General features: G+C 36.3%; 8 protein-coding genes across 8 annotated transcripts; 3 read left to right on the top strand and 5 right to left on the bottom strand.

Moving 5' to 3' along the window:
• Positions 1 to 5,446: 5,446 nt before the first annotated feature.
• LOC122916883 (olfactory receptor 13C3) lies at positions 5,447 to 6,479 on the bottom strand. The gene has a single exon (XM_044264272.1). It carries the CDS (start codon positions 6,398 to 6,400, stop codon positions 5,447 to 5,449), a length of 954 nt encoding a protein of 317 aa, XP_044120207.1. The 5' UTR covers positions 6,401 to 6,479.
• Positions 6,480 to 27,811: 21,332 nt separating this feature from the next.
• On the top strand, positions 27,812 to 28,771 carry LOC122916882 (olfactory receptor 13C8). Its single transcript, XM_044264271.1, has one exon. It carries the CDS (start codon positions 27,812 to 27,814, stop codon positions 28,769 to 28,771), a length of 960 nt encoding a protein of 319 aa, XP_044120206.1.
• A 21,157-nt stretch (positions 28,772 to 49,928) lies between these two features.
• On the top strand, positions 49,929 to 50,867 carry LOC122916881 (olfactory receptor 13D1-like). Its single transcript, XM_044264270.1, has one exon. The coding sequence runs from the start codon at positions 49,929 to 49,931 to the stop codon at positions 50,865 to 50,867; it is 939 nt and encodes a 312-aa protein (XP_044120205.1).
• A 4,594-nt stretch (positions 50,868 to 55,461) lies between these two features.
• LOC122916709 (olfactory receptor 13F1-like) lies at positions 55,462 to 56,421 on the bottom strand. The gene has a single exon (XM_044264135.1). The coding sequence runs from the start codon at positions 56,419 to 56,421 to the stop codon at positions 55,462 to 55,464; it is 960 nt and encodes a 319-aa protein (XP_044120070.1).
• An 11,554-nt stretch (positions 56,422 to 67,975) lies between these two features.
• On the bottom strand, positions 67,976 to 68,932 carry LOC122916880 (olfactory receptor 13C2). The gene has a single exon (XM_044264269.1). The coding sequence runs from the start codon at positions 68,930 to 68,932 to the stop codon at positions 67,976 to 67,978; it is 957 nt and encodes a 318-aa protein (XP_044120204.1).
• A 12,629-nt stretch (positions 68,933 to 81,561) lies between these two features.
• On the bottom strand, positions 81,562 to 82,518 carry LOC122916879 (olfactory receptor 13C9). The gene has a single exon (XM_044264268.1). It carries the CDS (start codon positions 82,516 to 82,518, stop codon positions 81,562 to 81,564), a length of 957 nt encoding a protein of 318 aa, XP_044120203.1.
• A 30,895-nt stretch (positions 82,519 to 113,413) lies between these two features.
• LOC122916878 (olfactory receptor 13C7-like) lies at positions 113,414 to 114,385 on the bottom strand. The gene has a single exon (XM_044264267.1). It carries the CDS (start codon positions 114,374 to 114,376, stop codon positions 113,414 to 113,416), a length of 963 nt encoding a protein of 320 aa, XP_044120202.1. The 5' UTR covers positions 114,377 to 114,385.
• A 19,589-nt stretch (positions 114,386 to 133,974) lies between these two features.
• LOC122916877 (olfactory receptor 13D1-like) lies at positions 133,975 to 134,922 on the top strand. The gene has a single exon (XM_044264265.1). The coding sequence runs from the start codon at positions 133,975 to 133,977 to the stop codon at positions 134,920 to 134,922; it is 948 nt and encodes a 315-aa protein (XP_044120200.1).
• Positions 134,923 to 144,179: the final 9,257 nt, after the last annotated feature.

The following is a 144,179-nucleotide window of genomic DNA, read 5'->3' as shown; positions in this document are numbered from 1 at the left end:
AACTAAAAGTCATTACAGGCTACCTACAAAAGGATCCAGGAAGAGGCATATCTGGCAAGTGGATTACATTGGCCCATTACCCTTGTTTCTGGGTAGATAACGAGTCTTGACAGAGAGAGATGCTCATTTATTTGATCTGCATAGCCTGGCAAATAAAACAAAAACTCCTGCCACTCTTTAAGGTCTAGAGCAAGATTATTACTTTAATTTGAATGTTGGTTATCTAAAGTGAAATTCAATGAGTTACAAAGCATTAAACATCATATACACTCTTATCCATAAAATGTGGACCAAAGAGGGACGCCTGGGTGGCTCAGTTGGTTAAGCAGCTGCCTTCGGCTCAGGTCATGATCCCAGCGTCCTGGAATCGAGTCCCACATCGGGCTCCTTGCTCGGCGGGGAGCCTGCTTCTCCCTCTGCCTCTGCCTGCCTCTCTGCCTGCCTCTCTGTCTGCCCGTGCTCGCTCTCTCTCCCTCTCTCTCTGACAAATAAATAAATAAAATCTTTTAAAAAAATGTGGACCAAAGAAAATTATAATAGACAGTTGAAATCCCTGCTTACAATATTGGAAAATAAGAGACTAAAAGGATGGTTTTCAGGACTGAGTGAATGTGGCTTAATATATGTGGCATTATTATGTGGCATTACACTTAATATATGTGGCATTAAAAGAAGACTACCACTGACTATATTTTGAGATATCTGGGGAGGGAGATATGGAGAAAATGGTGGGAATGATATAGGCACTCATAGAAACTTCTTCTATATCTCTAAAAATTTTTCTTTTTCTTTGGTTGACTCTATATTCCTGTGACATGAATTGCATTTATGAGTTCTGGAGAAATGGTCAATTGTTGAACATGACACAGGATAATACATCTAATACTTCCTAAAAGAAAGATAGCCTGGGTGGCTCAGTTGGTTGGGCAGCTGCCTTTGGCTCGGGTCATAATCCCAGCGTCCTGGGATCGAGTCCCACATCGGGCTCCTTGCTCGGCAGGGAGCCTGCTTCTCCCTCTGCCTCTGCCTGCCTCTCTGTCTGCCTGTGCTCTCTCTCTCTCTGACAAATAAATAAATAAAATCTAAAAAAAAAAAAATTAAAAAAAAGAAAGATAATATAGATGATTCCTTCTTTTATCTTTTTTTTAAAAATGGGATTAATGGGTAAATAACTAGTAGTGCAGTAGCTGGATTGTAGGATAGTTCTATTTTTATGAGGAACCTCCATACTGTTTTCCACAGTGGCTGCACAGGTTTGCATTCCCACCAACAGGGCAAGAAGGTTCTCCTTTCTCCACATCCTCTGCAAAACCTGTTGTTTCCGATGTTGTGATTTTAGCCATTTTGACAGATGTGAGATGATAACCCATTGTAGTTTTGATTTGCATTTTCCTGGTGAGCAGTGATGTTGAGCATCCTTTTATGTGTCTATCGGTCACCTGTACATCTTCCTTGGAAAAGTGTCTATTCATGTCGTCTGCCATTCTTTGTTTAGGGGGTATTGAGTTTTATAAGTTCACTTTATATTTTGGATACTGACCCTTTACCAGGGTTTGGTCATTTACAAATATTTGTCAATTATGTATTATTTACAGATATCGTCTCCCATTCCATAGGTGACCATCTAGTTTTGTTGACTGTTTCTTTCACTGTGCAGGAGCTTTTTATTTTGATGTAGTCTCAATAGATCATTTATGCTTTTGTTTCCCATGCCTCAGAAGATATCCACAAAGAAGTTGCTATAGCCGATGTCAAAGAGGCTACTGCATTGTCCTTTAGGATTTTTATGGTTTCATGTCTCACATTTAGCTCTTTCACCCATCTTGAATTTATTTTTGTGTATGGTGCAAGAAAGTGGCTCAGTTTCATTGTTTTGCATGTTGCTGTCCAGTTTTCCCCACACCATTTGTTGAAGAGACTGTCTTTTTTCCCCTTTGGATACACTTCATTAATGATTTTTGTCTCTCTCTTACCTGGTTAGTGGGATAAACCTATATGCTTATACTTACCCACCGTACTAACAGACTAGAAAAGGGGAATCATTGGTCATGATTAATTGCTGCTAGCATCATGGGTTCGCCCTCTAGATGAATCTAACAGTCCTACCCCAAGGAGGATAACCTGGGTAAAAATAAACAAAAAGTGGAAAGAAGGGAACATAATGGTTGATATAAAGGGAGCCCATGGGAAGCTCTTTGGCATACTCTAAAGTATATTTGGTGGTTAGTATTATAGTATCATGGGGAAATCAATCTTTGGAGTACAAAATACATACTCAAACTCAATAAGCAGTTAATGGCAACATGCAGTGTATATAAACCAACACTAACTGAAATGTTCTAAACGACGGTTATGCAGTACTGGCCTGGGAGATTCAACTGGAGAAGGCATTGCTCATCGTTTATGTCTTCCAAAAGGTGCATTCTCTATATTTATAAAGTCTCTATATTTATAAATATATACATAGACAAATTATGTAACTATGTCCAGGATTTGCTTCAAAATAATCTGGAGGAAGAAGATAGATAATGATGAGAGAAGACTGACCACATGTTGGTAATAACTTAAGTCGTATGATTGGTACCTGGGATTTTATTAAATTACTCTCTTTTTTAAAATATTGGAAATTGAAATTTTCAGAAGTATGTTTTAAAGAAAAAGTAAATATAAATATGTGTATAAATAGATAAATAAAGATATAAATATGTATGTGTAAGTATATATATAAACAGAGATGTAAACATATTGGGGGAGACTCTTCTAATGGGATGGGTAATATATTTCTGAGAGTAATTTAGCTAGAAATTAGAATAAGTTCATATCATCTGCTCTTTGAACTACAAATGTTAAATTTTACTCTTTGAAACAATAGGTATTTTACATTAAAAAAACACAAACTTTAACCTTAATGGTTCATAGTACATTAAAGTGATAAACCAAAGTAAAAACATGATAAATTTATAACTACTAATGACTAAGAGAAATATTGAAAGTGATATCTTTGGGAGATGGTAAATAGACAACATTTTTCTTACATATTTTTAAATTTATTTTATTTATTTTAGAGAGAGAGAAAGCTCGTGTGTGCATGCGTGTCCATGCACAATCAAGCACAGGGAGGGGATGGAGGGGGATGGAAAGGAAGAGGTTGAGCAGCAGACTCCCTGCTGAGTACAGAGCCTGACCTGGGGCTCAGTCTCACAACCCTGAGGTCATGACCTGAGCTGAAATCAAGAGTCTGATACTTAACCAACAGAGCCACCCAGGCACCCCTTTAAACATTTTAAAATAAATTTTTATTTAAAAAAATATTTATTAATCAGGAAACCACACACCTAACAATCTCTTCGAAATTTTCTGATTTTCCAGGGAGGACAACTTTATCATTGAATCTATTACCTTTCCAATCATGGATAGACATGATCATTCTTGTTTCTATCAAAGCCCTATTCAATTCACTTTTATATACCTATGGAATATTTTATTAGGTGAAGGGTTCCACTTGATATAAGCCTGAATATAAGATGCTAACATTCTTTTTTTTTTTTTTTTTTTTTTTTGACAGACAGAGATCACAAGTAGGCAGAGAGGCAGGCAGAGAGAGAGGAAGGAAAGCAGGCTCCCTGCTTAGCAGGGAGCCCGATGCGGGGCTCAATCCCAGGACCCTGGGATCATGACCTGAGCTGAAAGCAGAGGCTTTAACCCACTGAGCCACCTAGGCACCCCAGATGCTAACATTCTTGATGTTATGTGGGAAACAATTAAAAATTAAAGTGCTAAGGAGCTGGTTTAAACAATATAAATAACATTTTTACATGCCTAAAATCTTGTTGACACGTATCTAAAATTAAAATTTAAGTCTAAAGACTTAAACAAGTGTCAGATACAAATGCAGGGTTTTAGTGGGGAGGGAGAGGAGGAGAAGTGCCAGAAATTCAAAAGCCCTTACCCACAGGGTCTAGGGCATGCCTTTCTGAATAGAACCCAAAGCAACACTGATGTAATTCAACCCAGAAGAGAGAGCAGCAGCTGGAAGTTTTCTGCAGTGACAACACTTCATTCCTGGTGGGAGAGTGGCAAGAACAGCAGAATTCAGTGACAGATCATTTAGGTAGAAACTTAAGTCACCCAAGGCAGTGGACTGGCAAAGAATGAAGCCTCTGAGCAGGAGATAGGGAGTTACATTGTGGCTCCAAAACAAAATAAGAAAGAGGAATATTAAGTAGGAAATAAAGTCAAAGCCCAGCTATCACAGTGGGCTAAGAGATGGCAGAAAAGATAGATGGTGTGGCCCAAAGATAACCCTTCTCTCAGCAATGGCCTTCTAGACAAGGAATAAATATAAAAAGAAAAAGAAAAAAAACCCATAAAAGATTTACTGAAGAGTTTCAATTCATTGGAAAATGTAAGAACTGATTTTATTTTCCCAGTCATTGTTTTTACCACTCCTTCTGAGCTTTTAAGAACACCCCAGTCAGGTTTGAAACATTTCTGTTTTATCTGGCAGAGAATACTCACCTTCCTCCCACTTCTAGACTAGCTCCTCTGCCAGCTGGCAGCCTCGAGAACCCTGCAGGCCTCCACTCAATCAAGCCAGCAGCCAGGCTCTCTTTGTAGGAATTCAAAACCTTAAAGGACTCTTTTGCAACGCTCTCACTTAATTTGACTTGGAAAAAACAATTTTCCATTCTTTCCCAGGGACTATAGAGAAAGGCCTCCTGCCACCCATTGTGCACTCTCCATAAGGTAGACAACTTCCTTAATTATTTTTTCCCTGGGCCTGAGGTTCTCTTTATATAGGTATGGGGGAAAGGCAAACACAGTATGATTAATATTAGCAGATTGACTTTCAGAAGGAGGCTTTAGCTCTCAAAATTACTAGCTTATGGTAAAAGAGATGCTCAGTAGTAACTTTTAGTCCTCAATCTGGAGTCTTAGCTTCAATTCTGAAATTCTAGGACACTGTGAAGTAACACTATGTTAGATGCTTTCTCCAATTTATTGCAACCTTAAATGACACTGAAACCGGGTTTTATTTCCTTATTACAAGTAAGGTAACTATGGCTTACAAAGAATAGTCTATCCAATCTCATTGACGTGGTATCAAATGGCAGATTTTGTACCCTTGGCTACTTCCAAACCTATGGGTGATTATTTTCTATTATGTGTCCACACAAGTCACCAGAAACACTCATCTCAGATATCATCAAGAATGAGATCCTAATAGAATTCACCATGCTTGTGAGCTCTAGATCAGCACATTTTGGAAGGTGAGTTGAAAGCGAATTACGGTTCTCAGGATTTCTAGTTGAGTAGGACTAGGGAAGGGGAAGAATAAAAATAGCTCTCCTTAACTATAGTTTCTGCAAAGGTTTTTACTCATTGACCTATGAGTACATCTTTATGCCTATTACACAAAGACATGCACTTTCTGTATAGGAAATACTTACTTAATGGGTTTTCGGTTCAGAAGATATTTTATGGCAGCTTTTACATCCTTGTTCCTCAAGCTATAGATTATAGGATTTAGCATAGGTGTCACTACCCCATAAAACAGGGAAATGAGCTTGTCTGAAGTTTGAAACTTGTCTTCTCCAGGCAATTCTTGAGACTTGGGCTTGGCGTACATGAAGAAGATGGTACCATAAAATATGATCACTACAGTCAGATGTGCTGAGCAGGTGGAAAAGGCTTTGCGTCTCCCCGTGGCTGAGTTCATTCTCAAGATGGTATAAAGGATAAACATATAGGAGAAAAAAATGACCAGCAATGGAAGAACCAGGAAGGCCATATTCGATATCACCATGGTGATAATATTGAGGGATATGTCAGCACAAGCTAGCTTAAGGACAGCTAATATTTCACATGTGAAATGATTGATAATATTATTCCCACAGAAAGGCAATCGCATTGCAAGAGATGTCTGTACAATTGAGTTGATACCACCAGAGAGCCATGACACAGAAGCCATTAGTGCATACACAACCTTGTTCATGATGATAGGGTATCTCAGAGGGTTACAGATGGCTACATAGCGATCAAAAGCCATCATGCCAAGGAGCAAACACTCTGTCGACCCCATTGCAAACCCAATGAACATCTGTACTGTGCATCCAGAGAAGGAAATGTTCCTTTTCTTTGAAATTAAGCTCATCAAAGTTGAGGGAACAGAGGAGGATGTATAGCAGATGTCCAGGAAAGAGAGGTTGCCCAGGAAGAAGTACATGGGGGTGTGAAGACGGGAGTCTAAGATGCTTGCTATGATCAGAACACCATTGCCAATCAGAATCACTAGATACATTACTAGAATTAGAACAAAGTAAATGATCTCAAATTTTGGGTAACCAGAGAGTCCCAGAAGAAGAAATTCTGATGTAAATGTCTGATTAATTTTATCCATGTCATCTGCTTTCAGGATGTTAAGCAAAGATCAAAAACAAAATATTCACTGCCAAGAAACAAATGTTACAAATTACCTGAACAATCCATTTTTTAATATGGTGTTGTAAGGAGTGTTTGCTTGAAGCTCTGACATCCAGTCATCTTCAACAACGTGTGTGACGAGGAATCAGTGAAATCAGGAATGACAGGAGTGCTGATGCCCACTGATAATATGCGAAGCTCTACCTATGACCAGACAAACATACAGAAGTAACCTTTTTGCTGTTGACATGTTCCTGTGTGTTAAGGTTCCCAAAACTCCTGACTAATTACCAACTATGAGCCTAACTTCCTCTGCCCCAGAAAGCAAGCAGTGGAGATGGCAAAGTCTACTCAGTAAGGACCAGAAATGGGGTTTAGCAATGACATCATGGTCACCAGTTCATAGCAACTCTCTATATATCTCTTTCTATGTCTGACATTATATACCTTATGTTAGCCAGTTAATTGTGCATTTTATAGACATTTAATAATAATATTGAATATTGAATAGCATAAAATAAAATTTAATGTCTATTTAAATATAGTTAGTTGTTGATCTCATATTTCAGCCCCCTCTTAGTATTTATGTGACTGTTCCTAGGACAAGACAACTGCAGAGATCAACTCTGCATGAATGTCACAATCTTTGGAGGACATTACATAGTCTCTAACTTATTTTATTCTGTAACTTCACAGTGTATCTTGACTTGTTTAAGTCAACCTAAGAAAACAGTAATAAGGTTTAAATATTTACTATGTAATCATATATGTGTGTATATGCATCACTGTATGCTTTATAAAATATAATCATTCTTTACATTAGCCCCATTTTTTTTCCAAATATAAGAGATGGAGCTTGTCCAGAGTTAACCAGACAGTAAATAATAAAATGAAGCTCAAGGCTCAGATCAAGTCTGTTCACAGGGGTGCCTGGCTAATTCAGTAGATAGAGCATGTGACTTTTGATCTCAGGGTCATGAGTTCAAGCCCCACGCTGGACATAGAGATTCTTAAAAAAAAAAAAGTCTATTTCATAGCTTTACTGGTTTTCATATACATACGAGTCATCCGGGTATCCTGAAAAATTTTAGATTCTGTTTTAGAGTTCAGGGCAGCTCCACAGATTCTCCATTTTTCCTAAGTCAACAGGTGGTACTTATGCAAAGGTCTTAAAAGCCCTTGAGTAGCAAGGGTTTAATCTACACTGAATTGACAGGATATCCAGATTTTTCTGATCTAAACTGATTTTCTTTTGCCTTATTATGGATTGGAATGCCAATCCTTTTGTGTTTTACAGAAAGCTTCAAATTCGTATCATGTTGTTATAGTCTCTTAAGAAAAAATTATTAAAAGACATTTTTTGAAAAAAAGCAGTTTAAACTTGTGCCAGACTACTATAATAACTTTAGAATATTACTGACAGCCTACCTTAAACCTAGTAGGTTGGATAGTCAACCTACTATCCAAGCACAGTAAGGATAAACTAAAGAATAATGTAAAGTGTCTGCCATTACAAAGCCCAAAATTCAGTTAGGGATATAGGAAGAGCACACATGAAAACATATCATAAATATAATTACATTATGGAGTTGAGTGAAAATTGCCAATTTTCCCATAAGGAAGAAGTTTACGAGAAATAAATCATGCAAGGGAGAAGTTGGGACGTGTTTCAGACTTGGGCCAGATCTGGAAGCATGGGAATTAGAAAGGTTTGGAAGAAAAGAGGGGAAGTGGGGTACCCCAAAAGTGAGAAGTTGAGTCAAAGTTAGGAGTAAATAGAGCACAACATTTTTGGACAAGGAAGTTTCTGTGGAGGGGTGGTGGCGAGAACACCTGAAAAGAAAAGCATAGTAGGTACACAGAGAGTCTCTAAGGTTGGGCAGAGAACTTGCCATTTCTTTTGGTAAGGAAAGGGTCCATCATTACAAAGCACAGAGCATGGGTTGAGGGCTTAGATCCTCTGGTATTAGTACTCTCCAAAAATTGCCATCATACTATGATTTTATGAGAGTTTTTATCAGAAATGTAACACAGAATTAAGGTATGTAGATTAATGGGATTGTCACTAATTACCAACTTGATGTGAAAACTGATCTTCCCAGAATCACCACCAGATTTGACATGGGGCAAAATCACAACTTTAGGCTTCCCATGGGCTAAGAGTGTTGAGAATTCCAGCAGAGCCACTCTTGCCCCAGTCTACCACTTCGTTTGTCATGGGACAGTAGTTGGGAAAATTACTGTAGAACAGGTATTACTTAGAGCCAGCAGTCCCAATTCAACAAAAGTCCAGCTCAAACAAATTCTCAGTACCTAAAAATTTTAGTTAAGAATACACAATAGAAACACTTCAACTCTGAAGAGAAAGACAAGGGGATATAAAAATCTCAATTTTAGGGTGCCTTCAGCTCAGGTCACAATCTCTGGGTCTTAGGATGGAGCCCCACAATCCCTCTCCCTCTGCCCACCACTCCCCTGCTTGGATGCGTGCTCTCTCTCTGTCAGACAAATAAATAAATCTTTAAAAAATAAAAAATAATAAAATCTCAATTTTAGAGTTGAAAAAATAGCCATAAAGAGATTGTTAATTTTCTTTTTTTTTTTTTTCAGCTTCAGTCCAGAACATAAAGGGGGAAAGAAAGAGGAAGGGGAGAGGAAGAAAGATCTTCATTTCATTTATGTAGCCAACTTTTATTTCAGGATCCTATGTGCCTTGAAATTGGTTCAGTTGGAATAATGAGCAGAGGAATGATCCAAAGCCCATTATCTTTACATTATTAATATGACTAACCGGAATCATTAAAATTGCATAGAAATTATAAACAAGGGAATGCTTAGCAAAAACTAGAAATATTGAGGTCACAAAAACAAATTGACTATATTTATTCAACAGTGCCCAGAGAGATGGGTCAATTATTCTACACTACTTCTTATAATAAATCAAAATTCTCCCAAGATCAGAAATTGGTCAGAGGATGCACTGGATAAGGGACATGAACACTCTAATCAACCTAGTCACTAATGCAAAAAAGAAGAAAACAGCAAGACACTGCATTACTAGGCTACATGGAGATGTTCCAATTAGGACCCAAAGGTCCAGGCCTGGAAAGCCTGTTGGCCTCCTGTTCCAGACAACTTCCAGACAACGCATCTGAGGCCACCTAACCTGCCTCTCCCAGTCTTTCCCTCCTGGGCAGGAAACCCCTCACTAATGCAAAACCTTCTTGAGCCAGGCTTGTCTTGCTGAAGACAAGCTCAAGTAGCTTGTCTTGCTACATCTGCTCCCAGCTCTCTTTAAACTGGTTATCTTGTTATATTGTGAGATAAGAAGAGACACAGGAGAAGGACCTTGTCTATCTAGATCATCCCTCTAACACCTAAACCTAACACAGTGGCTGCACATAATAGATGGGGGGGGGGATTGACTTAATACATAAAGGCTGACTTCCTAAACTCTTAAGCAATTACCCTATGTAGTATTTGTGGCTTAAGGATCAGGAAAACTTCAATATGTCATATTTAATTTGCAGCAGGTCTTAATTTTTTTTAAGTATCTTTCAAGAAGTACCAGCAAGCTGCCATCTTACACAGATAATTAACAGTTCATGCACTATAAGTATAGAGGATCACCTAATATTCATTGAAATATATATATACGACATGGGTTTAGCATGGGGGGAAAAGTGCCTCAAACTAAAATAAAAGTCTTTGATTTGAGGTTCTCTGCTCCTAATTTATAGCCTCAGTCATCTCATTTGTAAAATAGTGATAAAAATACTTGCTCTACTTTTCTTGCTAGGATATTATCAGGAAAAGAGATAGCATAAGGAAATTGCTTTAAAGATTAATATACATTATACAAATAATAGTGAAATACTATAAAAAATAATGATTTATAGCTGTATTTTATTGACAATAAATTGGTATCTGTATTGTACCAGATTATTAACATTACAAATTCATATTAATAATAGCTTTAAATATAGATTGAAAGGGTAGAGTGTCTTGGTATTAAAGACTCACCTATATACTGATAAATTATTTCTATATCCTAGAAGACCCAGTTACTTTCTTCTTAGTATTCATGTCAGCATTCTGATTCAACAAACAATGCCTGATTCCACAGATATGGAAGAGTAAATATTTATTATGCAACAGTTGTTGTAATTGTTCCCCAATTCCCAGAGCAATTTAAAGTTGGAATGATAGATCTGTGGAATGGAGAAAATTCTTGGAGTGTTAGGGACAGTGTCTCAAAGACCCAATTAAGAGTGGTTCTGGGAATAAACTGTGATTGAACCACAGCTCAAAACTGAAATAACATTCTCCTACTCATGTAACTTTTGGAAACATGGGGAAAATATTCATAAAATTAACCTTATGAAATGTGAGTTTTTTAGTTCAAAATATGCTCACCAAAGGAGAGTTAATTCAATGTAAGAAATTAGTTATTAAAATGATAATTACCAAAATGAAATACTGAAGTTGAAAAGTCACCTAGATATCATAAATTAAATAAAACATATATTTTCTGTAAATTAAGAATATTGTCATTTAATTTGTTTGCTTACTTTATATACATTATTTTGGACTAGTTAATTTCATGCAGGATGCCTTTGCCAAACATTTTTGGAATTAAAAGAAGTACAGATAAAAATACAAATAAATCAATCCATAGGCCAAAAGTTAATTCATATTTAAGGCCACACCAAAAAAGTCTAGAACAGATAGTTTGGGGCATGAATTATGATAGGTAGATAACATATTAATGAAGTAAAATGTTTTAAGAACATCTATTGATGTATACTGTATATATTAACATTGAGTTTTGGTAAAGTTATCCTTTAGAAATGTAGAAGAAATAAAGACTTTCCTAGAAAAACAAAAGCTGAGGAAACAGTTCATTACCACTAGACTGACCTTACAAGAAATATTGAAAGTTCTTCAAGCCAAAATGAAAGAACACTAATTAGTAATATGAAAACATATAAAAATATACAATATACTAGTAAAGATAAGTACATAGTCACACCAGTCAGAATGGCTGAATTAACAGGTCAGGAAAGAACAGATGTTGGTGAGGATGCAGAGAAAGCGGAAACCTCTTACACTGGTGGTGAGAATACAGCTGGTATAACCACTCAGGAAAACAGTATGAAATTTCCTCAAAAAGTTCAGAATAGAGCTACCCTATGACCCAGCAACTGCACTAGGTATTTACCCCAAAGATACAATTGTGTGATCCAAAGGGGCACTTGGACCCCAATGCATCAATGTCCACAATAGTCAAAGTATGGAAAGAGCCCAGATGTCCATTGATAGATGAATAGATAAAGAAGATTTGGGGGTGCGTGTGTGTGTGATGGAATGCTACTCGGCTATCAAAAAGATGAAATCTTACTATTTGCAATGACATGGGAGAACTAGAGGGTATTATGCTAAGTAAAATAAGTCAATCAGAAGGACAATTATCATACGATTTTGCTCATATGTGGAATTTAAGAAACAAAACAGAGGATCATAGGGGAAGGGAGGGCAAAATAAAATAAGACAAAATCAGAGAGCAAGACAAACCATAAGAGCTCTTAACTATAAGAAACAAACTGAGGGTTGCTGGAGAGGGAGGAGGTGGGGTAACTAGGTGATGGGCATTAAGGAAGGCACATGATGTAATGAGCCCTGGGTATTCTTTTTTTTTTTTTTAATAAACATATATTTTTATTGCCAGGGGTACAGGTCTGTGAATCGCCAGGTTTACACACTTCACAGCACTCACCAAAGCGCATACCCTCCCCAATGTCCATAACCCCACCACCCTTCTCCCAAGCCCCTTCCCCCCAGCAACCCACAGTTTATTTTGTGAGATTAAGAGTCACTTATGGGGACGCCTGGGTGGCTCAGTTGGTTAAGCAGCTGCCTTCGGCTCAGGTCATGATCCCAGCGTCCTGGAATCGAGTCCCACATCGGGCTCCTTGCTCGGCAGGGAGCCTGCTTCTCCCTCTGCCTCTGCCTGCCTCTCTGTCTGCCTGTGCTCGCTCTCTCTCCCTCTCTCTCTGACAAATAAATAAATAAAATCTTTAAAAAAAAAAAAAAGAGTCACTTATAGTTTGTCTCCCTCCCAATCTCATCTTGTTTCATTTATTCTTCTCCTACCCACTTAAGCCCCCATGTAGCATCACCACTTCCTCATATCAGGGAGATCATATGGTAGTTGTCTTTCTCCACTTGACTTATTTTGCTAAGCATGATACGCTCTAGTTCCATCCATGTTGTCGCAAATGGCAAGATTTCATTTCTTTTGATGGCTGCATAGTATTCCATTGTGTATATATACCACATCTTCTTTATCCATTCATCTGTTGATGGACATCTAGGTTCTTTCCATAGTTTGGCTATTGTGGATATTGCTGCTATAAACATTCGGGTGCACGTGCCCCTTTGGATCACTACGTTTGTATCTTTAGGGTAAATTCCCAGTAGTGCAATTGCTGGGTCATAGGGCAGTTCTATTTTCAACATTTTGAGGAACCTCCATGCTGTTTTCCAGAGTGGTTGCACCAGCTTGCATTCCCACCAACAGTGTAGGAGGGTTCCCCTTTCTCTGCATCCTCGCCAGCATCTGTCATTTCCTGACTTGTTGATTTTAGCCATTCTGACTGGTGTGAGGTGATATCTCATTGTGGTTTTGATTTGTATTTCCCTGATGCCGAGTGATATGGAGCACTTTTTCATGTGTCTGTTGGCCATCTGGATGTCTTCTTTGCAGAAATGTCTGCTTATGTCTTCTGCCCATTTCTTGATTGGATTATTTGTTCTTTGGGTGTTGAGTTTGCTAAGTTCTTTATAGATTTTGGACACTAATCCTTTATCTGATATGTCGTTTGCAAATATCTTCTCCCATTCTGTCAGTTGTCTTTTGATTTTGTTAACTGTTTCCTTTGCTGTGCAAAAGCTTTTGATCTTGATGAAATCCCAATAGTTCATTTTTGCCCTTGTTTCCCTTGCCTTTGGCGATGTTCCTAGGAAGATGTTGCTGCGGCTGAGGTCAAAGAGGTTGCTGCCTGTGTTCTCCTCAAGGATTTTGATGGATTCCTTTCTCACATTGAAGTTCTTCATCCATTTTGAGTCTATTTTCGTGTGTGGTGTAAGGAAATGGTCCAATTTCATTTTTCTGCATGTGGCTGTCCAATTTTCCCAACACCATTTATTGAAGAGGCTGTCTTTTTTCCATTGGACATTCTTTCCTGCTTTGTCGAAGATTAGTTGACCATAGAGTTGAGGGTCTATATCTGGGCTCTCTATTCTGTTCCATTGGTCTATGTGTCTGTTTTTGTGCCAGTACCATGCTGTCTTGATGATGACAGCTTTGTAATAGAGCTTGAAGTCCGGAATTGTGATGCCACCAACTGTGGCTTTCTTTTTCAATATCCCTTGGCTATTCGAGGTCTTTTCTGGTTCCATATAAATTTTAGAATTATTTGTTCCATTTCTTTGAAAAAGATGGATGGTACTTTGATAGGAATTGCATTAAATGTGTAGATTGCTTTAGGTAGCATAGACATTTTCACGATATTTATTCTTCCAATCCAGGAGCATGGAACATTTTTCCATTTCTTTGTGTCTTCCTCAATTTCTTTCATGCGTACTTTATAGTTTTCTGAGTATAGATTCTTAGTCTCTTTGGTTAGGTTTATTCTTAGGTATCTTACAGTTTTGGGTGCAATTGTAAATGGGATTGACTCCTTAATTTCTCTTTCTTCTGTCTTGTTGTTGGTGTAGAGAAATGCAACTGATTTCTATGCATTGATTTTATATCCTGACACTTTACTGAATTCCTGTACAAGTTCTAGCAGTTTTGGAGTGGAATCTTTTGGGTTTTCCACATATAGTATCATATCATCTGTGAAGAGTGATAATTTGACTTCTTCTTTGCCGATCTGGATGCCTTTAATTTCCTTTTGTTGTCTGATTGCTGAGGCTAGGACTTCTAGTACTATGTTGAATAGCAGTGGTGATAATGGACATCCCTGCTGTGTTTCTGACCTTAGCGGAAAAGCTTTCAGTTTTTCTCCATTGAGAATGATATTTGCGGTGGGTTCTTCATAGATGGCTTTGATGATATTGAGGTATGCGCCCTCTATCCCTACACTTTGAAGAGTTTTGATCAGGAAGGGATGCTGTACTTTGTCAAATGCTTTTTCAGCATCTATTGAGAGTATCATATGGTTCTTGTTCTTTCTTTTATTAGGTGACGGGGTGTAGCCCTGGGTATTCTATACAACTGATGAATCGCTGTAACTCTAACTCTGAATCTCATAATACACTATATGTTGATTAACTGAATTTAAATAAAATAAAAGATCAACTCATCAAGCAAATGTAACAATTGTAAATATACATGCACTCAACATCACAGTACCAATATATATTATTTAAATACTAACAAATCTAAAGAGAGAAATAAACAATAACACAATAATAAGAGACTTCAATACCCCACTTTCAGCAATGGAGAGATTATCCAGACAAGAAATCAATACATTTGATTTGAGCCATAGTTTCAACCAAATGGACTTAACAAACATATATAGAACAGTCCATCTAAGAGCATTCTTCTCAAATGCACACAGAATATTCTCCAGGATAGATCATATGAGAGGTCACAAAACAAGTTTTAGAATATTTAAGAGGATTGAAGTCATACCAAGTATCTTTTCTGAGCACAATGGTATGAAACTAGAAATCAACAACAGGAAAGCTAGAGAATTTATACACCTGGAAACTGAATAGCACACTCATAAGCAACAAAGGGGTCAAGAAAAAGCTTTTAAAAAATATATCTTTAGGTAAATGAAAATGGAAAATACCCCATGCCAAAATCTATGGGATGCTAAAAAAAAAAAAAAAAACCAGTTATTAGAAGGACGGTTACAGTGATAAATGTATATATTAAGAAAAAAGAAAGGATTGTCAGGGTGGCTCAGTTGGTTAAGTGTTCAACTCTTAATTTTGGCTCAGATCATGATCTCAGGGTCATGAGATCAAGACCCATTTCAGGCTCCATGCTGAGCAAAGGAGTTTTCTTAAGATTCTCTCTCTCCCTCTTCCTTTGTCCCTCCCCCATCCCAACTTGTGTGTGCTCTCAAATACATATATACATACATACATTAAAATTTTAAAAAAGAAAACAGAAAGATTTCAAATAACCTAACTTTAAATCTCAAGAAACTAGAAAAAGAAGAACAAACTAAGCCCAGAGTTAGATATAGGAAATAACAAAGATAAGAGAAGAAATAAATTAGAGACCAGAAAAAAACAAAACAAAACAATAAAAAGACCAATGAAATCATAAAACTCCTAGAAGAAAACACAGGGGAAAAGTTCCTTGACATTAGTCTATTGACACTAAAAGCACAAGCAACAAAAGTAAAAATCACAAGTGGGACTACATCAAACTAAAAAGCTTCTGCACAACAAAAGAAATAATCAGCAAAATGAAAAGGTAACCTATGGAATGTGAGAAAATATATTTGAACTGTATATCAGATAAGAAGTTAATGTCCAAAATATATAAAGAAGTCATACAACTCAACAACTAAAAAAATCTGGTTTTAAATGGGCAGCAGAACTGAATAGACTTGTGGGGGGGTATGACATTTATTAGAGATGGTTGGATATAATTCTTTTTAAAAATTAACATATAATGTATTATTTGTTTCAGGGGTACAGATCCGTGAATCATCAGTCTTACACAATTTACAGCACTCACAATAGCACATTAAATAGACATTTTTCCAAGGAAAACATAGAGGTGGCCCATAGGAATGTGAAAAGATGCTCAATAGCACTGATCATCAAGGAAATGCACATCAAAATCACAGTAGGATATCACCTCATACCTATTAGAATGGATACCTTCAAAAAAATGAGAAAACAAGCATTGATGAGGATGTGGAACAAAAAGAAACTTTGTGCACCATTGGAAGGACTGTAAATTCCCTAAGCCACAAGGAAAACAATATGGAGATTCCTCAAATATACAACTACCATATAACCCAGCTATTCCACTTCTGGATATATACCCAAAGGAAATAAAAACAAGGTTTCAAAAAGATATCTGCACTCCAATGCTCATTATAGCATTATTCACAGCAGCCAAGATATGGAAACAATGTTTAGTGTCTATCAAACCAATAAATGGATAAGGAAGATATGGTAGAAATATAGAATGGAATATTACTCAACCACAAAAAAAGTAGGAAATCCTACCATTTGGGGCACCATGGATAGACCACAGGGGCATTATGGTAAGTGAGATATGTCAGATACAGAAAGATAAATACTGTATGAAATCACTTAGACCAAACTCCTAGAAACAGAAATGAAATGATGGTAACCAGCAGCTGTAGGGTAGGGAAATTGGTGAAATGTTGATCAGGGGGTACACACTTGCAGTTGGAAAATGAGTAAGTTATGAGGATCTAATGCACAGCATGTGATTGTAGTCAATAATACTGTATTACATATTTAAAAGTTGCCAAGAGACTTGGTCTTTTTTTTAAAAAAAAGATTTTATTTATGTATTTGACAGAGGGATGGCGGGGGGAGAGGGAGAGAACCTGAAGCAGACCCCACACTGAATGCAGAGTCTGAAATGGGGCTTCATTCCTCAACCACGAGATCATGACCTGAGCTGAAACCAAGAGTTGGATGCTTAGCCAAGTGAGCCACCCGCATGCCCTAAGAGACAAAATTTTAAATGTTCTCACCACACACAAAAAGACAGTCGTATGCTGTGATGGAGGGGTTAGCTAACACTATAGTAGTTTTCATGGTATAGCATAAAAGTGTATCAAGTCAACTCCGTGTACATCTTTAGCTCACAGAACATTATATGTCAATTAGAAATGTAGATAGCACATAAAACATACATATTTCAAGTTTTTAAGGCTGAAGGGATAGAGAAAGAGACTAGGGAAAGAGGATTCAAGTTTTGTGTTCTTTCAGGATCCTTTCTTCTTCAGTGGTTCTTCAATGAAAAGTACTATTCCAATATTAAAGTGAAATAATTTCCTAGTATACGAAATATAGAGTGGCATTTGAGGAACTAGATGTATATGGCAAAATTGCCTATCTACCTACAAATATATATTCTGAGCATCCACCATGCTGAAAGTACATCTTGAGATGGTGCTGTGATATAGAAAAATAAAATAAAAAGTCTTCTGCCATTAAGTAGTTTTCAGTCCTATACACATATCATGGGCAATAAATAACATCTTCTTGTTCCTCACTCAATCTCTAAAATGAAAATAATAGAATGTATCTCATATGATTATAATAAGGATTAGTTAAATTAAATACATGTTAAGTGCAGGGGAAATGCCTCTCCCCCACTCAGTTGTTTATATCATTATCTGGCAGTAAATATTAGATGCCTGAAGAGCATAATTTGCAGCATTTAGAGTGAACCAAAGAAGAAATACGTAGAAGGCTATGGAGAAATTACCAACTTGACAAAATAGGCTTGTCTAAAAAAGCTTTCACAGAAAAATACTGAGAAAGGAAGATTCATATCTGGGGCAAAAATTGAGTTAAAATGCAAACTTTAGTTATTAAAGTCAAAGAGGAATTGTTTTTGATAAAAGGTTACATTCTGCTACATATGTTTCAAGTTCAACTTGACACTAGAGAGGAAATAAAGTTCATTTTTAACATTTTATTGATATTTAGCTATCAGTTTAAATTGTTTACATTCTTCTAATCTAAACTTCCTGCACTCATTGCAGAGTGGGGATGCAACATTCTAATTCATGGTAGTATGCTGGGAATCACATTAGGTATTTGAAAATACTATACAAATGAAGGCACTTTATAATATTAATCATGGGAAGTGTTCAGATAATATATAAGTACTATTTTTCTCTTTGAGTCTTTTTTAAAAGATTTTATTTATTTATTTATTTGACAGAGACAGACACAGCAAGAGATGGAACACAAGCAGGGGGAGGGGCAGCAGGAGAGGGAGAAGTAGGCTCCCCATCAAGCAAGTGGCCCGATGTGGGGCTCCATCCCAGGACCCCGGGATCATGACTTCAGCCAAAGGAAAACGCTTAAGGACTGAGCCACCCAGGTGCCCTCTGTTTGAGTCTTAAAATTATCAAATACTGTGGTAATGTAGCTGGTGATATACATTTCTTATTTGAGTTGCATGACAACAAAAATATACCAATTATATGTTATAATTGGATCCAACTACATTTTCCCTGGAGTTTTGAAAAGTTTTTAGTCCTTCATGTTTACATTCTTAACATTACTTTTTTGCAAATATTGGATCCTTCTGTGACTTGTCCCAAAAAGAATTTAAATTGCCTTACTGGGTTAATGGCTGGTCTTTTGGAGGATGTTTCCAGGGCTCAAAATGTAGACACACACTTAGATAACCATAAAGGCCTTCAGAATCTACAGATCATCTTACATATTTTTTCTGATATTGAACTAGAAACTGGGCCTGAGAGTGAGAATATTTTAAATAGACTCACCTACCAGCTTTATCAAAGGAATAAATTACTAGTAAATTGAAATTTGAAGAAAATAATTACAAGCATTCTGCTTGCTACCTAAATCTCAATACTATTCCCTCACTTGATCCTGAAAGTTATTACATAAACAGGAAAAGTAGAGAGCACTACTTGAGGTTATGAAGCAAAGCAACTGTTAAGTAAGAAGACTGAACTCAAATCAAGGAAAGGAAACCATTCCTCAAGCTCAAAGGTACATAAATGACATTATATTTCATCTTCTTTTCTTGTAATTTTTTTTCAAATTATGGGTAAGATATCAATTTTATATGCTTTAACTGGATATATCTAATTTTTCCATCTGTCAAACTTTCATTTAGTGTCATAGGCTTTACATTAAATTTTAGACAATTCCTGAGTAATTTTCACAACAAAGCTCTTATGTAGGAACTGGCATTATTTAAAGAAGGGAAAAAAAGAGGTTCCAAATCTTTGGGTTTCAAATCTAAGCACTTTAAAATAAAATTCAAAATAAAATTTTTGCCACACCTGCCTCTTCAAAAACATTTATTCTGCCTTCTCTTCGCTCCTCACAGCAGATAGTATGAGAACAATAGATGCCTCCATTTGGTGTTCTTTAATTCTTGAAGACAGCATGCAGAACAGGTGCGCTGCAGCCAAGCAATTTGAATATTGTTGGACCTACAATATGCTGAAAAAAAAAAATTCTCTGTCCCAAACGTGTGGAATTGCAATGCAATTATTGACCAACCTCCACAGTTACTATGACCACATTTTAAAAAAAAAAATTTTTAGGGTCACCTGGGTGGCTCAGTTGGTTGGACGACAGCCTTTGGCTCAGGTCATGATCCCGGAGTCCCGGGACAGACTCCCTCAACGGCTCCCAGCTCCATGGGGAGTCTGCTTCGCTCTCTGACCTTCTCCTCACTCATGCTCTCTCTCACTGTCTCTCTCTCAAATAAATAAATAAAATCTTTTAAAAAATATATTTAAAAAATTTTTTAAATAGTTGAGATATCATATCACCTGTATTTGAATAATTGTCATTTATCATATGGTTTCACTTATTTGTGGAGCATAACAAATAGCATGGAGACAAGGGGAGATGGAGAGGAGAAGGGAGTTGAGGGAAATTGGAAGGGGAAGTGAACCATGAGAGACTATGGACTCTGAAAAACAATCTGAGGGTTTTGAAGGGGGGGGTGGGAGGTTGGGGGAACCAGGTGGTGGGTATTAGAGAGGGCATGGATTGCATGGAGCACTGGGTGTGGTACAAAAACAATGAATACCGTTACGCTCAAAAGAAATAAAAATTAAAAAAAAATAATTGTTGAATTCAAAGTAATTGAGACAAAAATATGATTCCTATATCTAACTCTTTAAACACAAATAAATTTACACTACCTCTTCCATGAACCCTTTCTGAAAGTTCCTTGGATCAGGATCATTGTAATCAGTAACTCCTTTATCCTAATGCCCCTGAGTTTCAGAGTGAGTTTTGACTTGAAAATAGATTGTGTGTGAGCAAAACTCCACACAGGTCCCTTAAACCTGTCTTGTTTTGATTACTACTGACTTGGATTAATCTTGGCTAACAGTAATGTCCCAGAAAAAAAAAAATCTGAGTATCTACTCCCTCTGTTCCTACATTGTACTAAATGCTTTAATTTGTAGCAGAGATTCAGCTTGTAGATCAAATCTGCAGTTGTCAGATTCTCAATTGGTCAGTCATACTGCTTGGATTCCAAGTTTACTTAAGTTAACCTCTCTCCAATTATCACTAAAACCAATAAGATTAACATAGAACACATTTCTCTAAGATGATACAGTGTTTCAGAATGTGAACTTTATAGCCAGACAATGCTTGCTTCCTACCATTGTTAATTAAGTATAGGACACTAATTGAGTCATTTACCTTCTCTCAGCATTGCTTTCCTTGTTTCTAAAATAAAAAGGCAGTAGTATAGGACAATTCCTTTGAAGCTTCAAAATTATAAAATCATAAAGGAAAAAATTAAGTTATTTAAGAAATACTGAAATATTTTTATAAAGGACTATCCTTTGGTCTTGAGAAAAATAGATGTTATACTTACTTCATTTGCTCACCACCAACTCTGGTTATACTGCCTTCCACACACAAGGCTACTGCTAAGTATGTGTTGAATGAATTAGTGATTGAGCATTTGGATGTTACATTCATCTTGCAAAGATCTTTCACTGTATCATATCATTGGATTCTTTCATTCAATGTATGATGAAACTATTGGTAACTTTATAAAGACACCTACAATCTGAAAAGTAGTGTAGTCCTCACCTACCTAGCATATGAATCAGGTGCCCTCAGAATGCAATTTTGAGTCTCACTGTCTTTTAGTTGCTACTAATTATGATCCAAGGAAGAATCAAATGTGTTTTAAGGTCCTACTCTATACTATAAGCTTAGCATATGTGATCACAATTAAACTCAGAACATGCTCCCCAATATATGTGAGCACACAGTTGCTGAGGGAAGCTAGAAAATTAGCATAATGTTTCAGAGCTCATAAGAGATGCAGTCACGATTTCTTTCAGCTCGGGTACATTTAACTACCATTGCTTACAATGCCCAGCATATCCTGGGACAACTAAGGGTAAAGTGAAAACAAAATGGATGTGTATTTTTCACCTAGTGAGTAATACCTTAATAAACAATTCTTCTGGAAGAGAAATTTTCTAGGGATGGAAAATTTTCTAGGGGAGCATAAGCTCTTAAAAAAAAAAAAAAAGCATGAATAGCAGAAGGGTTGGGTTCCTATGACCCACAGGGAATCAATCTTTTAATTTATTAACTGGGATGTTTTACTTTTCCTCTGGGTATCTGTTGAAGTGCCCTTCACACTCAGAAATGAAAAAGAAAATGGAAAAACCCAGGCAGAATGAGCCCGTTGTTATTACTTTGGTTAGTTTAATAACTAAAGCAATCAGTTAAGACCTAGCTGTGAAAGACCCAACAGAGTATTCGTCTCACCTCAAAGGGAAGCTAGATGCACTTTAATTTTCACAGACTATTACAGGACTAAGCCAAGAACCCAGAGGAAATGGGAGGATTGTGCCTTTGCCAAGGGAAATAAAACTTTATGATACCAATTTGACCTAAAATGAACTATTATGTTTCTAATTCCAAAAGACTAATCTTGAGTCAGGGTCACTACAAGCTGGAGGAGGAGCCAATCAATGATTGCCCTGAAAAACAATGATTACAGACCTACCAAGCACACAGGTCACAGCACCATAGTAGTGAGAAAAGTACATGATCTTGAAGAATGCCTCTATGTTAAAAATTTTTTTCTGTGTTTTCATCCTTAATATCCCCTGGAAAAAAATCCCAAAGGTTCTCAAGTGCCTGAAGAATAAATCTTAATTCCTTAATGCTACATTTAATATGTATCAAAAATGGCAAATCTTCCTTCTTTTTTTCTATCTTTTTCTGAATACTGTACCCTTATACACTGTTTTCTTGCCTAGAAGCCCAGCTGACACATTTTGCCTCATGCTGTTACCTAAGACTTTTTCCTGCCAGCTCATCAAGGCCAAATTCAATTGACAAGATACAATATCTTATCCTGGCTCTTTCTCAGATAATCTCTCTCTCTCTTTTTTTTTAAAGATTTTATTTATTTTTATTTATTTATCAGAGAGAGGTGGGGGGAGAGAGCGAGCACAGGCAGACAGAATGGCAGGCAGATGCAGAGGGAGAAGCAGGCTCCCCGCCGAGCAAGGAGCCCGATGTGGGACCCGATCCCAGGACGCCGGGATCATGACCTGAGCCGAAGGCAGCCGCCCAACCAACTGAGCCACCCAGGCGTCAGATAATCTCTTTTTTGAAGTCTGTTTCTACTTTCGTTTGTAGTTTGAATAAAATGTGTATAATGACTGAGGCTTCCCCCAGGGAAGCCTGGTTTCCTACCAACAGAACTCCCTACTGTGGTGTGGTGTGGTATGTTGTGGTATGTTGTGGTTTTATCAAGATCCACATTCTATTCTTTTGCCCCATAGACTCAAAATTGATTGGTTAAAACAAGAAGAAGTTGTATCTCACTCACAGGGGTTGATTACACTCACTCACAGATCCTCCTATGAAGCGGAGTACTATGCTTTACAATGAGAAACAGAATGGCTGATAGAGAGCAAACCACTCAACTCCTCCGCTCAGTCCATTCTTTGTTTCTACACAAGTGACCTGCATGGCCAGCTTCTCATTCTCATCAGAAGGGAAACCTGAACCAGATCAAGGGAGTCATTTATGTGAATAGTATACTTAGTGGAATCAGGCTAATAGGAATTCCAGATTCATCTGTCTCTACATTAAGGACACTTACCAAGGGCACCACAAGACTTGGAATCTCTTGGATGAGTACTGCCTCTCACTGACCCTGGGACTTCATTTCATTCCCCATTACTGACCAACCATTTTATGCTTGACTTTTCCTTAGCTAGAATTAAAACTTTATTGTGTTAAATGTCTGATCTAACTAAACTTTAGTCTATTTTTTTTTTCCTTTTAAGTGCCTTAATTTTTTCCCTCCAATCCATAGGAGGATTGGTAGGAGGGGAAAAAAAAAAAAAAACTATCCCTCCAATAGTTTTTATGAAGTCAGAAGTCAATTTTCCTTTATTTTTACATTTATAATAGTTCCCTCTATTAAAACTATACTTTTTTAAAAATCAGAGCTCCTTCATTGTCATATGCTCTATATTGTTCTCTATGATTTTTATGTGTTTGTACTTGTTCCCTTTACACTTGGGCTTTAGTTAATCATACTCCTCTGTATTTTACATTATTTCCCTCTATACGTTATTTTCCTCAGCCTTTAAAAAGCTTCCTATATTCTCCCATAATCACTGATTCCACAAAAATTTGTTTGATTTGTCCCTAAAATGCAGGTACCTTGTAAAATACGTATCTTAATTTATATGTAAATTTCATTGTGCCATATATCACAATACAGCTTACTTTTCTTAAAGATTTATTTATTTATGGGGGGGGAGAGAAACCTAAGCAGACTCTGTGCTGAGTGCAGAGCCCAACTCCAGGCTCAATCTCAAGACCCTGAGATCATAACCTGAGCCAAAACCAAGAGTCAAACAGACTGTGCCACCCAGGCGCCCACTTTTTAAACACTTCTTCAGAGATGTATTTATATTGCTCTGTGGAGCCCAGTTCATTTGCTGCCATTTCTACAGAGTGTTCCATAATGCATTTTTACATGCGATAGAACCATTACTCTGATGATGGGTATCCAGGCATCTCCAACCTCCTTTTGTCACAATCTAATGACAAGCATCCTCATGCTTATCTCCTTATAGTCCTGAGCAAGAACTTATCTGGAACATATTTCCAAGACTAGAATCATTGGGTCCAACCAGAGAGTTTTCTAGTATACTAGTGTACACTCCCAAAAGAATCTAATTTCCCATATCCTTGCCAACTTTAACTATTATCTACTTTTCTAGTGAACATGAATTATATGTTATGGCTGTTTTAATGAGCATTTTTCTGATTTTCAAAGTGTGAGAATCCCTCCATATATTCATTAGCCGCTTAGGAAATACCTCCCATGAATCACTAATTCATATCATTTGACCAGTTATCTGTTGGTTAAAGCTTTACCTTTTGGGTTAGCAAAAGAGCTTTTGGTTTTTGTGATTTTTCTTTGTTTCATTTGTATATTCTATCAAGAGGGTTACTTGTCAGTTTTAGATATTACAACTCCCTTCTATAGCAACTAACTTTATCTTTGATGCCCTTTAATGAATTAAGTCCCCCAAGTTTTGCTTCATAGTTTATGCCATTCGTATTTTGTTTTAAAAGTTTTTTTCCTCCACTATAAGTTCACAAGGATTTCCTAAATTATCTTTTATTAATTTTGTAATTTCTTTTTTTCACCTTTAAGTTTTTAGTTCACCTGGTTTCCACTTTTATGTATGGTAATCCAAGGATCTAATTTTACCTTTTTTCCATACATAAAGACATTTTCCTAACACGACCTACTAAGCTGTCACTTCCTCATTGCTTTGGGGTGACAATATTATAATTTATCAAATTCCTGTATACATGTCTCTATATCGGAGATCTCTTTTCCAATGGACTATTTAAATGTCCTTGAGCCATTATCATAATATTTTTATCACTGTAGCTTTGCAGTGTGTTTCAAATATGGATGCTTCCTTTATTTTTCCTTTATAAAATTAAGTTGTATACTTTCATTCTTCCACATAAATTTTAGGATGAATACTCACATTCCTCAAAAAATTTTAACTAAACTTTTGAATATATTTAATTAAATGTATAGACTAATTTGGGAGAAAATGGCAGTCTTATTTTTTTTGTCAGTCTTATATTTTTATCCCATATATTATATAGGATTTTGATCAGAACTACCAAGTCTATGTAAGAGTGGGCATCTGTATCTCATCACAGATCATAAGAATGTATAAACTGTTTCAATTATTAGTCAATAATAATTTATATAGGTTTTTGGTACATAGTTTTCTCTCAAGATTAAGAAGTTATCTCATGTTTGTGAAATTTCAAATAGTTGATATGAAAATTATGAATTGACCTCCACCAAATTTATTTCCTGAACCTCTTGAAATAGTTACTTTTAATTGTCTCTAGTCCATTTATATCATGATTTATTTATGATGTTTACCAAATATTTACCAAAATGTTTTAAATATTTTATTTATTTATTTGACAGACAGGGGTTACAAGTAGGCAGAGAGGCAGACAGAGAGAGAGGGGGAAGCAGGCTCCCTGCTTAGCAGAGAGCCTGATACAGGGCTCAATCCCAGGACCCTGAGATCATGACCTGAGCCAAAGGCAGAGGCTTTTAACCCACTCATCCACCCAGGTGCCACCAGATGTTTACGGAATAATAATTCCTGCTTCTTTGGATTGTTATGAATAAAAGAATTTATATATATATATATATATATATATATATATATATATATATCTGGCATTGAGTAATCAATACATAAACTACTATTTTAGTATTGTTGTTTCTAATAAAACTATTAAAATGCAGATTATTAATATTACTTCTAACTCACTATATTGGTGGTTTTCAAACTATGTCCCTTAGAATCCTCTTAAACCAAACTGAGTTCAGAGAAAAAGTAAATAGGGTACGAAAGGAATAGTACTTTGTCTTCTTTAGCAAATCAGTGTAACTCCAATCAGAGAAAATTCCTTCTTTCCTTTATATGCTATGCTTCTGTATAAATTTGGTTTGCTAAAACATAATGGCTACATATCACTGGTTTAGTTACATGTGTACACTTTGAATGAAAGCACTATTATTACAGCAGATCTCTCAGTGATAGTCCTTGTATGAGGTGAAAATAGACAAATTAAGTGGAGCCTACAATATATAACATTATGTCTCTCTATTCATGATAAAATTGGCTTTGTAAGTATTTTCAATTTATTTCTGTTAAAAACATTTATTTGAGCACATTAAAAAAAACAGTTATTTGAACACAGAGGACATGGGGAGATGGAGAGAAGAAGGGAGTTGAAGGAAACTGGAGGGGGAGATAAACCATGAGAGACCAAGGACTCTGAAAAACAATCTGAGGGTTTTTAAGGGGCAGGGGGTGGGAGGTTGGGGGTACCAGGTGGTGGGTATTAGAGAGGGCACGTATTGCATGGAGCACTGGGTGCGGTGCATAAACAATAAATTCTGTTACACTGAAAAGAAATTAAATTTTAAAAATGTAAAAAAAAGTTATTTGGACACATATTTCAGCACTGTATTGAGGTAGTTACTGTAGTAATATAAAGATATGTCCCTCTCTTCAATGAAGCCACTGTCCTCAATGAGGCTTTGTGCAGATATGTCACCAGAAGACCCAAATAAGCTCTGAAAAGTGATTTGATTATACAGGACAGCATTGTAACTTTGATGGTCCCTGCGTACTTTTGCCAACATGGGCCCTTTCTCCCATGAAATAATATGAAAAGTTATATTTTACAACTATTTTAATATAAAGATAAATATACTAATATATTAAAGGTCAAAAGTTTATTGTGTTATTCAGATTTTAAAAGAAATAAAAACTTTTGTATAGGTTTCTAACAGTATGGTAGGCCTATAGTGCCTAGTGGATAAGGTGGCCCTGCAGCTATGGGTTGAAAATTCAGATACATATACAATCCCATCAGGTATTATTAATGAATGAAATCAACTGAGAATAACATGTTAATTGGCAACTAATATTCACCTTCAGTGACAAGCAGATAAGAGAGAAAGGAGGGCAATCTGGTGGCATGAAGAACATGCTTCAAATCCAATGCGTAATTCGTAACTGAGCTCCAAGATGGAAATAGGTATAATGATTTAAAATATTATAATTTATTTGAAGACAAGCTGAAAATATACTTTTAAACCATATCTCCTGCTTGTAAAATGTTGATCTCTGGTTCAAATTTAAAACACAGTGCTGAAAAGACTGTCAAACAAAACACATCTCTCTGCTGCATCCAGGCTATAGACCACTGACTTGCAGTCAATATGTTAAGAGGAAGAATTAGTAGGAATAGCAATAAACTGGTTTGGGATCCAAATGTCCTATAATCAAATGTACTCTCTCTTAACCCTGAGAAAACCAGGTTAAGATTCCTGCTCTGGTGGCCTGGGTTTTCAGTGAGAAATCTGCCATAGACTTATACTGTTACATCCAAATATAGAACAGCAGTAACACAGAATATAATTCTTAAAAGATGTAGCTCTTGCAGATACTGCATTAACAAATTCCTATTCTACCACCCAGAGTGCTTTCGGAGAAAGACTATATGCAAAATGGAAAGGACCAATGATTCCATGATGACAGAATTTGTCCTTGTTGGGCTTTCTGCCCACCCAAAGCTCCAGACAGTTTTCTTTGTGCTAGTTTTGTGGATGTACCTGATGATCCTTCTGGGAAATGGAATCCTTATCTCAGTAATCATCTATGATTCTCACTTGCACACCCCCATGTATTTCTTCCTCTGTAATCTTTCCTTCCTGGACATTTGTTATACCAGCTCCTCTGTCCCACTAATTCTTGACAACTTTCTGACCGTAAGGAAGAGGGTCTCCTTTTCTGGGTGCATGGTGCAAATGTTTCTCTCCTTTGCCATGGGGGCCACAGAGTGTGTGCTTCTAGGTATGATGGCACTTGACCGCTATGTAGCCATCTGCCACCCACTGAGATACCCTGTCATCATGAGGAAAAACACCTACGTGCCCATGGCAGCTGGGTCCTGGGCCACTGGGCTTGTTGACTCAGTGTTGCAGACATCTCTCGCAATGCAGTTACCATTCTGTGCTAATAATGTCATTAACCATTTTGTCTGTGAAATTCTGGCTATCCTAAAACTGGCCTGTGCTGATATTTCAATCAATGTGATCAGCATGGCAGGGTCAAATCTGGTTGTTCTGGTTATTCCACTGCTAGTTATTTCTATCTCTTACATTTTTATTGTCACCACTATTCTGAGGATCCCTTCCACAGAAGGAAAACGGAAGGCCTTCTCCACTTGCTCCGCCCACCTAACGGTAGTGATTATATTCTATGGAACCATCTTCTTCATGTATGCAAAGCCCAAATCTAAAAGCTCTGTTGGTGCTGATAATCAAGACATCATTGAGGCCCTCATCTCTCTCTTCTATGGAGTAATGACTCCCATGCTCAATCCTCTCATCTATAGTCTGAGGAACAAGGATGTAAAGGCTGCTATGAGGAACATGCTGAGTAGAAGAAACTCTGATGGAATATGAGGACCAACTTACACTATGTGACTGAGTATCCAGAGCTGCTGCAGACACAAAATTTGAAAAGAGAAAATTACACGTGAAAACGAATTCACCACATGGCATTCAAAATCATCTGACAGAAAAATTTTGGTGGCTGTTGTTACTGTTAGCTTTTTGTTTTAACTATAGAAACAAAACATGTTTCTGGTTTTAAAATACTCATATGGAAATGCAAAAAAATATATATCTTTAAGAAACCCAGGCAAAATATAGTCACTCTGAAACCTTCAGAAAGTAATACAGGAAAAAGGTGTACTAAAAACACCTGAAACTAATATAATACTGTACGTTAACTAACTGGAATTAAAATAAAAACTTCAAAAAGAACATAATAGTACTGAAATGGAAATATGCAATAAAGAAGTAAATGCTAAGTTTAAAAAAAGGTGTACTAAAATACTCTGTAACCTAAAATAAGCACATTTTAATTAATTATGCAAAAAGAATACTGATTGGAAAATGGCATATTCTATATTCATTTTTAACTTATTCATTATTTACTGTTTGTGTCCACCTTATAAGCTTTCTGAAAATAAGAACTTGTCTGTTTATTACCCTACAGCAACCCACAGACCCAGAATAGATACTGGCACATAACAGATGCTTGATAAATATAAGTATTTATTTTAATAAAAATGAATTGTATCTTATATAAGAGTAGGAATGTATGTCTGTGGTATATGAGGTAACGAGGCTTATTCAAAAAGAAAGCTGATTCATTGTTTTATTTTCAAAATAAACTGTATTGGCTTTGAAATATGAACTCCCCTAAGAGTTAAAATGTTGCCTTTTATTTTCTATGTGAGGACTATCACAATAGAGAGGAAGAGGTTTTTGTTAACTAGCTCTCATAAGTTATCTGGATTTGGTATATAATGAGACTAGGGTAACTAAAAGAGTCCCCTGGTCCTGCAGCCTAAGTTTTAACATAGTAGAATGGAGGTGACACGGTAGCACAGCTCCTCTTCGACTTTGACAAGAGACCAGGTTGTAATGAGAACTACTCTCCTACTCTGCATTGGATCACATAGTTCCTGAACAGTAAGAGAACTAGACAGAACTGGTAATTGCAATAAAAGGATAAGAAGTAACAAAAGAAAAAGAGTTAAGTTGCTCAATAAACTAAAGAGCTACGGGGTTTGGTGTTGGCAGTAAGACAAAAATGGGCCAAAACTCAGATGATCTCTAATGACTAAAGAGGACAAGCAGTGCCAATGTGAGGACAGAAGCCCCATTTCCATGAAGCAAGTATGTCACTGATATGAATAGAAGAAAGCATTCCTTTTATCTAAGCTCTTTGAAGAGTCTATGGGATTTGAAATATAACACACAAATCTAAAGTAAGACTATAACTACTAAATTCTAAGAGTAAGCCCATAATATCTTCCTTTCTTGTGAATGGGCAATTAAGGTTACTTCATAAAATTAATTCATGTGCAGTACTAAATAGTGCCTTGAACATTTTAAACATCCAATAAACATCGGTTGTTTTATTAGAACTAGTGTTTAGTGAATTTAAATAGATCAGAAAGCTTTGAACAGGCATAAGATTTTCATTCTTATTTTTTATGGAGTAAATTTTAATACTATTAAACTACTGTCTCTCAACTTCAAATCCATTTTTCTATGCTCTATTTTGTGTTAGGACTGAGTCACTGAAAACCAATTTCTCCTTTGCTAGCGAGCTTCCGTTAAATTCTTCCCAAAGAGTTACTGGAGAATAGAAGGCTGGGTGATGGCGGGGGCTCAGCTTCCCGGTCTGTTGCTTATTCCTGTCAGCATCATTCCAGGTATGGGTCTTCACCATGACAATGGCAGTCCTTTAGCTGCTTCCAGTATTACTTTCAATTTTCTTTTTTTCTCTATAACCCAGAATCAGGAGCCTACCAGTGCCACCTCCTCAGAGGTTTCAATCTGTTACGCAGCTTTTACTTCTGGAAAATGAATCTTCATATCAAATGCTTAAGTCTGTCTTGAGGTATCTTTAACGGCAGTAAATAGTCAGTTCTCTGCCTGAGAACTGTAGTAGAGCAGATAGAGCATAAACAATGTATTTGGTCAGACTGTGATTTCCATACACAAATAAATAACAGAAGGTACTGGGCAAGACATTTGTGTTTCTACAGTTGGTTTCTTGTTTCTAAAATGTAGATTATGAAAGTTTCTGTACTATGTTCCAAAATAACATAACAGTAGTCATATACTCTATGAAAGGAGAACATTGAGTGGTTCACTGATTCTAAGATACTTGTGAGAAAGGATAAACTTAGAGAGAAAAAGAAACATAAATATAACTCTTTTCTTTTTTCTCACCAATGAAATTTTGCCATATACAATGACATGGATAGAGCTAGAGAGTATAATGCTAAGTGAAATAAGTTAAATAAAGACAAATACCATATGATTTCCCTCGTATGTGGAATTTAAGAAAGAAAACAAATGAGCAAGGGAGAGGGGGGTAGAGAGAGAGGCAAACCAGGAAACAGACTCAAAGACAGAGAACAAACTGAGGCGAGTTAGGTGGGGGGATGGGTTAAATAGGTGATTGGAATTAAGGAATTCACTTGTGATGAGCATTGGGTGATGCATTGGTGTGCTGAATCACTATATTGTACACCTAGATCTAAAATAGCATTATATGTTAACTATATTGGGATTAAGATTTTTAAAAAGAAATAAATGGACAGAAGTGCTAAAAAATAATAACAAAATAAAATTTATCAAATATAGAATAAACAATTTTTTGAGGGAAATGCTTATACCTAAATTCCGATAGGAAACTTGGCTAGAGAAAGAAGGAAGCAAAAATAAAAAGAAGGTAAGGATATGGAATTATCTAAGCAATTTGAATGCAAAGTCAATGTGCAAGCCATTGTGCTATATATTCATGTTATTATTTCTTACTAAATCTTCACAATAATATATATTCTTGCTTTCAATTTAAAGATGAATAGACTAAGACACATAGTAGTTAAGATCATACAGATTCTAAGTGAGAAACCTAGTTTTCAAACCACAGTCTTGACTATAAAAACATAAATTTCCTTTACTGCCTACCGGTCAGAAGGGAAATATCTTGAAACCCAGTTGCATCTGAATCAGGAAAACTAATCCAAAGACATCAGAGGGCAAAAAAGTTAAGATATCTTAATTGAATTTATCCTTGGAATTTCTCTAAAGCTATTAACTGTATATATAGGTGAATTCAGGGGCCTATGATGATCAACTCTTCCATGATTATGGGAAAGGCCATGAATAAGACTTTATCTTGAGCCCAGTATTGCAACCTCCTTAGAAACCCATTGATTCCTAAACTTACATGTTATAGATGATATCACCAGGAACCAAGGGTTTCAACCAACCAGAAAACTGCTAAATAAACCTAGGGTCATGAGTTTTCGTTGTGATGCACTTTAGAGAAGATGAATTTTTAGGACACAAAAATTTTTAGTTTATCAAAGGAGGCAGAAGACATTAATGGACAAAATACTGAATATGCAAACTATTTAGCTTTGAATCTCACCTCCATATCTACCTTATTAATCTATTAGCTATGCATATAGTTTAACTTCTCTGACCCCGTTTTCTCACTTTTTGTAAAGATTAAATATATCAGCTTATTCACCCACATGTTGCAGCACTTATATCAGTCTAGAGAAAGGGTCTCAGTTTGAAAAACCAGAGGAATAGGAAGGAGCCAGAGGAATAGGGAGAGTCTGACTATAACCAGGTTTTGCATGTGATGATTGCATCTAGCCCGTATACGAAGCAAATTTAAACACCAAAAATGGGCATTCAGTCTGATGATATAGATGGTGTGACTCTTGACAAAAATATTACAGGTAATGTCTTCACAGTATGAGAAAAATAAGGACAGTAATTACTAACTATACCCCAAATTTTATGGAAGAAACAAAGTAAAACTACTGAAAGGGGGCAAGTAGGCTGCCGAGGAGGTAGAAAGAGAGGCATGGCTATGTGGTGTCACGGAGCACAAACGGGAGAGTCTCAAGAAGTCTGAAAGGGAATGCTGCAACTCTAAGAAAAGAAAATGGAAATGTAGACACTGGCAATATTAGAGATACTAATGCAGAGAAGAGGGACTATAACCCACATGGTTCAGGAATGGTTTCCGTAGGACAGACTGGATAGCCAACCGTGGTACATCCAAACTTGTGAGAGGATCAGTAGGATCCTAAACAAAGATGAAAGTGTAACACATTTACTAAGCCAAGATGGGAAATTCTTTTAACTATCCCTGGACAACTTCCATGAAGTTTCTAGAAAACTGGGAAAAGGAAGAACAAGCCCTCTTTCCTGTTGTAGATTATTTAAAAATGAAGCAACCACTTCAGTGACTAATGTTTTCTGTAGCTCAGGGACAAGAATATATTAAATGCCACTGATGTTGTATATATATTTAAACTTCATAAAACCCTGAATATATACATGATCTTATACAATAAGGAATGTGTAGTCCAAAAAAAAAAAATTTATACAAATTGCCCTAGGTCCTACAGCGAGGAAGTAGCACAGTGGGGACAGGAACACAAGTAAACAAACTGCAAATTTCATATATTTCTCATCACCCCATCATGTATTTCAATGTTTTTGAAACATCTTAACTATCTCTTCCTATCTATCCATCTCTTTAGCAAATATACAAAGGACAACTTCCAGCACTACACGACCTCTAATTATTTAAACATGGGGATTCCAAAGAGGCCAATTGACCTAGGAAGACATTGTTTCTTTTTTACTTGTTATCTTACAGACTGGTAATCTCTTCCCACAGGAATATAAAACACAGTCTGATATTTACACCTGAGCAGGAAACTACATCTCAGAGGACATCATTAAAAGTTGACTGACCTACTTCTGTCTAATAGCAAGGTTCAATTAGGATACATAGGGATGGGATCCCACATGGTTGCAACAGTCTAAAGTCAAGCTTGTTAAAGAAAGCTTGTAACTTTTTTAACAACACTCTTCCCTCCACAAGTTTTCTGGAGGGAATCTGGGACTGTTCCTAGGAGATTCATTTCTCCTCCTTAGTTACAACTAAACAGTAGAGTATATGAGTTCATCATGTGGAAAATTCTAAAAGTGGAATCATTTTATTCTGTGAAGAAAAAGCACTCCTCTATGCCTTGCCATCACCAAGTCATTAATAAAATATAATTATACAGGTAAAGAACACATATTCTAATAAAAACATTGAGTTAGTGTTAGAAGTAATAAACTTCTAATGGTAATAAGATATTATGGCATATGTATTTTGTTTAGTTATATAGAATTAAAGAGATGTGCCACAGTCCTCACTCGAACATATTGCTTTAGACCCAGTTTGCTTTACTCAAGTGTAATCACTGCATAGCAATGAAGATATTTGAGTATGTGAGTCCCAAGAGACTTGAAGTCATGCAGACAGTCCATTTTCATCCTGGGAAATTAATTGAAGGCCCATATAACTAATGTTATGATTTTTAAATCATTTTTTGTTTGAAAAATGGAATTTTTTTTGAAAATAGAATGATCTAACTTTTTAAATAAAAAGAGTACTTTTCCCCAATAGTCACATAAATCCAGGACAACCATAGGGCAGGACACATAATGGAGAATCCTGAAACACCTAGAGTGGGATTCAATAAGTATCAAGATTTTTTTCTAACTCAGAATTCACATACCCTATAATGACATCTAAATATGGCACAGGTTAAGTGCTCAGCTCAGGACCAGTAAGATGAAAATGGCAAAAAAACAAAGAATGGTAAATTAAAAAAAAAAAATCACACTAATCAGCACACCTTTGTAACAGAACTATTCATCACATCAATTCAGAATCACTGAGGAATAATCATGACCATCCCCAAAGAGCAACCTGTTCTCCTAGGGTACTTTTGGAGGATATACATGAACAATTTGTTCATCTGCAACTGGATATGTGAACATCTATGACAGAAATTTTAATATGCAAAATGTTCAAGATTTTTAAGAGTACCAATATGATAGATATTCATAAGATCATCAACTGAGAGAATATTTGTACTGAACATAATACAAATGTATCAATATTACCTAGCACCCAACAAACAAAAATTTATCAGTATTTGTTCCTTTGGCATCTGGTAGCATTGGACACGGGAATCTGCAGTGAGAAGGGAACTGGGCCATGGTCACCTTCCAACTCCTGTGTTCCTGCCATACCCTGCTCTTACCCGCTCCCACTCAACACAAAGCTCCAGAAGGAATAAAAGGTAGAACCTGGCTGCAAATGAAACCTTCACATACGAGCATGGGAATGAGAGCTCCAACCCTTAGAAGTATGAGCCCTGCTTCTTCCAAATGTATTACATCTACTTTTATAGAAAAACTGCTGCATGTGAAAGTAGAGAACCTGCAGTCAGATGGCAGTACTCTCTCGTTTTCAGACAAATTTCACTGTGTAGAAAGTAGTCCTCACAAGATATCAAGCTGTGGCCATTTCCCAGTTTGACTATGGATGTTAAACGAAGCCCTGACAAGAGATGATACTCAAAAAGTACTTAATAAGTAAGGCAAAGGCTACAACAAATCAGAACAGAAACCCAGTTGGAATGCATGTTAGGCAATAAGCACAGCGGCAGTTTGATCTGTATCACATTTTAAGAAGATCCACCATGCTATCTGGAGAACACACTGAAGGAAGGCAGAGTGAAAGCTGAGAGTCCAGTTAGGAACTATGACAGAAATGCCGTGTTAAGCAGGAGCTCATGACTTGTCTGCATTATGCATTCCTGATCTTTGTGTCTCCCATGGCTTTTTGGTCTTCCAAAGTGCCTGGTGAGTTAAATTCACTTGAATATACTTATCAAGAAAAATAAGCCGCCTCTAATTTAGATGGAATTATCTTAAATCACTTATCAAGGTTTTGTGTAATCAAATTCAGTACGTTATATAATTTTATCTCACACAAGCAATCTGTATTTCCCCCAACTCATCAAAAAATAGATTCCATTCTTTGGTGGCAGTGATTCACTTTGATGCTCTTTCTATTGATTTTTATAGCTTCATATTGAAGCAGAATGATTATATGTCTGCTCTATTTACCAAAACCAACTGAGAGTGATTATTTGTTGCATCAACATTAGGCAAACTATACTCAGATTCACTGACTCATAATCAAATACAATAATGTTAACTGTCTTCTATGGAGTGCCTATTAAATACCAAAAACCATGATAAGCACTTTTTATCACATAACAGCCTAACAAAGTGGTTAAAATATTCACTTCACAACTCAAATAACTTACTCAAGGTCAACAGGGTATAAGTCAGGAAACTAAGGTCTAAACACATAGGTATTCAACTCCAAAGCAAAATGATTTCCATAATAGCAAAATGCATATTTAAAATCATTGATATAATTAAAATAGCAAGTACTTTTGCCAAGTACCTAGTATGAATCCATATCTATATTAGATTCTTCAAATGCATTGCCTTATTAATTCTCAGAATAACAACTATCAAATAGGAAATTTTAAGCTCCTCATTTTATAGACATGGAGCCTAGGGTTAGAAAGATGAAGTGACCTCACTGAGGTCAGAGAGGTAGTGCTTCACAAAACTGGACTGTCTAATTCCAGAATCCAAAGTTCTCAATCATCTCACTCTCTGCCTCCTAAATAACAAAAAATACCTTTCTCCTGGAGGGTCAGACAAAACCAATAACCAGAATGTAATGCATAGGAGAGGTCCTTATTTATCACAAAGATCCTCATAAACCTAAAATATTCTCTTCAGTACTACATGTTCTTCATTATTTTAACCAAACACATGGGGGAATGGCTGAAGGAACAAAGAACTGTAGCCTGGCACAAAAAAGACTCAGAGGGATGCAGCTTAAGATGGTGGCATAGGAAGATCCTCAATTTACTCCCTCCCATGGACACTATAAAACATAACTACATATGATATAACTTCATCTGAAAAAGATCTGAAAATTAGCTAAACAGCTCCTCTGCAGCAGAAGATAAAAAGGCCATGTCAAGGTAGGGAAAGTAGAGATGTGGTCTTACCAAAAATCTCACTCCCTCTCTGCCCCTGTGTTGTGACCCACAACCAGAAAGGATATTACAAATGTAAAGTTTCTCTCTGAGAAGCAACGGTTTGTGCCCCATATCAGGCATCTTAACTCTTGGGACCTGCAACAGAACAATCATCTCCCAAAACATCTGACCTTTAAAATCAATGGGGCTTATATCCAGGAGAATCAAAGGGCTATAGGGAACTAACACTGCTCTTAAAGGGCTTACACACAGACTTGCTTGCCCTAGGACTCAGCACAAATGCAGCAATTTGAAAAGCACCTAGACTACATGTGAAGGAGATTCATTTACTAATCTTAGAGTGTCTGCCAGAGGGGCAGGAGCCTGTTAGGACTCTGTCAGGAACAAAGGCATAGGCGGACCCCATTTTTGCATTCTCCCTCTATCCTACAAACACTGGCACTTGCACTGCAATTTTTGTACTCTTCCACTAATCAGCTAGAGCTGTGGGTGGACCCTCTCCCTGTGACAAGCATTCCATGCCCATGCTTACCCCACAGTCCCAGTAAAGACAGTGGGTGTGCATAGCCCACATAGGGACACTCTTTATGTGCCTGGCTCTTGGTGGTCAGAGAGAATAGTGTTTCTGGGCCCTGTGGGTATGAAACTATTGGAGAAATGATTCTTGGCAGGCTACCACCTCCAGAATACTGCAGAGACAGAAAATCAAAACGTACTCCCAGTCTTCCTGTGAAAAAGGCCTATTTACTTGTCCTGGAGCTTCAGCCTAAGGGGCAGGCTTCAAGATGACCATACATCTAGAGGCTACAGAAGTATTCTCAAGGAACATAGGCCAGGGGATGCCATTTTTGCATTCTCCCTTGGCCCTGCCACAGTTTGCCACTACCTTCTGGAAAGGAGCTCATACAGTTGCCTGGAGCCCTTGTTTTTGCAACTATCTCCAAGGAGACACCTCCAGATCACCTGTTCTTAAGGTCAGCAGAGTTTATAATGGCTATCCCATAGGACTATATATATTTCCATAACTTAAATGTGTACCTGAGGGTCTAGATTCCAATCAGACTGAAACTAGGGGCTGACAGAGATCCCTCCCTCTGGAACACTCAGAGGACTTGATTCTCCCTCAACAACTGGTATCTATCAAGAATAAATCGGGCTGCTTAGATATTCACAAAAGTTTGAGAGACAACCAAGAGGTAGGGCAAGGTTAAACAATAAGTTTCATCTCCTATATAAGGCCACTCCTTTAAGACTGGGAGAGATAGTTATTTCACTTAATCCATGGGGGGGGGAGGAAACAGAGAGTCAAGCAAAATGAAGAGACAGAGGAATACATTTCAAATGCAAGAGCAAGATAAAGTTACAGAAATAAACTGTAATGAAATAGAGATAAGTGATCTACTTGATAAAATAATGGTCATAAAGATGCTCAACAAACTCAGGAGAAGAATGGATGTGCACAACAAAAACTTCAACAGAAACAGAAAATATGAGAAAGTACCAAAGAGAAGTCACAGAACTAAAGAATGCAAAAACTGAACTGAAAAATATATTAGAGAGATTCAACAGCAGACGAGATAAAGCAGAATGAATCAGTGATCTGGAAGACAAGAAAGGGGAACTCAACAGAGCTGCAAAAAGAAAAAGAGTTTTAAGAAGTGAACATGGGTTAAGGGACCTATACTTCAATGTAAACCAGAATAACATTATCATTACAGAGTACCAGAAGGAGAAAGGGGGTGGAGAGAAGAAAATTCAATTGAAGAAATAATTCTGACAACTTCCTAGGGAAGGAAAGAGACATCCAGACCCAGGAAGCCCAGCAAGTTCCAAACAATATAAATTCAAAGTGATCCACACCAAAACACATAATTAAATGTCAAGATTTAAAGATAACAGAGAATCTTTTTTTTTTTTTTAAGATTTTATTTTATTTATTTGAGAGAGAGAGACAGTGAGAGAGAGCATGAGCGAGGAGAAGGTCAGAGGGAGAAGCAGACTCCCCATGGAGCTGGGAGCCCGATGTGGGACTCGATCCCGGGACTCCAGGATCACGCCCTGAGCCGGAGGCAGTCGTTTAACCAACTGCGCCACCCAGGCGTCCCGATAACAGAGAATCTTAAAAGCAGCAAGAGAAAAACAACTTGTTACATACATGGGAAACTCCATTAGACTATCAGCGTAGTTCTCAGCAGAAACTGTAGGCCAGAAGAAAGTGGTATGATATATTCAAAGTGCTGAATGGACAAAAACTTCCAACCAAGAATACTCTACCTGCCAAGGTTATCATTCAAAACTGAGGAAAAGAGAGAGCCCTTTCCAAACAAAAGCTAAAGGAGTTCATCACTACTAAACTGGGCCCACAGGGGGCACCTCGGTGACTCTGTTGGTTAAGAGTCTGCCTTTGGCTCAGGTCATGATCCCAGGATCCTCGATCAAGCCCAGTGTCAGGCTCCTTGCTCAGTGGGGAGTGTGCTTCTCCCTCTCCCATCCTGCTCATGTGCTCACTCTCTCTATCTCTCTCAAATAAGTAAATAAAATCTTAAAAAAAATAAAACTGGGCCAAAAAGAAATGTTACAGGGATTCCTTTAAGCTAAAAAGAAAGGAGTAAGAAGTTAGTAAGAAGAAAACATATGAAAGTAAAAATCTCACTAGTAAGGATAAATATATGTAAAAGTAGAGGATTAATTACTTAATGTGTATGAAGGTTAAAAGGTAAAAGTAATAAAAATAATTGTAATAATAGATACACAAAATAAAAAGATTGAGTGAAATATGACATCATAAATGTAAAAGCGAGAAAGTAGAAAGTAAAACTGTTATGCTTTAGAATGCATACAAACTTAACTTGCTATCAACTTAAAATGAACTATTATATATATAGGCTATTATATGTTAGCCACACGGTAACCAGAAAGCAAAAAGCACTAGTAGATATACAAAAGATAATGAGAAAGGACTCTAAGCATTACACAATAGAAAATCACCAAACCAAAAGGGAAGAAAGCAAGAGAAGTAAAAAACAAACAAACAAACAAACAAAAATTGTAACTTTGTATGGTGATAGATAGTAACTAAGACTATTATGATGATCATTTTGCACTGTATGCAAATGTAAAATCATTATGTTGTATACCTGAAACATAATGTTGTATGTCAATTAACTTCAATAAAGAGAAAAAGACTCAGAAGCAGCAATTTTCTGTTTCTGTTTTTTTGAAATTTTTCAATTTCAAAAAAAAAAAAGAAAACTGTCATGAAAAAAGAGTATATACTACTTGCTGTTCCACAAGGAAAGATGAGAGTTTCACACAGAGAGTACATATACAGTTAAATATGAAAAATTTTCTAATAATGAGGATTGTCCAAAAATAACCTGTGTGGCTTCATAACCATCACTGATGCTCTAACTATCACTGGGTTTGGAGGCAACAGTAAGAGGAACATCAACCATACTGTAGATGTTTCTGTCATCTCATAAGGTTTAGAACTAAATTAATATAAAGATGATTTCCAGTTCTAAGATCCAACTCTAAATGAATTTTAGTTTCACTTAGAATTATTATATTAGAGTATGCATTTAATTATCTCTATCTCCCCATTAATAATTCATTAGTCATAATTCACTATGAAAGTTACTGAGATTATTCTAAAAAATAAAATAAAAGCATTCCTTTTAAAGAATAAGTTACATTATTACAGCATTGTTTATAATAGTAAAAAAAGAAAGCAAGACAAATGACCATTATTTGAGAATAGATTAAATAAATCTTGAGACATAAATATAATAGACTACTATGTAGCCATTATAATCATATTACCCATGTATTTGATTATATGTTAAACTGCTTATGATATAATGCTATGCATAAGAGAATGTAAATTACAGATAAAGGTAGAAATTTTGTGATCTATAATATGCTTCTCCTGTTGATCTTCAAAAATATTTGAACCTGTATTTCTGAACCTGTATTTTTCTATCAGCTATGTCCAAGTTCATCTCAATGTTGCCATAGTGCCAGGTCCATAATAGGTGCCCGGTAAATATCTGATGAATGAATAAGGAGGAATGAATGAATGGGAGGGAATGAAAAAGGGAAAGCTGTGATGCATTTTTTAAAAAGTATTTTGGAAAAATTAGTTTATATTATTAAAATATCAATCTGTCCCAACCCTTAGACATAAAACAAAATAGTTTTCCAGGAAGGAGACAAACCATAAGAGACTCTTAATCTTACAAAACAAACTGAGGGTTGCTGGGGGGAGGGGATAGGGAGAGGGTAGTTGTGTTATGGACATTGTAGAAGGTATGTGCTATGGTGAGTGCTGTGAAGTGTGTAAGCCTGATGATTCCCAGACCTGTACCACTGGGGCTAATAATACATTATATGTTAATAAAATTTTTCTTAAAAAATCAAGTCAAAAGAAAATTTCATTCATATTTTTTCAGAATCACATGAAAATCTTACCTCAATGAAAATTAAAATAACAAGTCAAAATTAAGAAGGAAAATCACAAGTTGGAAAAGTATTTGACCAAAAAATTGAAGAATGAAGTGTTAATCTATTAAGACTTCACACCTCAATGTAAGGCAGGAATCCTTCAGAATCCTAGAGAAGAACATAGGCAGTAACCTCTTCAACATTGGCCACAGCAACTTCTTTCAAGATATGTCTCCAAAGGCAAAGGAAACAAAAGTGAAAATGAATTTTTGGGACTTCATCAAGATCAAAAGCTTCTGCACAGCAAAGGAAACAGTCAGCAAAACAAAGAGGCAACCCACAGAATGAGAGAAGATATTCACAAATGACAATATAGAAAAAGGGCTGATATCCAGGATGTATAAAGAACTCCTCAAACTCAACACACACAAAACTCAACACACCCAAAAAATGGGCAGAAAAAATGAAGAGACACTTCTCCAATGAAGACATACAGATGGCTAACAGACACATGAAAAAATGCTCATCATCACTAGCCATTAGGGAGATTCAAATCAAAACCACATTGAGATACCACCTTACACCAGTTAGAATGGCCAAAATTAACAAAACAGGAAAAAACGTGTGTTGGAGAGGATGTGGAGAAAGGGGAACCTTCTTACACTGTTGGTGGGAATGCAAGTTGGTACAGCCACTTTGGAAAACAGTGTGGAGATTCCTTAAGAAATTAAAAATAGAGCTTCCCTATGACCCTGCAATTGCACTACTGGGTATTTAGCCCAAAGATACAGATGTCGTGAAAAGAAGGACCATCTGTATCCCAATGTTCATAGCAGCAATGGCCACAGTCGCCAAACTGTGGAAAGAACCAAGATGCCCTTCAATGGACGAATGGATAAGGAAGATGTGGTCAATATACACTATGGAGTATTATGCCTCCATCAGAAAGGATGAATACCCAACTTTTGTATCAACATGGGCGGGACTGGAAGAAATTATTCTGGGTGAACTAAGTCAAGCAGAGAGAGTCAATTATCATAGGGTTTCACTTATTTGTGAAGCATAAGAAATAGGACATGAGGACATGGGGAGATGGAGAGGAGAAGGGAGTTGAGGGAAATTGGAGGGGGAGATGAACCATGAGAGACTATGGACTCTGAAAAACAACCTAAGGGTTTTGGAGGGGCGGGGAGTGGGAGGTTGGGTGAGCCTGGTGGTGGGTATTATGGAGGGCACATATTGCATGGAACACTGGGTATGGTACATAAACAATGAATTCTGGAACACTGAAAAGTAATTTAAAAATAAATAAAATTTTTTTTAAAAAGAGTTCACACTAATTAAGAGATAAACTATCAAAATACCAATAGATAGTTAAGCAAAGGATGTGGATGGAGAACAAAAGAGAAAATATAAGCAACAAATAAACATAGAGGGAATATTCAGTCTAACTGGAATCACAGAAATGAAAAGCTAAAAGTAATGTTTTATACAAGCAAAAAATAATAATCATCTTCTCTTGTTCCAGAAAATACACAAAAAATTGTCTGTGCAAATACTTCAGCAGCAGTGTAAAGTGTTAAGTTTTAGATTGGAAAAATAATTTTGCATATGAACTAGGAATTCTTTAAAATCACATACTTTCATTCTATAGTCTTAATCTCTCTAGAGATTTGTCTTAAATTCTGAATTTTCAGTAGAAGGTAAAGCAGATTAGATAATCTGATACATAGATATCGATAGTCATTATATCAAAATCTCAAAAAAACTTGAGACAAATTAAAATATCCAGTAGTATTAAAAGTGTAGGCTAGATTATAGTTATTCCACTTAATGATATATTCTTCAAATGTTAAAAAGAAATATTAAAAATACTATAAAAAATCAAAACATGTTGCTATGAAGTGGCAAATTCTAATTAAAATGTATACTATGATTATACACTATAAAGAAAAATTTGTGATGTGTGGCCTAGAATTAACAAAATTATTAAAGATAAAAAGACTTTTTAAAAAAAGAGTTTAAAGAGGTGGAATGACTATTTAGGACTCTATTAGGATTGACCTAGTATTATTTCTGAAATAAAAAGAAAAACAAATTCTCAGGAAAAGGTTAACTTTTCTGAGAACTTTTGGACATATTCTGATTCCAGTCCCAAATTATGTAGAGGCCATCATATACATCTATATTCAATGAATACTCCCAAGAAATGTATAACTGGGAAAGATGTTCTTTAAGTAATTGTAATTGGGTTTTTAGAATGTGCAGAAGTCAGGGACTTTACCTCTAGAGAATCCTGTTTCTGACTCATAACCTTAGGGATTGAAGAAGTTTGTAAAATATAAGTGCTAAATTGACTTCCAAAAGAAGCCAAATCTCTTGAGTAAACATCAACTTTAGGACAAGTCATGAGAAACCAGAGTTGCATCATGGATCTTTATTTTTAATATATTTTATTTCCTTGATACCCTCTATGAAAGTTTGTGTACAGACAAATTGCCTACTTGTAGCTATTTTTCTCACATATCTTTTTTAGGAAGTGAACAACTGTCTTTCAAAGTGAAAATCTTCTTGTCTCATCTGAAAAATGCAAATGAAATTCAAATTCCTGGAAATTTTTTCTATTACTTAATAGAATGGAATGGCATGGATGACTTTAAAACCTACTCAGGAGGTAAGATAAAAGAGAAAAGTTTTATTAAAATTATTTCAAAAGGAAAACATCTTATCAATAAATAATAAAGATATTTTTTGTTGAGGTGATCATTGCTGGTGGGATTTTGAAGGCATATATTATAAAAATCCAGGCTTTATTTTCAGCAGCAGAATATTATTTAAATTCCTTTAAAAATACTGAAATAATACACACAAAAAAGAGACTAGTGAGGAAGAGGAAGTTGCCTGCAATGCAACAGACCCTTATAAGTAACAGGTGAATAGTTACTATATTCAAGTATCTAGTTCAGTAAAATCTTTAGTAAAAATTATCCAGAGAAAGAGCCCACAATAATTTATGTATTATTCACACATAAGCTATGCTCAATAAGGATTGAAGGAAACATGTAATTGAAGATGTTTATGGTAAAAACAGGATTAGAGGGACGTCTGCGTGGCTCAGTTGGTTAAGCGGCTGCCTTTGGCTCTTGTCATGATCCCAGGGCCCTGGGACTGAGTCCCACATCAGGCTTCTTGCTCGGCAGGGAGCCTGCTTCTCCCTCTGCCTCTGCTTCCACTTTGCCTGCCTGTGCTCACTCTCTCTGACAAATAAATAAATAAAATATTTTTAAAAATGGGATTAGAAACAAAAATATCTAATAGAAGGCTGAAGTAGTTGTAATTGTTACTTTGAACTGTAGGTGTCCAAGACAAAAGAAGAAATATTTTTGAGTTCCCATTTATGTAACAAATCAATTCTACCACTCTAGATCTTAACTGTCCATGCTAGACTTGAAGGGAATTTTTGGATTTTTTTTTCATAATGTCTTCATAAGTGGAAGACAATAAATGCCTTCAATGCTTTCAAAAGATTCCAATATATTTTTATGTGTGTATTTATAATATGGATCATTGAAAGTTAAGTGCATAATACTAAATTGTGGTTTTATAAGAAGAAATTTTATAAATAAATAAATGTAGTATAGTGCTAAAGCAGGCCTGGGAATCATACAGATAAGAGTTTAAACCATAGTTCTGGCATTTACCACCTATGAGATTTTGAAAACCAGGTTTTAGATGGAAATGTTGAATCACTACTACATTGTACACCTGACACTAGTATTACACTGTATGTTAACTAACTGGAATTTAAATAAAAACTTATAAAAAGATACTGAAAAATGTACTTAAGCTTTGGAACTTCAAACTTATTCTTTCAATGGCAAAAGTTATAATAATATTTGGATTGCTATGAAGAGTAAATTATAAAAATTTTATAAAGTGCCTCATACTAGGACCTCACATGACATTTTCTCTTCCCTTTGCAACCTAAAATAATACATCTTTCCTTGTGGTATATTAATTGAATATTAGAGTTTATAAAATCTATAAATTGAGAGTCAGCAAATCCTCTGATTTATTTATAAAGTATCAGTTGTCTTAACAGGTATTTTTAGAAGAGTTGGAGAGAATGACAGGATTATTTCTTTTACTGAGAATCTAGAGTGCAGACATATGTGTTTTTCATTGAAAAATCTTAGTACTTTAAATATTAGATCTTCAATTATCTAATTGATAATAAAATAAAATGGAATAAATAAAATAAAATGAAAAATTTATATAAAGTTAGAGAGTTTCCTTCTAGAAAGTTAGAGAGCTTGACTTCAGGCTTGGATAAAAAGTACAAACTTTCCTTAGGTCTATTACACCATGAAAACAGTACCAAGATGAAGTCTCAGGGCATTGAAACACAGAGTGTTTAATTCTTGTAAAACACCAGGTTGGGAGAGGGGGATAAGAGGTTGGCTAGGATTCAGGCCAGTTCAGATCCTTTACAAATAATTCTGTTCTAGGCATCAGTAGTCTGCAATCTCTTTCAATAACATATGATTAGGTCAAGAACTCAAGTTCCTTATTTGGTGTACCTCCTAAAAACAAAAACGCTGTTACTTGCATGATTTTGAGAGTAGGGATTATAAATGCTCTCTTCCACCAGAAATAGTAGGTTCTTACCAGTAACTGCCTAGATACACCTCTACAGTTCAGCTGCAAAGTGTAGTTTCTAGACATTTAAGATAATCACTGTACTACTTAAATTGCTTTAATTTTTTTTTTTTAATTCTGAGTTCATTTTCCTAACATAACTGAAACCGGCTTCAGTGCTTTCCTCTTTTTTAACAATATTTTTTCTTGGACGCCTGGGTGGCTCAGTGGGTTAAGCCTCTGCCTTTGGCTCAGGTCATGATCTCGGGGTTCTGGGATCAGGGCCTGAATCGGGCTCTCTGCTTGGCAGGGAGCCTACCTCCCCCTCCCCTCTCTGCCTGTCTCTCTGCCTCCTTGTGATCTCTTTCTCTCTCTGTCAACTAAATAAATAAAATCTTTAAAAAATTAATAATAATTTTTTTCTTCATGTATTTCTATTTTAGAATTTTGGATAATTCAGCAAAGTAGAAAAAAGGCCCCTAAGATAACCATTAATGTTTTGGGTATTTCTTTCCAGCCTTTCTATTCTGTTTAGGTTATCTTGGTTTAGGTTTCAGTTTTGCAAAAACTGTTATTGTTTTGTTTCTGTTTCACTTAATTATTTTAACATAATTTAAACATCATTTTTGTTTTAATACAAATTCCTCACAAATGTCATGTCAGTAAGTACATAATGGCCCATCAAATTAGTATGCTATGATTATTTAACAATTCCCACAGCAATAACCAAGAATGAAAAATGTTTCAAAAGATAATATTCAATAATGGCAATGATTTAGTAAAAATGGAATTATCCAATATATATTTTGCATGGAAAGAAACTATCAATAATCTTAAAAATCTTCATTCCCTTGTTCCCAGGAACCCATTTAACCCACTCAGCCACTCAGGCGCCCCTCCCAGGAACCCATTTAGTGAAGTAAGCTAAAATGAAGAAAAAATTTCAGTCACAATGCTATTAAATAAGAGGGTTTGTTGATTGCTTCTAAAATGTCAGACTAACATTGCAAGAGTAATGAAAGTAATTTCCTCTCTATTGTCCATTATGCTTTCTCCCACCCCGATTTGAAAGCTTAAAGCAGATTGGCAGTTTCTCTTATAAATGTTTGCAAGTGAATTTTTTTTTAATAACAACTATCTGTGAACTGTCAAGATACTAAATACACACCATCATTACTTCCTGCCAGTAATTTTTTAAAAGATTTTATTTATTTATTTGACATACGGAGATCACAAGTAGGCAGAAAAGCAGGCAGAAAGAGAGGAGGAAGCAGGCTCCCTGCTGAGCAGAGAGCCCCATGTGGGGCTCGATCCCAGGACTCTGGGATCATGACCTGAGCTGAAGGCAGAGGCTTTAACCACTGAGCCACCCAGGCGCCCCTGCCAGTAATTTCTAAATAGGAATCAACTTGCCCCTAGAAAAGAAAAGAGAATATTTGACATGATTCACAAAATTTCCTGAAACAACAGACCCCAGACAACTGAAGGTCCTTCAAAGCCTCTAACAGAATTTCATTTTCACATTCAGAGTAGGTTAATATATACATCTACAGTCAATCAAATTCCAATATTAATACCAAATAAAAGTATATCCTGCCCAACTCAACCCTTCCTACCCTCTTTGTAATGTATGCCTACAAAGTATGATGCATCTTGAACTGAAGGAGAGCACTCCTTTCCATAGTCAATAGACATATAAACAGAGTATTTGCTGATTAATATGCATCACCATTATAAACTAGAGTTGTCATAGAAAACAGCAAAACCTGTTGGCAAAGCACTATCACAGAGAAAAATGGCAAACCCTATACCAGAAACCCTATACCAGAAATACCAGCCTTATTTAGAAACACTAAGTAGAAACATCTGGATCAATTCTTTTCTTTCCCTTGAGGGATACTTTTTTACAGATTTATTTATTTGAGAGAAAGAGAGAACATGGGTGGGGAGGGACAAAGGGAGAAGGAGATAATCTTAAGCAGATTTCCTGCAGAACAAAGAGCTGATGATGTGGCGCTCGATCCCATAACCCTGAGATCATGACCCAAGCTGAAATCAAGAGTCTGACACATAATCATCTGAGCCATCCAGGTGCCACACTCCAGGGATATTTTAAAGTTTGGTAGAATACCTTGGGAATGAAAAGGTGTTTCCAAATTATGTTCTTTGATTTATTCACTATAAAAAAGTTCATCTAGTACTATCTACTCCTTAAATTTCTTTCAAATTACATTTATTTGCTCCATGCTCTATGATGCACAACTCAGATGCTAGAGCTGACCTCAAAATCCTTTTTTGGAACATACTGACCTTAATTGCAAACTCAACAAGTGGAAGAGAAATGACTTTATCATGGATAGAAATAAAAAGCAGCCTCTTTTGTCTGCAACCTGGTTGCTTGTATATCTAAAATCTAAAGAACACAAAACTGGCTGCAAAACACACAGAGATATCTCAACTCCAAATCTCAGAAAGTGTTCAGTTTTTCATTTTCTACTATTCAGTTAATGTCTTATATACAATGGAAGCACTAGGGGCACTCTGCAATAGTATTGGAGAGAGTTGTTCTAAAAAACATTGCTATTTGTGTGAGTTCCGTAGTCAGCAGCAGCAGCAGCAGCAGCATCTGGGAACACATTAATAAATTCAGATTTTAAAGTCTGCTTCAGACCCACTGATTCAGAATCCTTTACAAAGATTCCCCATGTGGGCGCCTGGGTGGCTCAGTCATTAAGAGTCTGCCTTTGGCTCTGGTCATGATCCCAGGGTCTTGGGATTGAGTCCCACATCAGGCTCCCTGCTCTGCAGGAACCCTGCTTCTCCTCCCACTCCCCCTGCTTGTGTTCCCTCTCTCGCTGTGTCTCTCTGTCAAATAAATAAATAAAATCTTTTTAAAAAATGAACAAACAAACAAACAAAAAAGATTCCCCATATGATTCATCTGTATACTAAATTTAGAGGCACTCCACTAGAAAGGTGGTTTACTTCCACATTGCACATTGGAATCATCTGGAGAACATTATTTTTTAAAGATTTTATTTATTTACTTGAGAGAGCACGAGAGAGAGAGAGAGAGAGAGAAAGTGCACACAAGCAGGGGGTGTGGCACAGAGAGAGAAAGGGAAAATCAGGCTCCCTGCTGAGCAAAGAGCCCGAAGAGATGCTCCATCCCAGGACTCTGGGATCATGACCTGAGCTGAAGGCAGACACTTAACCAACTGAGCCACCCAGGCGCCCCTCTGAAGAACATTATTGGAGAAGATGTCTGATTCCTACTCTTTTTAGACAATTTATATAATTTGGAGAGGGCAATAGCTTATTGTTTAAAAAGAGCAGATGATGTAAAGTCAGAAAATGCAGATTTGAATAGGGGCTCACCCACTGTGTTTTTATACACATTCTACCTCTGTGAATTTCATTTTCCTTAGATGAATTACCACTGTAATTACAGTGGTAATAAAATGAGTAATATGTACAAACATATTTATAAATTATAAAGCCTTAAACCGATGGCATTGTTAAGGATTGCCAAGAAATAAAATCAAATATATAGGTATTTTTAATAGATTTAGGCACACTTTCTCCAATGATGTTATTCATTGATGATATGGAGATCAATGATCTCCAAATGATGATATTCAAAGTGAGGTCTGTGGGTCCAATGAATTAGAAATAAGGGGATGTTTGTTAAAAATGTAAATAGCTCTCCCCTGCCTCAGAACTGTATGTCACAATCTCAGGAAACGGAACACAAAAACCTGTATTTTTAATAAGCTATCAAGGTAATTATTACACATCTTGAATCCTCTCTCTCATGAACCTGAGATAAATTTGAAAAGCTAAACTCACAGCTACCACCACCAGTCCACTAGTACTGACACGCTTGTTGACCCTCCTCCAGAGATCTCTTACTGCATACAGTAATACGTACAGACTTGTTAAACTCACACGCAATTTTCTCTTCTGGATTACTCCAGGTATAAAAAAGTAAAATGGACAGGATGAATTGGACTGAGATCGAGTTCATTCTTCAGGGACTTTCTGAGTACCCAAGAGTAGAAAAGCTCCTTTTCGTGATATGCTTGATGATGTACCTGGTGATCCTGCTGGGAAACAGCACCTTGATCATCCTAACTGTTCTGGACTCCCGCCTCCATATGCCCATGTACTTCTTCCTTGGCAATCTTTCCTTCCTAGACATTTGGTACACATCCACCTTTATCCCCTCAATGTTGATACACTTCCTGTCACAGAAAAAAACCATCTCCTTCACTAGATGTGTGGTTCAGATGTCTGTTTCCTACACTATGGGGTCCGCAGAGTGTGTGCTCCTCACAGTGATGGCATATGACCGTTACGTGGCCATCTGTAACCCGCTGAGATACTCCATCATCATCAGTAAGGCACTTTGTATTCAGATGGCAGCTCTCTCTTGGGGGTTGGGCTTTCTCAATTCACTGACAGAAACTATTCTTGCAATACGGTTGCCCTTCTGTGGAAAAAATGTCATTAATCACTTTGTTTGTGAAATATTGGCGTTTGTCAAGCTGGCTTGTACAGATATTTCCTTGAATGAGATTACAATAATGTTGGGTAATGTATTATTTTTGTTTTCTCCATTACTGTTAATTTGTATCTCCTATGTCTTCATCCTTTCTACTGTACTAAGAATCAATTCAGCAGAAGGAAGAAAAAAGGCCTTTTCTACCTGCTCAGCCCACTTAACAGTAGTGACCATGTTTTATGGGACAATCCTCTTGATGTATATGAAGCCAAAGTCCAAAGACTCTGCTTTTAACAAATTGATAGCCCTGTTCTATGGAGTAGTCACTCCCATGCTCAATCCTATCATCTATAGCCTAAGGAATACAGAGGTGCATGGAGCTATGAGAAAATTGATGACTAGACACTGGTTCTGGAGGAAAGGATAAGCAACTTACCTCCTTGAGTTCATGCACAAAATAAGCTCACAGCTTCGAGGCAAAGGTTTTTAATATAAACAGAACAAGAGAAATAGAGATTTTATGTAGAATCACAGAATTTAGGAGTTGGAAAAAAATTTCAAGATAACAATCTAGCTTCACCTTTTTATGAAAATGACTGTTATAAAAATGTAGAGACAACTGGTATAAGAAGTGACAGTAAGCTTTAAAAAATAAGCTTTTCCAAAAAAAAAAAAAAAATCCAGTACAGATCTTCTTCAACTGATGAGGTTAAGCCCAAATAAATCCATCGAAAGTTGAAAATATCATAATTTAAAAATGTATTTAGGGGCGCCTGAGTGGCTCAGTGGATTAAAGTCTCTGCCTTCTGCTCAGGTCATGGTCCCAAGGTCCTGGGATCGAGCCCCTCATTGAGCTCTCTGGTCAGCAGGGAGCCTGTTTCCTCCACTCTCTCTCTGCCTACCTCTCTGCCTACTTGTGATCTGTCAAATAAATAAATGAAATCTTTAAAAAAATGCATTTAATATACATAATCTACTGATCACCATAGCTTAGCCTAGCCTACCTTAAATGCATTCAGAACACTTACAGTTGTTCAAAACCATCTCACACAAAGCCTATTTATGATAAAATATTGACCGTTTCCTATAATAATAAACTATATGAGTACTATACTGAGATTGAAAAACAGAATGGTTGTATGGGTTCAGAATGGTTTTGAGTATATCAGTTGTTTACCCCTGTGATCATGTGGCTCAGACTGGAAGCTGTGACCACTGCCTAGTGTAACAAGAGAGTATCAAGAGCTCTCATGTTGCTAGCCCAGGAAAAGATCAAAATTCAAATTTTGAAGTACAGTTTCTGCTGAATGTATTATCACTTTCATACCATCATACAGTTGAAAAATCCCAAATCAAACCATGTTAACTCTACTGTACATTTGTCTACTGAATAAATAAAACATATCTTTCAGCTCCTTTTTGAGAGAACTACTTGAGTTTTTCTGTTTGTCTGTTTGTTTATTACTGATTTTTGTTTTACCCAAGCACTGGATCTGACCCCAACCTAATTTCTCAGGTACCTATTTCCCTCTCTTCTTTCCCACCTCCTGTTTGTCCCATCTCCTTTACACAATGCTATGCTCCATTTGCTATTAGTTCTCCAATCAAATCATGTTCTTTCCCTACCTAAAGACAAAAGCATACGCCACTTCTTCCCTATCATCACATTTCTCTTTCTCAGCCTACCAGTCTCATTAAAGACAATTCAAGTGTTTGATCTTCCGCAAATTCTTCCAAAACTTTCTCAGTTAGTTATTCCCTCCTCTATGCTGCCTTGAACTTTACCTCTGCTATGGTAATTTTCCTTTTATACTAAATCATTTGTTAGATTCTGAAATCTCCCCAATGTCAGAACTCACTGTTCTCTGTATGAAGTCTAATGTCAAATAAATTCAAAACAGTAGGTAATAATTAAGTACTGGATTAATTAACATTTTTAAAGAATAGTAAAATATAGTCTAACTACTTGATATAATACAGTGAGGTAAAGGAACTTGAATTTATGCATTATTTCATTGACTAAACAACAAATTCAAGTTTCTGATAAATTATCAGCTAATTTTAAATGTATGGAAATATAAGAGTAGATAAAACATTGATAAATAAACTGAAGAGGTCATATGAGCCAGGTAAGACAAAATCGTATCAGTGTATAATTATTCTCTAATAAAAATTGCTGAGAAAAACACATATCAATTGTATAAATCTTTCTTAAAGAATATTGACAATTTCACTTTTTCAGCAGCAAGTTTCATTTTGAATATTTTCCTTTAAAAAAATCCCCTTGAAATTGCTAGTGAATAATAGTATGCAGTTTTATTTTTTATGTGATATCATATCATATGTCTACATTATATATAGTTGAGCTGCCTGGTACAGTGTCACAGCCTGATAAGGAGAGCATCTATGCTCAAGGGCCACCCAGCAAAGGTTTCAGGAATGAAACAGTGTACAGGAGGGCACCTTTGCTTGTTCTGCCCAGCACGATGTTTTGGATCCTGATTGAGTAAGTGAAATAGCAACATGAAAGGGAGGCCCAATTCAGGTTGTCAGAACCCAAGCAGAATCAAAAGGACATCCACACAGGGAATGACTTAGCTAAGATTGTCAGAGAGAGACAGAGAGAGAGAAGGAGATAACAGGGAATTTTATGCTTATATCCGTAAGTACTACCACAATGATAGACCTAGACTTGTAACACAGTAACAAAATGTTGCTCAATACATTTGAAATCACAGGTAAATTCAAACTCACTGAAGCTAGAGTCTAGCCAGAAAAAGATGAACAAAAACTGTACCAAAGTGATATCACCCTGACCACCTATTACATAGCTGATTGACAGGTGGTCTTTTGGAATTAGCAAATATTAACTTTTAAATAATTATAAATACATTAAATAAATTATTCCCATTTCACAGAAGAGGAAATTAGATTAGAATGTTCAATAAATTACCTAAGATCTCTAAGCTTGTTTAGAAACCAAAAAAAAAATTCTATGTCTTTACTCTAGATCCTAAGGGTTTTATTCTTTCACCTTTATCACAGCTCTGGCCAATCATCGAAAAACAAAGCCAACCATTTTATAGACAATTGTCCTAAATTTCTCCCTAGATGACATCATCTACACCTACAGCTCAATTTCCATCTCTGTGCAAAAGACTTCCCAATGTATGTACAGCTTTAGTCCTGATTTCTTGCTCTGACTTCACTAATCTGTCTTCACCTAGAAGTCTGACCATCAATGCTCAGTGAACTAGTCAACCAACTTACATCCCTATCTTCAAGAAGTCATTATCCTTAAGCTTCTCCTCTCATCCAGTCAATGGCTGCATCTGAAATCTTTACTTAGACCAATGGACCCATCATCTATGATGACTGTTTATTCATATCTGAGAAACCAAATATGCCCTACAGCCCTGTAATGCCCATATTCATCCTATTTTGTTCATCCCATTGCTTTCTGGATGCAAGCCATCCAACAATTTTATTGACTCTGGCAACAACTTCATGATGAGCAAATAAGTCTTGCCCACTGAACTCACGTTTATTTATCTGGTCCAGAAAGTACATAAAAATGCTACAAATGCTGCATTTGTATTAAATTTGTATTTAAATTAAAATAGTTTTTAATTCTTTGTATATTGTGGTTTATATAATAAGATACATTCATGTACTTCAATATTTCACACCATTTTAGTGGGTTTGGGGGTATTGTATATCTTATAATATGCATATCATGTATTTTCCAAGTGCTGATGGGTTCATTTATACCCTTGGATTTAAGAAACTAGGTGTCAGGGAAAAGCACAATAAAAAAGGGAAGGGTACTAGTAGTTTCAATGAAACCTCCTGTAGCTTTTTTGAACTTACAAAATAATGTCAGCATTCTAAGACCAACAACAAACTACTAAACTCTCTGATATTTTTTTCTCCAGACTGGCACTCCTACCCTATTTCTATTCAGGATATATTTGTGCAGACCTTTTCCATCTGTACATAGACATTCACATCACACACATCTATCTGCATGCACAAATATAACCACATATAAAAAACATAGTTACACTTTGTGGAATATTTAATTACTTCCGTTAAATTTATCTATGCTGAAAAAGAGGTTATACTAGATCTAAGGCTTCCATAACAAAATCCACAGATTGGGTTGCTTAAACAATAGAAATTTACTCGCTCATACTTCTGGAGGCTAGAAGTCCAAGAGCAAAATGTTGGCAGATTTGATTTCTTCTGAAGCCTCTCCTTGGCTTGCAAATAGCCACATTCTTGCTATGTCCTTTTCTCTGTATGTATCCCTGCTGAACTGTGTGTTTAAATTTCTTCTTACAATGACACAATTCAGCTTGTATGAGGCCCCACACCGACAGCCTCATTTTAACATTATCACCTTTTGAAAGGCCATACCTTCAAATATAGATACACTATGAGGTACTGGGGGTTAAAGCTTCAAAATAAGTTTGGAGGGACACAAATCAACCTAAAACAGAGGTTAATCATAAATTAGCTAAAAAGCCTACTATAGGTATTACATTTGTATATTATATGTACATATTTTTAATACTAACAATACACTAACTTAATGGTTAAAGTTACATTTACACTCTGTAACCTAAAATAAAAATTGAAGTTTGTCATCATGAGACCTATTTACGTAAGATTTCAGATATGCTTATGTAAGAGGTACCTAAATTATTTTAGTTACAGTAGTCAGTCAAGGAGAAAACTTAGGAAGTCACACATCTCATTTAAAATGAGTATCTTCCTGGATGGTACAGTCAGTTGAGCACCCAACTTTTGGTTTTAGTGCAGATCGTGATCTTAGGGTCATGAGATCGAGCCCCATGTTGGGTTCTGTACTGTACTCTTTCCCTCTGTCCCTCCCACTCATGCTCTCTCTCTAAAATAGATAAATAAATATTTTTTTTAATTAGTGTCTTCCCCCATTATCCCAATGTTCTGTTGTGCATTAACCACTAAAGCACACCTCAGGTTAATGTTTATGGATATTATTTGCTACTGGGGATAAAAAAAGCACAAAGAGAGTTCCTAATCAGCAATTTTTTCACAGCTGCTTTTACCTCTTTGTTCCGTAAGCTATAGATGATGGGATTCAACATGGGGGTTAATCCAGCATATACCAAAGCTATAAATTTATCTATTTCCTGTGAATCTACAGCTGAGGGCTTCAGGTACATGGAGAGAGCTGTCCCATAGAACAAAACCACCACAGTCAGGTGGGCTGCACATGTTGAAAAGGCTTTGCTTCGACCATCCACTGAGCTGATTCTCAGAATGTTGAAGAGAATGAATGCATAAGATATACAAATGAGGAGCATCGGCATAGGAAGGAGAAGTACGCTGATCACCAGCATGATTAACTGCACCCTGGAAGTGTCTACACAAACTAGTTTCAACACAGCCAGAATTTCACAAGTGAAATGATTGATGATGCTCTTTCCACAGAGAGACTGATGCAGCACGGACATTGTTTCCACCAGGGCGGTGAGGCAGCCAGTCACCCAGGAGCCAGCTGCAATCTGCACACAGACACTCTTGTTCATGATGATGGGGTACCTCAGGGGGTTGCAGATGGCCACATACCGGTCATACGCCATCATGGACAGGAGCACACACTCAGTGGAGCCCATGGCAAGAGAAAAGTACATCTGAATGGCACATCCTGAGAATGAGATAGTGTTTTTTCCTGAAACAAAGTTTGCTAGCATTGGAGTGAGAGCAGAAGAGGTGTACCAGATGTCTAAAAAGGAGAGGTTGCAGAGAAAGAAGTACATGGGTTTGTGTAGATGGGAATCCAGGACAGTAATGGAGATCAGAATTATATTACCCAGCAGGGTGATCAAGTACATCAGCAAGCACAGCACAAATACAATGACCTCAACTTTGGGGTAGTGGGAAAATCCCAGAAAAATAAAATTTGAAATGACTGTCAGGTTTGCCTTGACCATTTTATTCCTCCTTGTTTATCTGCAGTAGTGAATAAAAATATACATTGTATATATTATAAAAATTACATTCTACCAACCTTCCAGGGTTGTTTGGTAGGGGTACTTTAAAGGGATCATTATTCTGTCAATACCACATTAGTTATTCATTCATTCATTCATTCAACATTTATTGAGTATACTACAAGTCACTGAAGATCTAGAGTTGAATTACATAAAAGCTGTTCTCTGGCAAGTCACAATAGAGTATCACATATTTAAGTAAATAAATAATTACAAGAACATAATGTAAGTATTCCCTAGGGCACTGAGAGAACACAGAGAGTAAGAATCCTAACTCTATGTTAGGGATGCTGCTCAGTGACCTATTTTGATACTTAGTTTAATCAAAAAATGCATTAGATTTAATTGAGGTAAGGACCATAGGAGATTTTCTGGGGAAACAAAAAATTTTTGTAAAAGCTACACTGAGGAAGGATTTAGTTGCATTTCATAAACCTGCTAATAGTATAATATAACAGATGAATATGCTGTAACTAAGGAATATAAATAGAAGATAAACATGCATCCGGCCACTATAGTACCACCTGATATCCATCTTCATGAAAGCATGGAATAATCCTGAACTCAAACTTAGAAACAAAATAATTTTCGAAGTTGAGTATTTTATGTTGCAATTCAAATTACTTGTGATATGTCTCACAACTGGACACATATGGAGATGTGTTTAAATACCACTGTCCTACAAGTGGCGTTCAAAGGAAATCAATCACAAGTATTCAAGCGTCATATCCTCATCATTATCTACTTCTCCCTATTTCTCATCTCCCAACACTCCCTCCACACTTTGTCTGAAACAACAACCAGCATGTAGCCCCTCATACTTACATGCTGGGTTTTTTTTATTTTTAAGTCTTTAATCAACAGTTTGTCTCCATTGAGTGGCCTTTCTCCCCAGCTCCAATCTTGTCTTCCATGAGTATTTATTCAGTCATCAAAACTGTATGCCACTGTCTCAAGTACAGCTTCCTTCTTTGTACATACTTACAGTACTCTAGTATATCACAGCAAACTGTAGCCAGATAGGCACATCCCAATTGCTCCCACCCCTGCTCGGAGGGAATTCTCAAGAGCTTGCTCCCCCATAATACTAGCAAGGTAATAACTCACATTTAAGATTTTTAATAACACACCACTGTCTTGAACTTGGAAAGTTTTTGATACATATTCAAATAAGTACATTTTCCTACAGTTCTCCATGTCAACCTAAAAGCCTAAAGATTTCTCAACTTGTCATTTATATCTAGACTCTTATCTGTAACATTAAAGAAACTTATTAATTTAAGAAACAAAAATGATGAGCTCTTAGCTTTAAATATTTGATACAGAGTGAGGGAGGTGGGGAAGGGGAAGACCACTTGTACTCTTAGAAGAGCCTGTAATGCTTCCAAACAATCATCCTCTGTAGGGTTTTAGAGCACTGTCTCTAAGTATGAGACTTGGACTCTAAATCCAACCATACTTCTTCTAAGCACACACAATTAGATAAATCACTTGGCTTCTTTGAACCTCAGTTGTCTAATCTATACCAGGAGGATGATAATTCCAAATTAACTTGTTTTAAACTCTCCCTCCACCACCTCAATTTCATGAGAATCACAAAGAGTTTATCATTTCATGGTCTCCCTGCTTTCCAGAACTACAATTGCCTGTATGCTGGCTGAGTGCCGGTTTATACTGCCTCAGATAAAAAAAAAAAAAGAAAGAAAGAAAGAAAAGAAAAAAATTAGTGCCTTCTTTATAATCTATTGGAATTTCAACCCCCAACCATGGACTAATATGAAACACTTTATTGAGTATTTCCAGAAAGGTTATGACATTTCTGCTGTTTTGTCCACTTTGGTCAACACACACCACCACTTCCACTGAGGCTTTCTCGATTGTTTTTCCCCATCCCCACCCAATTTTCTTGCTCTAGCCCTGGCTCCTCTTGCCTTTTTTTTTTTTTTTCTTTACCACTCTCTTGCCCTCTCTCTCATAAATAAAACAAGGACGTCTCTTTTTCTCATGCAGATTGAGTCTGCACTCATTCCCTTGTCTCGTATCCTTTTAAGAGTCTCACCTATCTTGTCCTTTTATTGAGATACTTTCTTTAAAATGATTACCAATACCAGTGCTAAGATAATTAAATGATTTCTAACAAACTCCTCTCTTTCTTTCTAAATGTCAGAGCCAGAACAGACTCAAGAGTTCTAATCCAATCCTCTTATATTAAAGTTGATGGATGCTTGAAGCCATTTAATGACTTATCTGAGGTAAATGAGAAAATTGAGAGCATAAAGCCAAAAGTCCTATCCCATATTCAGGACTCATTTCAACTCTATTTTTCCTACCAACTAGTACTTCTTTTTAGAGTAAATATCTCTCTTCAGGTTTCCTGGCCTGGCTGAGACCCATTAATACGTTTTATAAATCTGAGGATACATAAAGAGATGGATAATGTCTACGCTCATATACCTTAGCACATGTGATAAGCATCTTCCTTTTTGATTAATGCATGCTTCAATATTTAAAGTTGATCTCCAGCATGGTCTTTCTTGTGAATCTTGGGTGCAGTGCTCAAAAAAGTAAAAGAATCTGATTTTTGTAATTAGGACAATATTCCATGATAAACTATATTAGAGTGAGTTGTACAGAGGTATTTTTATTCAGACAATCGCAATGAAAAAGGATGTGGATGGTCTTGGTTTGCAAAAAATCAACCCGAATCTTGCCTGATTCACAAGTTCTCAACATACAAGCTTCTGTTAATTAAAAATATCAAAACAATTTCTTAAGAAAAATAACAACATAAAGATTTGTTCTGCCAAAATCACCACCTATGATCTGCTCCCCAAAACTTCCAAAGGGTTACCCCTGGATCTAAGACTATTAAAGCTTCCATTGCTATTAGGGACTTACCAACTCCCTTAACAATTTAGTGTTGTGATTCTGAAATATAAATAAGTTAAGAAACTTTCTGGTTCTCTAGGGTATGCCTCTTCAAATTCCATTAACTAATTGGGAACCAAAAAAAAAAGGTAAAAAAATTTTAAATTATTTCAAGTTATGGAAATAATATTGGGTTAAGCAGCATTCATGCAAGCAAAATTGGAGGAGACTATTTGCCTATTCCTTCTGCAGACTGCCCTTGAATTACACAGCAAACATTGCAAATAAGAATCATAGAAATGCCTGCCTATATGGCCTCAGCTTGTAAAGTGATCGATTTATTTTCAGAAATATCTCCCAAATATTTCAGTTATCTGAGAAATAGAAGATGAAACATCCTCACTGAGCTTTTAAATGGCCACAAAGAGAGAGCACTGATCAATCAAATAATTTATTACTATCAAATGCCCTTGAATAGGCAAAGTTTCTAGCACAGTGTTTACAATTTTATAAAGATTATATAGTAATCTTTGAAGGAATAGTGCTTTGGAAAAAATACTAGACTTAAAGAGTTGGGTATTAAACCTCAGCTCAACTAATGATTAGTTAAGTAATCTTATACAATTGTGGTATATTAATGGCATTAATGACCCCAATTCTTTACTCTGATTTTAGCCCTACACATGTGACATGATTTGATCATAGAGCATTAGCAAATATAATGCAAGCAGACACTTGTAAAGCGCTTGCATAATTAGGTTATTCTTCTCTTTTCCGTCTCTGCTACTATCATGAAAATATGTCCAAATTAGCCAACTGGAGTATAAGATGAACATTAAACAGAACTGAGTTGCTTCAGTTGCAAACAGCCAAGGCTTCCCTTTTGAGCCAGCAGTCAGTCATCTCCAACAAATGAGTGAGTCCAAAAACAATCAATAAACCAATTCACAGCTGATTTGAGATATTAAGATAATCTAGTTGAGAACACCTGGCTCCAGGTGTCTCATCGACTTTAGTAAATGCTTAGTTTGCTATGTCACTGAGATTTTATGATTGTTTATTATTCTATATGGTTGTAGCAATGTGAGACTGAAGGAGTAATAAATGGTGTCATTGCCTATTCAACACCAACTCACCTGGTCTTTATCTTTCTTGAAAGAATCATAATTTTATTCACTTGTCTACCCCATTTTTATCCAATAGGAAAATATCTTGGTAAGCCCAAGCCTCTTACCTTCCTTTCTAGAAGCTTTACATTTTTACCTTTCATACTGAGATACACAATACATCTAGAGTTAATCTTTGTGTATAGTATGAGACAAGGGCAAGATTTATTTTTTACTATATGCACACTATTTGACTCAACATAATTTTATTGAAAAGCTCCCTGTCTTACTGCAGTGTCATTTTTTACATAAACTAATTGATCATAATGTTTGGATCTGTTCTGAGCTTCTTGTTTTGTTCCGTTAGTCTATTTTTCCTATCCTTGCACCAATATTGCATTGTCTTGTTAGCTATAGCTCTATAGTAAGACTTGATTTGGGCCTTCTAAATGATTTCTTCTTTATGGATGGATTGGCTGGTGTTGGCACCATGTATTTTAGCATCTGCTTTACAATTTTCACAATATACCTGCTGGAGTTTTGATTGGGATTGCCTTGAACCTACATTTCAATTTAGAGAGAATTGACATCTTTATACTATTTCATCTTCTAATCCATCAATTTAGATCTTTTTAAATTTCTCTCAATAATGTATTGATTCTTCCTGTATAAGTGTCTTACACATAGTATATTAGATTTATTCATATATTTTTATATTATTGATGCTATTATAAATTATGCTTTAAACTCTTTTTTTTTTACTTTTTTATTATTGCTATGTAATTTTTTATCCTAAACTTATATTTAGGAATATTGGTAAATTCACTTTTCTATAATATTTTTTAAATATTTAATGAAGTAGAGTTCACATTAAATTCACTTACTAATTCCAAAGTTTGTAGACCATTTGAGTATTCTATATACATATAGTGTGATTCATAAATAATAGTAGATTTGTTTTCATTATTCATATCATTTATCATTACTTTTAGTACTGATTATGAATTCTAGTACTATTATAATGTCACATTAAGGAGCTGAGAAAAATAAGGCAAAATGAGAGAATTTTATTTGAAAAATGTATTGGTACTTAAAAATGGCTGTGGACTACTTAAAACTAGGTTTTGATTACTGAAAAATTAAGATTCCTCCTATAACACAGATTACATAAGACATAAAATATTTCTAATTCTAAATACTATAACAATATAAAGTTCATTTTCTTACTACAGAGTATCAATGAGCTCCCAGGAATCCTGTGAAATGTATTTCTAATGATTTTAGTGAAACAGAACAAAAGAGAATAAAAGTAAGTTAAAAAAAAAAAAAAACTGTCGGGGCACCTGGGTGGCTCAGTGGGTTAAGTCTCAGGTCATGATTTCAGGGTCCTGGGATTGAGCCGAGCCCCACACAGGGCTCTCTGCTTAGCAGGGAGCCTGCTTCCCCCTCTCTCTGGCTACTTGTGATCTCTCTCTCTGTCAAATAAATAAATAAAATCTTTAAAAAAAAAAAACAAACCTTTAGGGGTTCCTGGGTAGCTCAGAAGGTTAAGCCTCTGCCTTCTGCTCAGGTCATGATCTCAGGGTCCTGGGATCGAGTCCCACATCGGGCTCTCTGCTCAGCAGGGAGCCTGCTTCTCCCGCTCTCTCTCTGCCTGCTTCTCGGCCTACTTATGATCTCTCTCTCTGTCCAATAAATAAATACAGTCTTTTAAAAAAAAAAACTGTCACTCTGTGATGTCTAACGGATGTAAAGCAAATAAACAAATTTCAAAGTAAATTGTCTGAGGGGTTTGAAGTGGCGGGGGGGTGGGAGGTAGGGGTACCAGGTGGTGGGTATTATAGAGGGCACGGCTTGCATGGAGCACTGGGTGTGGTGAAAAAATAATGAATAATGTTTTTCTGAAAATAAATAAATTGGAAAAAAAACTAAATTGTGGAAAATATCATTATAATAGAGTATCTGTGTAGATCTTATCTAGCCAGTAGACCTGCAATATGAGCAGATTCTGGGACAGAATTACTTGTGTCCAGTTGATAGAGACGCAGGAATTTACTAGAAAGCTCCACATATTTTACCTCAGACTGGGTCAATTGTCCTGATGACTCTATATGCCAAGCTACTTTCTGCCTGGGGTCCAGTTAATGCGCCTTCACACAGTGCTTATTTAAAAACTTAAGGTGGGGGCACCTGGGTGGCTCATTGAGTTAAGCCTCTGCCTTTGGCTCAGGTCATGATCTCAGGGTCCTGGGATGGAGTCCTGCATCGGGCTTTCTGCTTAGCAGGGAGCCTGCTTTCCCCTCTTTTCTCTGCCTGCCTCTCTGCCTACTTGTGATCTCTCTCTCTCTCAGAAAAAAAAAAAAAAAAGTAAGGTGAAAAAACTATACCTGAGGATAAAGCTATTTCCAGAAAAGATGAGAAACTGCTCTGATCTGCACTTGTTGAGACACTGTTGTTAATGATAGACTGGCATGCCTTCTACCTGAATCCAAACATCTAAAAATGAGCACACCTATACTTCTCAATAAGTATGGATATTAAATTATTAAACATTCCACCAAAATTGCAGTAGCAATTTGCAATTGCAATTCTCAACTGCAACAACAGCTAAACGCTTAACATATTTATGTTTCAGACCAATGTGAGTATCAAGCAAGCTATAGACACAAATCTACACCTGTTCAAAGTAATCTTCTTTTTTGACACATGGGGAAATTTGGCCAGAAAAAAATTTTGTTTACTTGTTGCTTTAGTTGATCTTCCCTCAACATTCATTTCTTGTACAGGACATGGTTTCCCCAAGTCTCAAGGTAACCTAAAAGAGACAATATCCCATTCACAGAAACTTGAGAAACTTCTTATCCTTCTGAAGTCAAGATATTTCATGGATGTGATAACTCAAGATTATATTAAATAAGTACATTTTTTCTGACTTATAAAAAATCCCAGAAATTCATTTTCCCCAATCTAATGGTAAGCAGAAAGTATGACTTTTAATGTCAGTCTTTTCAAAGTCATGGCAAACACACCTTGACATTTTCAAGCTACCTCAGAACTTATAGAATCACAAATGACATCTCATTTTTGAAGAGGCCAAGTTATTTTCCTTTAAAAATAACAGGAAAATCTTTCATGGACTTAAAGGCCATTAGCAAGGGGAATATCAAGGATGTCTTATTTTAAAAAAATGTCTCTAGGGGTGTCTGGGAGGCTCAGTAGGTTAAGCATCTGTCTTTAGCTCAGGTCATGATCCCAGGACCCAGGGTTTGAGCAGGGCTCCTTGCTTCACACAGGGAGCCTGCTCCTTCCTCTTCCTCTCCCTTGACTGCCACTCTCCCTGCTTGTGCTTTATCTCTCTGTCAAACAAATAAAATCTTGAAAAAGAAATGTCTCAACTATCATATGATCTCCCTGATATGAGGAAGTGGGGATGCAACGGCGGGGGTGAGGGTTGGGGGGTAGGAAAAGAATAATTGAAACAAGATGAAATCGGGAGGGATACAAACCATAAGAGACTCTTAATGTCACAAAACAAACTGAGGGTGGCAGGGGGGAAAGGGGTAGGGAGAGGGTGGTTGGGTTATGGACATTGGGGAGGGTATGAGCTATGGTAAGTGCTGTGAAGTGTGTAAACATGGTGATTCACAGACCTTACCCCTGGGGCTTGTAATACATTATATGTTTATTAAAAAAATTTTTTTAATTAAAAAAAAAAGAAATGTCTCTAAGCAATGAGAGGTACAAATAGAACAAATGAAAACCCATGTGTAGATGTATGACCATCAAGCAATTTTATGTTAAAAGAACTACTGAATCTTTAGCAATGATGGTGAATAGGGAAGTATATGAAATTTTTCCTATTTTCCTATAGATATTACTCCATTATATTTTAATACTTAATGCTAAATATGAATAACAGGGCAAAGTTTAAAAGGTTTAAAAGATTTCCCACACATTTCTAACCTCATAAGAGGCAAAGCCAATAAGAGTGATCTTCTGATGAAAAAGCTAATGTTCCAATGGGAAAACACAAAGTTGCTTTGTTTTGGACACTCATTTTTTTGTTATTCAGTGGTCACATATCATTGTAGATGAATTGGTTGCCAGTCCTTCCATAATAAAAATGAAAAGGGCAAACATTTTTTATAAATACATGATAAGAGTTTTATTATCCTAACAAGGAGTTACCAGAAATAATAATCATTGTAGTGAATTATTGTCTGAAAGAAAGTCCACAATCCAGATAAAGTTGTATAGGTGGATATTAAGCAATTTTTCAGTGACAACTGAATTTTATGAAAGAACCACCCATTTAATTTGAAGAGTCCTTGGGAGTTATCTCCCATGTGCTATTGTGGGTTCACCTTGTCTACCTCAGGACGCAGCCATCACAATGTTATGTTCTACTATTCCTATCACTTCCCTGGAATCTGATGGTCCTGCTGCTTCTAATAGGCCCTACTTTTAGGGTGTTCATATATTAGGTCATCTAAATTAGGCTACTTGGCAATGAAAGGGGGAATTATTACTAATTACACCAGGGAAACTGGTGTTAAGTAGACTAATTCTGAGCAAATAGAGATATCTGGTCATCATTTCAAGGTTGGTTTTATTAGGGCCATCATGCTCCAAGACACAAGATGTTTCATGGGTTGGGGGGAAAGCAAGACAGCAGGCATTATGTTCTGTTTGTGCCCTGGCCTACAGCAACTACTTAAGCTTTGGTCTGAACTTGATGTCTTCCAAAGTCCAAATCTAAATTCATGGTGTTAGGCTGCAGAAACAATCTTTGGGCAGATATTGTGCTTTTCTGGGACTCAGGGTGATAATAAATTAAAGATATAATTCTAATCTTAGACACAGTAAACCCTATTAACATAACAGGAGACAAGGGACTAAGGAAAGAATTGGGTGATACAGAATCTTTATGAAAGCTCACGGTGGAGGGCAGGAACAGTGAAATCTGAAGTCTAATTAGGGTTTTTCTTTTTTTCTTTTCTACAGTGTCATTCCTTTATATCTTCCTCAAACTTTCAGTTAGTAAAAAGAAGCCCAGAGCTAGCTATATTTCAGTGAATGAAGGGAATATACATCCATGCATGGGAAGAAACAAACTGACCAAGAACTGCATCAACATTGATGACAACGAAGAACAGGCAGAAATGACGGTCCCTGAAGCCGAAATAGTGCTGTGGAACAAGAGATCAGCCACAAGCAGTAGTCTCTAAACACTCTCATTCAGTCACCTTTCAGCTGTCTATCTCCCTCTGAATGGCACATTATTGTCTCCTAAGAAAGTCAGCTAAAGTTAAAAAATTGCTAGTCTCCTAGCACTTCTGGGCAGCTTCAGAATGACCAGGTCTAAATTCAACAATCCAATCATGAATCAGTGAAACAATATTGACTCCATTTTTTGAAATCTCTGATTCCATTTTTTTAAGTCTTACTTGGATAAACCGGGTTCTAGCTAGCTTCTTATTAAGCATCATGATGAAAGAAAGTAATGCAAAGGAGTGACACAAAAAATAATATCTATGACCTTTCTGGAAAGAAATTCCCAAGAACTCCACCTTAGGAATAAATATATTTGAAGTGTATCAGACTGTGAACCTGTTACATAAAACCTCTACTGTACTTTGTCAATCAAATATTCACGACCTCCTCGGAAATGCTGAGAGCTTGTGGTTTGAGAAAAATGCTGTTGGCTTTATGTACTGGAGAAATTGAAAACATTTTATTCCCCATATAGTTTCAGAAAGTACACAATTCCAAGAAGTCACTTAAGTCTTAGGTCTTTTTGTTATTGTTAGTTAGATATAGGGTATAGGAAGGATCTAGAACTTGTGGTTCTCTCATATTTCTTGGGAACTATTCTCAGAAAATAATTAGGAAGAGAACTAAAAGATTCAAGGAGACTGAGATAGAAGTAGCATGACAGGGCACCTGGGTGGCTCAGTGGGTTAAAGCCTCTGCCTTTGGCTCAGGTCATGATCTCAGGGTCCTGGGATCGAGTCCCGCATCAGGCTCTTTGCTCAGCAGGGAGCCTGCTTCCTCCTCTCTGCCTCTCTGCCAACTTGTGATCTATGTCTGCCAAATAAATAAAATCTTTAAAAAAAAAAAGAAGTAGCATGACAATGAAATAAAGGAGTCATTTCTCTTTGTGGTGTGGTGTCCTATAAAATGCTCACTGCTGCCTCTTTCTGAACTGTTAGGGGGAAATAAATCTCTACCTTACAATTAAAAATAAACACAAGACTTAAAAACATTAAAGGATAAAACAGAAAGCCAAGAATATTTTTAAATCTAAATAAAAATGAATACTTAAATAATGTGGGGTTTTAAGCAGCATTTAAAAACTAAAGCAATTAAACAAAAGAATAAAACTAATTAACTTAATACCTTAAAGTGTTCTGAAATTATAAAAGACACATAAACTAACTTACTTAAATTTTTAAATAAAAAAATTCTGAGGATAATATGATAGCAGGAAAGAAAAAAGATGAAATATTGAATAGTAAAATCTAACACAATATTTAAAGTGTGCAATTGAGATTAGGAAAAATAAAATGATAAAAAGTAAATATTTTTTAAAGCTGAAGGTTACCATAACAGAACAAAAAAATACAAATCCCAAATAAAAATCATATGTAAAAACCATCTAAAGGTAGATCCACCATTCCCTAGTTAACAGAATTCCTTTTGGATCAGCAACATACTTCATGGTTAGAGAGCCAATGGGACAAAGGAAAAGATACAGCTCTACTTTCATCTGTGGATAGTTCACTCAGAACTTATTTACTTTTTAATTTTCAAGTGGCTTCAAAAATTAGGTATTAGGTTCCAAGTTCAAAGCAGTCAAGCTGATATATCAGAAGATCTTTGGGAAAAAGGTTGTCAAAGTGGATATGTTGAAAGCAGAAAATAATAATAACTTAATGCCTCATAGGTGGAGAGAACAAAAATTTTTAAAAATATAATACTGTTCTAGAACCAAAAGGTTTTATATTATACAGCTACATAGACAGAGGAGAATCAGCATTACGTATCTGAATAGACTCCAACTAAATCAGATTCTTCTAGTAATCACAGTACTGTAAATTCTTAATTTTAACTGAGTTTTAAAAATCTGAAACCAATTTTCATTTTGTCTTATAAAGAAAGTAATAAAGCATGAAATTGGTTTTGGAAATAATGTTATTTAAAAAAAAACATTTTAAGGATTTTAATACAAGCTTAACTTTTTCCTGTCTGGAAATCTCTCTCATTATTACACAACCCCTCTACTTGCCCTTAAAATCAAGCTCTTCAACAACAAGAACAAGAACAAACTACAATCGACTCCTAAAACATGGACATTTATTTACTTATTTTCATTATGACTGCACCCAAGTAATACTTGAGAGCTTGAGAGCTTTGAGAGATGAATTTGACATAGCTGCAAGAATCTATCTGTTTGGCTCTTCGGTTTCTCTAATTGATTTCCACATTGCGATTATAAAAATTACTGGTCCCTTTCCAATTTACTTGTTAAACACATTTCTTCTCAGTAGGTGTTTAACTGCCTCCTTCACATCCTTGTTCCTAAGACTATAGATTAAAGGATTCATCATGGGTGTCATAACCCCATAGAACATAGAGATAAGTTTGTCAGTAGCATCCAGCTCAACTGAATTAAGTGTCTCTGTAGACTTGGGCTTCATGTACATGAAGAGAATGGTTCCATAGAATATTATCACCACAGTCAGGTGGGCTGAGCAGGTGGAGAAGACTTTGCTTCTCCCCTCAGAAGAGCGAATTTTGAGGATGCTGATAATGATTAATGTATAAGAGATAATGATTAATAACAGTGGTGTCAATATAAACAGTGTTGTGGCCACAAGCATGATGAACTCATTGCCTGAGATGTCAGCACAGGCTAGTTTCATGACAGCCAGAATTTCACAGGAGAAGTGATTGATGACGTTATTCCTACAGAAAGGCAATCGTACTACAAACACAGTTTGTACTGCAGAGTTGATGACTCCTATGATCCAGGACCCAGCTGCCATGGGCACAAAGGAATCTTTGCTCATGATGACAGGGTATCTGAGGGGGTTGCAGATAGCCACATACCGGTCAAAGGCCATCATGCCCAGGAGCACACACTCTGTTGTCCCCATGGCCAGGCCAAGGAACATCTGCACCGCACAGCCAGAGAAGGAGATGGTCTTTCTCTCTGAGAGGAAGCTCACCAGCGTGGAGGGAATGGAGGTGGTGGTGTAGCAGATGTCCAAGAAGGAGAGGTTCCCCAGGAAGAAGTACATAGGGGTGTGAAGGTGGGAGTCCAAGATGCTGATTAAAATAAGAGTGCCATTGCCCAGAAGGATGACAACATACATTATTAAGATTAGCACAAAAAAGAGTAGCTCAAGCCTTGGGTAACCAGAAAGCCCCTTTAAGAAGAATTCCACCAGAATGGTTTGATTTTCCCATTCCATTGCACTGTTTCTGTTTTATCTGTAAGACATTAGAATTTTTTAAAACAAAATATGTAACTCATTATGATTACTTTCAAATGTGTACCAGTTTATAAATACCATACTCCCAGAGAGGAAAAAAAATTTTTAAGGAAAAAGTGAAAGAAAAAAACAAAAAAAGAAGTAAATAAAAGTGAACCAAAGAGAGGTAAGATATGAATAAAGAGGGGGACGGGAAGAGGAAACTTGCATGTTTTTAGCCACACACAATATGGCATGTAATTTACTGAATCTCATCACAGTGCTGAGAGAGAGCTATTATCATCCACAGTCTACAGATAGGTAAACTAAAGTGTAAATATTAAATAAACTTGACTAAAAGTAAATATAAAGCACAGCTAAGTAAGATTCAAGCCTAACTAAGTCTTCCTTGATAAAGCATAGGCTTTTTGCAATATTTATCATCTCACACGTAAACTAGAGGTTATAATAAAAATTAACATTGTATTATGTATAACTAAACAATAAACCATATTTACTGAATACAAAGCACCACACAGTAAACCAATGATCTTGTCACTCTTTGAAATTATAATATTATGATTACCATCTCTCTTGCATAGTAGTAGCATGTAAACTTGATAAAGGTAGGTACTCTTCTTATTTACATCGATAGTCCCAATACCTACAATAAAGTGGAATCAGAGACGGTTGTTCAAAAATATTTGTTGGATAAAGAAACAAAATGAAAGACAAAATAATGACTAACATCTCTCACTGTGTCAATCCCCTACTAATTGTTTGCTTTGTGCATTACCTATTTAGTCTGAAGATCAAACCTATTAGGCAATTACTGTGATCAGCCTCATCATCTTTAATAATAGAGGAGGAAAATAAAGCACAGAAAAGTCAAGTAATTTGCCTAAAGTCATACAGCTAAATAAACAGTAGAACTAAGAGTTAAACCACAGCTGTATGGCTACATAGTATAAATTCTTAATTTTTCAATCTGCAGAGAACTTGGCTCAAAGACTAGAACACCTTTTAATCTAATTGACAGTACTAATGTTTCAAAAGAAATACTGGACCAAGGAAAGGTGACTGTTAGAAAGAAGCAAGACTTCAACATAGTGATTTGAGAGAAGTTCGTTTTGATACTTGATATTTTCCTACAAATGTGTTGTCATAGAGTTGCATTTGATCCTTATAATCTGTAATTTCCCTTGTGAGAAGTTCTATTTTCTTTTCCATTACTATCCTTAAGTGATTTTTTTTTCTATTTTAGTCTCACAAAGGGTTTTCCTATATCATAGGTCTTCTCAAAAAAAGGGGAGGGGGGCTTTTGGATCAAAATATCCTTTCCACTTTTTTTCTTGTTTTCTTAACAAGTTTTGTTTGTAAATTTTTAAAGGTTATCTGGAATTTTCTAATTTCATGAAACAAGAACTAAATTCCTTAATATGTCCTCTTTCTTTTCTATTTCTAGCTCTAATGCCCTTAAAACACTTAGTTTTCTTAAAAACTTAGATTTTGACATAAAATGTTCTTTTCATTGGCTTCTAGATAATTTTTTCTTTCCTCTTCCTCTTCAAGCCAACAGCTATCCAGGTGTATATTCTCTGCACACCTAGTCATTGGATATTTGTGTTTGATTTTTGTTATTTTTTTTTAGTTTTTATTATAAGACAACGTAACATGTAATTCTCTAGTTACGGAGATTTTGGCAGTCAATTACTTGATCCATGTTGTAAATACTAACAAAAAATTTTAATTCTCTTGGGGAAAGATATATGGTTATATAGTTACATAATACATGCATACATGTATACATATAATCAAGTTTATTTAATGTGTTATTCAAATCTGTGAAATAATTATTTTGTCTTCTATATTTAATTGATTCTATATAAATATCTGTAAGCACGTTCTGCTCATATAGCTAGGAATTTTTTAATATGCTTAGCTTGTGTCTTGTTTATAGCCGATAATTTGTATAAATTGTCAATATTATTAATTGACCTGTCTTTATCATGTTTTGTAGTTTAAATTCCACTTTTATGATATTGCTATTACATTCCTGCCTTCTTTTAGTTTGCTTTTGCCTGCTCTTGTGCATCCTTTTATTTTCAACTTTTCTTTCTCACTTTGTTGCGTATACTACTTATAAGTAACATATATCTGGGTTTAAATTTCATTCTGGAACACTGAAAAGAAATTTTAAAATAAATAAAAAATTTTAAAAAATGTTTTCAATCTCCTTTTATAGTCTCTGTCTTTCATGACAGTATCCAGTCCATTCACTTTAAAAATACAATTATTGGGGCACCTGGGTGGCTCAGTGGGTTAAAGCCTCTGCCTTCAGCTCGGGTCATGATCCCTGGGTCCTGAGATGGAGCACCGCATTGGGCTCTCTGCTCAGTGGGGAACTTGCTTCCCCCTCTTTCTCTGCCTGCCCCTCTGCCTGCTTGTGATCTCTGTCTGTCAAATAAATAAATAAAACTTTTAAAAAATAAAAATACAATTATTAATGAACTTCATTACTTTCTTTCCATACATTTAATTTTTATTATTACTTATTTTGCATTACTGCATTCTCTTTTTTTCTAGTTACTTATTTTCATTGGTTAAGGTGTCATTTTTTGTTTTCATTAACTTGAACACTCTACTCACTTTTGGCATTCCGTATGTAGATACTTTCTCTTTCACCATGCTCATAATTTGACTTATAAGAACCAACATTTTGTTCATAAAATTAACTATTTTTTCCACTAGAGTGTTGTCTAATATCCTAAGTTATCCCTCAAACACTAAATGAAGACAGAACTGCAAGAATACTTTTGTTCCTCCGTCTGTATCCTCAAATTCACAAATAGTGAGATAATGTATACATGTTTATAATTTCCTTACAATGCATCTTTTTGAGAGTTCTTTATCAGCTCTTACAATTACATATTTGGACAGTCTTTATCAATGTATTTACCTCTCTATATACCTACTCATTGATCACCATCGGTTCTTCTCCCTTCTCTTTCTCTTCTATTCTGAATCTTCAGGACTGTATTTTAATTCACATTTTGGTTCTGTTAGAGTACATTTGCAGAATTTTCCTCAGATGAAAATGTAATATGTTATCTAAATTCTTATAGATCATCAAATAACTTCCTTTTTTTAAGTTGCATAAATTATTATAATGCATGATTTTCCACCAAATTCTACATCTAAGACTATAGCCTAAGGATATAATATACATAATAGTATATAATATACAGTATATAGTTACATATTATATACAACAAATATATGTATGACCTATAATAAGTATATCAGTAAAAAATATTTATTAGTCATATACATACATATGTATATATGAATTGTGCCTATTAACTGACATCTTTATGTTAGTTGGTACATTAAAGTTTATATAATAAAAACTATATATAAAGGTGTATATATATAAACATATTATATAAATTATATATATACATATATGTATGTTTCTATTCTGAAAAAAGTTTTTAAGAAACTCAGGGACCAAAATCATAGAAAGACATGAGAATTTTCCTAACATCTCTGTGATCCATTCTTTTAGGTGGCTATGCACTGGTATAGAGACAAAGCATGGTGTCACCTCTAATGACTTGCTGCCTAAGGGTGAGGAGACAGAAACTCCTGCACATTCTCAGTGGACGCACAAATTAGTACATCTTCTGAGGAGGACAATTTGGCAATATTTATAAAAATCACCAAAGCATACATGTAAACTTTGACCACATATTTACTTCTAGGTAACCTCATCAGTTATGCCTGGCACATGAATAAAGTGATTTACATATACATTGATTCATTAAAGTACTGTTTGTATTAATAGATGCATAACAAATTCAAATGCCCAGGAAAAGGGGACATAGAAATAATGCAATACTATTCTGCTGTCAAAAAGAACATGGGGCTTTTTGTGTATTGATGAGAAAGATCTCTAAGAAATATTAAGTGGAGTGGTACCTGGGTGGCTCAGTCACTTAAGTGTCTGACTCTTGGTTTCAGCTCAGGTGGTGATATCAAAATCGTGGGATCAAGCCCTGCATTGGGCTCTGTGCTCAGTGTAGAGTCTGGTTCAAATTCTTTCTCCCTCCCCATCCCCGCCACTCTTGCCCCACTCCACTCACTTTCACATGCTCTCTCTCTAAAGTCAATCAATCAATCAATCAATCAATCTTTTCAAATAAGAAATAGCAATTGAAAAAGTAATGTTCAGAATATATGACACACTAACATTTGTGTAAAAAAGATTATATATATACGTGTGATACATATACATAAACACATTTTGTTCACACATAGAATATCTTTAGAAAAAGAAACAAGAATAGTTTTCTCCAGAAAAGGAGATGGATAGCTTATGAGCTTATTAACAGGAGTGGAAAGTAGGCTATATACTATACCTCTTTTAGTACTTTTCAAAATTTTGGCATTTTATGACTATATTGCTTATTCATAAAATAAACAACATATTCATGAAACAACATTTAAGCTTTTGAGATTCACAGTTTTCTAGTGGTAAAGAAAAAAAAAACTACAGTTTTCTAGTGGTACAATACATCAAACTATCTCCTGCCATAGGACACAACCCTGTATTTTTTTGTTGTTGTTTTTTAATTTTCAGCAAAACAGTATTCCTTCTTTTTGCACCACACCCAGTGCTCCAAGCAATCCATGCCCTCTCTAATACCCACCACCTGATTTCCCCAACCTCCCACCCCCTGCCACTTCAAAACCCTCAGATTGTTTTTGAGTCCATAGTCTCTCATGGTTCACCTCCCCTTCCAACTTCCCCCAACTCCCTTCTCCTCTCTAAATCCCCTTGTCCTCTATGCTATTTGTTATGCTCCACAAATAAGTGAAACCATATGATAATTGACTCTCTCTGCTTGACTTATTTCACTCAGCATAATCTCTTCCAGTCCCATCCATGTTGATACAAAAGTTGGGTATTCATCCTTTCCGATGGAGGCATCATACTCCATAGTGTATATGGACCACTTCTTCCTTATCCATTCGTCAGTTGAAGGGCATCTTGGTTCTTTCCACAGTTTGGCAACCGTTGCCATTGCTGCTATAAACAGTGGGGTACAGATGGCCCTCCTTTCTACTACATCTGTATCTTTGGGGTAAATACCCAGTAGTGCAATTGCAGGGTCATAGGGAAGCTCTAGTTTTAATTTGAGGAATCTCCACACTGTTCTCCAAAGTGGCTGCACCAACTTGCATTCCCACCAACAGTGGAAGAGAGTTCCCCTTTCTCCACATCCCCTCCAACACATGTTGTTTCCTGTCTTGCTCATTTTGGCCATTCTAACTGGTGTAAGGTGATATCTCAATGTGGTTTTAATTTGAATCTCCCTGATGGCTAGTGATGATAAACATTTTTCATGTGTCTGATAGCCATTTGTATGTCTTCATTGGAGAAGTGTCTGTTCATATCTTCTGCCCATTTTTTTGATATGATTGTCTCTTTTGTGTGTGTTGAGTTTGAGGAATTCTTCATAGATCCTGGATATCAACCTTTTGTCTGTACTGTCATTTGCAAATATCTTCTCATATTCCGTGGGTTGCCTGTTTTCTTGACTGTTTCCTTTGCTGTGCAGAAGCTTTTGATTTTAATGAAGTCCCAAAAGTTTATTTTCGCTTTTGTTTCCTTTGCCTTTAGAGACATATCTTTAAAGAAGTTGCTGTAGCTGATATCGAAGAGGTTACTGCCTATGTTCTCCTCTAGGATTCTGATGGATTCCTGTCTCACATTGGGGTCTTTTATCCATTTTGAGTTTATCTTTGTGTACGGTATAAGAGAATGGTCGAGTTTCATTCTTCTACATATAGCTGTCCAGTTTTCCCAGCACCATTTATTGAAGAGACTGTCTTTTTTCCACTATATATTTTTTCCTGTTTTGTCGAAGATTATTTGCCCATAGAGTTGAGGGTCCATATCTGGGCTCTCTACTCTGTTCCACTGGTCTATGTGTCTGTTTTTATGCCAGTACCATGCTATCTTGGTGATCACAGCTTTGTAGTAAAGTTAGAATAATTTGTTCAGTATTATATACTAGATGGGAATTGAAGACTCAAAGATACTTTACATAGAGTTACATTCTCAATACTCAGGACTCTTTACCTAGTATCATTAGGATTTCCAGGCCCATAACCATCTCCAGTCCTACCATCAGGCTCTAAACTATTCTTTGACCTGATTAAGGATCTGTTCTTCTATCCAATGTCATTTCCTTTCCATTAAATGCATTACTGCTTTGGTGAGCTAGTAAAAGTCCTGGAACAAAATTACAGCTCCATAAATGCTCGCTATTATTCTTGTTCCATTCTCATGACCCAAGAGACCTCCCTTTTCAGAAGCTTTTGTCTACTTAACTTTTTTTTTTTTCCAGGACATAATTAGCCTCCTTGGGATCACCCAAAGCCCAATCTGATTTTCTTATTCTAAACTCCTCTTTTCCCCAGATTTTAAAATTCTTTAACTTTTTATAAGATTTTCATTTTAAAGAATTTTTCAGATTTTCTGGGTTAAATCTCGAACCACTTAAGATCCTAAAGGTTATTAGATACACGAGTGATTTTTGAGTAGTAGAGATGATATGCACACATATAAAAATGATCTCTGTAAATTCCATTAGCTATCTCCATTCCATTTATTCTATCAGGCACATTTCATAATATTGCCAAGAACAGAGGCCTTGGAAGCAGGCTAAGGTCAAATGCCATCTCTACCCACTATTAACTAGATGGCCTGGGCATGTTTCTGATCATCACCATTCCTAGCTATAGAATGAAGACAAAAACACCTAGACCCTGCTATTTGTTGATAAGATTAAATGAGCTGGTATATGTAATTCAATTAGTACAACAGTGAATTCCATTGTTAGTTGTTTCCTTCATGCCTCTTTGTTAATTTCTTCTTTCTGTTACACTCTTTTTACATCTCTGAAATAGTCATCATTTCTTTCCATAAGATCAGTTATATGTAGCTTAAAAGCTTAATCAGATCACATACAGCATTCTAACAAATGGTATAGTTTTTATCCTACATACAAATTCTAATACACTTTATCGCACTCACTCTCAGCCTCTGGAAACCAGCAAATTAGGTACCAAAAAGGAAAAATCATCCAAAAAATCGTATATCAAATCTAATTCACTCCACAAAAAAATAGGGTTCTAGTAAGATACCAGGGTGTTCCTTGTCTTAAAACATATGACTAACTTTTTTTACCAAGACTATTTTAACATTTTAACAAGCCTCTTAACATAAAAAAAAAAATGAAAAGTTACTCACTTTTACAACTATAACCTCATGATTGAAAAACAAATATTCAAAATAGTCAATAATACTGCATTCAAACACCAATGCTGCATAGAATAATGCCCAAGCAGGCCTCTTTCTGGCTACACACTGTTTTAGTAAATTATCTTTTTCAGGTCTCGGGAAATTATAATGTTCAGTTTTTTTTTTAATCCAAATTGGTCATAGTATCCTCCTCATATGTAATCTCTGTATAAAGAACAGAACCTGGCATATAGTTCACCTTGTTATCCGTTGACTGAACCAAATGGAACTGAGTATTGCTAGGGGACCAAGGAAGACTTGTTATTAATTTTATAGTACAGAACACATAGTCTACTATAAACCCTGTAGTGAGCCTCAATTAACTCAAGTAGGTAATGGTGTCCAAATACTTTGTAATGCACTAAAAAGCTACACATTAATAAAAAGTAATTCACACCTGCTGGGCAAATTCCTTTCAGTTTGTTGTTGCACAATGGCTTTTGCATGCAGAAGTGTTCTTTTGGTCTCAAAGCTCTTTCTTCCCCACTACATCTCAGTGAATAGACCTCTAAACTCTATTTCTAACAGTCTCTCCTCAGTGAAGAAAAAATTCCATTTTCAAACGTGGCACCTTTAACCCATCAGTCCAATTCTTGCTTATAGATGATGAGTTTGTTTCCTGTCTTTGCAGTAACTTACCTTCACACCAGACACTGCCTATCCTTCTAGGTTGCAGCAACAACAGATAATTTCATCGTTTTTCTATTGGCAGCCAATCTTTATAACTCCTCATTAGTAGCTGAGGGTCCAAAGAGGCAGTTCCTGGTGAGTAATCATTTTGTCATAGAAATTCTTTGATTGTTTGACATTTGTAGAAACATGATTGTTACAAGTGTGATTTTGAAGATAAATTCTTCTAGATCAAAGGAGCACCATTATATTCCTCTATTTAAAAAAAAAAAAGGAAGAAAATTAACAGCCGTTAATTTCAGGAACGGGGCAATGTACCCATGAAGCCTAGATTGAAATACTGTCCCATTGTGGAGACCCACAAATAACTAAAGAATCAGCTCCATGCTTTCAGACACAATTTAAATGTTCTTAAGGACTTCTCTAAACCTTTGTGTACAACATTAAGTTGCTTCATGAATGAAATATGTATAAAATGTATGAGACTTCAGAAATAAAGCCCTAAAGACCTAATTACAGGAGGCCTATTACTCTGTTTCACACAAAAATCATAAAGGATCTCATGTACTGTCATCAAAATTTCCCAGCTGAATTATCTCTCAATCTTTCCATCTTTCTCCCTCTCTCTTACACACATACAAACACACATACACACACACATAAATGCATACATGTGCACACTCACACTCAACCATTTTAGAAGTATGGATTATTTCCTATACAATTTTAAGTTCACTTTATAATTTAGCTTCTAGTAAAAGTTGACTTTTTAATAAACATATTTTACATTGCTAATATTCCTAAAGAAATATACACTGTTAAAAGAAGGAAGAATTTTCTTTTCTTGAAGGAAGGAAGAAGGGAAAAGATTAGGCAAGAAAGGAAAAGATATAGTCAGGTAATACATAAAGGTTTAAAAAACGAGGTTGAAAATAAATTATAACTAAACAACTTAGTGATAACCATAGTTCAGAAAGGAGCCTGATTTTCATTATAAAACATGTAATAGGGTGGCCTGTGTGGCTCAGTCGGTTAATCGTAGCCTAGGTCTAGATGTCAGGGTCATGAGTTCAAGCCCCACATTGGGCTCTACACTGGGCATGGAGCCTACTTTAAAAAAAGATTTAAAAAATATAATAAATCAAGCTAAAATCATTTGCTCTTCTGAGCATCCAAAGACACACCTTAAAGCTAGATATTTTTGAATAATCTTTTTAAAAATTTTTTCAAGATTTATTTATATTTGGGGGGGTCAGACAGAGAGGGAAAGAACCTCAAGCAGACTTCTGACTGAGTGTGGAGCCAGACTTGATCAAGATTACGACCTAGGCTGAATTGAACAGTCAGATGCTTAAACAACTGAGGCCCCCAGGAGCCTCTTTAAATTTATTTTTAACAAAATAATTTCAAATTACTGAAATATCAAAATAAGTTCATTTTACTTATGGAAACAACTTCAAATTCCTTCATAAATGAAATATTTTAACAAAACAAGTTCAAATTATTTTGTTAAAATAGAATCCAGAACATTTAAATTCTGTCTTTGATTTCATCAAAATAAATGAAGATTCTTATGAATCTAAAAGGTAACACTAATTTATGCTCCCACCCGTGTTACAGTGTTGCTGATTTTTTCTTGCTCTTATCATCACTGAATACTGACAAATAGCTTAGGGTTTCTTTTTTCTAATCTAAAGGACATAAAAATAGTATCTCATCATTGCTTTAAGTGAAATTTTTAATTACTAGAGAAATTTAACTTGAGTGTATGTTTTAATATTTTTATATGTGTTCTGTACTCATGTCTTTTTTTTTTACTTTTTTTTAAAATTTCTTTTCAGCATAACAGAATTCATTGTTTTTGCACCACACCCAGTGCTGCATGCAATGTGTGCCCTCCATAATATCCACCACCTGGCTCCCCTAACCTCCCACCCCCGCCCCTTCAAAACCCTCATGTTGTTTTTCATAGTCCATAGTCTCCCACAGTTCATCTCCCCCTCCAATTTCCCTCAATTCCCTTCTCCTCTCCATCTCCCCATGTCCTCCGTGTTATTTGTTATGCTCCACAAATAAGTGAAACCATATGATAATTGACTCTCTCTGTTTGACTTATTTCACTCAGCATAATCTCTTCCAGTCCCATCCAAGTTGATACAAAAGTGGGGTATTCATCCTTTCTGATGGAGGCATAATACTCCATAGTATATATGGACCACATCTTCCTTATCCATTCGTCTGCTGAAGGGCATCTTGGTTCTTTCCACAGTTTGGCGACCGTTGCCATTGCTGCTATAAACATTGGGATACAGATGGACCTTCTTTTTACTACATCTGTATCTTTGGGGTAAATACCCAGTAGTGCAATTGCAGGGTCATAGGGAAGCTCTATTTTTAATTTCTTAAGGAATCTCCACATTGTTCTCCAATGTACTCATGTCTTTTACCCATGTTTCTATTTGGTGCTTTATATTTTCTGATAACCTCTATTTACATGACACTTGTTGCACACCTACTCAATGAAGATGATAGTAAGAATATCTGTGAATATAAAAATGCCCAAGACACAGTCTCTACCTGTCCAATAGGTAGTGAGAAAAATGTAATCACATGATTTCAATTAAAGGGGATAACTGCTGCAACTAAAATGACGGTTCAGTGTGCTATGGAAGTATAAATGACAAGTGACTCAGAATCAAGACAATTTCCAGGACATTTAGTGATAACATATTTGCCCAGCAAATGTAAACACATGGGTACATCAAGACAAATGACTCGCCTTTCTTTTCTTCAGACCTTCAGACCTTTATTCTACAATGCTGAGAGAGAGAAAACACTCCTGGCCTTTTCCTATGGGAAGAAATATGCATATTAGAATTTCTACTTGGGGTGCCTGGGTGGCTCAGTTGGTTAAGCGGCTGCCTTCGGCTCAGGTCAAGATCCCAGGGCCCTGGGCTGGAGCCCCACACTGGGTTCCTTGCTCAGTGGGGAGCCCACTTCTCCACTGCCTGCTGTTGCTTGTGCTTGCTCTCTGTCTTTCTCTCTCCCTTGCTCTGTGTCAAATAAATATTTTTTTTTATTTTAAAGCTTTTTTTTAAATTTTATTTATTTGACAGAGAGACATCACAAGTAGGCAGAGAGGCAGGCAGAGAGAGAGAGAGAGGAGGAAGCAGGCTCCCTGCTGAGCAGAGAGCCCGATGCGGGACTTGATCCCAGGATCCTGAGATCATGACCTGAGCCAAAGGCAGCAGCTTAACCCACTGAGCCACCCAGGCACCCAAATAAATATTTTTTTTTAAATTTTCTACTTGCTTTAATTAATTTTCTATAAAAAATGTGTAAGTTTGATATAAGACCAGAACCTAGATCTGTCACCCAAAAAGCATGGAAGCAGTTGATTTTAGGATCTGAGAAAAAAACAAAAGTAGAGTCTGAGTATCCAAGATGGCCTATAGGTCAGATACAATATGCTTGACTCCAGAGGTTTTCCACCTACCTGAAACTCTTAAGGAGAAAAAAGTCCTATGAGCATGCATATGGAAACTAATAGGTTTTTATAGTGTATTTCACCAAGGTGTGAAACTGATACATCAATAGTCATAATAGACTTTGTCATCAGATTTAATCTGTGAATAACTATGATTGAAGCTGGAGATAATTAAAAAGAGTTTATGACTGGTATTCCTGCCACTAAAATTAAAACTGAATTTGGAAAAGTGACATTAATATATACCCAAATCCCAAAAATATTTATTTGCCTATGTAAAACACGTTAATGCCCAACATACTCTGAATTCACTGTTCCATCAGTGTAAAATTTATCCAGCCAAATGGATTTGACCATTTGATATGACCCCATCCAACCAAACACTTGTCCACATTATTATCTAGACCAATAGACTGCTTTCCTAACCCAGTTTTAATTTTGTAAAATTTTCTTTATGCTAGAGCTAACACGTAAGCTGAAACATAGAAAGGAGATAAAATAAGGATATCCTAATTGATTGCATAGGCTCCACCCTTAAGGTCCATTTATCCATTCTCTCGATAGTCCCAAATGCTTGGCACCCTTAGTTATACAGAAAAACATTCCAAGTATTGAGCAAGAAAATAGTCTCTAAAGACTTAGGAGGATTTTGAGATTAATGTGAAACTACAACACAAGGCTCTCCACTGTAGAATGTGGATATAGTATTTGGGGGTCTTTCTGATTTGCTTTTTTCACACACAAAAAAGAGCTGCTTCTTTATTTTGAAAGATTTGATGAAGTGATGCTTATGAAATAGGACTATGTAAAAAAGTGAACATAAAATGACATATAATATCCAATTCTAAAACTGCAATATATATAGAATATGGAAGATATTGTTCAAAATGATTGAAAGTAGCCATCTCCTAGTGTTAGAGTAATAGGTGATCTCTTTATTTTCCTCACATTACTGTCCTGTATCTTGAAAATTCTCTCTAATGAGCATGTAATGATACTGTAAAGCTGTATGTTATCAAAAAATTAAATTAAAATTAAATAATATATGAAACTGCAAAAAGGTAAAATTAACCAAAATTATAACATAATTCTAAAGTTTCAACAATGTCCAGTGTGTTCACAATTCAAGACCTTTTCCATTCACTTGCTAAATAACCTTCTGTTAAATAGATATTTCATTGCCTCCTTCACATCCTTGTTTCTGAGACTATAGATTAAAGGATTCATCATGGGTGTCATAACCCCATAGAACATAGAGATAAGTTTGTCAGTAGCATCCAAGTCATCTGAATTAAGTGTCTCTTTAGACTTGGGCTTCATGTACATGAAGAGAATGGTTCCATAGAATATTATCACCACAGTCAGGTGGGCTGAGCAGGTGGAGAAAGCTTTGCTTCTACCCTCAGAAGTAGGGATCTTGAGGATGCTAGAGATGATTAATGAGTAAGAGATGACAATCAAAAGCAGGGGCATCAAAGTGAATAATGTTGTGGCCACAAGCATGATGAACTCATTGCCTGAGATGTCAGCACAGGCTAGTTTCATGACAGCCAGAATTTCACAGGAGAAGTGATTGATGACGTTATTCCTACAGAAAGGCAATCGTACTACAAACACAGTTTGTACTGCAGAGTTGATGACTCCTATGATCCAGGACCCAGCTGCCATGGGCACAAAGGAATCCTTGCTCATGATGACAGGGTATCTGAGGGGGTTGCAGATAGCCACATACCGGTCAAAGGCCATCATGCCCAGGAGCACACACTCTGTTGTCCCCATGGCCAGGCCAAGGAACATCTGCACCGCACAGCCAGAGAAGGAGATGGTCTTTCTCTCTGAGAGGAAGCTCACCAGCGTGGAGGGAATGGAGGTGGTGGTGTAGCAGATGTCCAAGAAGGAGAGGTTCCCCAGGAAGAAGTACATAGGGGTGTGAAGGTGGGAGTCCAAGATGCTGATTAAAATAAGAGTGCCATTGCCCAGAAGGATGACAACATACATTATTAAGATTAGCACAAAAAAGAGTAGCTCAAGCCTTGGGTAACCAGAAAGCCCCTTTAAGAAGAATTCCACCAGAATGGTTTGATTTTCCCATTCCATTTTACTTCCTCTTACCTATAAGAATTCAAAGAAATTTTTAAGCATAATAATTTATTTATCCCAGTAAGTCCAGGTTCACCAATGCACATATAAATATTTGCCATGGACCCAATGAGAAGGAAGAAGGAAAATAAAGGGGAAGACGAGAGAAAAAGTAAAGAAGTGAAATAAACATCTGGGAAGTGAAGTTTGAAGAAGAATCTATTGTATTCACCATTCTGGACCAGCAATTTTTGAGGCTGATTTCACACATCACCTCACTTAAACCCCACACATATGATCATTTCAAAAGTAAGAAATTAATCTAAGTTAACCAAAGAGAGTTTAAGCCTAAAGTTATATAATTAATATGTTGCAAAGCCTAGGCCCAAACTCAAGCCTGCTTGTCATCCCTAATTATCTGAAATGTTTTATGAACTATAAAAACAATAAGGAATGCATTATATCAGAGATTTGGTTAGCTAACTTATAAAAATAGCCTGACTCCTAGTCAAAAAGACTCAATAATAATCTATTGCATATTAAAAAATGGAAAGAAGCATGTTAATCAGATGGGACAATGGTCAGCAATAAACCCAACCAGTGTTTATTAACTGTGTGAATGCCTCAAAAACAAGTACAAATCCTTTAAAACCAACTTATATGAATTCTTCTTGTTACAAAAAATATCCTTTTTTCGGTGTGAGATAGAACAAAATCATAATAATTATCATACAGTAAAATATATAGTAAAATTTATTTTATCTCTTTTAGTATATAGTTCTATGAATTTTTTATGAATTTTAAAACATGTATAGATTCATGTAACTATTGCCAAAATCAGAACACAGACCTTGTCTATCACCCTAAACACTCCCTGTGCTATCCCTTGTTAGTCCCTCCTTTCACCTACTCATAAATCTTGCAAAGACTAAATTGATTTTTATTCTACAGTTTTACCTTTTCCAGAATATTAAAGGAACCATATGAGCCACTGGTCTCTGGCCTCTTTCCCTTAGCATAAAGATTTTGAGTTCCATCCAGGACTTAATTGCTGAGTAGCATTCCACTGTATGGATGTACTGGAGTTTCTTTATTCACCTGTTGAAAGACATTTGAGTTGTTTCCAGTTTTTGGCAATTATGAATAAAGCTGTTATAAAATTTATACCCAAAAATAAATTTTCATTTCTCTAGGGTAAATTTCAGAATGGCACAGTGGATAAAGAATCGTGAATATTTAGGTTTATAAGAAACTGCCAGTATTCCAGAATAGCTGTTACCATTTTTGCATTCCTACCAGAAATGTATGAGTTATAGTTGCTTTTCATATATATATATATATATATAAATTAGAATGGATAAAATATACATGTATTTTAAATTTTACCCATTCTAATAGGTATATAGCCACATTTCATCATAATTTTAATCTACCTTTCCCTAATAACTAATGTTTGGGAGGTTTTTTTTGCCATCCTTATATTCTCTTTAGTAAAGTGTCATTCATATTTCTTGCCCATTTTAATTGGACTGTTCATTTTCTTTTTGTTGCATTTTGAGAGTTCTTCATATATTCTGGCTATGAATAATATTTTGGATATATGACTTACATATATTGTATACAAGTCTGAGACTTGTCTTCCCATTTTTTAATGCATTTTCATTGCCACTTTAATCAGTTCCTGTTTAAGTTCAACTGAAAGAAAGACTGTGACCAAAAAGTCATTTTCTAAAAGGGCAGTTGACACCTCTTACCTTGGGTTGATCCTTCAGGCAAATATTCACTGCCATCACTCAGGGATCAGAAACAGTAGGTTTTGTATCCAAAGACTCTGCCTCACAAAGTCTCAGGATATTTCCTTAATATTTTCCTTACAAATAGCACCCCTCCCATATGCACATACAAATTTCCTTTCTTGTGGACATAGAATCCATTGCAAAGGCTCTAATTCACTCAAACAAAAAGGCATGTAACATGTGGAAGATCTTTCCCTATTCGGAAACTTAGTGTGGATTTTAGGTTTGAATTCTTTGGATCTATTTTAACTGGCTTCTAACTACTTATATTTGCCTTTGGTCATTATTAGGGTACTTCTTTCATCCTATATTTGCCCTTATTTCAATCAACTTCATCTTTTATGGATTCTTTTATACCCTAACGATGCATGCTTCTTTTATTCTGAGTCCCAGAATCACCTTCTTTAATGCTAGCCAGCCAAATCCCAATTCCTTGGTAAATGATGACTAAGAAGCAATTTCATTCTGCAAGTTCACTTTGTCTATTGAAGCAAACATGTACTTTTTTAAATGAAATTGAGACTTTTACTGACATGCATATGTCCACTAGAGTTAATGTTTCTACAAAAAAAGTTCTATAAACAATAGAAGTGAACCTACTAATTTTCATCACACGAATGAAAATTTTCATGATACAGATGGATGTTATATCAAACTCTAGTCACATTGTAATGAAGATTGTTATGCCCCCATAGCAAAGGCCAGCACCACTTAATGTAAGAAACTCAGGTTGACATGTTTTTAAAAAGGCTATTTCAATTCATATAAAAGTTAAAGGAGTGTGTGTGTGTGTGTGTGTGTGTGACAAATATGATGTCTCAAGTTACCACAAGAATGCATTACCAACAACAAAAAATTAAAAGTACTCAAAACAATTCCTCAAATACTCTTATAACAATGAAAATCAAAATTCTTCCCTGTTATCTAAGGAACTTTATCTCCTCTTCATTTACTTTTTTTTTATTTTTTTTTATGTTTTGGGGGGTTTATTGTGTGGGTTTTTTTCCCCCAATTTATTTATTTTCAGAAAAACAGTATTCATTATTTTTTCACCACACCCAGTGCTCCATGCAAGCTGTGCCCTCTATAATACCCACCACCTGGTACCCCAACCCCCCACCCCCCCGCCACTTCAAACCCCTCAGACTGTTTTTCAGAGTCCATAGTCTCTCATGGTTCACCTCCCCTTCCAAGTTATTTACTTTTTACACAAATCAAAGTATATATTCAGGAAGAAGTAAGTTTTCCAAATAGCACCACCAGTGAAAGGCTCCAGGACAGAGACTGTCTGTCTGTTCATGATTATCCCTGGACAAAGCTAAACAGGACCAAAGAGAACTGAATTGGTGCTATGAGATAAACTGTTTCAGAATCTGAACGCTGGTGACACAGCTTATTTACGTTCAGGATCAAGAGTACAAATCTGCTGCCTATTGTACAGCAAGCTCACTGGACCGGTGGGAAATGATACCATTAGATATGTGGGCACTACTGAACCAAGAACCCAGAAACTATTTTCTGACTAAATGAATTTTGATTCCCAGTAAAATAAATTCTAGACCTAAATATCTACCTTTTTTGATATTCAAATTATTCTTTTGGTCATATTTTTAAATTTTGTCTCCATTTTCTCACTATATCAAAGAAAATCCTCTTGGATTTTTTTTATTCCTATTCTCTAAACTCTTTATAGCAAGAACTATTCTTACAAACACATGGCTATTTCAACACAGTTCATTGGACTGACATCCCCTTGAATTTGTTTTGTTAGAATGTTTTCAGCAATTACCTCTAAATGGAAGATCGAATGCAACCACCTAGGTTGTAACACACAGCAGATTATTTTGCCTTGATCTTCTCTTTGCAGCCTATTGTCAAAATTTTCCATGTGGTTGAAGAATGTCTGAAGGTACTACAACTGAGAATCATGTCACAGGCCTTATTGATGGAAAACATTGATGGAAAGGGTACTATTGAAATCTGTTTTAAAAACACATTACAGCCAAATATGATTGATTACAAAGGTAGCATATTTTGGCTGTGCTAGCTCAAAAGTAAGATAAAAATCAGTGTCGGAGAATATGGAAGGTTTGATTTGTCCTTCAAGCCCTGGTGAAAACATTGCCCTATTGTGAAGACCCAGGTATTTCTCTAAAGAATTTTCTCTGGGCTCAGGAAGGCAATTTAAATATTTCATGCTCTAAGGGACTTGTGCATTTTTCTAAGCCATAACTTTAAATTGCTTCAGGGCAAAGATGTTCAAAACTTTTGAAAACTTTAAGAATTCCCTAAAGACTTAATTATATTAGATCCATACTATATTTCAAATAACCAATCAGGATGTGTCTTAACCCATTCTGTATTATCATATACTGCTAAAATCCTTAACCCAAATATATTCCAGTGGCTTTGTTTATACCTTTTTTCATCCTATGATGTCTTATTGATATATATTAGAAACACTTCATTTAGCTACATTAGGTCTTCATTATTAATAGTAAGAGTAAAAACTTATAGATTTCTAGGCATTATTTTTTTAATATTTTATTTATTTATTTGACAGACAGAGATCACAAGTAGGCAGAGAGACAGGCAGAGAGAGAGAGGAAAGGATGCAGGCTCCCCGCTGAGCAGAGAAAGCCCAAAACAGGCTTAATCCCAGGACCCTCGGATCATGACCTAAGCTGAAGGCAGAAGCTTTAACCCACTGAGCCATCTAGGCACCCCTCCAGGCATTATTTTAAGAATTATACATATATTAAGTCATTTGATTCCTACTTTTTAATTAATGAGTGAAGAGAAAAAGTGTTTTATTGTACAAAATAATCAAAAAATTATTGAAGTTGAAAATCAGAATTTTCTGTACTTATGTGAATATGAGATGCATTTTGAAATTCACGAATTTAGAAATTTTGCAACCATTCAAAGAAACCTAGAAGCCACTGAGCTATTCAGTTTTCTTACCGCAACTCTACAACCTAATTTGTAACTCAATCCCACTTCATACTGAAAGCTTCTCCAAAGAATTCATCTAAACAGGGACACCCGGGTGGCTCAATCAATTGAGCCTCTGATTCTTAGTTACCGCTGAGGTCCTGGGGTCAAACCCTGCCGTGTGCCTGCTCGTGTTTGTGTGTGCACATGCACACACCCTCTCTCTCTTTCTCTCTCAAATAAACAAATACTTTTTAAAAAGAATTCACCTAAACATATATACCTATCACCCACCTTAACTGACATAAAGTTACTACCTATCTAATACAAATAGGAGGTAAAGGTGAATATATGTATAAAAACCCAGGTATTGTCAGCCAACTTCTACTTCTTAAGGCTGTGCTCTCCCTTCCTTGAACTACTTCACCCAAACAACTAATATAATTTGTTTACCATGAAACCACTAACCCAGGTAAAACAGACTTTGACTATGGTTCTAAAGACAATAGGGAAAAATCATAGCACTGAACAGAAACAAGCTAAAACTGGATATCCAACATCTTTGTTTTTAAAGTTCACTGATCTGATCACCAGCAATTGCTTCCAATACATCTTAGGTCCTGGTCTGTCAACATGTGACTAAGCTTCCTTCTCAAGAACAGAGTTCTTTACCCATTTTTTCCTTTCTTCTCAAATCATAAGGGATCCTCAAAATCTAATATCTAACATTACTTAAGTGAAGCACCAAAGTAAATCATATCAAAATAATGTTTCAAGAAAATAAAATTATTCTTTTACATTTCTTGACAAAAAAGTTTTAGTTACTATTTTTTTAACCTATCTCATTAAAGGTCATAATTTTATAAAACCAAATGGATCATTAAAGTGCCCCCACCAAAAAAAATGTTTAAATATAGTTATCTTTTCTGTTATCACCTAGGATGTACAAAACATGGGCATGCAGTGCAACTTAGCCTCACTGTGTAATCTCCAGACCTAAAGACACTGCTTAAATTTTTAAATTGAGATTTTATATTTTTTACTATAAATTAATCTTTCTAACATAATTGGGCACCAATCTCAATTTTTTTCTCTCTTTAAAATTACATTTCTGTTTTTCATAAGTATTTATATTTATTCAAGAAACTTAGACAATTCAGAAAAAATACTATGGTTAATTTTCTTTTAATATACCTTTCCAGCATCTATCACACATGGTAAGTTTTCTTGGTTAGGTTTTGGCTTTGCAAACAATGCTGAAGACTAGTTTTTGTATTTCTTTCATGTAACTATTTTAACAAAAGTATTTTTGTATTAATATAAATTCTTCAAAAATATCATTCAGTTGTAAAACAGTCCATCAAGGATGTACTATGATGATTTCATAATTCCCCTCCATCAAAATAGACAAGTATGAAAAACTACTTCAAAAGGTTAACAGGTAGGAAGATGGCACTGGAACAGGAGGATCCTGGGTTTGTTTCTTCATAAACACAACTAGGTAACTATCAAATCTTCCTAAATACCCCAGAATCAACTTGAAGACTGACAGAAAAAACTCCACAACTAAAGGGGAAAAAGAGGCCAACTTGAAGAAGGTAGGAAGTGCAGAGATGTGGTTTAGGGAAGAAAAGGATAAGGGGGTCCTGCACAGGGGCAGGAGCCTTGGTCATGGAGAAGGATGAGAGAGAAAGGAACACATAGGGAAATGTACAAGGAGAAAATTTCCCCAAACTCGCCAGTTGGAAAAACTAGAGGACCTGAATTTCATGAGTTCTTGCAACCAGTGGGGCTTAAAGCCTAGCGTTTTAAAGGTCAGTGAGCTTGGCTGGGCTAGAGCCCAGATGGTACTGCTCCTGGAGAGAAGGCAGGCAAAAACAGCCCAGGGGAAGATGGCATGGAAATAATCATATGAAGAACATCTGGGGTGCACAGTGGGGAGATTATTCACTCTTCTAGGAGCATGTCCCTGAGGTGCAACATTCACAGAGATACCTCTTTAGGAACAAAGGAGCTGGCTGGCACCATTTCCCTCCCTTTTCCTCACCATAAACACAGAGTCACATGCAGAAAGCAGTGCAGCACTGACACTGGCTGTCTAACTGGCTAACACGAAGCCCCCCTCTCTCTGGCAGGGCTGCCCTTCTTAGTCACTCAGCTCTGTCCCAGCATAGTGGGCCTCTCTCCAAGAAGACCAGTACAAACCCTTGCCTACACCACATGTCCCCACTAGAGAGTCTTGAAGGGCCTCAGTTCTTGTGGAGGTGGTGTTGGGACTCATATCACAAGTACACAAGAGCACACTTAGCTAAAACTCACCAAACTCAAGCTAAGAGCCAAACACTACACAGGTAGGCAAGTAGAGCATCAGCAGATGACTGGACTGAGGGATAGAGCAGCCAAAACACAACAGTAGAGTGTATACAACACATGCTACAGACACTTCTTAAAGTGCCTAGTCCTGGGCACTACATGACTTGTTCTTTATAAGGTCACTCCTTTCAGGAACAGGAGACATAATTGGCTTTTCTAACACAAGGAAGAAGGCAGAGACTCAAAGTGCCAAAGAAGAGGAATTTCTCTCAATTGAAAGAATAAAATAAGGCTGTATCCAGTGACCTAGCAAAACAGATATAGGCAACATGTCTGATGGGTAATTTAAAGCAACATTCATGAAGATATTCAGTGGGCTTGAGAAAAGAACAGAAGACATCAGAGAGACCCTTACCACAGAGATAAAAGAGTTAAAAAAAAATCAAGCGGAGATGAAGAATGCAATCAATGACATTGGAAACAGCCTTGGTGCAATGAACAGAAGGCTGGAAGAAGCAGAAGAATGAATTAGTGATATAGAAGATAAAATATTGGAATTTAATAAAACTGAACAAAAGAGAGAAAGAAGAATTATGCAACAGGAGAATAGACTTAAAGAATTCAGTGACCCCATCAAACATGAAAAGATTCATATAATAGGAGAATCATAATAGAAGAGAGAGAAAAGGGGATAGAAAGTTATTTCAAGAAATAACAGCAGAAAACTTCCCTAATCTGGGAAAGAAAAAAGACATGGAGATCCAGGAGGCACAGAAAACGCCCACCAAAATCATCAAAAGGAGGCCAATACCATGATATATTATAATTAAATTTGCAAAATAGACTGATACAAAAAAAAAAAAAAGCAGCAAGACAAAATAAATCCTTAACTTACAAGGGAAAACTCAGAAAGCTAGCTGGAGACATCTCAATAGAAACTTGGCAAACCAGAAGAGAGTGGCATGATATACTCAAAAGTGCTGAATGGAAAATATCTGGATAGAATACTCTATCCAGCAAGGCTATTATTCAGAACATGAAAAGACCTGGAGTTTCCCAGACAAACAAAAACTAAAAGAATTTGTGACCATTAAACCAGCCCTGCAAGAAACATTAAAGGACTCTTTGAATTCAAAGGAGAGACCAAAAGTGACAAAGACAAGAAAGGATCAGAGAAAATCTCTAGAAACAATGGTAAAACAAGTAATAAAATGGCAATAAATGCATATTTATCAATAATCACTTTGAATGTAAACAGACTAAACACACCCATCAAAAGACATAGGGTATCAGAATAGATAAAAAACAAGATCCAGCTATAGTGCTGCCCACAAGAGACTCATTTTAGATCTAAAGATACCTGCAGATTGGAAGAGAGGGAGTAGAGAAATATTTATGTCAAAAGAAAGCTGGAGAAGCAATACATATATCAGAAAAACTAGGACGTCTGGGTGGCTCAGTGGGTTAAAGCCTCTGCCTTCAGCTCGGGTCATGATCCCAGGATCATGGGATCGAGCCAAGCACTGGGCTCTCTGCTCGGCAGGGAGCCTGCCTCCCCCTCTCTCTCTGCCTGCCTCCCTAAATACTTGTGATTTCTGTCTGTCAAATAAATAAATAAAATCTAAAAAAAAAAAAAAAGAAAGAAAGAAAGAAAGAAAGCAAAACTAGGATTTAAAACAAAAAATGTAAAAAAAAGGACAAAAAATTATGATTATACAGTCATAAAAGGGATAATCCAAGAAGAATATATAACAATTACAAATATTTATGCACCCAAAGTGGGAGCACCCAAATATATTAAACAATAACAAACACAAAGGAATTGATAAAAACACAATAACTGAAAATTTAACACCTCATTCACATCAGTGGATATATCATCCAAGCAGAAAATAAACAAGGAAATGATGGATTTGAATAACACAATGGATCAGATGGACTTAACAGATAATTCAAAACATTCCATCCTAAAACAGAAGAATACACATTCTTTTCAAGTACACATAGAACATTCTCCAGAATAGATCACATATTAGGTCACAAAACAGACTTCAACAAACACAAAAAAACAGCAGTCATACCATGTACACTTTCGGACTACAATGTATGAAATTAGAATTCAACCACAAGAAAAAATTTGAAAAGACCACAAATACATGGAGGTTAAATAACATGATACTAATCAATGAATGGGTGAACCAAGAAATCAAAGAATAAATTTTTTTAAAATGGAAACAAATGAAAATGAAAACACAGTAATCCAAAACATCTGAGATGCAACAAAAGCCACCCTAAAAGGGAAGTTTACAGTAATACAGGCCTACAAAAGAAGCAAGAAAAATCTTAAACAACCTACCTAACACCTAAAGGAGCTAGAAAAAGGAAAACAAACAAAGAAAATAAAGCCAGAAGGAAGGAAATAATAAATATTAGAGTAGAAATAAATGATATAAAAACAAACAAACAAATAGACCAAAACAATGAAACCAGGTGCTGGTTCCTTGAAAAAATTAATAAAATTGTAACCCCTAACCAGATTTATCAAAAAGAAAAGAGAGGGGGAGGAGTCAAGATGGTGGAGAAGTAGCAGGCTGAGACGAAATCAGGTAGCAGGAGATCAGCATATCAAACCATTCTGAACACCTACAAATCCAAAAGGAGATCGAAGAGAAGTAGAGCAACAATTCTAGAAACAGAAAATTGACCACTTTCTGATAGGTAGGACCGGCAGAGAAGTGACTCCAAAGCAATGGGAAGATAGACCACGGGGGGAGGGGCCAGCTCCCTGCAAGAGGTGGAGAAATAGAGCACAAAATCAGGACTTTTAAAAGTCTGCTCCACTGAGGGACTTCACTCCAGAGGCTAAACCGGGGTGAAGCCCATGTGTGGACAGCATGGCCTCCAGTCCCACAGGGTCACAGAAGTATCAGGGGTGTCTGTGTCACAGAGCTCACAGGTATCAAAGTGCGGAAGCTGTCTACAGAGACAGAGCCGAGGAGTGAGCTCTCAACTTGAGATTACCTTGAACCGTAATCCGTGGCAGAGACCACTGCTCTGTAAGTTGGGTCCCCACAAGATCCCGGGAGACACCCCAGAAGAGTTCAGGGATCTGTGGGGTTCAGAGACTCCAGGCAGAGCTGTGAGCCAGAGACATAGACACTGGGTCACAGGCTGGGTGAGCTCGGAGCACAGCTGGAGGCCATGGAGACAGGAGTGATTGAGTACTTTTCTCTGAGGGCACACTGAGGAGTGGGGCCCTGAGCTCTCGGCTCCTCCAGGCTAGAGATTGGGAGGCTGCCATTTTCATTCCCATCCTCTGGAACTCTATGGAAAGCCTTCAGGGAACAAAAGCTCCCAAAAATGAATCCAAGCAGAATACTTAGCCTGGCCCATGGTAAGGGTAGTGCAATTCTGTTTCGGGCAAAGACACGTGAGAATCACTATAACAGGCCTGTCCCCCAGATGATCAACAAGAAATCCAGCCAAGACCAAGTTCACTTACCAAGGAGAACAGCAGAATTCCAGAGGAGAAGAAAGCAAAGCATGGAATTCAGGGCTTTCTCCCGATGATTCTTTAGACTTACAAAGTTAATTTTTTTTATTTGATTTTTTTTTCTTCTGCTAAATTTTTTTAACTTTTACCCTTTCCTTTTTTAATGTTTTTAAACTAGAGTATCTTAACAATACCTTTCATAAAAAATAATCTTTTATTATTATTATTATATAATCATTATTATAGTCATATATTATCCTTCTATCTAACTTTATTTTTTGTATAAAAGGGTTTTTTCTTCTAAAAAATTTGGGGTACTATTTCTTCTAATAGAAAAAAATACACCTTAAATCTAGCACCGGGCTGGTTCTAGTCTCTAGCCTGAGCAAATTCTCTCCACTTTCTTTTACTGTGTTCTCCCACCCAACTTTTATCAACCCTTTTTTTAGAAATTTAAAAAAAAATTCTTTTCATATTTATAGTCATATTCCATCCTTCATTGTGTTTACCCTTATATGTTTTTCATTCTTTAAAATGTTGGGAGGTAGCTTCTTCTAAGAGACCAAAATGCTCCCAAAATTAAGTGGGTGACCCTGTTCTAGTCACCAGTCTAATATATATATATATATATATATATATATATATATATAATTTATATATATATATATAAAGAGGGTAAAAAGAAGTTCAGAAAAAAAATTTAAAAAGAAAACAAAGAAAAATATAAAATTTTTCTTTATTTGTTTTCTTTTTAAAATATTTTTAAAATTATATATATTTCATTTTTAGATTTTTCTTTGTTTTCTTTTTAAAATATTTTTAATATATATATATTTTATTTTTATATTTTTCTTTATTTGTTTTCTTTTTAAATTTTTTTTTCTGAACTATTTTTACCCTCTTTTTCCCCATCATGATCTGGGTCTCTTCTGATTTGGTTAAAGCACATTTTCCTGGGGTCTTCGCCATCCTTTTAGTATTTTATTTGCTCCTTCACATATTTTCATCTGGACAAAATGACAAGGTGGAAAAACTCACCACAAAAAAAAAAAAAAAAGAACAAGAGGCAGTACCAAAGGCTAGGGACCTAATCAATACAGACACTGGTAATATCTCATATCTAGAGTTCAGAATGACGATTCTCAAGGTTCTAGCCAGGCTCAAAAAAGGCATGGAAGATATTAGAGAATCCTATCTGGGGAAATAAAAGCCCTTTCTGGGGAAATAAAACAACTAAAATCCAACCAAGATGAAATCAAAAAAGCTGTTAATGAGGTGTAATAAAAAATGGAGGCTCTAACTGCTAGGATAAATTAGGAAGAGAGAGCATTAGTGATATAGAAGACCAAATGGCAGAGAATAAAGAAGCCGAGCAAAAGAGAGACAAACAACTACTTGACCCCAAGGGGAGAACTCGAGAGATAAGTGATACCATAAGACAAAACAACATTAGAATAATTGGGATTCCATAAGAAGAAGAAAGAAAGAGGGGAACAGGAGGTATATTGGAGAGAATTACTGTAGAGAATTACCCTAATATGGTAAAGAAACAAGCATCCAAATCCAGGAGGCACAGAGAACCCCCCTCAAAATCAATAAGAATAGGTCCATATCCCATCATTTAATAGTAAAATTAACAAGTCTTAGCGACAAAGAGAAAATCCTGAAAGCAGACCAGGAAAAGAAGTCTGTAACATATAATGGTAAAAATATTAGATTGGCAGAAGACTTATCTACAGAGACCTGGCAGGCCAGAATGAACTGGCATGATATATTCAGAACACTAAACAAGAAAAACATGCAGCCAAGAATACTATATCCAGCTAGGCTGTCATTGAAAATAGACGGAGAGATAAAAAGCTTCCAGAACAAACAAAAACTGAAAGAACTTGAAAACACCAAACCAGCTCTACAGGAAATATTGAAAGGGGTCCTCTAAGCAAAGAGAGACCCTAAAACTAGTAGATCAGAAAGAAACAGAGACCATATACAGTAACAGTCGCCTTACAGACAATACAATGGCACAAAATTCATATCTCTCAATAGTTACCCTGAATGTAAATGGGCTAAATGCCCCCAATCTAAAGACACAGGGTATAAGAATGGATAAAAAACAAAACCCATTAATATATCGACAAGATACTCATTTTAGACCCAAAGACACCTCCAGATTTAAAGTGAGGGGGTGGAAAACAATTTACCATGCTAATGGACATCAAAAGAAAGCTGGGGTGGCAATCCTTATATAAGAGCAATTACATTTTAAGCCAAAGACTATAATAAGAGATGAGGAAGGACACTATATCATTCTCAAAGGGTCTGTCCAACAAGAAGATCTAACAATTTTAAATATCTATGCCCCTAATGTGGGAGCAGCCAACTATATAAACCAATTAATAACAAAATCAAAGAAACACATCAGCAATAATACAATAATAGTAGGGGACTTGAACACTCCCCTCACTGAAATGGACAGATCATCCACGCAAAAGATCAACAAGGAAATAAAGGCCTTAAATGACACACTGGACCAGATGGACATCACAGATATTCAGAACATTCCAACCCAAAGCAACAGAATACACATTCTTCTCTAGTGCACATGGAACATTCTCCAGAATAGATCACATCCTGGTCATAAATCAGGTCTCAACTGATATCAAAAGATTGGGATCATTCCCTGCATATTTTCAGACCACAATGCTCTGAAGCTAGAACTCAACCACAAGAGGAACATTGGAAAGAACCCAAATACATGGAGACTAAATAGCATCCTTCTAAAGAATGAATGGGTCAACCATGAAATTAAAAAATAATTGAAAAATTTATGGAAACAAATGATAATGAAAATACAATGGTTCAAAATCTGTGGGACACAGCAAAGGCAGTCCTGAAAGGAAAATATACAGCAATACAAGCCTTTCTCAAGAAACAAGAAAAGTCTCAAATACACAACCTAAACCTACACCTAAAGGAGCTGGAGAAAGAACAACAGAGAAAGCCTAAACTCAACAGGAGAAGAGAAATAATAAAGATTAGAGCAGAAATCAATGAAATAGAAACCAAAAGAACAATATAGCAAGTCAACAAAACTAGGAGTTGGTTCTTTGAAAGAGTGAATAAGACTGCTAACACCCTGGCAAGAATTATCAAAAAGAAAAGAGAAAGGACCCAAATAAATAAAATCATGAATGAAAGAGGAGAGATCACAACTAACACCAAAGAAATACAAACAATTATAAGGACATCTTATGAGCAAATCTATGCCAACAAATTTGACAATCTGGAAGAAATGGATGCATTCCTAGAGATGTATACACTACCACAACTGAACCAGGAAGAAATAGAAAACCTGAACAGACCCATAACCAGTAAGGAGATTGAAACAGTAATCAAAAATCTCCAAACAAACAAAAGCCCAGGGCCAGACGGCTTCCCAGGGGAATTCTACCAAACTTTTAAAGAAGAACTAATTCCTATTCTCCCAAAATTGTTCCAAAAAATAGAAATGGAAGGAAAACTTCCAAACTCATTTTATGAGGCCAGCATCACCTTGATCCCAAAACCAGATAAGGATCCCATCAAAAAAGAGAATTACAGACCAATATCCTTGATGAACACAGATACAAAAATTCTCACCAAAATACTAGCCAATAGGATCTAACAATACATTAACAGGATTATTCACCACGACCAACTGGGATTTATTCCAGGACTGCAAGGTTGGTTTAACATCTGCAAATCAATCAATGTGATACAATACATTAATAAAAGAAAGAACAAGAACCATATGATACTTTCAATAGATGCTGAAAAAGCATTTGACAAAGTACAGCATACTTCCTGATCAAAACACTTCAAAGTGTAGGGACAGAGGGCACATACCTCAATATCATCAAAGCCATCTGTGAAAAACCCACTGCAAATATCATTCTCAATGGAGAAAAACTGAGATTTTTTCCGCTAAGGTCAGGAAAATGGCAGGGATGTCCATTATCACCAATGCTATTCAACATAGTATTAGAAGTCCTAGCCTCAGCAATCAGACAACAAAAATAAATTAAAGGCATCCAAATCAGCAAAGAAGTCAAACTCTCACTCTTTGCACATGATATGATGCTTTATGTGGTAAACCCAAAAGACTCCACCCTGAAACTGCTAGAACTCATACAAGAATTCAGTAAAGTGGCAGGATATAAAATCAATGCACAGAAATCAGTGGCATTTCTATAAACTAACAATGAGACAGAAGAACGAGAAATTAAGGAGTTGATCACCTTTACAATTGCACCCAAAACCATAAGATACCTAGGAACAAATGTAACCAAAGAGGCGAAGAATCTATACTCAGAAAATTATAGAATACTCACGAAAGAAATTGAGGAAGACACAAAGAAATGGAAAAATGTTCCATGCTCATGGATTGGAAGAACATATATTGTGAAGATGGCTATGCTACCTAGAGCAATCTACACATTTAATGCAATCTCTATCAAAATACCATCAACTTTTTTCAAAGAAATGGAACAAATAATCCTAAAATTTGTATGGAACCACAAAATACACTGAAGAGCCAGAGGAGTGTTGAAAAAGAAAAACAAAGCTGGTGGCATCACAATTCCTGACTTCAAGCTCTAAGACAAAGCTTTAAGCATCAAGACAGCATGGTACTGGCACAAAAACAGACACATAGATCAATGGAACAGCATACAGAGCCCAGAAACAGACCCTCAGCTCTATGGTCAAGTAATCTTCGACAAAGCTGGGAAGAATGTTCAATGGAAAAAGGACAGTCTCTTCAACAAACAGTGTTGAAAAAACTGGGCAGCTACATGCAAATGAATGAAACTGGACCATTTCCTTATGTCACACAGAAAAATAGACTCAAAATGGAGGAAAGACCTCCGTGTGAGACAGGAATCCATCAAAATCCTCAAGGAGAACACAGGCAGCAACCTCTTCGACCTCAGCTGCAGCAACTTAGAACTTCGCTGCAAAAACATTGCCAAAGGCAAGGGAAGCAAGGGCAAAATGAACTATTGGGATTTCATCAAGATCAAAAGCTTTTGCACAGCAAAGGATACAGTTAACAAAACCAAAAGACAACTGACAGAATGGGAGAAGATATTTGCAAATGACATATCAGATAAAGGGCTAGTATCCAAAATCTATAAAGAGCTTATCAAACTCAACACACAAAGAACAAATAATCCAATCAAGAAATGGGCAGAGGACATGAACAGACATTTCTGCAAAGACATCCAGATGGCCAAAAAACACATGAAAAAGTGCTCCACATCATTTGGCATCGGGGAAATACAAATCAAAACCACAATGAGATAACCACCTCACACCAGTCAGAATGGCTAAAATTAACAAGTCAGGAAATTATAGATGCTGGCAAGGATGCAGAGAAAGAGGAACCCTCCTACACTGTTGGTGGGAATGCAAGCTGGTGCAACCACTTTGGAAAACAGCATGGACGTTCCTCAAAAAGTTGAAAATAGAGCTACCTTACAACCCAGCAATTGCACTACTGGGTATTTACCCTAAAGATACAAATGTAGTGATCTGAAGGGGCACGTGCACCCGAACATTTATAGCATCAATGTCCACAATAGCCAAACTATGGAAAGAACCTAGATGCCCATCAACAGATGAATGGATAAAGAAGATTTGGTATATATATATACAATGGAATACTATGCTGCCATCAAAGAAATGAAATCTTGTCATTTGTGATGACGTGGATGGAACTAGAGGGTATTATACTTAGTGAAATAAGTCAATCAGAGAAAGACAACTTCATATGATCTCCCTGATTGAGGAAGTGGAGATGCAACATGGGGGGTTTGGGGTGTAGGAAAAGAATAAATGAAACAAGATTGGATCGGGAGAGAGACAAACCAAAAGAGACTCTTAATGTCACAAAACAAACTGAGGGTGTCTGGGGGGGGGGTTGGGTTATGAACATTGGGGAGGGTATGTGGTATGGTGAGTGCTGTGAAGTGTATAAATGTGGCGATTCACAGACCTGTACCCCTGGGGCTAATAATACATTATATGTTTATTAATGATTTTTTTAAAAAAAGAAAAGATAAAGGATATGAATAAATGTAATGATAAATAAGAGAGAAGAAATAATAATCAACGCTGCAGAAATACAAACAATTATAAGAGAATATTATGAAACATGGAATGTCAATAAATTGGACAACCTAGAAGAAATGAAAAAATTCCTAGAAACATAAACTACCAAAATTGAATCAGAAGAAATAGAAAATTTGAAAATACTGATAACCAGCAAAAAAGTAGACTCAGTAATCAGAAGACTTCCAAGAAACAAGTCCAGGGCCAAATGGCTTCCCAGTGGAATTCTACCATTTTTTTAAGATTTGGAGCTGAGATGTCTTTCAACAGATGAACAGATAAAGAAAATGTGGTTCATATATACAATGGAATATTACTCAGCCATCAGGAAGGATGAATACCTACCATATCCATCAACATGAATGGGACTGGGGCGGGGTGGATTATGCTAAGTGAAGTAAGTCAAGCAGGGGCGCCTGGGTGGCTCAGTGGCTCTGCCTTCTGCTCAGGTCATGATCCCAGGGTCCTGGGATCGAGCCCCGCATCGGGCTCTCTGATCTGCGGGGAGCCTGCTTCCTCTTCTCTCTCTCTCTGCCTGCCTCTCTGCCTACTTGTGATCTCTGTCTGTCCAATAAATAAATAAAAATCTTTAAAAAAAAAAAGAAGTCAAGCAGAGAAAGATAATTATCGTATGATTTCACTTACATGTGGAACATAAGGAATAACATGGAGAGCCATAGGGAAGGTAGGGAAAACTGAATGGGAAAGAAATCAGAGAGGGAGAAAAACCATGAAAGACTCTGGACTCCAGGAACCAAACTGAGGGTTACAGAAAAGGGAAAACTGGGATATGGGTATTATGGAGGGCATGTGTTGTGATAAGCTCTTGGTGTTATATGCAACTAAATAATCACTGAACACTACATCAAAAACTAATGATATACTATATTTGGGCTACCTGAACATAATTTAAAAAAAGATTTTATTTATTTGTTTTAGAATGAGAGAGAGCAGAGGGAGAGGTAGAAGGAGATGGAGAGACAGTATCTCAAGCAGACTCCCCACTGAGCACAGAGCCTGAGGAAGTCTCAATCCTACAACTCTGAGATCATGACTCAAGCCAAAATCAAGAGTTGGATGCTTAACCAATTGAGCCACCCAGATACCACACTATCAGACATTTAATACCTACTCTTCTCAAATACTCCAAAAATTAAAAAAGGAAGGAAAACTTCCAAATTCATCCAATGAGACAAGCATTACTAGGATTCAAACACCAGATAAACATTCCACTAAAGAAAGAGAACTACAGGCCAATATCCCTGATGAACATGGATACGATACAAAAATTCTCAATAAAAATACTAGCAAACCAAATTCAACAATATGTTAAAAAATCATTCACCACAATCAAGAGGAATTTATTCCTGAGATGCAAAGGTAGTTCAATATTTGCAGATCAATCAACATGACACACCGCATTAATAAAGGATAGAACCATATAATCATTTCAATAGATGGAGAAAAAACATTTGACAAACATTCATGAATGTTTCATTCAATGAATACAACTTTCATTCATGACAGAAACCCTCAACAAAGTAGGTTTAGAGGGAACATACTTCAACATAAGAAATGCCAGGAAAAACCCACAGCTAATATCATCCTCAAATGGGGAAAAACTGAGGGTTTTTCCTCTACAGTCAGGAACAAGACAAGGATGTCCATTCTTACCACTGTTATTTAATATAGTACTGGAAGTTCTAGTCATAGCAATCAGACAAAAAAAAAAGAATTTTTGGATGAAAATAAAGTGTAGTTAAGAAATACATGGAGATTTAAAATCATAAAAAAACAGATTTCAATAACAGTTTATTCACTTAACAATTTTATATAAATTTCTTCTCTCTGGATTTCATTTTCCTCAGAGAATTATAGTGATAATAAAATAAGTGATATGCTTGAACACATTTGTAAACTATAAAACTCTAAACAAATGATATTGTTAGTGACTGTTGTAGTGTACAATCAAATAAATCTTTGTTGAGAAAAATAAAGCATGTTTTCTCTAAAATATTGATTTTTAAGCGGAGTTTATGGATTGATTGCATCAGAAATAGCAGATGTTTGTTAAAATGCAAATCACTCTTTCCTGCCTCAGACCCTATGCATCACAATCTCAGAAAATAGAACACAGAAGCCTGCATTTTTAATAAGTTACCCAAGTGAGTCAGCGGCTTTATGAGCTAGAAGAGGAATCCCATGAGTTAATCTCACTACTGTTACCACTAGGCTAGGTGGCGCTCACATAGTTGCTGGATGTCCTACCCCACTTACCTTTTACTTTATATAATATGGGACCACATATTTAACTTCTATGCTGTTTCTTTTTCTGGCTTATTTCAGGTATGAAAAAGGAAAATGGAGAGGACCAACTGGACAACTGAAATTGAGTACATTCTGAGAGATCTTTATGAGTACTGATGAGTACAAATGAACTGAAAAAAATGCCTTTTTGTCATTTGGTTAGGAGTATATTTGATGATCCGCCCACAGAACAGTACTTTGGTCATCTTAACCCTCCTTAAAGCCTGCCTCTATATGCCTCTTCATTGTGGGTATCTGGTATGCATCCTCTTTTGTGCCCTCTATGCTGACAAACTTGCTACCATAAAACAAAACAAAAAACAAAACAACTCTCATTCACAGTTTGTATTATACCAATGTCTCTCCACAGAGTGTGTGTTCCTGGCAGTGACAGCATATGGCTTCTACATGGTCATCAGCAAATCTCTGAAATTGCACATCATCATAAACAAGGCACTTTGTGTTTAGATGGCAGCTATCTCCTGGATATTGGGCTTTTTCAATGGAATGACACAAAATGTACTCACTTTAAGAGTTTTCCTTCATGGAAAAAATGTCATTAATCATTTTGTGTGCAATACTGACTTTAATAAAACTGGCCTGAACCAGTGTTTTCTTGAATAAGAGTATAATAATGTTGGGCAATGTAATATTTTCATTTGCTTCATTCCTTCTAATTTCTATTTACCATATTTTTTCTTTTTTTTTTTAAGATTTTATTTATTTACTTGAGAGAGAGTGTGTGTGAGAGAGAGAGAGAGCATGAGAAGGGAAAGGGTCAGAGGGAGAAGCAGACTCCCTGCTGAGCAGGGAGCCCTATGCAGGACTCCATCCTGGGACTCCAGGATCATGACCTGAGCTGAAGGCTAGTTGCTTAACCAACTGAGCCACACAGGCACCCCTCTATTTACCCTGTTTTCATCATCTATGTGTACTGAAAATTATTTCAGCTAAAGGAAGAAAAAATGCCTTTTCCACATAAGAGGTGACTATATCTTATAAGTCAGTCCTCTTCATGTACATGAAGCTAAAGTCCAAAGACAGTGACTTCAGACAAACATACTACCCTTTCCTATGGGGTAGTCAACCCCATGCTGAATCCTATCATCTATAACCTGAGAAATATGGAAGTGCTGGTGCTATGGGAAAATTAATGAGTAGACACTGGTTCTGGAGAAAACGATGAAAAACTGATATGCTTGAGTTCAGGCACAAAAGAAGGTAACATAAACAGAAAAAAAAAGAAACACATATTTTGAGGCAAGGGTTTTCAACATAAAGAGAATAAAAGATGATCATATATAGAATCACAGAACTTAGCAGTCTAATTATATCACTTTCTGAAAATGACAATGATCTCATTAAAAGGTAGGGCTAAGTAGTCTAAGAAACACAACTTACAGGAACAAAACAAAACAAAATTAATTAATTAAGCCTTTCCAAGAAAATCTAACATTTATAGCTACTCAACAAATAGAACATATATTTTAGTAGCTTTTATTTGAAATACTTTTGATATGTTTGTTTGTGCTTGTTTCTTTTTCATTTTACCCAGAGATCTTATTTGACCCAACCTACATTTCCAACTACACATTTCACCTTCTTGTTTCTTGACTGTACTGCTCCCATTCCCTTTAAACATACTGTATTTCACTCACTGCTGTTACCCAATTCTTTCATTTTCTTTCTCACCTAAGAACAATAGCAAATGCTATGTCCTCTGCATTGTCGGATTTCTCCTTCTCTAGAGAAGTCATAGCAATGACAGAAGAAACAGGTCAAGTGTTATGTCCTCTGTAAAGCCTTCCAACAACTCTATTGAGTTAGTTCTTACCTCTTCTAGGCTATTCTGACCCTTACCTGCTACAGCAATTTTTCTTTTATGTTATAACCATTTGTTAGCTTCTGAAATGCTCCCAATGGCAGAACTATGGCTCACTGTTCTCTGTATTAAGTACAATGCCAAGTTAATTAAAAATACTGGGCAATCATTAACTGTTGAAATGGAAAAAGAATGTAAAATTACAAGTCCAAATATCTGAAATATCACTTAGGGAAATAAGAGAAATGGGCTTTAATTATATTATTTCATCCCCAACTACAATTGTGAATACTTTTGTAAAACAGAAGCTAATCTTTAAACTTAAGAGAAAATAGGAGATGATAAAAGTAGAACTGAGTAAAATATGCTGGAAAGATCCTAAAAATGTCTCCTCTGTGTGACTATTGAGTTGTAATACACAGTGGTGTTTGTAAGTATAATTGCCTCTCGGGTTTTATTCTACTCCAATTCTGCACTATAACTCTTTTAAGAACAAATTTTAAATTAACTGCACATACAGGGTGACAAGATTTCTAAAGAATGTTTTCAAAATACCTTGGAAGACAAAGATTAGTTGTTTTGTTTTGTTTTTTAAACACACACACGCACGCACGCGCACACACACAGTTTGCAGCACAAATGGAAAGACACTGATTCAAAATCAAAATTCAGAATCAAAATGGTAATTCTCCTTCAGAGCAATGGCAGCATCCATAGTAAACAATCTTTTCTTCACTTTTTAAGAACTTCTCACAGTTCTTTGTTTCCTTTTGATCTATCACTTCATATTTAATTTAATCCTCAAGCATATTTCAAAAATGTTTGAATGTCAAATATAGACAAAGCCCTACCTTTGTCTATATTTGAATGAGACAGTATGGGACAATCGTATATTATACTTTCCACCAGTATTAATTAATGAAAAGGAACTTAAAAATAGTATATATAAATTATCTAGTTACCTAGCACATTTTACATATGTATGCATTATTTAAATATTACTTCTCATTGGGGCGCCTGGGTGGCTCAGTGAGTTAAGCCGCTGCCTTCGGCTCAGGTCATGATCTCAGGGTCCTGGAATCGAGTCCCGCATCGGACTCTCTGCTCAGCAGGGAGCCTGCTTCCCTCTCTCTCTCTCTCCCTGCCTCTCAGTCTACTTGTGATTTCTCTCTGTCAAATAAATAAGTAAAATCTTTAAAAAATATATATTACTTCTCATTCCATTACTTACCTTCTTCATTTGTTTTCTGAGTTCTGGAAAATAAGGTCATTAATCATGGAGTTCTAAATGGTTATATTTGAATAAGTTACAAAAAGGAGGGAGCATTAGCACTGGGTATGGTGCAAAAATAATGAATACTGTTATGCTGAAAATAAAAAATAAATTTAAAAAAAAAGGAGGGAGCATTAGCAAAAAGTGATCAAAGGGGATGATGATGTAGCTAGAGGAAGGGCACTCTGGAAGTCAGCCTTCATTTTATCTAATCAAGGAAATAATGGACTAGGGCTATACTAAGGGTAGAAAGAGACTAAAAGCCAAATAGAAAAAAAGATAACAAAATTTAATGAATCCCTTCCATGATTCTTCACATAAAGCCCTATTTAACCCTCAATAGGATAATAATACCAAATCAGACTACTGAGTTATTCCATATTATTTAACCCTATGGTATGCTCATCTCTTACCTTGGAGAATTACAAATTCCTTATTCCTTGCAGCATATTCTCCATTCCAAATATCAACATTACTTGTTTCTGAAGTAAATTAAGAAACAACGCTGTACTCTGGTAACTATGTAACACTTGTGAGAGAAACTGAAGATGATACTAAGAAATGGCAAAACTTTCCATGCTCATGGATTGGAAGAACAAATATTGATAAAATATTGACACTACCAAAAATAATCTACACATTTAATCCGATCCCTATCAATATATCAGTAGCATTTTCACAGAGCTAGAAGAAACAATCCTAAAATTTTGTATGGAACCACAAAAGACCTTGAATAGCCAAAGCAATCCTGAAAAAAAAAAAAAAAAAGACGACGAAGAAGAAGAGCAGGAGGCATCACAATTTCAGACTTCAAGTAATATTACAAAGCTGTAATCAACAAAATTGCATGGTACTGGCACTGAAACAGACATGTAGGTCAATGGAACAGAGCAGAAAAACCCAGAAATGGACCCACAACCCTATGGCCAATCAATCTTCGAAAAACAGGAATATCCAATGGAAAAATGCCAGTCTCTTTAACAAATGGTGTTGGGAAAACTGAACCACTTTTTTACATCATATGAACAAATAAATTCAATACAGATGAAAGACTTAAATGTGAGATAGAAAACCATCAAAATCCTAGAGGAGAACATAGGCAGAAACCTTTTTGACCTCAGTCATAGCAACTTCTTACTAGACATATCTCCGGAGGCAAGGGAAACAAAAGCAAAAATGAACTACTGGGGCTTCATCAAAATAAAAAGCTTCTGTACAGTGAAGAAACAATTAACAAAACTGAGGCAAACTATGGAATGCAAGAAGATATTTGCAAATGACATGTGATAAAGGGTTGGTATCCAAAATATATAAAGAACTTATCAAACTCAAGGCCCAAAACACAAATAATCGAGTTAATAAATGAGAAGAAGACATGAACAGACATTTTTCCAAAGAAGACGTCCAGATGGCTAACAGACACATGAAAAGATACACAACATCACTCATCCTCAAGGAAATACAAATCAAAACCATAATGAGATAAAACCTCACACCAGTCAAAATGGCTACAATCAACAACACAAGAAACAACAGGTGTTGGCAAGAATGTAAAGAAAGGAGAACCCTCTTACACTGTTGGTGGGAATGCAAACTGGTGCAGCCAATGTGGAAAACAGTATGGAGATTCCTCAAAGAAGTTAAAAATAGAACTACCCTATCATCCAACCATTGCACTATCAGGTATTTATCCAAAGGGTACATAGATACTTCGAAAGGGCACCTGCACCCAGTGTTTATAGCTGCATTATCAACAATAGCCAAATTATGGAAACAGCCCAAATATCAGCTAATTAATGGATAAAGAAGATGTGGTACACACACACAAAATGGAGTATTACTTGGCCATCAAAAGAATGAAATCTTTCCATTTGCAATGACATGGATAGAGCTAAAGTGTATTGTGCTACATGAAACAGGTCAGTCAGAGAAAGACAAATATGATTTCCCTCATATATGAAATTTAAGAAACAAAAAAGATGAACATATTGGAAGGGGAGAAGAGAGAGAGGGAAATAAACTATATAAGACTCTTTTTGTAAACATAGAATGCGTTATTTGTTTCAGGGGTACAGGTCTGTGATTCATCAGTCTTACGCAATTCATAATGCTCACCATAGCACATACCCTCCACCAATGTCCATCACCCAGCCATCCCATCCCTCCTACCCCTCTCCACTTAGGCAACCCTCAGTTTGTATAAGACTCTTAATGATAGAGAACAAACTGAGGGTTGGTGGAGGGAGGTGGGTGGGGGTGGGCTCAATGGGTGATGGACATTAAGGAGGGCATTGTGATGAGCACTGGGTGTTATATGCAAGTGATTAATCACTAAATTTTATACCGGAAACCAATATTACACTATACATTAATGAACTAGAATTTAAATAAAATTTTGGGGAAAAAAAGAAACAATATAAATATGATCAGAGAATGCAAGAGGTGTGAACAATCTGGGCATAAAATGTGAAGGAGGAACTTCTGATTTCTGCTGCTTTCACTATGGCTGAATAAACTCCTATCAATCTCAAGCATCTCAGAGATGATAAATTTTGTACAAAATTTTTATAAAAAATCACTTTGGAGGGGAGGCTGGGTGGTTCAGTGGGTTAAAGCCTCTGCCTTCGGCTCAGGTCATGGCCCCAAGGTCCTGGAATCCAAGCCCTGCATTGGGCTCTCTGCTCAGGGGGGAGCCTGCTTCTCCCTCTCTCTCTGCCTGCCTCTCTGCCTACTTGTGATCTCTGTCAAATAAATAAAAATCTAAAAAAAAATCACTTTGGAGAAGTGATGTTTTAGTGTAAGTTTCAAAATTTTTATGCCTACTGGCTCAACTAGGCACTGTAAGGAGTGGTATAAACTCTGATAATAAACTGGCAGTCCTTCTGGACAAACCTCAGAGTTCAGGGAAAACACAGCTAGTATAAAATCAGGAGGAACTCCAGAAAGGGCAAAATACAAAAGAGGAAACATCAGATTCTCTGTAAAAATCTTGGTCCAGTTCTCTGATTGAACCCTGTGCCTTGTATGCACAGCCGAGCTAAAGATAAAAATCAAAAATCTTGAACTAAGATGTGAACTATTAACAAAAAGACTAAATTAGCAGTTTAAGTCAAACCAGGTATATTTTAAAACCAAAAAATCAAAACTATTAAGAGGAATTTAATGGGTTTCAGAGTTTCCACATTATCACATTTACAATGTCCAGGCTACAATCCAGAATTATTCAACATATAAAGAATCAGGAAGGGTGCCTGGGTGGCTCAGTGGATTAAGTCTCTGCCTTCGGCTCAGGTCATGACCTCAAGGTCCTGGGACTGAGCCCTGAGTAGGGCTCTCTGCTCAGCAGGGAGCCTGCTTCCCTTCCTGTCTCTCTGCCTGCCTCTCTGCCTACCTCTCTGCCTACCTGTGATCTCTCTCTCTTTCAAATAAATAAATAAAATCTTTTTTAAAAATGAGGAATCAGGAATGTGTGACCCACTCTCAAGATGAAAAGGCAATCTTGGGTGTCTGGGTGGCTCAACTGGTTAAGCATCTGCCTTTGGCTCAGGTCCTGATCCCAGCTTGCTGGAACCGAGCCCCGCATCAGGCTCTCTGCTCAGCAGGCAGCCTGCTTCCCTTCCTCTCTCTCTGCCTGCCTCTCTGCTTACTAGTGATCTCTCTCTCACTCTCTCTCTCTCTGTCAAATAAATAAATAAGTAAATCATTTTTTTAAAAAATGATAAAAAGGCAATCAATGGAAACTAATCCTGTGATACCCTAAAGTTTGGAATTAGCAAAAAGGGTGATAAAGCAACTACTTAAGCAATTACTTTTAACTGCTTAAATGAAATAAAAGAGAATATGCTCATTAGGAAAGAAAAGATTCCAAATTTCAATGAAGAAATAAAAACTATATGAAGAACCAAATGGAAATTCCAGAACTGAAAAGTCTAATAGCAGAAATTTTAAAATCCACTGAAAAGTTTCAACAATAGAATAAAAGTGATAAAGAATCAACACCTGGAGAAAAAAAAAATGTAACTGGTATACAAGAAAGAAAGAAAGGAAATAATAAATCAATTAAATATCAAACAGGCAAAATCTTTAACAAAATATTAGCAAACTGAGTTCAACCATACATTAAAAGAATAATATACCATATATACAATGGAATATTATGCTTCCATCAGAAATGATGAATACCCAACTTTTGTATCAACATGGACAAGACTGGAGGAGACTATGCTGAGTGACATAAGTCAAGCAGATAGAGTCAATTATCATATGGTTTAACTTACTTGTGGAGTATAAGGAATAGCATAGAGGACATCAGAAGGAGAGGAGAAGGGAGTTGGGGGAAATCAGAGAGGAGACAAACCATGAGAGACTGTAGACTCTGAGAAACAAACTGAGGGTTTTGGAGAAGAGGGAGGTAAGGGGTTGGGTGAGCCTGGTGGTGGGTATCAAGGAAGGTGCATATTGCATGGAGCACTGGGTGCGGTGCATAAAGAATTAATCTCAGAACACTGAAAAAATAAAATTAAATTTAAAAAAAAGAATAATATACCATGATCAAGTGGGATTTATTCCGGTAATGCAAGTATAGCTTAACACTCACAAATCAATCATATGATACATCACATTGACAGAATGAAGGATAAATGCATGTAACCATCTCAACAGATCCATTAAAAAAACTGACAAAGTAACATTGATTCCTGATAAAAACTCTCAACCAAGTGCGTAGAGAGGGAATATACTTCAAAATAATAAAGTCCATATATGTCAAGCCCACAGCCAATATCATAATCAATGGTGAAAAGCTGAGCTTTTCTTCTAAGATCAGAAGCAAGACAAGGATGTTCAATAACCCCATTTTTATTTAACATGGTATTGGAAGTCATAGTCAGAATAACGAGCAAGAAAAAGAAATAAAAGGCTTCTAAATTGTAAAGGAGAAGTAAACTGTCTCTACTTATAGATGACATGGTATTATATATAGAAAATCCCAAAGGCTCTCCCCCCCACCAAAAAAAGTTTAAAACTAATAAATGATTTCAATAAAGTTGAAGGATGCAAAATCCATATATAAAAATCAGTTGTCTTTCTATACACTAGTAATGAATTAACAGAAAGAGAAATTAAGAATATAATTCCACTTGCAATTACATCAAAAAGAATAAAATACCTAGGAATAAACTTAACCAAGGAGGTGAGAGACCAGCACACTGAAAATTATAAGACATCAATCGAAGAAACTAAAGACACAAATAAATGGAAAAATATTCTGTGTTCATGGATTGGAAAAAATTACTAATGTTAAAATGTCCATACTACCCAAATCTACAAATTCAATGCAATCCCTACCAAAACCCCAATGGCATTTTTCATTGAAATAGGGAAAGATACCAAAAATTTATACAGAACCACAAAAGACCCCAAATAGAGCAATCCTGAGAAGGGTTTTTTTGTTGTTGTTGTTGTTGTTTAAAATCCCTTTAAAATACCATCAGTGGCACCTGGGTGGCTCAATTGGTTGAGTGTCTGACTCTTGATTTTGGCCCCAGTCATGATCTCAGAATAATGAGATCAAGCCCTGTGTGGGGCTCCACACACAACATGGGATCTACTTGAGAGTCTCTCTTTCTCCCTCTTCCCCTGCCCGTGCACTCGTTCTCTCTCAAATCTTTAAAAAAATAAAAATTTTTTAAAACCATCAAAAATATTAAAGAATAAACAGTACTGCATGGAGTACTAGGTGTTACACACAAACAATGAATCATGGAACACTACATCAAAAACTAATGATGTACTGGATGGGGACCAACATAACATAATAATAAAAAAAAGAATAAACAGAATTTATTTAGAAATAAGACTTATATACCAAAACTACAAAACTGTTAAGAGAAATTAAAGAAAACCAAAATAAATGGATAGATAAACTATGTTGATGAATTTACTTAGTATTGTTGAAATAGTTCTCCCCAAATTTATCTTTAAAATTAACATAATCCTAATCATAACTCCAGTAGCTTTTTCTGTAGAAATTGACAAATGATCATAAAGTTTATGCTAAAAGGACTTGACTTTCCCACAAACCACTTTATGATATTATATTTGTTTTATTCTATTTGTTTTGATCAAAAGATAACCTTTTGGAGGATGGAGCAATGAAAAGGTCTAGCCACAGCAATGTATATTTAAGAAAATACAAATATTGCTAGTACCTCACTAAGAAAGAAACCCTTAGAATCCACCAATTTCCCGGCCTCATAGAAATGGAGCAATATATTATATGATTATAAAAAATTAAAAAGTAAAAGTAAAAAAAAAAAAGAAATGGAGCAACAGTATTTCTGAGGAACACTACCCTGTAACAAGGGCCACAATATCACTTATCATCCAAATCAGCAAACTTTCAAAGCTGAAACAGGGTGTTATTAGCAATTATACTGGGACAAGAGACATAACTCAGACTATTGCATGCAAATCAGGTTATATGATCATGCACATATTATGTCATCAATGTAATTTAAAATAACACATTCTTATTCTTATGGTGTTACTGGCATATTTAACCACAAAAGGATGTAATATACCTTATAGCTCAGATCCTTGATCCTTGATATCATTGAAGTCCATGTTTTAGAAGACCAAGTAACCTTTCTTTATCATGTGTGTTCCACCAAGAAACCCGAAACCCAAGAGTTGATATCTGGCTCATTTTATAAATTCCAGTCTGTGGGAAAATGACACAGTTCCATCCTATACAGATGGCATCTTATTAGGCAGGACAATGTAGATCAATTTAGAAAAAACTGGACAATCTGGAAATCTCTGTCTTCATTTGAAACCACTACATTTTCTCTCTAATAAGAGCAGGAATGTGTATAGACCTATAAAAAGTAATTTATGTCATTTGTGAATATATTAGATGTGTATTTTATATGACAAAGGAAAAGGGGCTAATTATGTCCTATTGGTCCATAGCCATTGCCCCAGCTTAACACTTTTAAACCAGAAGGAGCGTGGCTGTGAGCTGAAATGGGAAGAACCCTCACTTGGACATACCATCCTAGGAAGCTTTTTTCCAAAGAAAATTACAGGAAAGCCATAGCAGTGTGGCTTTCTTCTATGAGTAAGTGTTGGAGTCTAGCAGAACTTTAAGGTACCTAACAATGTGGGAGCAGAAAGAAGCCAGTTCTGAATTCATGATATCCTTCTATTGGGTCCATCTTACTAGTCCTTCTATTTTTATTCATGGTAAAAAATACATCCTATTATTAAATAAGGCACCTAAACCCTGTCTTCCTTTGAAAATGTTCTGTGTGCTCTTTACCTGGAATGTCTGTCCCCCACTTTCCACTCGGAAAAGATTGCTTATCCTTCAGAACCAGGTAAAATGTTTATAATTCACACCTGGAAGATGTTTTTCTGTGACTTTATTGTTTTTAGAATCATCCTATATTTTAATCACAATGTATACTTGTTTTATTTCATTTTATCCCATTTCGGCCATTGCAGAACACTACTCAAAAGCAAGATGCAAAGCCTATTTGTCTTTACTTTTCCATTCCTGTATTTATCTTCCAAATCTCTAGTATGCACTACTTTCTTCCTCATTGCATTATCCTCTCTTTCTCATTGTCCTCTCTTATTTCTTTTCTACAGCTGGTCCAAGTCCTTCTATATGAAGATCAGTTTATCCCATTTAAACTACTCCAAGTCCACTCATTATTCTGTTCAGCCCAATAATATCTAACACACTATGAATGAAAAACAAAGGATCCAGCTTAGAAAGTAGGGGAAAGGGATATGCTGTGAATAGTCTTTAATAATTTTGTCTTCAAATTAAGTGTCAGTCTGTATTCCACAGGACTGTGCACTCCTTGATCATGTTTTGGGTTTTATCTCAATGTATTTAGTTTTTTTGATATTGCCAGTAGTTAGCATAATGCCTGACACAAAATTGCTATTCAGTAAATACTGGTTGCTTGAATAACTGAATGAAGGAATAAATGAATGAATAGAAAGCTCATATTCTATAGGAAATTCATATAAATGCAAAAATACCTAATTAGTGACATTCTAAACCCATTATTACTATGTTCTTAGAGAATTATGCAAACAAGTTCCTTAGAAACTAATTTTTTGAGTCATTTAACAGTAACAATGGTTTTCACTCAAAGATGCCACTGCTCATCTATCAAAACCTATTTATCATAGCCAAATCTCCCCATCAGCTGGGGTGTCGGCACAATGACTCACATTGCCCAAGACACTTGTGCACAGAAGTGTGCCTGCCAGTTTGCAGCTAAAAGGAAATCAACCCTAAAAAAATAGCTTCATTTTACCACTCTTGTCTCTCTTTGGCATATACACAGGCTAGGTACATAACATCCTAAAATGCTTACTCTTCCTTTCTATGATCAAAGGCTACCCATTAGAAATTATTTTTGTTGAGCTCTACTTTATCTTCCTAAGAAAGATAAGAGACTAGAAAACCGATGGACATAGAAGACAAGAAGTTAAGCTAGTAAAACGACATTTCCTTTCACATAAGATTACAGAACTCACTATTCCAGAGTTACACTAGAATCGGTTATCCATGAGAAGATGGATGATTTCGATGAGAACCTTTTACCCATAAATTGCTGTCCATCTCCTTAATCCAGTCATGAAGAAAAATGGTAGGCTCTACATTTCTCTCACATTTAAATATCAGGAACAGAAAAATGAGAATTTCAGGAATTAATGGTATCACCGACCCTTACATTTATTTTGGAACCTCGAGGTGAGAACTAGTCCTGCATTTAGAGTAAAGGAATTTCTTTTAAAAACATTCACATTCTCTCTGAGGAGCATTTCTGACACAGTACATTCTTCATAGCTTCCTTCACATCTTTGTTCCTCAAACTATAGATGAGGGGATTGAGCATAGGTGTCACAACTCCATAGAAGAGAGAGATGATTTTGTCTGTGACTTGTACTTTGTCTGCACCAGAAGAGTCTTTAGCCTTGGGTTTTGCATACATGAAGAGGATGGTTCCATAGAATATAATCACCACTGTTAAGTGGGCAGAGCAAGTGGAGAAGGCTTTGCGCTTCCCCTCTGCAGAAGGAATCTTCAGGATGGTGGAGAGAATGAAAACGTAGGAAACGAAAATGAAAAGTACTGGGACCACAAGAAAAATTATATTAGCAATAGCCATACTAATAATATTTATGGAGATATCAGCACAGGCCAATTTTAAGACAGCCAAGATTTCACAAGTAAAGTGATTAATGACATTATCCCCACAGAAAGGAAGCCGCATTGCAAGAGAGGTCTGCAACATAGAATTGACACCCCCTGCAATCCAGGACCCAGCAGCCATGGGCACATATGAAGTCCTGCTCATTATGATGGAGTATCTCAGAGGGTTACAGATGGCCACGTAGCGGTCAAACGCCATCATGCTTAAAAGGACACACTCTGTGGCTCCCATAGCAAAGGAGAGAAACATTTGGACTCCACATCCAGAGAAGGAAATGGTTTTCTTTGACGTTAAGAAGCTGCTGAGAAATAGGGGAATAGAAGAACTGGTATAGCAAATATCCAAGAAGGATAAGTTACTGAGGAAAAAGTACATGGGGGTGTGCAGGTGGGTGTCACAGACACTTACAATGATGATGACTCCATTTCCCAGCAGGATCACTAGGTACATACATAGGACCAGCACAAAATAAATGGCCTCAACTTCTGGATAGCCAGAAAGTCCCAAAAGGACAAATTCTGTCACAGAAGACTGATTGGTCTTTCCCATGTTAATATTTTCTTTCACTAAAATGAATTCTGTAGCAGCCAGAATACTTGTGGATCTGTTACAACAGTGTTTGCAAAAGTTATTTGTATCCTTAAGTGGCTTCCCTTATGGGTAATATAGACTTATAAATAGATGCACAGATAGCATAAGAATATGGTAAGATTCTCTAAGCTCAGTTAGAATTTTAGATCTCATGGAGACTTCAGCTCAAAAATTAAAAAAACAAAAAGTCCTTGTTAGAAAAGAGAATCAGAAAACATACAACTGGGTTAGAATTATATACCTCATTTACATTATGAATTTGAAATTATTTTGAATGCAATGTCACCATAACATTTTGATCAAACAATCCAGAACACAACTAATATGTTAGCATCAACAAAAATTACTGTTCTTCAGTTACTAAAATAAAATGGTGTATGTAAGTCCTGCTTTAATGGTTTCATCTCAGTTTCAGAATCTTGCGGCTAGAAAAACAAGCTGAAAAGATACATTTTTAGAAAAAGAAATTTGGGTTAATTTAAATCTGGGAGGAAATGTATACCTGTAACACTTTAAGAATATTAACTAGACATTACTAATGGTTGTAAAAGAAAAAGGAAACATTTTTAGATAAAATTATTGTATTTCTCAGTAAAAATTGGGGTGTCTATTGTCTTGCCTAATATATATATAATGAATTATAAGTAGATCTCAGAAAAACTCTGGTGTACATGTCTCAATCTACAAATCATAATAAAGATATAACCTAAGAAACTCAAGTGATGGGGGATTTACTCTTTTACTTGCAGGTATGAGAAAATACATACTACTTTTTCCCTGCACAGAAATCAGCTTCTGCTCAAACAGTTGCTCTCCCAATTTTTTTCTCACTGAATATTCAGAACACCCATAATAAAGAGGGATAGGTCATTCAAAATATTCTTAAGCATTACTAATACATTCTAATTATTTATATCCACACGACTAGAAGTACAGTGTTTCTAAATTAAAATGCCAGAAATGGGGGCACCTGGGTGGCTCAGTGGGTTAAGCCTCTGCCTTCAGCTCAGGTCATGATCTCAGGGTCCTGGGATCGAGCCCCACATCGGGCTCTCTTCTCAGCAGTGAGCCTGCTTCCTCCTCTCTCTGCCTGCCTCTCTGCCTACTTGTGATCTCTCTCTCTCTGTTAAATAAATAAAATCTTTTTTAAAAATGCCAGAAATGGAAATCCTACTTTTTTGTGAGATTGATCGTCTCATAAATTCCATCTTAATAAGTTCAATAATAAAACTAAAATAACTATATGCTTCTCCGTTTTCATTAACACCAAGTAGCTGTCATTGCTACAGTAAAAAACAAAACAAAATGAAATGAAACAAAAAAAAACAAACAAAACAATTAACCAGTAGAAAAACTGGACTGACTTCCAGTAAAAATAAAAATTGGGGCTCTTTACAGACACTTCCCTAGTAGAGGAGCCTTTAAAGGACCAGCCAAGAGGTTCTTGTGGCTGGACCTGGTGGCTCAGTCAGTTAAGCATCTGCCTTCAGCTCAGGTCATGATCCCAGGGTCCTGAGTCCTGCCTTGGGCTCCCTGCTCAGTGGAGAGCCTGCTTTTTCCCTCTCCTTCTGCCTGCTGCTCCCCCTGCTTGCACTCGCCACCCCCAACAAATAAAATCTTAAAAAAAAAAAAAAAAAAGACCAGCCAATGGAGAACGAAAGCAACTTAAAGTCTTTGCTGCTTTGAGGATCTTTCTAATCCCAAAAGTAATTTAAAGTTGGCATTGTGGATTGCTTAGAATTTAGGAACTCTCTAGTCCTTTTGGGATGAAGTCCCCTAGAAGCAATTAGAACAAAGTTGCTAATACCATTAAACTTAAGTGTAACTCACAAATAAAAAACCAATTCTTCTGTCTTTACACAAATTCTTTCTTTTTTAAAGATTTCATTTATTTATTTGACAGAGAGAGATCACAAGTAGGTGATGGGGGTGGGAGGAAGCAGGCTCCCTGCTGAGCAGAGAGCCAGATGCAGAGCTCAATCCCAGGACCCCGGGATCATGACCCGAGCCAAAGGCAGAGGCTTTAACCCACTGAGCCACCCAGATGCCCTACTGAAAGCAAATTTAGAACTGTTACCCAGGTAAAATGGTCAAGACATGGACGTTAGAATTGACTATGTCTGATAAAGAGATGTGGCAGTAATCTGTGATGCTTAGGTTAAAATGATATTTTGTTCTTAATAAATAAGTTATCTACCAATTCCTTTATTTTCACCTCTAAATCCTAGATTCAGAGTTGATAAACATTATTGTGGTCTCACTGCCCTCTCCAAATAGCCAGAATAATAGGCACAGTCATTTTAATTTTGCTCACTCATGCTCTCTATTCAAATACATACACAATACTCCAAACTTAACCAATCTCTTTTTCAGCGTATCTATACTGGTAGGACACAACATGGAAGAGACCATATCAACAATTTCCATTATATGAGCAGACCATACTTTACTTATGAACAGGAAAAGAAGTTCCAACTTGAGGTGGATACTTATTATGACATTTTCTTTGACTATCTTTTGAAATCAATATAAATATATGAAGAATTCAATCATTTTACATGAATGTTATAAAATACTCTTCCAGCATGGAAATGACTGAAATCCCTGTGATTAGTCTTTTTAAAAAGAGAATAAAATTTGACAACAAAACTCTTGTCAGTGAACAACATTTTTTAAAAGTCATTGAGTAAAAGATGCATGGTAATACTGGGTATGAAACATGTAACAACTCAAATAAGGAACTCAGTAAATGGGACACAGTACAATGTATATTATGACTCTATAATGGGTCCTAAAATAAGCTTTAAGTACTTTCAAACAATTTAAATCATTCAGAGAATGTTTTCTGGCCATATAAAATTAAACCAGGAAATTTTTTAAAAAGAAAATAAAACTTTTAAAAAAATCTCCAAATGTTAGAAAATTACATAATGCACTCCTAGTGACATAAGTATGAGAAAGAAATCACAACAAAAAATAAAACTGTTTTGAACTGAAATCTTTGGGATGCAGCAAAGGTGGTCCTGTGAGGAAAGTATGTAGTAATACAAGCCTTTCTCAAGTAACAAGACAGGTTTCAAATACATAACCTAACCCTAAACCTAAAGGAGTCTGAAAAATAATAGCAAATAAGGCCTGAACCCAATAGAAGAAGAGAAATAATAAAGATCAGGCAGAAATCAATGAAATAGAAAACAAATAAATAGTAGAACAGATCAATGAAACTAGGAGCTGACTCTCTGAGAGAATTAAGATTGATAAAGCCCTGGCCAGACTTATCAAAGAGAAAAGATAAAGGACCCAAATCAATAAAATCATGAATGAAAGAGGAGAGATCACAACCAACACCAAAGAAATACAAACAAGTATAAGAAAATATTATGAGCAACTATATGCCAGCAAATTAGACAATCTGGAAGAGATGGATACATCCCTAGAGAAATATAAACTACCAAAACTGAAACAAGAAGAAATAGAAGAACCTGAACAGACCTATAACCATTAAGGAAATTGAAGCAATAATCAAAATCTTCCCCCAAAATAAGAGCTCAGGGCCAGATGGCTTCCCAGGGGAATTCTACCAAACATTTAAAGAAGAATTAACACCTATTCCTCTGAAGCTGTTCCAAAAAATAGAAAAATAGAAATGGAAGGAAAACTTCCAAACTCATTTTATGAGACAAGCATTACCTAGATCCAAAAACCAAACAAAGACCCCGTCAAAAAGGAGAACTATAGACCAATACCCCTGACGAACATGGATACAAAAATTCTCACCAAAATACTAGCAAATAGGATCCAACTGAATTAAAGAATTATTTAATTCTTTTAATGGCCAAATGGGATTTATTCCTGGGCTATAAGGCTGGTTCAACATCCGCAAATTAATCAGTGTGATACAATACACTAATAAAAGAAAGAAGACCATATGATACTCTCAATAGATGCAGAAAAAGCATTTGACAAAGTACAGCATCCCTTCTTGATCAAAACGCTTCACAGTGTAGAGATAGAGGGTACATGCCACAATATCATAAAAGCCATCTATGAAAAACCCACTGCAAATATCATTCTCAATGGGGGAAAACTGAGAGCTTTCCCCCAAAGGTCAAGAACACAGCAAGGACGTCCACTATCACCACTGCTATTCAATACAGTACTAGAAATCCTAACCTCAGCAATCAAACAACAAAAAGAAATTAAAGGCATCCAAATCAGAAAAGAAGTCAAACTCTCACTCTTTGCACATGATATGATGCTTTATGTGGTAAACCCAAAAGACTCCACCCTATAACTGCTAGATCTCATAAAGAATTCAGTAAAGTGTCAGGATATAATATCAATGCACAGAAATCAGTGGCATTTCTATAAAATAACAATGAGGAAAAGAAAGAAATTAAGGAGTCGATCACCTTTACAATTGCACCCAAAACCATAAGATACCTAAGAACAAATGTAACCAAAGAGGCGAAGAATCTATACTCAGAAAATTATAGAATACTCACGAAAGAAATTGAGGAAGACACAAAGAAATGGAAAAATGTTCCATGCTCATGGATTGGAAGAACATATATTGTGAAGATGGCTATGCTACCTAGAGCAATCTACACATTTAATGCAATCTCTATCAAAATACCATCAACTTTTTTCAAAGAAATGGAACAAATAATCCTAAAATTTGTATGGAACCACAAAATACACTGAAGAGCCAGAGGAGTGTTGAAAAAGAAAAACAAAGCTGGTGGCATCACAATTCCTGACTTCAAGCTCTAAGACAAAGCTTTAAGCATCAAGACAGCATGGTACTGGCACAAAAACAGACACATAGATCAATGGAACAGCATACAGAGCCCAGAAACAGACCCTCAGCTCTATGGTCAAGTAATCTTCGACAAAGCTGGAAAGAATGTTCAATGGAAAAAGGACAGTCTCTTCAACAAACAGTGTTGAAAAAATTGGACAGCCACATGCAAATGAATGAAACTGGACCATTTCCTTACATCACACAGAAAAATAGACTCAAAATGGAGGAAAGACCTCCATGTGAGACAGGAATCCATCAAAATCCTCAAGAACACAGGCAGCAACCTCTTAGACCTCAGCTGCAGCAACTTAGAACTTAGCTGCAGAAACATCGCCAAAGGCAAGGGAAGCAAGGGCAAAAATGAACTACTGGGACTTCATCGAGATCAAAAGCTTTTCCACAGCAAAGGAAACAGTCCGCAAAACCAAGAGACAACTGACAGAATGGGAGAAGATATTTGTAAATGACATATCAGATAAAGGGCTAGTATCCAAAATCTATAAAGAGCTTATCAAACTCAACACGCAAAGAACAAATAATCCAATGAAGAAATGGGCAGAGGATATGAACAGACGTTTCTGCAAAGACATCCAGATGGCCAACAGACACATGAAAAAGTGCTCCACATCACTTGGCATCGGGGAAATACAAATCAAAACCACAATGAGATAACCACCTCACACCAGTCAGAATGGCTAAATTAACAAGTCAGGAAATTATAGATGCTGGCAAGGATGCAGAGAAAGGGGAACCCTCCTACACTGTTGGTGGGCATGCAAGCTGGTACAGGCACTCTGGAAAACAAAAAGTTTAAAATAGAACTAACCTACAACCCAGCAATTGCACTACTGGGTATTTACCCCAAAGATACAAATGCAGTGATCCACAGGGGCACAAGCCCCTCTATCTTTATAGAAGCAATGTCCACAATAGCCAAACTATGGAAAAAGCCCAGATATCCATTCATAGATGTCCATCAAAAGATGAATGGGTAAAGAAGATGCAATATATATATATATATATATATATATATATACACACACACACATATATAGATATACACACATATATACACATGTATATATATACATATTTCATTTTTTGATAGCTGTATAATATTCCACTGTGTTGTGTGTGTGTGTGAGTGTGTATATATTCCATTGTGTCGTGTGTCTGTGTGTGTATATATATATACATATATATTCCACTGTGTTGTGTCTATATATATAGAGACACACAACACAGTGGAATGATATATGTATATATACACATATACATATGTGTATGTATGTGTATATACACATACACATACATATACACACACATACACATATACACACACACACACACACACACACACACACCCCACAATGGAATATTATACAGCTATTAAAAATGAAATCTTGCCATTTGCAACAACATGGATAGAACTAGAGGGGATTATGCTAAGTTAAATAAGGCAAGCAGAGAAAGACAATTATCATATGATCTCTCTGATATGAGGAATCTGAGAGGTGGGGGGTTTGTGGGGGTTAGGGAAAGAAAAAAACTATTTTGAACTGAATCATAATGAGCATCCCAATAAAATTTTATGGAATCCAGCTAAAGCCAGTGATTAGAAGAAAATTTATAGCCCAAAATACATATATTAGATGATCTTATACTCTATCTCAAAACTTTAAAAAGAACATCAAATCAAATCAACACGTTGCCCCCTTCATTCTGCTCTTAAACCTACCCACTGAATATTTTATTTCCATTATGGTTTTTTCCATTAGGTTCTTTTTTCTGTATCTTTTGAGGCCTTGTTTCTTTGTGAAAGCCTTCTATATTTTCATTTGTTTCAAGTGTGTGTATATTTGCTCACTGAAGCATTTTATAATGGTTGCTTTAAATTCCTTGTCAAATAATTCCAATATCTGTTCATTTTTTGTTGTATCTAGAGATTGTCCTTTATCATTCAAATTGAGATATCTGATTCTTTATATGAGGAATGATATTCATTTGTATCCTGGATATTTTAGGTACTATGAAAGTCTGGATCTTATTCAGATCTATTTCAGCAGCCTTCCTGTAAAATCATGTCCTTTAGAGAAAGGAGTCACTACCTCATTCTTGCCAGATCTGGAAAAATTCTAAGCTCCCCACATGGACTTGATGACACAATGGGGATGGAAGAATTCATTCCTAGCAGGTATAGATGAAAGCCTTGACTTCCTACTAATCTGTTTCTGAAACCTGTCTGGAGGGAAAAGACAGATGGTAGAGGGTTGAAATCTAGGCTCCCCATTTGAAAATGCTGAAGTAAGAGAGCAGGGTTGCAGTATTTTCCTCTGGTGTTTGGCTGGAATAGGGCAATTACTGCCATTATGTATTCTGTCTTGCTAAGCCACCCCTTTCCTATTCCTTTGGGGAAAGAGAGTAAATTTTCTTGTGCTTTTTTTGTTTGTTCCCATTGGTGTTTGGGAGTTTTACGCTTATGTTGCACTCAGTCTGGGATTTATAAAAGGCAAAAAGAAAACTCAGGAAACTCACTGCACCTTTTATTTCCTTAGATCCCAGAGTCCCTAGTTTATCTTTCTCCTCTCTGCCTTTCAGAGTCCTCTTTTTTTAAAAAATTTATTTTTTATTTATTTTCAGCATAGCAGTATTCATTATTTTTGCATTACACCCAGTGCTCCATTCAATATGTGCCCTCTATAATACCCACCACCTGGTACCCCAAACTCCCACCCCCCCCACCACTTCAAACCCCTCAGACTGTTTTTCAGAGTCCATAGTCTCTCATGGTTCACCTCCCCTTCCAATTTATCCAAATTCCCTACTCCTCTCTAATGCCCCTTGTCCTACCACCCTGAACGCGCCCGATCTCGTCTGATCTCGGAAGCTAAGCAGGGTCGGGCCTGGTTAGTACTTGGATGGGAGTCCTCTTTTTTTTATTTATTTTTTATTTTCAGCATAACAGTATTCATTATTTTTGCACCACACCCAGTGTCCCATGCAATCCGTGCCCTCTATATTACCCACCACCTGGTACCCTGACCTCCCACCCCCTGCCCCTTCAAAACCCTCAGATTGTTTTTCAGAGTCCACAGTCTCTCATGGTTCACCTCCCCATCCAATTTCCCCCAACTCCCTTCTCCTCTCTAACTCCCCATGTCCTCCATGCTATTTGTTATACTCCACAAATAAGTGAAACCATATGATAATTGACTCTGTCTGCTTGACTTATTTCACTCAGCATAATCTCTTCCAGAGTCTTTGTATGCTTTCTTTATACATAATGTCCAGAGTGTTAGCTGTATTTAACAAAATAGGGAAAAGTTTTTATTCCATCTTCTCTGGAACTAGAAAACTCTGTATCCATTTCAAAAGTGAATCCATTATTATAATTTTCCCTAGAAAATACTCCAGCCAAAATGATATCGCAATGAATTATTTCACTCTTTTAAGAAAGAGATAAATTAAATTTTATACAATCTATCCACAGACAGAAAACTACCTTAATTCATTTTATTAAGCCATCACAAACTTGATACAAAAATCTAACAAGGATATGGTTAAAAAGAAAAATCAAGAACCTAGTATAAAAAAAAAAAAGAACCTAGTTTTCATGAATACAGATGGAAAAAAAATCCTAAAAAATAATTAGGACACTGAATAAAGTGTTACATAAAAAGAACAATAGATTACATCTAAATGGAGGTAGAAATGTAAAGGTGATTTAACATTCAAAAACCAAAACACAAGTTTATAATATTATTTTAAAAAGAAATATCAAATAGCAACATTTAGAGAGGCATAAAATTATTGTAAGATTATTGTTCTGTTTTTAAACCTATGGAAAAAGTTTCATTTTGCCTTTTCTTCTGTTCATGTAATTAGCTACTTGAAAGCACTCCCCTTTTTCATCTCTATATATCCCTACAATGTTAACATCAAGTGAAAGGTCTTTCATATAATGGGATTTCAAATAGGAATAAACTTAAAGAAACAGAACAAATGTCTATAATGTTATTAAAGTATTGTTGGCTATTACTTTGTTAAAATTGTATTTGATACACAGTATTCATTAGTTTTGGCTGTACAACATAATGATTCAAGAAATCTATAGGTTATGCTATGCTCAGCACAACTGTAGCTCCCATCAGCCACCATTCAATGCTAGTATAATACAATTGACTATATTCCCTGCCCTGTAACTTTTCTTCTGATGATTTATTCATTCATAACTAGAAGCTTGTATCTCCCACTCCCCTTCACCCATTTTGCCCATCACCACACTCACCCCTCCAACAACCATCAGTTCTCAGTATTTCTGGGTCTGTTTCTACTTTTTGTTCATAAGCATCTGTTTTGTTTCTTAGATTCCACATATGAGTGAAATCATATAGTATTTGTCTTTCTATCCAACTATTTCACTTAGCATAATACCCTCTAGATCCTCACCACATATTCTTTATCCATTCATCTATAGATGGACACTTGGGTTCCTTCCACATCTCAGCTATTATAAATAACGTCACAATAAACATAGGGGTGCATACCTTTTCAAATTACTGTTTTCATTTTCTTTGGGTAAATACACAGGACTGGAATTAGTTGAATATAGAATTTCTATTTTTAATTTTTTGAGGAAGCTCCATACTCTTTTCCACAATTTGCATCCCCACCAAAAGTGCATGAGGGTTCCTTTTTCTCCACATACTCATAAACATTTGTTGTTTCTTGTCTTTGATTTTAGCCATTCTGACAGTTGTGAGGTGGAATCTCACTGTAGTTTTTTTTTAATTTTTTATTTCTTTTCAGCGTAACAGTATTTATTGTTTTTGCACCACACCCAGTGCTCCAAGAAATCTGTGCCCTCTCTAATACCCACCACCTGGGTCCCCCAACTTCCCACCTCCCACCCCTTCAAAACCTTCAGGTTGTTTTTTAGAGTCCATAGTCTCTCATGGTTCATCACCCCTTCCAATTTCCCTCAACTCCCTTCTCCTCTCCATCTCCCCTTGTCCTCCATGCTATTTGTTATGCTCCACAAATAAGTGAAACTATATGATAATTGCCTCTCTCTGCTTGATTTATTTCACTCAGCATAATCTCTTCCAGTCCCGTCCATGTTGCTACAAAAGTTGGGTATTCATCCTTTCTGATGGAGGCATAATATTCCATAGTGTATATTGACCACATCTTCCTTATCCATTCGTCCTTTGAAGGGCATCTTGGTTCTTTCCACAGTTTGGCGACTATGGCCATTGCTGCTATAAACATTGGGGTACAGATGACCCTTCTTTTCACTACATCTGTATCTTTGGGGTAAACACCCAGGAGTGCAATTGCAGAGTCATAGGGAAGCTCTATTTTTAATTTCTTGAGGAATCTCCACACTGTTTTCCAAAGTGCCTGCACCAACTTGCATTTCCACCAACAGTGGAAGAGGGTTCCCCTTTCTCCACATCCTCTACAACACACGTTGTTTCATGTCTTGCTAATTTTGGCCATTCTAACTGGTGTAAGGTGGTATCTCAATGTGGTTTTAATTTGAATCTCCCTGATGGCTAGTGATGATGAATATTTTTCATGTGACTTATAGCCATTTGTATGTCTTCACTGGACAAGTGTCTGTTCATATCTTCTGCCCATTTTTTGATATGATTGTTTGTTTTGTGTGTGTTGAGTTTGAGGAGTTCTTTATAGATCCTGGATATCAAGCTTTTGTCTGTACTGTCACTTGCAAATATCGTCTCCCATTTTGTGGGTTGCCTCTTCATTTTGTTGACTGTTTCCTTTGCTGTGCAGAAGCTTTTGATCTTGATGAAGTCCCAAAAGTTCATCTCTGCTTTTGTTTCCTTTGCCTTTGGAGTCATATCTTGAAAGAAGTTGCTGTGGCTGATATTGAAGAGGTTACTGCCTATGTTCTCCTCTAGGATTCTGATGGATTCCTGTCTCACATTGAGGTCTTTTATCCATTTCGAGTTTATCTTTGTGTACGGTGTAAGAGAATGGTCGAGTTTCATTCTTCTACATATAGCTGTCCAGTTTTCCCAGCACCATTTATTGAAGAGACTGTCTTTTTTCCACTGTATATTTTTTCCCATTTTGTCGAAGATTATTTGACCATAGAGTTGAGGGTCCATATCTGGACTCTCTACACTGTTCCACTGGTCTATGTGTCTGTTTTTATGCCAATACCATGCTGTCTTGGTGATCACAGCTTTGTAGTAAAGCTTGAAATCTGGTAACGTGATGCCCCCAGTTTTATTTTTGTTTTTCAACATTTCCTTAGCGATTCGGGGTCTCTTCTGATTCCATACAAATTTTAGGATTATTTGCTCCAGCTCTTTGAAAAATACCAGTGGCATTTTGATCAGAATAGCACTACAAGTATAGATTGCTTGACTTATGTTGAAAATAAAAAATAAATTTTAAAAATAAAGTATGGATAGCTCTAGGCAGTATAGACATTTTAACAATTTTATTCTTCCGATCCAAGAGCATGGAATGTTCTGCCATCTTTTTGTGTCTTCTTCAATTTCTTTCATGAGTGTTCTGTAGTTCCTCGAATACAGTTCCTTTACCTATTTGGTTAGGTTTATTCCCAGGTATCTTATGGTTCTTGGTGCTATAGTAAATGGAATCAATTCTCTAATTTCCCTTTCTGTATTTTCATTGTTAGTGTATAAGAAAGCCACTGATTTCTGTACATTGACTTTGTATCCTGCCATGTTGCTGAATTGCTGTATGAATTCTACTGTTTGGGGGTGGAGTCTTTTGGGTTTTCCATATAAAGAATCATGTCATCTGCGAAGAGAGAGAGTTTGACTTCTTCATTACCAATTTGGATACCTTTTATTTCTCTTTGTTGTCTGATTGCTGTTGCTAGAACTTCTAATACTATGTTGAACTAGAGTGATGAGAGTGGGCATCCTTGTCGTGTTCCTGATCTCAGCAGGAAGGCTGCAACCTTTTTCCCATTGAGGATGATATTTGCTGTGGGTCTTTCATAGATAGATATGATGAAGTTCAGGAATGTTCCCTCTATTTTGTTCCCTATACTTTGAAGCGTTTTATTCAGGAACAGATGCTGGATTTTGTCAAATGCTTTTTCTGCATCAATTGAGAGGACCATGTGGTTCTTCTCTCTTCTCTTATTAATTTGTTCTATCACATTGATTGATTTGTGAATGTTGGACCATCCTTGTAGCCCAGGGATGAATCCCACCTGGTCATGGTGGATAATCTTTTTAATGTGCTGTTGGATCCTGTTTGCCAGGATCTTGTTGAGAATCTTAGCATCCATATACATCAGTGATATTGGTCTGAAATTGTAGTTTTGATTTGTATTTCCCTGATAATTAGTGGTGTTGAGTACCTTTTCATGTGTCTGTTGGCCATCTGTATATCTTCTTTGGAAAATATCTATTCAAGTATTCTGCCCACTTTTTAGTTGAATCATTTGTGGGGTTTTTTAGTGTTCGGTTGTATAAATTCTTTATGTTTTTGGATATTAACACTTTATGGGATATATCATTTGCATTATCTTCTCCTATTCAGTAGGCTGCCTTTTTGTTTTGTTAGTTTCCTCCACTGTGCAAAAACTTTTTAGTTTGATGTAGTCTCAATATTTTATTTTTGTTTCCTTTGGGTTAGCTATTACATTTTCAAAAATATACTCATCCCATCTCCTTGCTTCACAGTTTATCTATTACAAATGATCTTGAGTCTCCTTAAAGTCACATCCATCTTACTAATAAACATACTCTAGAGGTGGTAGTGTAATGTAAATGTGAATGAAGTTAAAATAATAAGATCTAGAATCATCATAGCATGGCCAGAGAGCCAGCTGAGTTAGAGGAGGCAGTTGGGAAGCCATGGAAATAGTGTACTGGAGTTAGAGGAGGTAGTTGCAAAGGAATGTAGATAGTGTATTGGCCATTCAGATGAGGCTGGGAACCCATAGCTTTGGTTATGGCATGCCAGTGTTTTCCCACCGCACCAAGGAAAAATGTACCACACTGACTTTTCCATTCTACAAAAAGAGCATCCTAAAAAGCTCTATGAGGGGAATGAGGCTTTACTCATTGAAAATAGGGAAAGAAGAAAATCTCTGATCCCAGTCTTTCTCCATTGTCATTACTCTCAAAAGTCAAAGATAAGTGGAGAATTACTGTTTCACTCTCTATTTACTTTTCATTTCCTATTTTTCATTTACAAATATTTTGACAACAGTTATAATTGTCTTTAAAAATGACACAGGATAATTCAAAATACACAATTATTTTAGAAAGTAGGTTAAAAAGTCAGAACTACACTATGCTCTCAATTTTATATGCAGTACATGCAAATGAATATGTTAAAATATTAATAGTTACTGCAACTGAAATTATGGATGTATTTTTCTTTCTTTGGGCTTTTCCAAGTTTTCTAGCTTTTCTGTGATAAGTAATATATTATTTATTTAATCAATAAATTATTAATTTATCAAAAAATAGTTTCTTGCTTGATAGACTATACTATAATTAGGTCTTTAAGACAATATCCCTAAAGTTTTAAGAGCTGCTACTACCTTCCACACAATTTAAAGATACTCTTTAAATGTCTTCTGGGATTACAAGGTCCCTTAGAAGAAAAGAAAGAATGATTTAAATAGAGCCATGGATAGGTCCTTTGGACATTTTTAGGGCCCTGAGATTAGAGAACACATATTTATTGATACAAATTCAAGACAGAATATTTTAGTAGGGATGACAGCCTTACTTTTGGTCTGTTCCCTTGGCACTAACCACAGTAATGTGAAATGGTGGTGTTCCTAACAGTGGGCCCCACAGCTCAAAAAGAAGAGAGCAAAAATATCAGCCAGAGGAAGGGCAACCACAATTTATCATCTGGACACAAAGAAAATGGTAAAATCCTAGAAAAAGGAACTATAAATGGATGAGTGTGCCTGTGTCTAAAACTATGTCCTTTTTTAGAAACTGAACTCTCAATAGGCAATGCTACCTACTTGTGTGGGGAGCAGGTAAGAATCCTACACTAAGAACTGAATAGAAAGCACTAAGGAGTTGTAAAGATTTGTTTCAGAAAGAGAAGGAGAACTGGAAATGATAAATCATAAATAATTTATGTTTTCTGTTTTTAAAATTTTTTCCTTCAAACTGATTTTAAACTTCCAGAAAATTTACAAAGTTGGTTCAAAGAGCTCCCTTATATATCTCACCTAACCTCGAATGTTAACATCTTACAGAACCATAGTACAAATATCAAAAATAAGAAAGTAACATTGGTACATTATATTGACTATGGACTTTATTCAAATTTCACCAATTTTCCATTAATGTCTTTTCCTATTTCAGGATCCTCCTCAGGATTCCACATTGTATATACTTGTTATTTCTCCCTTATCTCTTCCATTCCAATTTATAACTGTTCCTCAATCCTTTTTATTTTTTACTAATTTGAAAAATTCCAAATAAAAAAATGAAAAAATGGACTAAAATAATTATTATATCAAGGAAGTATCTTGAGTACCTATGAGCATAATTTTAAACTATTCATTTCTCCTTAGGATGAAAAAGGGAAAATGTCAGCCTGAGAGACTGGATTAAATTAACACATTGTATACTCATTCTGTGTCAAGGATTATTACATATCACAAATAATTTTCAAAACAATTCTATAAAGTAGGTGCTAGTATGCTTATATTACAGATGACAACACATCATGTTCAGGGAAGAAAGTGTCTTAGGATCGGTACAGTTATGAAGACCTAGAGCAGAGAGTGGACTGGGATCCTAAGTTCTCTGACTCCAAGCCAATTGTTCTTTCCTTCAAGACATGGTATTTTTTTTACACAAATATATCTTGTCAGTGGTCTGGACAAAGGGTTAAAGAGATTAGGGCACAGTAGACTTCCATAACACAGTCTTAGAGATGGTCAGAGCCGGCAGGAGTGAGACTACCGCTCAGGCAGAAGTTCCCACCAGATAAGAGCTAAACATTTTTGCTGTGTTTCCAGGAGGAAAAAAAAAAAAAAACTGCATGTGGTTTCCACAGTGAAGGAAAACTAAAAAAAACAACAGGATAATTCTCAATACCATGTAGAAAGAAGAGAAAAGGCCTTTGCTTTTTGTCTTTGCCTTTGTTCATTCCACCTTATCCATTTTCTTTTGAGGCACATCGGGCTTATTTATTCAGACAAGCACTGGGGATCTCCTGTGAGGGACGTTTCATATTGTGAGGAACAAAGATGCTTTATAAACAATAGGGGACACTATGTCTGGAAATAGAATTCAATACCTAGTACTAGGAATTTTCTCCTGAGGATGCTTTACAGGATAGCTGTCATATAGCCTGATATAAGAGGCCCACAGGGAAAAATATGAAATGCTGGATGTATTTATATACTTTATATACAAACTTCTGTTAATAGATACAGGTAGAAGACAGTAGAGGCACGTGACCCATGAGTCTCAGAATTTTCTTCCCTTGCATAGGTGGTGCCCAATGGTGAAAAACAATCTAAGGACAGGGCCTTTGGGGAAGATGAACAAAGCTCAGAAAGCCAAGAAATTGAAACTTTACCTTTTTATGGACAAAGAAAAAGAAGCAAAAGTAACAGAAGTTCCTGCTATTTCCCCATAGTCTTGGGTTTCAGGCAGTTATCTCCTCTCTTTTTACTACATAATCCTATTGCTGCATCCTGGTTGCTAACCCTGGTTACATTCCAAATAATGGGCTCTGGCATCCCTTTGTAAAAAGTGGGCTGTGTCAGTATGTCTTCTCAGAGTGGATGTATTTGTAAGATTGACTGAAATCAGAATGTTAAAAGGCATTAATTATTGTATGAAATAAAGCACCAGAACATCTCAAGTCAATTTCCAGTCCACTGACTGTTCTTTTCCCTTCTTGGGTTTTAGAGAAAACTGAAGCCAACAAATAACTGGACCTTTTGGCTTCTTCAGTAATCTCCTAATCATTAGAAAGAATACAGAGATATCAATCTTTGCCCCAGGGTAGTTTCCTATTAAGAATTTCTTTTTTTTTTATTTCTATAATCAGAAATATAGTTTTATTAAAGAAAAATGTGAAAAATATGTAAAAGTTTAGAAAATTTTAACTACCTCACAACCAAATCTGATAAAGAAAACCATAGTTAATATTTTTTTTAAGATTTTATTTATTTGTCAGAGAGAGAGGGAGAGAGAGCAAGCACAGGCAGACAGAATGGCCGGCAGAGGCAGAGGGAGAAGCAGGCTCCCTGCCGATCGAGGAGCCTGATGTGGGACTCGATCCCAGGACGCTGGGATCATGACCTGAGCCGAAGGCAGCTGCTTAACCAACTGAGCCACCCAGGCGTCCCCATAGTTAATATTTTGATGAGGTTTCTTTCAGCTATGCACATATAGGATAATTTATATTGTGTGAGACTTGTTTTAATCTGACAATCTCGTATCATGAGGATTTTTCTTTGTCCTCAACTATTCTCCAAGACTGCAATTTTCTTTTTTTTTAAGGTTTTGTTTATTTATTTGAGAGAGGGAGAGAGTGTGAGCAGGAGGAGAAATAGAAGAGGAAAGAGTGGGACAGAAAGAATCTCTCCAGCAGACTTGTGCTGAGCTCGGAGTCTAACACAGGGCTCAACTCATGACCCTGATATCACGACCTGAGCAGAACCAAGAGTCAGACGCTCAACTGACTGAACCACCCAGGTGCCCAGCAAAACTGAAATTTTCAATGGTATAACAAAAGAAGGTATGTTTTCTCACATATTATATAGTAAGTCCTATCACCACATACCAGATTTCCAGAATCCTTTTTAAAACTTTTTTTTTAAGATTTTATTTATTTATCTGAAAGAGAGAGTGAGAGAGAGAGAAAGATGATGAGCAGGGGGGGGAAGGGCAGAGGGGGAAGCAGACTCCCCACTGAGCAGGAAACCAGATGTGGGACTTGATCTCAGGACCCTGGGGTAATGACCTGAGCCAAAGACAGACACTTAAAAAACTGAGCCACTCAAGCGCCCAATTTTCAGAATCCTTAAAAAGAAAAATTATGACTGTTTGTTGGTTGTATATTTCAGAAAAATAATTATTAAATAATGATGATGAGGATGATGATGATAAGAGTAATGAAGTGACTTTTAGGGAAATACAGAGTTTCATCATTTAAAATCAAGTTGGTGTGTGTCTAAATTACTAAGTATTTAGAAAGAAAATTAAATTCTATCAAATGATTTTTTATCTATCTGGATGATCATATAGGGTTTTTTATTTACCAATTTGTTTGCCATATTATACTGATCAATTTCTAAATACTAATTTGAACTGCCTTGAATTTATGAAACTATTACACAGTTGGATTTGATTTTATATTTGTTTATGATTTTTATAGGTATATTTAAATGAAATTAAACCATAGTTTTATTCTGTCTTTGACACCTGGGGTATAAAAGTTATTTTAGCTGGATAAAATGACTTGAAAGCTGTTCCATAATTTTTTGGACATTAAACTCTTTATGTTGCACAGAAATTACTTGTTTCTGGGAAGTATAACCTCTTTCCTAAGTAATCGGTGTCTGGTGTCTATTTTGAAGATCAGTGTCTATCTTTATCCCAACTGGATTTCTGATAAAACTACAGTATCTACTGTGCTAAGAGTCGAATAAATGAAAGTTTCTATGAGAGAGGTAGCACAGTTCTGTGAAATCTCTCAAAATAGGAATCCTACCCAAACTAATTCAGGAAGATTTCCTAGAAAAGGGTAATAATGGGGAGGGGACTTTCCAATTTAAGATGAGAGCATCTACAAAAGAATAGAGAAGAACAAGAATGATGTTTAGGGTAAACTGTGAGGAGTTCAGTTTGGCTATGATAGAGCATAGGAAGAATGGTCACTAGTTGCTCCAGAAGGTCTATATTACAACATTTAGGGGTGACAATCTGGTTGCAGGAGAGTCTTCTTGGAAGTACTGTATCAGACAAATACAAAACAACTAGAGCACAGCTGAGTTTTCATATGGTATTAACCGTGAATATCATGGTAACTTATACATGGAAAGATCAATGTGGGATAGAAAAAACAAGGCAAGAGTGTTTATATTCAACACACCTGAGGACCATGTAGCATTTTCAGAGGTAAAGAAGAGGATCTGTAATAGGTACTATAGAGTTGTGATAGAAAGGCTGATTCTTGATCTAAACTGACAGTTATTAAATCCTGATTCTAGTTACAAGATGTCGGGGAAGATATTTAACTTCCATTTATCTGTTTGCTCCTCTGTAAAACAGGGATAATAACAGCATCTCATACTGCTATTATACAAATTACTTACCTCATGGGTTTTCAATGAATATTAAATGAGTTAATAGGATAAAGTGCTTTGACAGTGCCTTGCACAGAATTAGTTCTCAATAAATGTTAGCTAGCTATTATTGGGTCAGCCATATGAACACTTATCAAAAGTCATAAAATCTTTGTTTCAGGAACTGTTATAAGCACAGTTTATATTCATTATCAGAAGGTTTCTTGCTACAAAATAAAAATAATATAGAAGACACCCAGGTGCCCAGGTAGGGGCACCGGGGTGACTCAGTTGGTTAGGTACCTGCCTTTGGCTCAGGCCATGATCCCAGGGTCCTGGGATCGAGCCCAACATCAGGCTGCCTGCTTCTCCCTCTTTCTCTGCCTGCTGCTCCCCCTGCTTATGCTCTCTCTGTGTCAAATAAATAAAATATTTTTTAAAAAAAGAAGAAAAGGACACAGAGATGCATTCCAACATAGCACATACAAAGATTAAGAGAAAAAATTACTTATCATTAAATACTAGTATTTTAGTATATTAATTTGCATGAAAAAAATATAAAATGTGCATCAAGGATTTTGTTGACAAAGAAAGAAGAGAAAAATTACAGAATTTAGAAGAATACATGTGTTAGGAAATGTTAGGAATACAAGTGACTTATACTGACATAGGAGAAAGCCAGGTTCTAAAAGAAACTGTACTTATGTGGACCCAGGCCACTTAACCCCTGGACGCTCCTTGCATCAATCTCAAATAGTTCCAGATTAATTCTAGACTAGCCCTTAAAAGAAGAATAGATATATGTCAACTTGAGACAAGAAAATATTCAGAGTCTGTCCATTAGGACCTCAAACTTTAGTGCTATCACCTTAAACACACTATATAAATTTTTATGAGTCAGTCAAAAAACTTAATAATTATAATCAATGATATAATTATACAAGTATTATAATTACAGATACAGTGTTTTAACCATGTATTATAATAGATACCTAAGATATTTTATGTAATTTAACACTCACAACAAATTGCCAAAGTTATTTCTTTCCCACATCTTACCATGAACCAACTGAAAGTCACACACAAAGCTAAATGGCATGGTATTAATTGTTCATGATGTGTTATTTTAAAAATAGAACCAGCTTCCTTTTTAAAAGATTTTATTTCAGAATACTCATTAATATTTAGATTTATATGTACATTTAGAATGATGTTGTCCTTATTATTTTATTGGATTGCCTCTGCTACTGCATGGCCCTATAAAGTACTGAATCTCTCAGTGCTTCACTTTCATCATCAATAAAGTTAAAGTTGTATCTATGCCTTTTCTGATACCCAGAGCTGAATGAAAAATCAAAATATTGCAGGTAAAAGTGATGTTTTAAACTAAATTATAAATTTAAATTTCCTGAAGTCATAAACTTATCTGAACTCCACAGGTGACACAGGCACATGCAGATGGGGAATTACTCAGCAGTCACTGAATTCTTTCTGGTGGGACTTTCCAAATACCCAGAGCTCCAGCTTTTTCTGTTCGTTCTCTGCCTCATCATGTATGCGATAATCCTCCTGGGAAACAGTCTCCTCATTGTTATCAGCATACTGGATTCTCACCTCCATACCCCCATGTACTTCTTCCTTGGGAACCTCTCATTCCTGGACATCTGTTATACATCATCATCCATTCTTCCAATGCTCATCATATTTAGGTCCAACACAAAATCCATCTCCTTCATTGGCTGTGCTCTGCAGATGGTTCCCTCCCTTGGGTTGGGCTCCACTGAGTGCGTCCTCTTGGCTGTGATGGCCTATGACCGGTATGTGGCCATCTGCAACCCACTGAGGTACCCCATCATCATGAACAGAGTGCTTTATGTGCACATGGCTGCTTGGTCCTGGGTCATAGGCTGTATGAATTCCTTAGTGCAAACAGCCCTGACAATGGTGTTGCCTTTCTGTGGAAATAACATTATTGATCATCTTACCTGTGAGATCCTAGCCCTTCTTAAACTCATATGTTCAGATATTTCCATGAATGTGCTTATCATGACAGTGGCAAGTAGTGTTTTACTGGTGATTCCTCTGCTGTTAATTTTCATCTCCTATATTTTTATCCTCTCTTCTATCCTGAGAATTAATTCTACTGAGGGGAGAAAGAAAGCTTTTTCTACCTGTTCAGCTCACCTGACTGTGGTTATATTATTCTATGGTTCAGCTCTTTTTATGTACATGAAGCCCATGTCAAAGGACACAAAAGCATCCAGTGCTGAAATCACCGGACTGTCTTATGGAATGGTAACCCCGTTGTTGAAACCCATCATCTACAGCCTGAGGAATAAGGAGGTGAAAGAGGCTGTGAAGAAAGTCTTGAGTAGATACTTAAAATCTTGGAAAATATGAAAATGTTTAGGACATGTGAACCCATCTGGAGAGACGTATTTTATGTAGTCCCAGATGAAGTTGCAGAGTTCAGTATAATGAAAGCATTGTGTTTGTAAGGCCTAATGTGTAATTCTCATTCTTACAACAGAGAATTTCCATGTAAATCTTTTCATATAATTGCAGCAGTCCTTCTAGTTATATGGAACCATGCCTCCTGATTTCATAGAGGTCATGATGGATGCTGTTTGTCTCTATGTATTGCCTTCTCTCTCTCATCTTTGCTCCCTTTCCCTTCTTTTACCTTTCTTTCTTTGCTCTCTTCTTTATCTTCTTTCTCAGTCTCCTCCAGGTATAAATGTATATATTGTTTTAGTCTGCCCAGCATCCTCTCATCTTGTAAAAGAACACATCTTTTTATTTTAAGGAATCAGCTGCCTCCCACGCTCAGTCTATATTTGGCTGAGGTTGACCACACTCTCTGGATCAAATGATAAGCATGAAACAAAGACTGGGCCAATGAAAAATGAACATCCCGGGGCACCTGAGTGGCTCAGTATGTTAAGCCTCTGCCTTCGGCTCAGGTCATGATCTCAGGGTCCTGGGATCGAGCCCCGCATCGGGCTCTCTGCTCAGCAGGGAGCCTGCTTCCTCCTCTCTCTCTGCCTGCCTCTCTGCCTACTTGTGATCTCTGTCTGTCAAATAAATAAAATCTTAAAAAAAAAAAATGAACATCCCCTAGCTACAGTGATTTATTCAGGGTAGCATGTGACTTAAGCCACGCTAATCACACTTAATTGCCGAAATGTTGCCTGAGCATCAAAGAAGAGTCACTCTTTTTTTCAACAGTTTCTAAGAGGTAGAACATATGCCCAGATCTTCTCCTGGACATCTTTATCAATAAATGGGGAGAGCCAGACTGAAAATGAAATCACGAAAGAGGAAGATAGAGCTGAGGGAAGAACTTAGGGTGTGCTTGATGTCATTATTAACTCCTGGTTCGAGGTGGGTCTTAAAAACATTAATGTTTGGACTTTTCAGTTATGTGAGCCAATAAAGTTCCTTTAATATATTGAATTCAGGGTGCCTGGCTGGCTCAGTGGGGTAAGCCTCAGCCTTCGGCTTGGGTCATGATCTTAGGGTCCTGGGATGGAGCCCTGCATCAGCCTCTGCTCAGCAGGGAGCCTGCTTCCCCCTCTCTCTCTGCCTGCCCCTCTGCCTACTTGTGATCTCTCTCTCTCTCTGTGTGTGTCAAATAAATTAATAAATAATCTTTTTAAAAAATATATTGAATTCATTTCCACTGTTTATAAGCCTATAAATCCTTACTAATGCATTCTCTTTTTCTTAGTTCCAGAGGTAGAATTTAGTGATTTGTCAGTTTCATTTAACACCCACTGTTCATTACTTCAAGTGCCCTCCTTAATGCCCATCTCTCAGTTACCCCATCCCCCCCACATACCTCCCCTCCAGGAACCCTCAGTTTGTTTCCTATAGTTAAAAGTCTCTTGTGGTTTGCCTCCCTCTCTGTTTTCCTCTTATTTTATTTTTCCTTCCCTTCCCCTATGTTCATCTGTTTTGTTTCTTAAATTCCAAATATGAGTGAAAATATATGGTATTTGTCTTTCTCTGACTCACTTATTTCGCTTAGCATAATACTCCCTAGATCCAGCCACGTCATTGCAAGTGGCAAGATCTTTCTTTTTGATGGCTAAGCGATATTCCATTGAATATATACCCCACCTCTTCTTTATCCAGTCATTTGTTGATGGACACCTGGGTTCTTTTCATAGTTTGGCTCTTGTGGATGTTGTTGCTATGAACATTGGGATGCAAATGCCTCTTTAAGCACTGTATTTGTATCTTTCAGGTAAATGCCTAGTGATGCAATTGCTGGGTCATAGGGTAACTCTATTTTATTTTATTTTATTTTATTTATTTGACAGAGAGAGATCACAAGTAGGCCAAGAGGCAGGCAGAGAGAGAGGCAGGCAGAGAGGGAGGAAGGGAAGCAGGCTCCCTGCTGAGTAGAGAGCCTGTTGCGGGGCTCGATCCCAGGACCCCGGGATCATGGCCTGAGCCAAAGGCAAGGCTTAACCCACTGAGCCACCCAGGTACCCCCAGGGTGATTCTATTTTTAACTTTTTTGAGGAACCTCCATACTGTTTTCCAGAGTGGCTGCACCAATTTGCGTTCGAACCAACAGAGTAAGAGGGTTCGCCTTTCTCCATATCCTCGTCAACATCTGCTATTTCCTAAGTCATTAATTTTAGCCATTCTGACAAGTGCGAGGTGGTATCTCATTGTTATTTGATTTGTATTTCCCTGTTGCTGGTGATGTTGAGTGTTTTCTCATGTGTCTGGTGGCCATTTGTGACAGTATGGTACTGGCACAAAAACGGACACATAGATCAATGGAACAGAATAGAGAACCCAGAAACAGACACTCAAATATATGGTCAACTCATCTTTGACAAAGCAGGGAAGAATATCCAATGGAAAAAAGACAGTCTCTTCAACTCCTAGACTCCTGGAATGAAACTGGACCACCTTCTTACACCACACACACACACACACAAATACACAACACACACACACAATCCCAAAATGGATGAAAGGCCTAAATGTGAGACAAGAGTCCATCAAAATCCTAGAAGAGAGGGGCTCCTGGGTGACTCAGTTAAGCACCAGCCTTTGGCTCAGGTCATGATCCCAGGGTCCTGGGATCAAGCCCCACATTGGGCTTTATGTTCAGCAGGGATTCTGCTTCTCCTTCTTCTTCTGCCTCTCCCCTTGCTTGTGTTCTCTCTCTCTCAAATAATAAATAAAATCTTTTTCTAAAAAAATCCCTGAGGAGAACATAGGCAGCAACCTCTTCGACTTTGGCTGTACCAACTTCCTGCTAGATACATCTCCAAAGGCAAGAGAAACAAAAACAAAAATGAACTACTGGGACTTCGTTAAGATAAAATCTTACTCATCCTCTCCCTTTCCCTCTCCCTCACTAGCTCCGGGCTCTAACTTTTCCTCTGTATATCCCTTTTTCCTGATTCTTCAGAATACTGTTTGTGTCTCTCCCTCTCGCTGTCATTTTGTGACTGTTTCCATCTCTTTCTCACTCTTGCTCTTTCATCTTCTGTCTCAAAAACTTGTCTTTTTTAAGAATACTGTTGTTCCCAAATTCCCCAGCACTCAGGAGTCACTTCTTCCTTTAGTACAAATTATAAAAATATAATAATTACAATAATATAACCTTCATGCTGCATTAATACACACAATTTATCCCCCCTTGAAAATATTGCTGAGGACTTTTTACATTTTCTTAGTTCTTGGTCAACTTTTCTCCAGACAGCTTTACTGTTCTTCTCTATCACTTTTCTGATTATCTTACAATTATTTTTCATTGTACTTAAGTTCTCTACAGCCCATCTCACACCCCAAAGAGTATATACAAAACACATACATTCAAGAGGTTGTCACATTTAACAGACTACTTCGCTTGAGAATAAAATAAAGTGATGCAGAAAAAAAAAACTCTACCTCATTACTGAATATCACTGCTCCTAGGACCTACCAGACATACTCCCTCATAAGGGCCTCTTGAAGCCATTTCCCTGTTTAGCTCCTGGCTAGTCACCTTCTGCTTCCTCTACAACATTAGGCTTAACCCAATAAAAACATATGGGTAGACAACTAAAAGCACTCCTCCTTATGGTCCTTCTCAAAGGGGTGAGTCTACCCCCAAAACAGATGGGATCTTCTACTCTTATAATTATAGAAGAGAAGTTCAGGCACTTTTAAAAACAATGTGTCTTCAGGACGCCTGGGTGGCTCAGTCCTTGGGGCACCTAGGTGGTTTAGTTGGTTAGACATCTAACTCTTGATTTTGGCTCAGGTCATGATCTCAGTGTTGAGATCAAGCCCCACACTGGTCTCCACACTCAGAATGGAGATTGCTTGAGATTCTCTCTCCCCTTTTCCCTTTGCCCCTACCCCCACTTTTGCTCTCTAGATAAATTAATTAATTAGTTTTTAAAATCTTTTAAAAAAATGTATCCTCACTATCACACCAGTAATTTAGAAATATTGGATCCCAGCACCTTGTAGATTTCAACTACTTCAAAAATAAAAAAACATGTGGGATATCTGGGTGGCTCAGATGGTTAAGCTTCTGCCTTGGGCTTAGGTCATGATCCCAGAGTCCTGGAATTGAGTCCCATATTGGGCTCCTTGCTCAGTGGGGAGGCTGCTTCTCCCTCTACCTGCTGCTTCCCCTGCTTGTGCTCTTGCTCTCTCTCTCTCTCTCTCTCTGACAAATAAATAAATAAATAAAAACTTAAAAAAAAAAAAAAAAAAAAGCAGGGGCACCTGGGTGGCTCAGTGGGTTAAGCCTCTGCCTTCAGCTCAGGTCTTGGTCTCAGAGTCCTGGGATCGAGCCCCACATTGGGCTCTCTGCTTAACGGGGAGCCTGCTTCCCCCTCTCTCTCTGTCTGCCTCACTGCCTACTTGTGATATCTCTGTCAGATAAATAAATAAAATCTTGAGAAAAAAAAACAAGAATAAGAAACACGTAATAATCAAAAGATACCTCTATCATCTAAACCCATCTAATGAAATAAAAGATTTTGTGATAAAAAAAAATTTCTTCAGGAAAACCTCTGAAATATATTATCAACTAAAACAGGCTATCTCCTCACTGTCACCAAAAATGATCTTGGTCTAAATTATTTGTAGGATTTCTCATGCAATTACTAGATATCAATATCAGATATCAAGTATTGTATCTACCTCCAAAGGAAATAAGATTCTAATCTACCAAATAATATTTAAAGGTCAGTTAACACAAGAGTCAAATCACATGGATTTACAAGCATCTAGCTCAACACTTAATGCTTGAATATCCTCTAACACATCAATTATGAGTGGTTATCCATCCTTTCTTGCAGTGGTAACCTCACCACCTCCTGAGAGAATTTAATCAATAGTTACTAGAAACATCTTCTTATATGAAGCCAAAACTGGTCTTTTATATTTTCCACTTTTTATTCTTAGTCATAAACTTTAGGAAAATAAACTTGAGTTTATTTTTAGAACTAGAATTAGTTTATATTTCAGAGTATGCAACTAGTTCTTAAAATTAATGGAGATAGTTCAACTCACTCATGCATTCAACAAACATCTGAATTATCTAGACTCTTCTAGATAAGGCAAAACAATATGAACATTAATGTCTGAGAAAGAATTTGAACACAGATCTGTTTTATTCTAAAGGCCACTTCGTATCTTTTGCTCCCTTCTACTACCCTGTGATTATAGCTTGGACAACCTTTCAGCCTGGATATTACAGTAATGTTCTAATTGGTTTCACAATCTCTGAATTTTTCCTAACTTAATGCAATCTGTCTACCTTCTAAATTAATCTTTCTAATTCAAGGTGTTCATCATCACTAACAATTCAAAAACTTAGTCTGGTTTTCCAACTAAAATGCAAACACACTGACATGATATTAATGTCCCTCCACAAAATGGTCACCACCTAAAATTCTAGTATTATCCCATAGAGCAAACTCATCCATTCTCATTGTTTCAATGAACCACAAATAAAATGATGAATCCAAATCTACAGGTACATCACACATTTTCTCTAGGGGATTTTACAGTGTTATCTCATCTAAGTGCAATAAATGAAACACATTTATTTCACTCATCATGTTATCTTGCACCATATTGTCTTCCTGCCATTTTCCCATTACAAAATGCTTTTTCATGAGTACCTTCCTGCTCTTTTGATAATTTCCAAAATTCTCAAATTGAAAGCATGACATCAGCAAGATGGCAAAATAGAAGGTCCCCAGGTCTAGTCTCCACACAGAAACACTGATTCGGTAACCATCCATAGAGTCAAGTGTCTTTGTGCAAGCTTCAGGACCCAGTTAAGAGGATGCAACATATCACTGAGGAAAAGTTGTTTGAGAAAGTAGGACAATACCCCAGTAGCAAGACCATCAACTGTGGGCCTGCAAGACCCAGAAGCAGCCCTATCCATCCATGGACTTAGCTCTAGTACTACATGCTCTTGGACTTGCCACCAGCCCTCCTCTTAAGCAGAGCTGGTGTGAACAACACCCAAATGGTGTCCACTAACAGTCCCACCCCATCTACAGTCTGACTGTGGACCTGGAAGCAACCCCTTGTTTTACACCAGTCCCATCCACCCAGGGACCCAATATGAGCTACACATGAACAAACCCCTACTAATAAATCCACCCACCACAAACCCAACTGCAGACATAGAAGTAGCCCTGTGACCCAGTTCCAGCCTCACTTGACAGAGATCCCAGAGGTAGTCCTATCTTCTCCAGCAGGAGAAGGTCATTACCTGCCAAAATCGGTCTGTAAAGACTGGAAGAAGTTAATGGTCCTTCAAATGCACAGTCACCTACAAAAGGCTACAAGGATAATGAAAAATAAAACAAAAATGAAACTTCCAAAAAAGAAAAACCAAAGAGGGAAGGAGAAAACTTTTGGAGGTAATGGATAAGTTTACAGTATTAATAGTGATGATGGCTTTACAGGTGTATAGTTATCTCCAAACATATAAAGTTTTACAAATTAAGTATCTAGAGTTTTTGGTATGTCAATCATACTTTAATAAAAGTAGTTAAAGAACTCTTAAAATGACCTACAAATTTGCCCAAGATCTAGATCCTTTATAACTCCTCAGCCTCATCTTTTACCCCTGTTTATCTCTCCCCACTGTTGGGTACCCTGTGTTTCAGGTGGATTTCTTTTCATTCTTAGAGCTATCACTTCACTTTCCTCTCTCTTTCTCCCTCTCTCTCTCTCACATACACAAACACACACTCACACACGCACATTTCTATGTTGATGAATCTCTTTTTATCTCAAAATCTAAGTGTTTAGACTCCAGTCAATGTGCTTTGCCATAATCCATGCTTGTTTGTTTGTTTTCTTGTTTGTTTTGATAAAGAAAATAACGATAATATAATCCCACTGCTAGAAAGACTCACATCTTGATTGGCGTCCAAGCTAGGAATCAGTTTCCAAATTCACACTGATATACTACTTACCATGTTACACAGTTTGGTACCCTCACTAAGAGAAAAAATTGGGATGACATCATTTACTAATATAATAACTAAAGAAATATAAGATACACTATCTTTGCAAAACTAGAAGTTAAAATCATTTTACTACTCTTCCCAGTGGCAAAACAGTCCCAGGAGATTCAAGAAATTTAAATTGTGACATACTGGTAGGAATTTTTGACTTGAGATTACAAATATTTCTGACAAATTTTTTAAAAGTTATGCTCTATATAAAGAAACCATCAAATGTCTTATGATTATACAAATAAATAAGTAAATGGTGTCAAATACTCAAGTTTTGAAATTCTCTATCAATATGATTATATAATTGGGTAACTCCTTAAGACATTTAAATAAAATAAATAAGTGTGTCATTGAGGAAGAAGCTAGTTTATGCTACCTTTTTTGAGGAAACAAGGCAGCATTGTGTGTGACTAATTGAAGGTTCAAATATCTAAATGTATAAAGTAAATAAAATAAACAAAATACAGGATTTTTTTCACATCACCAAGAGATTATTCTTTATTAAACCAGTCTGTACGAGATTTCCAGAAATAGAAGTTTTTTTCCCAATAGTAAAAATGCATATCTTTTAAACTCACAGGAAACTTGTCAAGTTAAATGTGTGATGCAAAACAGACTCTAGTGGAGATAAGAGTGACATGAATTTTTTTTTTTTGTGACATGAATTTTTTTAAAGTGTCATTATAAATGTCCTTAAACTTTCAGGAAAAAAAAAAGTTATCCTATTTAAAAAGAAAAACTTTTTAATATATTGTTTGCAAGTCCAACAAGGGAATAATGAAAAATAAATTTTAATGGTCCCTTTGAAACTTAGTTTCCTATACTGAACAGTTAACAGTGTTTCGTTGTTATTCCTGGGGGATAGGAAGAAAGGAGAGGGAAGCAAGTTAAAGCATCAGTGATTAACCAAACTTAAATTCTAAGTAATGAGGAGAACGTTATAAATAAACTTCTGTCACATGATATGTTTTATGCTGAAGTATTCCATCTGTTTTTAGCTACTTCTGAAGGAACTACTGGTTCCTGTGAAACGTCACATTGAATAGACCACAGCAAAAGTATCTTTGTTATTCCTACAATACTTTTCTGTGGTCTCACATTCAATACCCACAAGGCAATGAAGATACTTTTGATTGCGTTATTCTTCTACATTCATGTAATAATCACCTATATATCTTGTAATGCTGTTCTTCAAACGAATAAATTATACAATTACTAACATTTACCTGGACCTATTCTAATATGGAACTGTAATGAGCACTAAGGATTTGAAGTTTAACCCAAAGAAGTTACACTATAACCTGAATGAAAGAAGGAACTCTTTTTCTGTGTTACTCACATTCTTACACAGATAAGGGATTTTAAAATTATTAAATTATGAGATATTATCGATTAGAGACTACTTAAATTAATAGTAGTTACACCGTGAGAGTGACTGAGTTGATTACAGGATATCAGGCACAATGTACATTATTGTTTTTTTAAAGAAAAAATTGGGACTTCAGCCAAAATAATTACCATTACTGCAATTAGTGAGATAGAGCTATTGGACATAAATTTTATGCATCAAATCTAAAAGATTTAATTTTCAAAGGACTTTGAATGGTACAATACCTCAGTGTTCAGGGCAGTGGTGAAAGAGATTATTGAACCAGACCAACAAGACTATACTTAAATGGCAAACAAAAAGAACATTCATCATATTAATCTTTGTTAAAAATGAAATTCTGGGGGGGTCTGAGTGGCTCAGTGGGTTAAACCTCTGCCTTCAACTTGGGTCATGACCCTGAGATCATGGGTCCTGGGAAAGAGCCCCACATCGGGCTCTCTGCTCAACAGGGAGCCTGGTTCCACCTCTCTCTCTGCCTGCCTCTCTGTCTACTTGTGATCTCTGTCAGATAAATAAATAAAAATCTTTTTAAAAAAATGAAATTCTGTCTTCATGGCAAATAGTCATTAATCAAAACAAAGGCCAGCTATAAAGAACTTCTCAAACTCAACACACACAAAAACAGATAATCATGTCAAAAAATGGTCAGAAGACATAGACACTTATCCAATGAAGACTTACAAATGGCTATCAGACACATGAAAAAATGTTCATCATCACTAGCCATCAGGGAGATTCAAATTAAAACCACATCG

The sequence above is a fragment of the Neovison vison genome, chromosome 9 (assembly GCF_020171115.1).
Source record: "Neovison vison isolate M4711 chromosome 9, ASM_NN_V1, whole genome shotgun sequence".
Taxonomy (NCBI): Eukaryota; Metazoa; Chordata; class Mammalia; order Carnivora; family Mustelidae; genus Neogale; species Neogale vison.
This window is presented reverse-complemented; position numbering and strand designations above follow the sequence as displayed.

Excerpts from the sequence above, each read along its gene's own strand:
- LOC122916879 (XM_044264268.1), bottom strand. The coding sequence starts at position 82,518 with ATGGAATGGGAAAATCAAACCATTCTGGTGGAATTCTTCTTAAAGGGG.
- LOC122916880 (XM_044264269.1), bottom strand. The coding sequence starts at position 68,932 with ATGGAATGGGAAAATCAAACCATTCTGGTGGAATTCTTCTTAAAGGGG.
- LOC122916878 (XM_044264267.1), bottom strand. The coding sequence starts at position 114,376 with ATGGGAAAGACCAATCAGTCTTCTGTGACAGAATTTGTCCTTTTGGGA.
- LOC122916881 (XM_044264270.1), top strand. The coding sequence starts at position 49,929 with ATGGACAGGATGAATTGGACTGAGATCGAGTTCATTCTTCAGGGACTT.
- LOC122916883 (XM_044264272.1), bottom strand. The coding sequence starts at position 6,400 with ATGGATAAAATTAATCAGACATTTACATCAGAATTTCTTCTTCTGGGA.
- LOC122916882 (XM_044264271.1), top strand. The coding sequence starts at position 27,812 with ATGGAAAGGACCAATGATTCCATGATGACAGAATTTGTCCTTGTTGGG.
- LOC122916877 (XM_044264265.1), top strand. The coding sequence starts at position 133,975 with ATGCAGATGGGGAATTACTCAGCAGTCACTGAATTCTTTCTGGTGGGA.
- LOC122916709 (XM_044264135.1), bottom strand. The coding sequence starts at position 56,421 with ATGGTCAAGGCAAACCTGACAGTCATTTCAAATTTTATTTTTCTGGGA.